The 144,179-nt window shown below is 42.9% G+C and overlaps 2 protein-coding genes across 2 annotated transcripts; both read left to right on the forward strand.

Moving 5' to 3' along the window:
* Nucleotides 1–11,528: 11,528 nt before the first annotated feature.
* On the forward strand, nucleotides 11,529–98,799 carry LOC138646063 (uncharacterized). Its single transcript, XM_069735531.1, has 3 exons — nucleotides 11,529–11,678; nucleotides 13,899–13,995; nucleotides 97,931–98,799. Exons 1-3 carry the CDS (start codon nucleotides 11,529–11,531, stop codon nucleotides 98,797–98,799), a joined length of 1,116 nt encoding a protein of 371 aa, XP_069591632.1.
* A 10-nt stretch (nucleotides 98,800–98,809) lies between these two features.
* On the forward strand, nucleotides 98,810–99,253 carry LOC138646064 (octapeptide-repeat protein T2-like). The gene has a single exon (XM_069735533.1). It carries the CDS (start codon nucleotides 98,810–98,812, stop codon nucleotides 99,251–99,253), a length of 444 nt encoding a protein of 147 aa, XP_069591634.1.
* Nucleotides 99,254–144,179: the final 44,926 nt, after the last annotated feature.

The following is a 144,179-nucleotide window of genomic DNA, read 5'->3' on the forward strand; positions in this document are numbered from 1 at the left end:
ACCAAGTCCATAATCGGCTGCACAGAATAATATTTATTGTGGTTTATCTTCAGTCTGAAAAGCAAAAATAACACAAGATTTGTCAGGAGATATTTATGGAAAAGCACATTTTATTCAGATGTATGATAGCTAGTCAAAATACAATTGTGGAAATGCACTCTTAATGGAATTCACTAGAATTTATGTCTATATACCACAATATAAAATCTAAGTATTATAACACTATATTCTAAGTGCAAGAATATAACTACTATAATACTGCTCCTATGTACAAGAATATAACTACTATAATACTGCTCCTATGTACAAGAATATAACTACTATAATACTGCTCCTATGCACAAGAATATAACTACTATAACACTGTCCCTATGTACAAGAATATAACTACTATAATACTGCTCGTATGTACAAGAATATAACTACTATAATACTGCTCCTATGCACAAGAATATAACTACTATAATACTGCTCCTATATACAAGAATATAACTACTATAATACTGCCCCTATGTACAAGAATATAACTACTATAATACTGCTCCTATATACAAGAATATAACTACTATAATACTGCCCCTATGCACAAGAATATAACTACTATAATACTGCTCCTATGCACAAGAATATAACTACTATAATACTGCTCGTATGTACAAGAATATAACTACTATAATACTGCTCCTATGTACAAGAATATAGCTACTATAATACTGCTCCTATATACAAGAATATAACTACTATAATACTGCCCCTATGTACAGGAATATAACTACTATAATACTGCTCCTATATACAGGAATATAACTACTATAATACTGCCCCTATGTACAAGAATATAACTACTATAATACTGCTCCTATGCACAAGAATATAACTACTATAATACTGCCCCTATGTACAAGAATATAACTGCTATAATACTGCCCCTATGTACAAGAATATAACTACTATAACACTGCCCCTATGTACAAGAATATAACTACTATAATACTGCTCCTATGTACAAGAATATAACTACTATAATACTGCTCCTATGTACAAGAATATAACTACTATAATACTGCTCCTATGTACAAGAATATAACTACTATAATACTGCACCTATGTACAAGAATATAACTACTATAATACTGCTCCTATGTACAAGAATATAACTACTATAATACTGCTCCTATGTACAAGAATATAACTACTATAATACTGCTCCTATGTACAAGAATATAACTACTATAATAATGCCCCTATGTACAAGAATATAACTATTATAATACTGCTCCTATGTACAAGAATATAACTACTATAATACTGCTCCTATGTACAAGAATATAACTACTATAATACTGCCCCTATGTACAAGAATATAACTACTATAATACTGCCCCTATGTACAAGAATATAACTACTATAATACTGCCCCTATGTACAAGAATATAACTACTATAATACTGCTCCTATGTACAAGAATATAACTACTATAATACTGCCCCTATGTACAAGAATATAACTACTATAATACTGCCCCTATGTACAAGAATATAACTACTATAATACTGCAATACTGCCCCTATGTACAAGAATATAACTACTATAATACTGCCCCTATGTACAAGAATATAACTACTATAATACTGCCCCTATGTACAAGAATATAACTACTATAATACTGCTCCTATGTACAAGAATATAACTACTATAATACTGCCCCTATGTACAAGAATATAACTACTATAATACTGCTCCTATGTACAAGAATATAACTACTATAATACTGCCCCTATGTACAAGAATATAACTACTATAATACTGCCCCTATGTACAAGAATATAACTATTATAATACTGCTCCTATGTACAAGAATATAACTACTATAATACTGCCCCTATGTACAAGAATATAACTACTATAATACTGCCCCTATGTACAAGAATATAACTACTATAATACTGCCCCTATGTACAAGAATATAACTACTATAATACTGCTCCTATGTACAAGAATATAACTACTATAATACTGCCCCTATGTACAAGAATATAACTACTATAATACTGCCCCTATGTACAAGAATATAACTACTATAATACTGCCCCTATGTACAAGAATATAACTACTATAATACTGCCCCTATGTACAAGAATATAACTACTATAATACTGCCCCTATGTACAAGAATATAACTACTATAATACTGCTCCTATGTACAAGAATATAACTACTATAATACTGCCCCTATGTACAAGAATATAACTACTATAATACTGCTCCTATGTACAAGAATATAACTACTATAATACTGCCCCTATGTACAAGAATATAACTACTGTAATACTGCCCCTATGTACAAGAATATAACTATTATAATACTGCTCCTATGTACAAGAATATAACTACTATAATACTGCTCCTATGTACAAGAATATAACTACTATAATACTGCTCCTATGTACAAGAATATACAGTAACTACTATAATACTGCCCCTATAGACAAGAATATAACTACTATAATACTGCTCCTATGTACAAGAATATAACTACTATAATACTGCTCCTATGTACAAGAATATAACTACTATAATACTGCCCCTATATACAAGAATATAACTACTATAATACTGCCTCTATGTACAAGAATATAACTACTATAATACTGCCCCTATGTACAAGAATATAACTACTATAATACTGCCCCTATGTACAAGAATATAACTACTATAATACTGCTCCTATGTACAAGAATATACAGTAACTACTATAATACTGCCTCCTATAGACAAGAATATAACTACTATAATACTGCTCCTATGTACAAGAATATAACTACTATAATACTGCTCCTATGTACAAGAATATAACTACTATAATACTGCCCCTATATACAAGAATATAACTACTATAATACTGCCCCTATATACAAGAATATAACTACTATAATACTGCCCCTATGTACAAGAATATAACTACTATAATACTGCCTCTATGTACAAGAATATAACTACTATAATACTGCCCCTATGTACAAGAATATAACTACTATAATACTGCCCCTATGTACAAGAATATAACTACTATAATACTGCCCCTATGTACAAGAATATAACTACTATAATACTGCTCCTATGTACAAGAATATAACTACTATAATACTGCTCCTATGTACAAGAATATAACTACTATAATACTGCACCTATGTACAAGAATATAACTACTATAATACTGCTCCTATATAGAAGACTATAACTACTATAATACTGCCTCCTAGCTGTGAGGTTGTGTGTCTGTAGCTCTCCTGATGTCTGGAGCAAGCCCAGGGAGGGGCCACCCTGGGCGGGGAAGCTCCCCAGGCAAGGCCCAGGCTTCTCGGCCTACACTGGGACAAGGCTCCCAGGTTTCTCTGAATGGGAATGCTAATCCCAAAGCCACTGTGAGACCAGTGAATGCAGCGGCCAAAGCTGCAGCAGTTCTGTGAAGGAAGAAAAACCAGCAAGTAAAGTTTTGGGAGGAAAATCTACTCCAAGTCCAGCAAAGAAGCCAGAAGGTAAAGTGTTGGTGAGTGATGTTGCACAGCACAGTATGAAGTCCTGTAACTCCCCGGTCAGTCAGCAGCCCCTGCCTGAGGCTCAGGTGAGATCGGTCTCAGCTGTACCAATCACCTCTCCTGCTTCCAGGCAGAGACGGACGTCTTTGGAAAGACAGACCATCCAGGAAAACTTGCAGCAACATGGCAGTGTGGCGCTGTCAGGACGCACCCGGTCACAGTCAGGTGGCAGCGATAAATCTGCTGCGGAGCCGGCATCCAGCCGAGGAGCCACAAAGCCATCTGTGGTGGAACCGCACAAGTCTGTGTTCAAAACCCCTGTACCCGTGGTGAAGGCAAAACCTGTGCAGCCGGCGCGTGCACCCGAGCTGCAGCTAGCGGACGAGATACCGGGACTTGTCAGAAAGCTGGGTGAGTTACAGGAGCAAAAAAAAGCGCTGCAAATGGAGGTAGACTTCATCTATAGTCTAAAGACCACTAACCCTGCCAGTAATGATGTGTATGACCTGAGGCTGAACACACTGGGGGTGCAGCTGGCAAGTGTGGCGCAGGACATTGAGTCTGTGCTGGAGGGCATGGGGCCCCTGGCGGAGACCTACAGGAACCGGGAGCGGTTCGCCTCCTATAAGCAGGACTGTGCTGTAGAGACCGGGACCCCCCAGCAGCGGACACGGCCTGTGTTACAGGCTGCCCGCTTCTGCTTCCAGGAAGGAAAAAAACTGCAGCAGCAAGCAGCTGAGTGTGAACAGGAGCTTGCACTTCAGACTCCAACAGAGGCACCACAGGTCCCAGAATGCCCCATGCAGGAGCCGGACTGTATTTGTGAGACTGTTTGTGCTGCTGAGGCAGCTGAGTGTGAACAGGAGCTTGCACTTCAGACTCCAACAGAGGCACCACAGGTCCCAGAATGCCCCATGCAGGAGCCGGACTGTATTTGTGAGACTGTTTGTGCTGCTGAGGCAGCTGACTGTGAACAGGAGCTTGCACTTCAGACTCCAGCAGAGGCACCACAGGTCCCAGAAGGCCCCATGCAGGAGCAGGACAGTGTTTGTGAGACTGTTTGTGCTGATGAGGCTGAGGCTGAGGCTGAGGCACAGACTGGGGCTGGTGATGTTGTGCCCATGGGGTCGGGGGTTGGGGAGGCTTCACATTCTGTCATGGACGTGGCACTGTCTGATAATGATGCTGCTAATGATAATATGCATGATATGTGTGACTATCCCCCATTACCATCTAGTCCACAAGGTGTGGCAGCCCCCCCTGCTGCAGACCCTCTCCCTGTCAGTCGGCCCAGTGTGACCCGGCAGGTGCCCCCCAGGAATGCCTGGAGCCGCGGCGCCCCATCCTTCACTTCCAGCGCCAGGTATACCGGCCAGACATTTAAGCGCATTAATGTGGTGCGGTTTAAGTACATAGGTGCCAAGGAGGATCTGCCACAGCGCAGGTATGTGGTGAGAGAGCTGCTATGCGGCCAGATGGGGTTTGTGGCAAACGAGATACTGGCGGTGTCCAATCTTCTGGACAGACAGGGCTACGAGGTCAGCTTCAAGCTGCAGTGTGACCTGGACAGGTTCTGGTCCAATTACCCCAGGTTCAGAGACGCTGAAGGCTGGAATAAGTTTATATTGGTTCCTATCTCCAGGCCGGACACTGTCACGGTAAACATCACCTTCTGGAATGAGGCCGTTCCCCCACAGGACATCGAGGTGTGGCTCCGGAGACACTGTGACCTCGCCTCTGGACTCTCCAAGGTCAGAGATGAGGATGGTATCTGGACAATGGGGTGGAAAGCTGTGGTTAAACTGCGCCAATTTAATAACATTACTGCCCATTTACCCAACTCCTTCTTCATTGGGAGGGAGAAGGGAAGATGTTATTACCCCGGGCAGCCCAGGAAATGCTTCAAATGTGGTGAGAAAGGTCATCTGGCCAACGCCTGTACTGTGGTGAAGTGCAGCCTGTGCGGGGATATCGGCCATGTCGCTGTGGATTGCCGGGATGTTAGATGTAACCTCTGCGGTAAGATGGGCCACCCTCACAGGGACTGTCCAGACGCCTGGCATAATATCTGCAGAGTCTTCCCTGATGAGGCTGTACTGGCAGGGGCAGAGGCTCAGGAGGATGAGGATGTGGTGGCAGGGGCGCATGAGGGGGAGGATTTAATTTCAGGAGAGATGGTGACCAGCCCAGATGCCCACCAGGAGTCCATTCATGTAACACCAGAGAAGCAGGGTATAGAGGGTGCAGAGGGGAACTTGGAGGTCCAGCAGCCTCAGGTAGCCCCCCCTTCAGCATCACTGTCTGAATCTGATGACTGGAGTGTTAATCATAATAAAAGGAAGAAAAAGAGCACGTCCTCCCGTAAACCTGAGGCAGAATATGACACCGGTCAGAGCGCTACTAAGAAGGTTCAGAATTGTGCAGGAGTGATGGTTGTGTCCAACAAGTATGGAGTTTTATCGGAGTCTAATGATGACGATTATGAGACAGAGTTGAGGAAAGTTGATGCAGAGTGTGACAGGGACATAGAGGACCACCCTCCGTCAAAGCGGAAGCCCTTATCTGTAGACCCTCGGGTAGAGTCTGACATGGACACCGGTGGTGGACAGAACATCCCTGAGTCATGATGATGGCAGTTACTGTGCTCCTTCTCTATTGTGTTGTGATGGCGGGGTTCTCATTAACACTAACCTCAAGTAATGTCAACAGTATTAAGGCAAGGAGGACGAGACATGTGGTGTATGAACATCTCACACATCTGGACACCGATGTCATTTTCCTGCAGGAGACACGACTGACATCTCTGGGGCTTATGAGAGAGGCTGAGAGGGAATGGCGGTGCGGTCCTTCTTTCTGGTCACTGGCTGTGGAGCCTTACGCCGGAGTCGCTGTCCTGTTTAACACCAATGATGTGACTGTGCATAGGATGACGGAGGTGGTCATGGGAAGATGTTTGGTCCTGGAAGTCACTATTCATGGGAGGCGACTCCGGCTTATTAACATCTATGGGCCACAGACAGTGACTGACAGGATCCAGCTCTTTAATAACGTTAAGCCATACCTCTTCACTTCTCTTCCGGTGGTGATGGCAGGGGATTTTAATGCCATACTGACATCGGGTGACAGTTCCTCGGGCAGGACAGTGACCAGGGACGGTAAGGTCCTACATAACATTATAATGCAGGCTGGACTGACTGACGTTTTCGCACGGGGAGGTCGACAGCCAAAATTCACATATTCATGTTCCAACAGGAGCAGTAGGATAGATTTTGCTTTTGTGAGTCCTACTGAGGCTGTTGACACCCTGAGTGAGAAGGTCGTCCCTTACTCTGATCACCTCGCCTTGTGTTTCTGTCTGGGGACCTCTAACCGTCCCGACATCGGTAGAGGGTTGTGGAAGCTCAATTCCAGTCTCCTGGATGATGCTTATGTTCAGAGTCGTGTCTACTCCCTTATCCAGCTTCATCTAGATAGGGTTAACTTCTATGATAACATGACCGACTGGTGGGAGGACGTCAAGGAGGATATCAGATCCCTCTTAAAGAGACTGTCAGTTAATAAAGGGAGGAATAAGTACAGCCAGTACCTAAAGCTGCGTAAAGAATTGGAGTCACTATATTCGGCGGGCGGGGATGACAAAGTGAAGATCGACCAACTGAAATCTGAGATAAGGCAGTATCAGTACAGCAGGTATACCTCCCTGGTTCTTGAACGGGATTATGGGTCCTTGGGGGCCCCTGATCCCTTTGAGGATTGCAGGGAGAGGGTAGTCAAAAAAATGGTCACGGGTCTCACTGACTTCCAGGGTGTATTGCAGGATTCACGGGAGGGTATCCTGGAGGTGGTGAGATCTTACTATGCTGACTTGTTTCAGAGGAAAGTTTTGGATAAAGATAAGATGGCTCAATTCTTGGAGGCAACTCCTGCGCCTGATACTAATGATCTGGACTTTTCTCCTTTGACAGCAGAGTTATCGGTGGAGGAAGTTAAGGAGGCTATTGATAAATTACATCTGAAGAAGGCACCAGGTCCAGATGGCATAACAGCAGAATTTTATAGGAAATTCAGAGACCTCCTGGCTCCAATCCTCGTGGATGTGTATAGAAGTTGTCTAGAAAATCACCTGATGCCTCCATCCATGAGAGTGTCTTCGTTGATTCTGCTGTCTAAAGGTAAAGAGCCGAGCGACATCAAGAACTGGAGGCCGATTGCCCTCTTGAATGTGGACAGGAAGATTCTAGCAAAGATCCTGTTTTCTAGATTAGTCTGTTTGTCCCCAGCACTGTTGGCAGGCTCTCAGTTTGGCACAGTAAAAGGGCGGAACATCTCTGGAGCAGTCATCTCGATACGGGAGATGTTTGAGAGATGTAAAGCTCTGCGGTGTGGGAAATATATTGTTAGTCTGGACCAGGCTAAAGCCTTTGACAGGGTTGATCATGACTATCTGTGGGCCACTTTGTCAAAGTACGGTATTCCGGGACAATTTGTGGATTGGCTGAAGACATTGTACAGAGAGGCGGTGAGCTTTCCTCTGATTAATGGTTGGCAGGGTGACACTTTTGGAGTTGAGGCAGGGGTGAGACAGGGTTGCCCACTGAGTCCCCTCCTGTACGTTTTTGCCCTAGACCCGTTTCTGAGGTCACTGCAGGAGTGTGATTTTCAGGGGGTGCCGGTCCCCCATTGCCTGCCTCTGAATGTTGTTTCCTATGCGGATGATGTGACGTTGGTGATCTCTAATCCTCGAGAGGTGCAGATGTTATCTGTGTCTATCAGAAGTTACTCAGAGGCCTCCGGGTCTCTGGTCAACCTTGAGAAGAGTCAAGCTCTGTGGACATTAGATACTGATCCCAGCTATGATCTGCGGCAGTTTGCCAAAGCCTCCACCCATATTAAGATCCTCGGGGTTAAATTTGGGAGGGATGATAATGCCACGCTAAATTGGGAGGAGAAATTGGAAGCCGGGAATGCAAAGGTTCAGCGATGGAAGAACTGGAGGCTGACCTACAGAGAAAGGGTCGCAATGTTGAAGACTTACCTGGTCCCTGTTTTCTTGTATGTCTCTGTCATTTTCCCTTTGCCAGAATCTTTCTCAGCGAGGCTCTTCAGCCTGTTCTTCCAGCTCTTGTGGGGGAATAGGTTGAACCTAATAAAGAGGGGAATAACCTACCTACGGCGGAGAGAGGGTGGGCTGGATATGTTGAATCCAAGGGTTTTCTTTGACTCCTTGTTTCTAAAGGTAAATTTTGGGAACATGGACTCAAACAGTAGCTCTCTGTGGGTAAATAGTATCAGGTACTGGATATTGCCTTTTGCAGAATCTTGGGTGCGAGGCGGCAGTCTCAAGAGGAGGAGATGGACAGGTGACCACCTCCCCCAGTATCTGGACTATGGTCTGAAGTGTGTTAGGAGGTGGGGACTGGAGAAGTCTTACATTGAGAGCAGTACGAGAAGAGACCTGTATGCTCATGTATGTAGGACTTTCTTTTACTCTCCACTGGCCCTGAGAGATTGTGTCACCACCACCCTGCAGGAAAGCCTAAGGTTCCTAAACGGGAAAAGACTTCCTCCTAAACTGTTTGACATCACTTGGCTTTCGCTGCATAGTCGGCTCTTTGTCAGGGGGAACCTGAAACACTTGAGTGTCTCCGATCGGAATTGTCCCCTTGGTTGTCAGCAGGAGGAGACTATGGAGCACTTTATATGTGATTGCTGGGGAGGGAGGAAGATCTGGGAGGAAGTGTCTGATAATCTAAAAATCCCCAGACTGCGGACTCTAAAGTATCCTGACATTATCTATGGTGTCCCCTCCACTGTTAGTAACATCGACAGAGAGACAATGTACATCATCATAAGTGTCGTCAAATACTATCATTGGCACATGAGAACCCGGGTGTCACTGCACAATGAGCTGTTCGATCACACCGCTGCGGCTGGTCAGGTTATGTCAGAACTACGGTGGATAAAATCACTAGAAGTTGGAAGGAGTCCGAGAAATATTAAGTTATGGAGCAATGTAAAATTCAGTTAGAAAATATGATATGACTTTTTTTTTTTTTTTTTTTCTTCTACCTCCAGGTGTGGACACTTTAATTTATGTATCAATATGATCTGATTATTTAGTACTTGTGTATATATGACCAAAGTGAATTGTGTTTTGTAATTCTTGTAATTCTGGGTGATTTTTTGTTTTTATTATAATTGTATTTATGTTTGGTTTTTATAATAAAAATTGCCCCTATGTACAAGAATATAACTACTATAATACTGCTCCTATGTACAAGAATATAACTACTATAATACTGCTCCTATGTACAAGAATATAACTACTATAATACTGCTCCTATGTACAAGAATATAACTACTATAATACTGCTCCTATGTACAAGAATATAACTACTATAATACTGCCTCTATGTACAAGAATATAACTACTATAATACTGCCTCTATGTACAAGAATATAACTACTATAATACTGCCCCTATGTACAAGAATATAACTACTATAATACTGCTCCTATGTACAAGAATATAACTACTATAATACTGCTCCTATGTACAAGAATATAACTACTATAATACTGCTCCTATGTACAAGAATATAACTACTATAATACTGCTCCTATGTACAAGAATATAACTACTATAATACTGCTCCTATGTACAAGATTATAACTACTATAATACTGTTCCTATGTACAAGAATATACAGTAACTACTATAATACTGCCCCTATAGACAAGAATATAACTACTATAATACTGCCTCTATGTACAAGAATATAACTACTATAATACTGCCCCTATGTACAAGAATATACAGTAACTACTATAATACTGCCCCTATAGACAAGAATATAACTACTATAATACTGCTCCTATGTACAAGAATATAACTACTATAATACTGCTCCTATGTACAAGAATATAACTACTGTAATACTGCCCCTATATACAAGAATATAACTACTATAATACTGCCCCTATAGACAAGAATATAACTACTATAATACTGCTCCTATGTAGAAGAATATACAGTAACTACTATAATACTGCCCCTATAGACAAGAATATAACTACTATAATACTGCCTCTATGTACAAGAATATAACTACTATAATACTGCCTCTATGTACAAGAATATAACTACTATAATACTGCCCCTATGTACAAGAATATAACTACTATAATACTGCTCCTATATACAAGAATATAACTACTATAATACTGCCTCTATGTACAAGAATATAACTACTATAATACTGCCCCTATGTACAAGAATATAACTACTATAATACTGCTCCTATATACAAGAATATAACTACTATAATACTGCCTCTATGTACAAGAATATAACTACTATAATACTGCCCCTATGTACAAGAATATAACTACTATAATACTGCTCCTATATACAAGAATATAACTACTATAATAATGCCCCCTATATACAAGAATATAACTACTATAATACTGCCCCTATAGACAAGAATATAACTACTATAATACTGCTCCTATGTACAAGAATATACAGTAACTACTATAATACTGCCCCTATAGACAAGAATATAACTACTATAATACTGCTCCTATGTACAAGAATATAACTACTATAATACTGCTCCTATGTACAAGAATATAACTACTGTAATACTGCCCCTATGTACAAGAATATAACTACTATAATACTGCCTCCTATGTACAAGAATATAACTACTGTAATACTGCCCCTATATACAAGAATATAACTACTATAATACTGCCCCTATAGACAAGAATATAACTACCATAATACTGCTCCTATGTAGAAGAATATACAGTAACTACTATAATACTGCCCCTATAGACAAGAATATAACTACTATAATACTGCTCCTATGTACAAGAATATAACTACTATAATAAAAAAAAGAAAGGAAGGGAGACGGCACTGCCAACACCATGAAACTGCTAGACTATTCATCATCAGGTGTATATAGTAACTGTTCGGTTATGAATCATGCTCCTGGATACGGGGTGCTCTTCACAACAACAGATTACGGTAATACACTTGCATTTATGAGAAAAAAGAAGTCGGCCCTCACCGATCCGTTAAAATTCCGTACTTTATTAAGTTTTCATATAAAATCCATGGCCGTGAGAGTGAGTGGCGGAGTTAGTGTGAGCAGGTGTAGACGACGGCCGTTTCGTGCTGTATAAACACTTCTACGGGTCAGTGTGCAGGAGGACGTGACGAAAGAAGAAATACCCCGGCCACGGCGTACTCCTCCCTCCTAAATCTCCTCCCATTATGCAACAAAATACATTACAAATTTTAAAAACGACAATCGTGAGCATATTTAAACACGAAAATTCATTTCACACTATACCCGTGCAGTAAAGCTATCATTGGACTAAAGATCTCTTGTGCAAATCATTACGTACGTTGTTATCTAGAAAACCGAACCTGTTCTACTCTTTTTCCAAAGGGACATTCATTTCTATTCTGCCGCATTATCGTATCTATAAATTAACTCAGACCACGTGTGTTATTCAGAGAAATACCGCCATGTCTATCCTGTCAATCGGACCTATTGCGCCAGTGATCATGATCCATTTTACTTCGCGTCTCAATAGGAGTTTATTCAGATTGCCTCCTCGCGTAGGTAAGGTGACTTTTTCAATCCCCTCAAAAGTTACAACCTTGGGGTTCCGTCCATGTTTCTCTTTAATGTGAGTAATCAGCCTGGGGACGCCTTTCCCTGATGAAATAGATTCTTTGTTCTCTGTACCTTACATATGGTGGACGTATCGTTTTGCCTATATAGTAGTATCTACAAGGACAGAATAGCACGTAAACAACATGGTCTGTTTTACAAGTGATCAAATCCGAAACTGAATGATCTATTGCCCCTATATGTAGAACCCGATCTGTTATATGGTATCTATAGAAGGGGCAATTAGCGCATTTATCGTTCCCTTTGGGGCCACTCGTGTTTAACCAATTTCTATCTTGTCTCTCAATGCGGTTCCTCACTAATTCATCCCTAAAGGTACCGTTACATTAAACGACTTACCAACTATCACCACCAGCGATACGACCTGGCCGTGATCGTTGGTAAGTCGTTGTGTGGTCGCTGGGAAGCTGTCACACAGACCGCTCTCCAGCGACCAACGATCAGGGGAACGACTTCGGCATCGTTGAAACTGTCTTCAACGATGCCGAAGTCCCCGGGTAACTATGGTAAACATCGGGTTACTAAGTGCAGGGCCGCGCTTACTAACCCGATATTTACCCTGGTTACCATTGTAAAAGTTTAAAAAAGAAAAAAACACTACATACTCACATTCCGATGTCTGTCACGTCCCCCGCCGTCCGCTTCCCTGCACTGACTGTGTCAGCGTCGGCTGTAAAGCAGAGCACAGCGGTGATGTCACCGCTGTGCTTTACAGCAGACGCTGACAGTCAGTGCAGGGAAGCGGACGCCAAGGGACGTGACAGACATCGGAATGTAAGTATGTACAGTTTTTTTTTTTTGTTAAACTTTTACAATGGTAACCAGGGTAAATATCGGGTTACTAAGCGCGGCCCTGCGCTTAGTAACCCGATATTTACCCTGGTTACCAGTGAACACATCGCTGGATCAACGTCACACACGCCGATCTAGCGATGACAGCGGGTGATCAGCGACCAAAAAAAGGTCCTGATCATTCCCCAGCGACCAACGATCTCCCAGCAGGAGCCTGATCGTTGGTCGCTGTCACACATAACGAGATCGTTAGCGGGATCGTTGCTACGTCACAAAAAGCGTGATGTTGCAACGATATCGTTATGTGTGAAGGTACCTTTAAGCTGAGGCTTATTGGAGATTAGGGGCCCCTAGCCATAATGTCTGCTGTGTCCTTATCTCGTTCCAATATGAGCCAGCTTTTCCTGATCGCTGATCTCATATGTTGATCCATAGCACTATATTGGAAACAAAATGTGAAGCTCTTCCCCACTTTCTTCTCTTTGACCTCACTCTTTTCCTCAGATATGGCGCCGCTAGATGTCCTATTCGCTTTCTCAAATGCTGCCCGTGACATTGCTTCTGGGTATCCTCTTTGTCTGAATCTCTTATCGAGTTCTGCAGACTGTCTAATAAAACCCTCATTTGTATTATTACATAGTGTATTATTAGCCCTTGTAACTCTTATAAATTGGCTATATGGTAGGGACGGCTTATCGTGCATAGGGTGAAAGCTATTGTGGCGCATCATTGCGGTTTACGGTACAATGACGTCCAGATCGAATCTGCCGATATCTCCACTACTATATCGAGAAACTCCAAACGCTGTCCCCCATATGTCCCCCGTGAGTGACATATTCATCGTGTTCTGTAGGTGGAGGTATTGGACAAAACTGTTGAGAATCTCCTCAGACCCGTCCCACGCGATGAATATGCGCTGTACCTGGAGGATCGGACGGCTTTAGGAGGAGGTAATCTGTGTCTTACTTTATGGTCCTCCATACTCTGCACTCTGCTCTTTTAGTCTGTGGCTTTGGCGGTGCCAGTCATATACGCCATTTACTCTGCACATAGGCACACTGCACCTTACCTTTTTATATTCTGGTGATGCAGATCTGACTGTGCTCCTCATTACATTATATCTTTGCATATTCACTTTATGCTTTGGTTCTACCTGCTATACCGCTTTTGGTTGTGCACCTTATTTGTTTATTTTGACTCTGTATCTTATTAGCATTTTTTGCCTATTCAACACCACTTGTTATACTCACATAGTATATATATATACATATATTTATTTATTTTTATTATATATTTTTTCACTTTAATTTTTTTCACTCTCCTGTAAGTGTAGCACGGATTTTTTAACATTTATAGGCATACCTTTTTGATATATATTTTTTATACACTTTTTCCATAATAATTTTTATACACAAATATATATTTTTTTAATACACATTTTTTTTACCTCGTACCATTTATGCAGAGTCAGACATTTTGTGGTATTTGACCTTGTCTTTTCTTTTATACTTACCTTACCTCCTTTTGCGACCGTTTTTATCTATTGATATTTTGATTTATTATATCTTCTTGTATAAATTATCCTCCAGTTACAGGCACATTCTGTTGTTGCCATTTTTTGCCCAAAATACATATGTATATTTATGTTTTTTAATAAAGGCATTTTATTAGATTGTCACTCTTTGACTTCGTTTTGTTTTATTTTTTTTTTATTATTATTTTCTATTTTATTTATTATTTATATTTTTGGTCATTTTCTTTTGGTATTCTATTCATATCTATACATACATTGATCTCCATACATAGGTTTTCTTGTTGTATCGACATATCTCAAATATAGCTTTATGGGTTTCAAGTAGACATTCCATGTAGAGTATATGAACCTCTCTTCAAAAAATCTTTACATTTTTCCTCGTGGCCGTGGACTCTTCCATGTACAGCCGGATAATGTATGACCACAGTGATCACTGCACACATCAGATAGAGGATCGCAGGCTGGCGCTCGCGCTGTAGATACAGCTCGGTGTTACGTGAGTGACTCGCGCTCATCAAATCCTCATTTAAAGCCGCGGGGCAGAACGCAGCAAGATAATATTGATTATTACACATGACAAATGTTATCACTTAATAGGTCAGCAAATTATCAGCCAGTTATCATGAAGATGAGCGGCGAGGACAGAATGTCCAATAATGGTGGTCATTACCAGAACCCCAGGAGACACGTAGGGGAAGAAGAACGCTATACATAAAACGCTGATGACAATCATTAGCCGCCAGCTCATTAGTCTGTGATTATTGTGGGTTGGATAATATTTTTACTTTTATTTATATCTTTTTTTTCTTTTATATAATAAATATTTAATGATCATTTTATTGTTGAATGTCTTTATGGAATTGAGGCTGATCATTTTAATATAATAATAATATAGTGACATTTGCTAATAGACTAAATATTAATAGATGTGACCAGTTCTGGTTAACCTAATGTACTAGATGACTGAGATTCGTAGAAAAGTATATGAGGCCCCCAGAGATGTATTATGTTGCAAATGTGCCCCCAGAGTTATACTATGTTGCACATGTGCCCCCAGAGTTATACTATGTTGCACATGTGCCCCCAGAGTTATACTATGTTGCACATGTGCTCCCAGAGATATACTATGTTGCACATGTGCCCCCAGAGATGTACTATGTTGCACATGTGCTCCCAGAGATGTACTATGTTGCACATGTGCCCCCAGAGATATACTATGTTGCACATGTGCCCCCAGAGATGTACTATGTTGCACATGTGCCCCCAGAGATGTACTATGTTGCACATGTGCCCCCAGAGATGTACTATGTTGCACATGTGCCCCCAGAGATGTACTATGTTGCACATGTGCCCCCAGAGATGTACTATGTTGCACATGTGCCCCCAGAGATGTACTATGTTGCACATGTGCCCCCAGAGATGTACTATGTTGCACATGTGCCCCCAGAGATGTACTATGTTGCACATGTGCCCCCAGAGATGTACTATGTTGCACATGTGCCCCCAGAGATGTACTATGTTGCACATGTGCCCCCAGAGATGTACTATGTTGCACATGTGCCCCCAGAGATGTACTATGTTGCACATGTGCCCCCAGAGATGTACTATGTTGCACATGTGCCCCCAGAGATGTACTATGTTGCACATGTGCCCCCAGAGATGTACTATGTTGCACATGTGCCCCCAGAGATGTACTATGTTGCACATGTGCCCCCAGAGATGTACTATGTTGCACATGTGCCCCCAGAGATGTACTATGTTGCACATGTGCCCCCAGAGATGTACTATGTTGCACATGCGCCCCCAGAGATGTACTATGTTGCACATGCGCCCCCAGAGATGTACTATGTTGCACATGTGCCCCCAGAGATGTATTATGTTGCACATGTGCTCCCAGAGATGTATTATGTTGCACATGTGCTCCCAGAGATGTATTATGTTGCACATGTGCCCCAGAGATGTATTATGTTGCACATGTGCTCCCAGAGATGTATTATGTTGCACATGTGCTCCCAGAGATATACTATGTTGCACATGTGCTCCCAGAGATGTATTATGTTGCACATGTGCCCCAGAGATGTATTATGTTGCACATGTGCCCCAGAGATGTACTATGTTGCACATGTGCCCCAGAGATGTACTATGTTGCACATGTGCTCCCAGAGATGTATTATGTTGCACATGTGCTCCCAGAGATGTATTATGTTGCACATGTGCCCCAGAGATGTACTATGTTGCACATGTGCCCCCAGAGATGTATTATGTTGCACATGTGCCCAGGGCCGGACTGGGACTAAAATTCAGCCCTGGCATTTGAAGTTACACAGGCCCACTTGTCACATGGTGACTGTATAATATCTTTGTACACTTGTAGGCAGGGCCGGTTTTAGGCAAAGTGGGGCCCTTGGCAAAGTTTAAAATGGGGCCCAAATGCTAACATATTATATTCTTGTATATAGGAGCAGTATTATAGTAGTTATATTCTTGTACATAGGGGCAGTATTATAGTAGTTATATTCTTGTACATAGGAGGCAGTATTATAGTAGTTATATTCTTGTACATAGGAGCAGTATTATAGTAGTTATATTCTTGTATATAGGAGCAGTATTATAGTAGTTATATTCTTGTACATAGGGAGAAGTATTATAGTAGTTATATTCTTGTACATAGGGGGCAGTATTATAGTAGTTATATTCTTGTACATAGGGGCAGTATTATAGTAGTTATATTCTTGTATATAGGGGCAGTATTATAGTAGTTATATTCTTGTACATAGGGAGAAGTATTATAGTAGTTATATTCTTGTACATAGGGGGCAGTATTATAGTAGTTATATTCTTGTACATAGGGGCAGTATTATAGAAGTTATATTCTTGTATATAGGGGCAGTATTATGGTAGTTATATTCTTGTACATAGGGGCATTATTATAGTAGTTATATTCTTGTACATAGGGAGAAGTATTATAGTAGTTATATTCTTGTACATAGGGGGCAGTATTATAGTAGTTATATTCTTGTACATAGGGGCAGTATTATAGTAGTTATATTCTTGTATATACAGTCATGGCCAAAAGTATTAACACCCCTGCAATTCTGTCAGATAATACTCAGTTTCTTCCTGAAAATGATTGCAAACACAAATTATTTGGTATTATTATCTTCTGTAATTAGTGTAATTAACAGCACCTGTAACTTACCTGTGGCACCTAACAGGTGTTGGCAATAACTAAGTCACACTTGCAGCCAGTTGACATGGATTAAAGTTGACTCAACCTCTGTCCTGTGTCCTTGTGTGACCACATTGAGCATGGAGAAAAGAAAGAAGACCAAAGAACTGTCTGAGGACTTGAGAAACCAAATTGTGAGGAAGCATGAGCAATCTCAAGGCTACAAGTCCATCTCCAAAGACCTGAATGTTCCTGTGTGTACCGTGCGCAGTGTCATCAAGAAGTGTAAAGCCCATGGCACTGTGGCTAACCTCCCTAGATGTGGACGGAAAAGAAAAATTGACAAGAGATTTCAACGCAAGATTGTGCGGATGTTGGATAAAGAACCTCGACTAACATCCAAACAAGTTCAAGCTGCCCTGCAGTCCGAGGGTACAACAGTGTCACCCCGTACTATCCATCGGCGTCTGAATGAAAAGGGACTGTATGGTAGGAGACCCAGGAAGACCCCACTTCTTACCCCGAGACATAAAAAAGCCAGGCTGGAGTTTGCCAAAACTTACCTGAAAAAGCCTAAAACGTTTTGAAGAATGTTCTCTGGTCAGATGAGACAAAAGTAGAGCTTTTTGGGCAAAGGCATCAACATAGAGTTTACAGGAGAAAAAAAGAGGCAAAAAAAAAAAAAAGGTCCCTACAGTCAAACATGGCGGAGGTTCCCTGATGATTTGGGGTTGCTTTGCTGCCTCTGGCACTGGACTGCTTGACCGTGTGCATGGCATTATGAAGTCTGAAGACTACCAACAAATTTTGCAGCATAATGTAGGGCCCAGTGTGAGAAAGCTGGGTCTCCCTCAGAGGTCATGCGTCTTCCAGCAGGACAATGACCCAAAACACACTTCAAAAAGCACTAGAAAATGGTTTGTGAGAAAGCACTGGAGACTTCTAAGGTGGCCAGCAATGAGTCCAGACCTGAATCCCATAGATGACCTGTGGAGAGATCTAAAAATGGCAGTTTGGAGAAGGCACCCTTCAAATATCAGGGACCTGGAGCCGTTTGCCAAAGAAGAATGGTCTAAAATTCCAGCAGAGCTTTGTAAGAAACTCATTGATGGTTACCGGAAGCGGTTGGTCGCAGTTATTTTGGCTAAAGGTTGTGAAACCAAGTATTAGGCTGAGGGTGCCAATACTTTTGTCTGGCCCATTTTTGGAGTTTTGTGTGAAATGATCAATGTTTTGCTTTTTGACAAATTCTCTTTTGTGTTTTTTCATTTAAGACAAATTCAATGAAGATAATAATACCAAAGAATTTGTGTTTGCAATCATTTTCAGGAAGAAACGGAGTATTATCTGACAGAATTGAATGGGTGTCAATACTTTTGGCCACAACTGTACATAGGGGCAGTATTATAGTAGTTATATTCTTGTACATAGGAGCAGTATTATAGTAGTTATATTCTTGTTCATAGGAGCAGTATTATAGTAGTTATATTCTTGTACATAGGAGCAGTATTATAGTAGTTATATTCTTGTTCATAGGGGCAGTATTATAGTAGTTATATTCTTGTACATAGGAGCAGTATTATAGTAGTTATATTCTTGTACATAGGGGCAGTATTATAGTAGTTATATTCTTGTACATAGGAGCAGTATTATAGTAGTTATATTCTTGTACATAGGAGCAGTATTATAGTAGTTATATTCTTGTTCATAGGAGCAGTATTATAGTAGTTATATTCTTGTACATAGGAGCAGTATTATAGTAGTTATATTCTTGTACATAGGGGCAGTATTATAGTAGTTATATTCTTGTACATAGGAGCAGTATTATAGTAGTTATATTCTTGTACATAGGGGCAGTATTATAGTAGTTATATTCTTGTACATAGGAGCAGTATTATAGTAGTTATATTCTTGTACATAGGGGCAGTATTATAGTAGTTATATTCTTGTACATAGGAGCAGTATTATAGTAGTTATATTCTTGTACATAGGGGCAGTATTATAGTAGTTATATTCTTGTACATAGGGACAGTATTATAGTAGTTATATTCTTGTACATAGGGACAGTATTATAGTAGTTATATTCTTGTACACAGGGGCAGTATTATAGTAGTTATATTCTTGTACATAGGAGCAGTATTATAGTAGTTATATTCTTGTACATAGGGGCAGTATTATAGTAGTTATATTCTTGTACATAGGGGCAGTATTATAGTAGTTATATTCTTGTACATAGGGACAGTATTATAGTAGTTATATTCTTGTACATAGGGACAGTATTATAGTAGTTATATTCTTGTATATAGGAGCAGTATTATAGTAGTTATATTCTTGTACATAGGGGGCAATTTTTATTATAAAAACCAAACATAAATACAATTATAATAAAAACAAAAATCACTCAGAATTACAAGAATTACAAAACACAATTCACTTTGGTCATATATACACAAGTACTAAATAATCAGATCATATTGATACATAAATTAAAGTGTCCACACCTGGAGGTAGAAGAAAATGAAACAAAAAAAAACAAAAAAAAAAGTCATATCATATTTCCTAACTGAATTTTACATTCCTCCATAACTTAATATTTCTCGGACTCCTTCCAACTTCTAGCGATTTTATCCACCGGAGTTCTGACATAACCTGAGCAGCCGCAGCGGTGTGATCAAACAGCTCATTGTGCAGTGACACCCGGGTTCTCATGTGCCAATGATAGTATTTAATGACGCTTATTATAATGTACATCGTCTCTCTGTCGATGTTACTAACAGTGGAGGGGACACCATAGATTATGTCAGAATACTTTAGAGTCCGCAGTCTGGGGATTTTTAGATTATCTGACACTTCCTCCCAGATCTTCCTCCCAGATCTTCCTCCCAGATCTTCCTCCCAGATCTTCCTCCCTCCCCAGCAATCACATATAAAGTGCTCCATAGTCTCCTCCTGCTGACAACCAAGGGGACAATTCCGATCAGAGAGACTCAGATGTTTCAGGTTCCCCCTGACAAAGAGCCGACTATGCAGTGAAAGCCAAGTGACATCAAACAGTTTAGGAGGAAGTCTTTTCCCGTTTAGGAACCTAAGGCTTTCCTGCAGGGTGGTGGTGACACAATCTCTCAGGGCCAGTGGAGAGTAGAAGAACGTCCTACATACATGAGCATACAGGTCTCTTCTCGTACTGCTCTCAATGTAAGACTTCTCCAGTCCCCACCTCCTAACACACTTCAGACCATAGTCCAGATACTGGGGGAGGTGGTCACCTGTCCATCTCCTCCTCTTGAGACTGCAACCTCGCACCCAAGATTCTGCAAAAGGCAATATCCAGTACCTGATACCCACAGAGAGCTACTGTTTGAGTCCCTGTTCCCAAAATTTACCTTTAGAAACAAGGAGTCAAAGAAAACCCTTGGATTCAACATATCCAGCCCACCCTCTCTCCGCCGTAGGTAGGTTATTCCCCTCTTTATTAGGTTCAACCTATTCCCCCACAAGAGCTGGAAGAACAGGCTGAAGAGCCTCGCTGAGAAAGATCCTGGCAAAGGGAAAATGACAGAGACATACAAGAAAACAGGGACCATATAAGTCTTCAACATTGCGACCCTTTCTCTGTAGGTCAGCCTCCAGTTCTTCCATCGCTGAACCTTTGCATTTCCGGCTTCCAATTTCTGCTCCCAATTTAGCGTGGCATTATCATCCCTTCCAAATTTAACCCCTAGGATCTTAATATGGGTGGAGGCTTTGGCAAACTGCCGCAGATCATAGCTGGGATCAGTATCTAATGTCCACAGAGCTTGACTCTTCTCAAGGTTGACCAGAGACCCTGAGGCCTCTGAGTAACTTCTGATAGACGAAGATAACATCTGCACCTCTCGAGGATTAGAGATCACCAACGTCACATCATCCGCATAGGCAACAACATTCAGAGGCTGGCAATGGGGGACCGGCACCCCCTGAAAATCACACTCCTGCAGTGACCTCAGAAACGGGTCTAGGGCAAAAACATACAGGAGCGGACTCAGTGGGCAACCCTGTCTCACCCCTGCCCCAACTCCAAAACTGTCACCCTGCCAACCATTAATCAGAGGAAAGCTCACTGCCTCTCTGTACAATGTCTTCAGCCAATCCACAAATTGTCCCGGAATACCGTACTTTGACAAAGTGGCCCACAGATAGTCATGATCAACCCTGTCAAAGGCTTTAGCCTGGTCCAGACTAACAATATATTTCCCACACCGCAGAGCTTTACATCTCTCAAACATCTCCCGTATCGAGATGACTGCTCCAGAGATGTTCCGCCCTTTTACTGTGCCAAACTGAGAGCCTGCCAACAGTGCTGGGGACAAACAGACTAATCTAGAAAACAGGATCTTTGCTAGAATCTTCCTGTCCACATTCAAGAGGGCAATCGGCCTCCAGTTCTTGATGTCGCTCGGCTCTTTACCTTTCGACAGCAGAATCAACGAAGACACTCTCATGGATGGAGGCATCAGGTGATTTTCTAGACAACTTCTATACACATCCACGAGGATTGGAGCCAGGAGGTCTCTGAATTTCCTATAAAATTCTGCTGTTATGCCATCTGGACCTGGTGCCTTCTTCAGATGTAATTTATCAATAGCCTCCTTAACTTCCTCCACCGTTAACTCCGCTGTCAAAAGGCGAAAAGTCCAGATCATTAGTATCAGGCGCAGGAGTTGCCTCCAAGAATTGAGCCATCTTATCTTTATCCAAAACTTTCCTCTGAAACAAGTCAGCATAGTAAGATCTCACCACCTCCAGGATACCCTCCCGTGAATCCTGCAATACACCCTGGAAGTCAGTGAGACCCGTGACCATCTTTTTGACTACCCTCTCCCTGCAATTCTCAAAGGGATCAGGGGCCCCCCAAGGACCCATAATCCCGTTCAAGAACCAGGGAGGTATACCTACTATACTGATACTGCCTTATCTCAGATTTCAGTCGGTCGATCTTCACTTTGTCATCCCCGCCCACCGAATATAGTGACTCCAATTCTTTACGCAGCTTTAGGTACTGGCTGTACTTATTCCTCCCTTTATTAACTGACAGTCTCTTTAAGAGGGATCTGATATCCTCCTTGACGTCCTCCCACCAGCCAGTCATGTTGTCATAGAAGTCAACCCTATCTAGATGAAGCTGGATAAGGGAGTAGACACGACTCTGAACATAAGCATCATCCAGGAGACTGGAATTGAGCTTTCACAACCCTCTACCGATGTCCGGACGGTTAGAGGTCCCCAGACAGAAGCACAAGGCGAGGTGATCAGAGTAAGGGACGACCTTCTCACTCAGGGTGTCGACAGCCTCAGTAGGACTCACAAAAGCAAAATCTATCCTACTGCTCCTGTTGGAACATGTATATGTGAATTTTGGCTGTCGACCTCCCTGTGCGAAAATGTCAGTCAGTCCAGACTGCATTATAATGTTATGTAGGACCTTCCCGTCCCTGGTCACTGTCCTGCCCGAGGAACTGTCACCTGATGTCAGTATGGCGTTAAAGTCCCCTGCCATCACCACCGGAAGAGAAGTGAAGAGGTAAGGCTTAACGTTATTAAACAGCTGGATCCTGTCAGTCACTGTCTGTGGTCCATAGATGTTAATAAGCCGGAGTCGCCTCCCATGAATAGTGACTTCCAGGACCAAACATCTTCCCATGACCACCTCCGTCATCCTATGCACAGTCACATCATTGGTGTTAAACAGGACAGCGACTCCGGCGTAAGGCTCCACAGCCAGTGACCAGAAAGAAGGACCGCACCGCCATTCCCTCTCAGCCTCTCTCATAAGCCCCAGAGATGTCAGTCGTGTCTCCTGCAGGAAAATGACATCGGTGTCCAGATGTGTGAGATGTTCATACACCACATGTCTCGTCCTCCTTGCCTTAATACTGTTGACATTACTTGAGGTTAGTGTTAATGAGAACCCCGCCATCACAACACAATAGAGAAGGAGCACAGTAACTGCCATCATCATGAGTCAGGGATGTTCTGTCCACCACCGGTGTCCATGTCAGACTCTACCCGAGGGTCTACAGATAAGGGCTTCCGCTTTGACGGAGGGTGGTCCTCTATGTCCCTGTCACACTCTGCATCAACTTTCCTCAACTCTGTCTCATAATCATCATCATTAGACTCCGATAAAACTCCAAACTTGTTGGACACAACCATCACTCCTGCAGAATTCTGAACCTTCCTGGTAGCACTCTGACCGGTGTCATATTCTGCCTCAGGTTTACGGGAGGACGTGCTCTTTTTCTTCCTTTTATTATGATTAACGCTCCAGTCATCAGATTCAGACAGTGATGCTGAAGGGGGGGCTACCTGAGGCTGCTGGACCTCCATGTTCCCCTCTGCACCCTCTATACCCTGCTTCTCTGGTGTTACATGACTGGACTCCTGGTGGGCATCTGGGCTGGTCACCATCTCTCCTGAAATTAAATCCTCCCCCTCATGCGCCCCTGCCACCACATCCTCATCCTCCTGAGCCTCTGCCCCTGCCAGTACAGCCTCATCAGGGAAGACTCTGCCGATATTATGCCAGGCGTCTGGACAGTCCCTGTGAGGGTGGCCCATCTTACCGCAGAGGTTACATCTAACATCCCGGCAATCCACAGCGACATGGCCGATATCCCCACACAGGCTGCACTTCACCACAGTACAGGCGTTGGCCAGATGACCTTTCTCACCACATTTGAAGCATTTCCTGGGCTGCCCGGGGTAATAACATCTTCCCTTCTCCCTCCCAATGAAGAAGGAGTTGGGTAAATGGGCAGTAATATTATTAAATTGCCGCAGTTTAACCACAGCTTTCCACCCCATTGTCCAGATACCATCCTCATCTCTGACCTTGGAGAGTCCAGAGGCGAGGTCACAGTCTCTCCGGAGCCACACCTTGATGTCCTGTGGGGGAACGGCCTCATTCCAGAAGGTGATGTTTACCGTGACAGTGTCCGGCCTGGAGATAGGAACCAATATAAACTTATTCCAGCCTTCAGCGTCTCTGAACCTGGGGTAATTGGCCCAGAACCTGTCCAGGTCACACTGTAGCTTGAAGCTGACCTCATAGCCCTGTCTGTCCAGAAGATTGGACACCGCCAGTATCTCGTTAACCACGAACCCCATCTGGCCGCATAGCAGCTCTCTCACCACATACCTGCGCTGTGGCAGATCCTCCTTGGCACCTATGTACTTAAACCGCACCACATTAATGCGCTTAAATGTCTGGCCGGTATATCTGGCACTGGAAGTGAAGGATGGGGCGCCGCGGCTCCAGGCATTCCTGGGGGGCACCTGCCGGGCCACACTGGGCCGACTGACAGGGAGAGGGTCTGCAGCAGGGAGAGGGTCTGCAGCAGGGGGGGCTGCCACACCTTGTGGACTAGATGGTAACGGGGGATAGTCACACATATCATGCACATTATCATTAGCAGCATCATTATCATCAGACAGTGCCACGTCCATGACAGAATGTGAAGCCTCCCCAACCCCCGACCCCATGGGCACAACATCACCAGCCCCAGTCTGTGCCTCAGCCTCGGCCTCATCAGCACAAACAGTCTCACAAATAATGTCCTGCTCCTGCATGGGGCATTCTGGGACCTGTGGTGCCTCTGCTGGAGTCTGAAGTGCAAGCTCCTGTTCACACTCAGCTGCCTCAGCAGCACAAACAGTCTCACATATGCAGTCCGGCTCCTGCATGGGGCATTCTGGGACCTGTGGTGCCTCTGTTGGAGTCTGAAGTGCATGCTCCTGTTCACACTCAGCTGCTTGCTGCTGCAGTTTTTTTCCTTCTTGGAAGCAGAAGCGGGCAGCCTGTAACACTGGCCGTGTCCGCTGCTGGGGGGTCCCGGTCTCTACAGCACAGTCCTGCTTATAGGAGGCGAACCGCTCCCGGTTCCTGTAGGTCTCCGCCAGGGGCCCCATGCCCTCCAGCACAGACTCAATGTCCTGCACCACACTTGCCAGCTGCACCCCCAGTGTGTTCAGTCTCAGGTCATACACATCATTACTGGCAGGATTAGTGGTCTTTAGGTTATAGATAAAGTCGACTTCCATTTGCAGCGCTTTTTTTTGCTGCTGTAACTCACCCAGTTTCCTGACAAGTCCCGGTATCTCGTCCGCTAGCTGCAGCTCGGGTGCACGCGCCGGCTGCACAGGTTTTGCCTTCACCACGGGTGCAGGGGTTTTGAATACAGTCTTGTGCGGTTCCACCACAGATGGCTTTGTGGCTCCTCGGCTGGATGCCGGCTCCGCAGCAGGTTTATCGCTGCCACCTGACTGTGACCGGGTGCGTCCTGACAGCGCCACACTGCCAAGTTGCTGTAAGTTCTCCTGGATGGTCTGTCTTTCCAAAGACGTCCGTCTCTGCCTGGATGCAGGAGAGGTGATTGGTACAGCTGAGACCGATCTCACCTGTGCCTCAGGCAGGGGCTGCTGACAGACCGGGGAGTTACAGGACTTCATACTGTGCTGTGGAACATCACTCACCAACACTTTACCTTCTGGCTTCTTTGCCGGGCTTGGAGTAGATTTTCCTCCCAAAACTTTACTCGCAAGTTTTTCTTCCTTCACAGAACTGCTGCAGCTTTGGCCGCTGCATTCACTGGTCTCACAGTGGCTTTGGGATTAACATTCCCATTCAGAGAGGTCTGGGAGCCTTGTCCCAGTGTAGGCCGAGAAGCCTGGGCCTTGCCTGGGGAGCTTCCCCGCCCAGGGTGGCCCCTCCCTGGGCTTGCTCCAGACATGAGGAGAGCTACCAACACACAACCTCACAGCTAGGAGGCAGTATTATAGTAGTTATATTCTTGTACATAGAGGCAGTATTATAGTAGTTATATTCTTGTACATAGGAGCAGTATTATAGTAGTTATATTCTTGTACATAGGGGGCAGTATTATAGTAGTTATATTCTTGTACATAGGGGCAGTATTATAGTAGTTATATTCCTGTACATAGGAGCAGTATTATACTAGTTATATTCTTGTACATAGGGGGGCAGTATTATGGTAGTTATATTCTTGTACATAGGGGCAGTATTATTGTAGTTATATTCTTGTACATAGGGGCAGTATTATAGTAGTTATATTCCTGTACATAGGGGGCAGTATTATAGTAGTTATATTCTTGTACATAGGGAGCAGTATTATAGTAGTTGTATTCTTGTACATAGGAGCAGTATTATAGTAGTTATATTCTTGTACATAGGAGCAGTATTATAGTAGTTATATTCTTGTACATAGGGGCAGTATTATAGTAGTTATATTCTTGTACATAGGAGCAGTATTATAGTAGTTATATTCTTGTACATAGGAGCAGTAATATAGTAGTTATATTCTTGTACATAGGAGCAGTATTATAGTAGTTATATTCTTGTACATAGGAGCAGTATTATAGTAGTTATATTCTTGTACATAGGAGCAGTATTATAGTAGTTATATTCTTGTACATAGGGGCAGTATTATAGTAGTTATATTCTTGTACATAGGAGCAGTATTATAGTAGTTATATTCTTGTACATAGGGGCAGTATTATAGTAGTTATATTCTTGTACATAGGAGCAGTATTATAGTAGTTATATTCTTGTACATAGGAGCAGTATTATAGTAGTTATATTCTTGTACATAGGGGCAGTATTATAGTAGTTATATTCTTGTACATAGGAGCAGTATTATAGTAGTTATATTCTTGTACATAGGAGCAGTATTATAGTAGTTATATTCTTGTACATAGGGGCAGTATTATAGTAGTTATATTCTAGTACATAGGAGCAGTATTATAGTAGTTATATTCTTGTACATAGGAGCAGTATTATAGTAGTTATATTCTTGTACATAGGGAGCAGTATTATAGTAGTTATATTCTTGTACATAGGGGCAGTATTATTGTAGTTATATTCTTGTACATAGGGGCAGTTGTTATGGCTGGCAATCAGGCAACACAGCGTGCAGTAATCAGCGCACATACAGAGATCTGGCAATAACCAAAAACAATAGGACGAGCTCTGAGACGTGGAATCTCTGTAGACTGCAGTACCTGATCTATCCTCACACAACTATAAGCAGCAGTGGATTGCGCCTATCACTACCTATGCAACTCGGCACTGCCTGAGGAGCTGACTAGCCTGAAGATAGAAATACAAGCCTGACTTACCTCAGAGAAATACCCCAAAGGAATAGGCAGCCCCCCACACATAATGACTGTTAGCAAGATGAAAAGACAAACGTAGGAATGAAATAGATTCAGCAAAGTGAGGCCCGATATTCTAGACAGAGCGAGGATAGCAAAGAGAACTATGCAGTCTACAAAAAACCCTAAAACGAAAACCACGCAAAGGGGCAAAAAGACCCACCGTGCCGAACTAACAGCACGGCGGTGCACCCCTTTGCTTCTCAGAGCTTCCAGCAAAAGTTAATAGCAAGCTGGACAGAAAAAACAGAAAACAAACTAGAAGCACTTATCTAGCAGAGCAGCAGGCCCAAGGAAAGATGCAGTAGCTCAGATCCAACACTGGAACATTGACAAGGAGCAAGGAAGACAGACTCAGGTGGAGCTAAATAGCAAGGCAGCCAACGAGCTCACCAAAACACCTGAGGGAGGAAGCCCAGAGACTGCAATACCACTTGTGACCACAGAAGTGAACTCAGCCACAGAATTCACAACAGGCAGTATTATTGTAGTTATATTCTTGTACATAGGGGCAGTATTATTGTAGTTATATTCTTGTACATAGGGGCAGTATTATTGTAGTTATATTCTTGTACATAGGGGCAGTATTATTGTAGTTATATTCTTGTACATAGGAGCAGTATTATAGTAGTTATATTCTTGTACATAGGAGCAGTATTATAGTAGTTATATTCTTGTACATAGGAGCAGTATTATAGTAGTTATATTCTTGTACATAGGGAGCAGTATTATAGTAGTTATATTCTTGTACATAGGAGCAGTATTATAGTAGTTATATTCTTGTACATAGGAGCAGTATTATAGTAGTTATATTCTTGTATATAGGAGCAGTATTATAGTAGTTATATTCTTGTACATAGGGGGCAGTATTATAGTAGTTATATTCTTGTACATAGGGGCAGTATTATAGTAGTTATATTCTTGTACATAGGGGCAGTATTATAGTAGTTATATTCTTGTACATAGGAGCAGTATTATAGTAGTTATATTCTTGTATATAGGGGCAGTATTATAGTAGTTATATTCTTGTACATAGGAGCAGTATTATAGTAGTTATATTCTTGTACATAGGAGCAGTATTATTGTAGTTATATTCTTGTACATAGGAGCAGTATTATAGTAGTTATATTCTTGTACATAGGAGCAGTATTATAGTAGTTATATTCTTGTACATAGGGGCAGTATTATAGTAGTTATATTCTTGTACATAGGAGCAGTATTATAGTAGTTATATTCTTGTATATAGGGGCAGTATTATAGTAGTTATATTCTTGTACATGGGGCAGTATTATAGTAGTTATATTCTTGTACATAGGAGCAGTATTATAGTAGTTATATTCTTGTACATAGGAGCAGTATTATAGTAGTTATATTCTTGTACATAGGAGCAGTAATATAGTAGTTATATTCTTGTACATAGGAGGCAGTATTATAGTAGTTATATTCTTGTTAGACTGGTCAGTGGCTTTTTCTCTGTGTTTTTTCCCTTGCACATAGTAGCAGCAGGATCTCATCTTTTCCCGCTGACCTGCTTATTACAGCTGAGGTAGGAGCAATAATCATATAACCCAAGGTTTCAATACCCGGGGAGCTCTGACAATTACCTTGCTGCATATAATGTCATTACCCTGCAGAACGCCGACACGAGCAACGTCACACTGAGATATCAACGGAAGATGAAAACGTCCTCGCAATATTATAGTTTCATCTACGGGTCTCAGATTTTTTGCTTCGCTGCTTCTTCTGCTCATAAATGATGCAAAATATAGAAATATTCCCAAACACATTTGGATGCAGGAATGTTTTTTTTTTTTTGCATTTAGATATTTGTCTCTTTGATTTTAATATGGCAAAACTTAATGTAAAATGAAATGTTTGAAAACAGAGAGGACTAAGCTAAAAAGTTGCCAAAGTCTCTGTTTTGCTGCCAATGAAATACTGCAGTATCAGAACGCCGTTAAAAATCTCATATTCCTTATTGTTTTGTTACAATTGTAGCAAAAGCATTGCAGTTCGACAATTTCCTTTTGACAAGGGGAATGGTAGCAATTCTTTTTCAGCTTACGAGTTACGACATAAATTTCCAGTAGAAAAAAAAACAGCACAAAAAAGTTCTAAGAAAAGTTTTCCCTGAAATGTTATGTCATTGGGAACACGAGCTCCAATGTATCAAAACGTGAAAGAATGAAGCGACTTCACAAAATGTGCTGAGCCTAAAATGCGTCTGCTCCCTCAGAAATTCTCTCCTGGATGATCCCAGTTCTCCAGAGGAAGCAGTGGATAAGTTCTGCCCAATTTATACTTGGGATCATTATTTTTTATGATTTATTTATGATGGATTTTTAGCCAGGGTTTATTCTTCAGATTCACCTGAATTCCAGCGTCCTCAGCCGTGGTGAAAGCGCTGTCAATCACGACACATCATCCGTTTATTGATCTCCTGCTCATTATTCATGTGCGGCCGCCGCTTGTCATAAAACATTCAGCGACCGGAATCAATAAGAGACGCGGAACATTTGGGCTCAGTGGCTTCAGAGCTGTATTTTATAAATCACCGTTACCGAAATGTCGCCAGGTCTTTAGATACAGCCGGCTCCAGATGGCACTTTTATTAATAAGTATTGGGTTTCTGGGTTTGTTTTCCTAAGTTGTCGGAGAAACAATAGTGGAATATTTCTGCTGCAGCTCGGGGGGACGTGAGGTGAGGAGCTGATCATGCACAGAGACATAGTGAGACGATTAAAAACAACACGACGATGTTCTATGACTCGCTATACAGATGGGAAGACTGGAAACTTAGTTTTTCGCTACAGTTACAGAATGTATCCTTATTTGTACGTTTGTCGCCATTTCCAGAAACTTTGCTTTCAATGAATACAGACATTTGTTTTATATTCGGACATTAAATCCCATCCTAACCTTGTTCTGCTCTTATTACTGAGGGTGTAACAATAAATTTACACAGATAATCTCCTCCCTCCCATTTTCTGGGTTTTGCCCAAGTTTCTTGTAATTTGTACATATTGGGGCGTGCCCCCCACCCCTGTAGTCTATAGCTTTCCTCGTGCAGGCATGAGGCAGTCAGATCCAGATCCAGGTTCACAGGATCCACCAAGCACAATAGATGATGTCACAGCTCACCTTCTCCTCCTGTTCAGTGACTGATAACACCTCTATATACAGTAGAAAACACAAGATCCAACATTCACAATAGGTGATGTCACAGCTCACCTCCTCCTCCTGTACAATGACTGATAACACCTCTATATACAGTAGAAAACACAAGATCCAACATTCACAATAGGTGATGTCACAGCTCACCTCCTCCTCCTGTACAATGACTGATAACACCTCTATCTACAGTAGATAACACAGGATCCACCATTCACAATAGGTGATGTCACAGCTCATCTCCTCCTCCTGTACAATGACTGATAACACCTCTGTATACAGTAGAAAACACAGTATCCACCATTCATAATAGGGGATGTCACAGCTCACCTCCTCCTCCTGTACAATGACTGATAACACCTCTATATACAGTAGGTAACACAGGATCCACTATTCACAATAGGTGATGTCACAGCTCACCTCCTCCTCCTGTACAATGACTGATAACACCTCTTTATTGCACTTACGAGCTGTGTATATGGAGTTGTAAAGACACAGCATTTAATCTTAATTTTCCAGACGTCTATTTTCAGTAGGACAGGTGACATAGGCTATCATCTTTAGGTTGACTACTGAACTTATGTGTTTCTTTCTTCAGTTGGTCAATGAACATGGACAATTGTCATATTGTCTGAATCTTGACACTTAAGTTGATGTTTGTTGTAACTTATTGTCTGTTATCTCTTGAGGACAGGGACATAGGGTAATTGAACAATAGATGTTTGTTAATATGTTGATTGCACATTGTACCAGACCAACTAGTTTGTTAAACTGCAAAACAGATGAGGACAACTTAGGCAGATTGATTAAATACTCAATGCAAGTTAATCTCATCACACCTTCCCTTTGACCTGTGGATGATGGCTTGAAGGTCAGCTGTGAACTATATAAGGGGATATGCTTCTGTATCAAGAGTGACTTGACAAAACATCAGCCACGACACCATGACTCCATAAAGGAACACTCAACCAGGATAACATGACTCCATCAGGAAGGACGCAGAATTTACGTTCTTCAGGATATCCGCTTAACCCCTTCATGACCCAGCCTATTTTGACCTTAATGACCTGGCCGTTTTTTGCAATTCTGACCAGTGTCCCTTTATGAAGTAATAACTCGGGAACGCTTCAACAGATCCTAGCGGTTCTGAGTTTGTTTTTTCTTGACATATTGGGCTGCATGGTAGTGGTAAATTTAGATCAATAATTTTTGCATTTATTTGTGAAAAAAATGGAAATTTGGCTAAAATTTTGAAAATTTCGCAATTTTCAATTTTGAATTTTTATTCTGTTAAACCAGAGAGTTATGTGACACAAAATAGTTAATAAATAACATTTCCCACATGTGTACTTTACATCAGCACAATTTTGGAAACAAAATTTTTTTTTGCTAGGAAGTTAGGGTTAAAATTTGACCAGTGATTTCTCATTTTTACAACGAAATTTACAAAACCATTTTTTTAGGGACCACCTCACATTTGAAGTCAGTTTGAGGGGTCTATATGGCTGAAAATACCCAAAAGTGATAACATTCTAAAAACTGCACCCCTCAAGGTGCTCAAAACCACATTCAAGAAGTTTATTAACCCTTCAGGTACTTCACAGCAGCAGAAGCAACATGGAAGGAAAAAATGAACATTTAACTTTTTAGTCACAAAAATGATGTTTTAGCAACAATTTTTTTATTTTCCCAAGGGTAAAAAGAGAAACTGGACCCCAAACGTTATTGTACAATTTGTCCTGAGTACGCTGATACCTCAAATGTGGGGGTGAAATATTACAAATCGCTCTGATTGGCAGTTTCACTTTCAACAGCCAATCAGAGCGATCGTAGCCACGGAGGGTGAAGCCACCCCCCCCCCTGGCTAAAGTACCACTCCCCCTGTCCCTGCAGATCGGGTGAAATTGGAGTTAACCCTTTCACCCGATCTGCAGGGATGCGATCTTTCCATGACGCCACATAGGCGTCACAGGTCGGATTGGCTCCGACTTTCATGATGCCTACGTGGCGTCAAAGGTCGGGAAGGGGTTAAAGGACCAAGGCCCCAGCTGGAGGAATACAAATCTGCTCCACTGACTATCATTGAACCCATGTGTACATTTGGAGAAGCCAAGTTGGGACCAGATTTGACATTCTTCAGGATGTCCGCTTAAAGAACCACGGTCCTAGCTGGAGGAATACAGATCTTATCCACTGACTATCATCGAACCCATGTGTACATTTGGAGATACCAGGCTGGGACTCATCCGATCATCTGGAACCCAGGGATACGTTTGGAGAAGCCAGGCTGGGACCATCCAGTCACCTGGCCCCTTGGAGAGGTTTGAAGAAGCAAGGTTGGGACCATCCAGTCACCTGGCAATTTGCCCCAATGGACTGTCAGTTTCCTAAGCTTGCTATTACCTCCTCTCTGTGGGTGCACTGCTTACCAAAATTGGGGTGCCACGAGTGGGGGTAGTCAACCCTGGAAGTCCCAAGGTCGCAGCTGCTCAATCTTGACGAGTCAGCGGAAGGGTGAGACTCTGTAGTTTGCACCATGTTGCTGGGACTGTTCTATGTGTTACTGTCTGTTTTCTGGTTCAATAAAGTATTGCCACACTGTTTTATCCTCACCCTATGTTGTCTGAGTAGTATTATGCCCAAGCAAGGGAAAAGTAGATCGGGCATTCAGGCATTCAGTGGGATGAGCCCTGGTCCATGCGGTCTCGGGCCAGTGGATGAGAGCATACACTGACCCCCCATGTCTCCACGAGTCCACAAACTATTGCACGAAAAATTTTTCTCCTGGAGTCACTTTGCTATCCTTCCCCCCCCCCGAATCTTCCCATGTGGCTAAACAGTACTGTACATCCACATATGGGGTATTATCATGTTGACAAGAAATTGTGTAGCAAATTATGTGGTCATTTTTACTTATTTCTCCTTTGCAAATCTGCACTCCGATATGGTGCCCCTTCCCTTCTGAACTTTGCACTGTGCCTAAAAAGTAGTTTTTGATCACATAGGGGGCATTGACGTACTCAGTAGACATTTTTAAACAGCTTTTGGATCCATTTTCTCTAATTATCCCTTTTGAAAATTAAAAACTTGGGGCTAAACCAACATTTTAGTGGAGAAAATTTAACTTTTCATTTTCACAGCCCAAAGTTATTCAATTCTGTTAAATACTTGTAGGCCTATTATGCTCACTACGCCCTAAGAGGAATTCTTCGAGGGTTGTAATTTCCAAAATTGGGTCACTTATGAGGGTTTCTGCTGTTTTATAACCCTGGCGGATCTTTATATGCAACATGGCATCCACAATGTATTGCAGACAATTTTTCATTCCAAAAATCAAATAATGCTACTTCCCTTCCAATCTCTGGCATTTACCCAAACAAGAGTTTCTGAGCACATATGGGGGAGATATCGCTGTACTCAGGAGAAATTGCACAACAAATTGTGTGGTCCATTGTTTTCAAATTCTGTGAAGCACTGGCAGGTGCTAGGAGCTCATGATACCGTTAGATAAATTCCTTTATGGGTGTAGTTTTCAAAATGGGGTCACTTGTGGGGATTTTCTACTTTTTAGGCATATCAGGGGCTTTGCAAATGCGACATGGCATCCTCTTTCTACTGCAGACAATTTTGCATTCCAAAATTCAAATGGTGCCCTATCCCTTCCGAGCCCTGCCATACGCCCAAACAATAGTTTTCCCCCAATGTATGGGGTATCGGTTTACTTAGGAGAAACGGACCATACAATTTGTTGTCCAATTTCTCCTGTTACCTTGTGAAATTGAAAACTTTGGGGCTAAAGCAACATTTTTGCTGGAAAAAGTAAAATTTTCATTTTTCCTTCCACTTTCCATTAATTGCTGCAAAGCAGCTGAAGGGTTAATAAGCTTCTTGAATGTGGTTTTCAGCACTTTGAGGAGTCTAGTTTTTGCAATGGTTTCACGTTTGCGCATTATCTGCCACATAAGCCCCCCAAAGTTACATCAAATGGGATATGGCCCCTAAAAAAATTGTTTTGTAAATTTTGTTGGCAACTTCCAAACAAAAACAAAAAAAGTAATGTTTCAAAAATGATGCCAATGTAAAGTAGACTTGTGGGAAATGTTATTTATTAATTGTTTTGTGTAGTAGAACTATCTGGTTTAAGGGGATAAAAATTCAAAGTTTGAAAATTGCAAAATTTTTAAATTTTTTCAAAAACTTTCAATATTTTCATAATTAAACGCAAGTTATATCAACAAAAATTCACAACTAACATGATGTACAACATAACACAAAGACAGCCTCAGAATCACTGAAGCGTTCCACAGTTAGTACCTTATAAAGTGAAGCTCGATCATTAACAAGCAGAGCGCCTCAGTCCTTAAAGGGTTAATTAGCAGTTTAATAAAACCCACGTTAGGAGAACCCTAAAATATTCACATTGGACAAATTAAGATAATACAGCAGGTAAGAAAGTGAGAATCTCAATGATGGTCTCCGGTGTCCTGACCCCCCATTATTTCCCTACTATACCCCCCACCGTCTCATCTTCTATCCATCCCTGTGAAACAGATCTTCCACCAACCATCCCAGTGGAACCCAACAAGACACTGTGGCTCCTGCATTTTGGGGAAAATCCAAACTCATTATTTCCAAAGCTTTGTGCAATCCAAGGACCTTGATCTCACCACCGACCATAGAAGCTTACCTAGATCCAACAAGTGGACTCCAAAGATATTTTGTACCTACACAAATTAAGGAGTTATGTTCCCAATACCAAGACGAAGACTTGTTGTCACCTTCTCAGGCCGCGGCCGACTCTGGAGCCCCCGTGGGTTTCTTCCCATTGCTATTATCAGTGTATTTCAGCAGTGAGATTTGACGGATCTTCTCATGTATCTGCTCGTACACAACCCTCTTCACCTCCCATTAATAAGCTGAACAGAAAACTCAGGTGCTCAATTATTTACCCCAAATATGACACTTTCTGTAATGAAATCCTCTCCTGTCATGTGGTTCAGAGTTCTGATAAAGATGCAAACTGTTTATAGACAATCCCGTCCTCTGCCGAGTAACAATCTGCAGTAAAGAAAGGTGGAAGAAGAAGCTGATTATTACATTTAATGCTGATTGTGCACATTGGGCCTTTATGGGATACAATGTAAACCTTGTGTGTTCTGCCATATATGTGTCATAAAGAAACATCCACACCGTGCAGAATCCCGTCATCTCGGCCAAGATTCCAGGTCACTTATTCCTCCGCTCAACCCTCACTTTACGGCCGGTTTCACACGTCAGTGGCTCCGGTACGTGAGGTGACAGTTCCTTCACGTACTCACGTAGACACATTGAAATCAATGTGTCTCTGCACATGTCAGCGTGTTTTCACGGACCGTGTGTCCGTGTGCAAAACACGGAGACATGTCAGTGTTCGTGGGAGCGCACGGATCACACGGACCCATTAAAGTCAATGGGTCCGTGTAAAACACGTACCGCACACGGATGTTGTCCGTGTGCAGTCCGTGTGCCATGCAGGAGACAGCGCTACTGTAAGCGCTGCCCCCCCCCCGTGTGGTGCTGAAGACCCATTCATCCCTTCTTCCCAGCAGCGTTTGCTGGAGAGAAGGAATGAATAATCTTTTTTTTAAATTTATTTTTGTTTTTAAAATAAAGTTCCCAGTAATCTGCTCCCTCCTACCCCCTGTGTGCCACCCCCTCCCCCCCCCCCCCCCGCTGGAAATAAAATACTTATCCAGCTCCCTCGGCGCTTACATCCTCTCAGCGTCGCTGCTTGTCCTGTATGAGCGGTCACCTGGTGCCGCACATTACAGTGATGAATCTGCGGCTCCACCTCCCATAGGGGTGGGATATTCATCACTGTAATAAGCGGCACCACGTGACCGCTCATACAGGAAGAGCTGCGACGCTGAGAGGATGTAAGCGCCGAGGGGGCTGGGTAAGTATTTTAATGCCAGCGGGGGGGGGGGGGGTGGGGGGGGGCTGCGCACAGGCGGTGGGAGGGAGCAGATTACTGGGAACTTTATTTTAAAAACAAAAATAAATTTAAAAAAAAGATTATTCATTCCTTCTCTCCAGCGAATGCTGCTGGGAGGAAGGGATGAATACCGGCTTCAGCACCGCACGCAGGGGACAGCGCTTAACTCTAGCGCTGTCTCCTGCACGGTCCGTGTGGTCCTCAGTCGGCACACGGGCGGCACACGGGCGGCACACGGCTGCCGCACGTGTGCCACACTGATGTTCAACGTAAGCACACGGACACGGATAATTCCAGTACCGATTTTTCCGGTACCGGAATTATCTGGACGTGTGAGACTGGCCTACCATATAGAGCTGGGAATAATACTAGAAACCCCAAGGGATTCCTCCAGGAGAACACGTCACCCGAACAGGAGGTGTAATCATCAGTCATCATCCTGGGAGAGAACCTGTTCACAGGAGAATGACTTCATGACAGATGATACTTTTCAGTCTGTTATTGTTATGAAAAAATAAAATTGAGGGAAAAAAAATTAAAAAGTTTTTCAAGTCACGTGATTTTTATCAGCTTAAAACATATGTACAATAGGGCGGGTCCAAAGGTCCGGTAAACAAAGTGCTCCCCCTAGTGTTGACTGCAGACAGCCAGAATGCAATCTTGTAATAATGGGTGATCTGGAAATGTGGGGCAATGGGAGAGAATGAGCTTCAATCCCTTTAAATATGTATTATGAAATTAATTAGCACAATCTTTGAACTTAAAAACTTATGGAGTTTAGTTGTGCAGATAATTTAAATAATCACTGGCGGAGACAGAAGAGGTCCCTGTGCAGGAACAGTATATGTGCCCTTTGCAACGTAATAGATTATCATAATGCCCCAATTCTACCTGTGCCCCCTTATCTCTTGGCCCCTGTGCAGACGCATAGGCTGCACCTATGAGATATGTCCGCCCCTGTAAATAAAGGATTAAGATGTAGGGAACATCTGCACCACGCTGCCCCCTGCAGTCCCCACCTGGCATCGCAGATGTTGCACCCCTGATGCAGAACATTTCTGCTGATGTCTATGTGGTGATAAATCTTCGGTGGCAGATCCTCTATAAAATGCAATAAGTTGGATTTTGCAGATTATTGGGATATTGTTTCGTTAATGAGGTTTCCATATTATCACCATCTGGGCCTTATTGCTATAATTCATGGAATGTCTCCATCCATCCTGAATACTACATTATATGATGGGCAAAGAATCAAACTGTGCGAGTGAAGCTGCTGCTGGCACCGGCGCCGTCGATTCATCATCCAGTCGGAGAATTGATCCCGCGTAAAGTTATTCAGATGGTGAAATGTATGGCGCTACTTCCAGGTCGTATATCTCCTCTATAGAGCAATGAATGCGGGGGGAGGGCGCCATTCATCCGAACCGGGGGCCGCTCCATCACAAACTGGTCACAGCGAGAATATTTACCTCCAATCAATGAGAGGAATGGAAGCGACAGAAACATTTAATTTCCAGTCCAGAGAAACGAATTCTCCAGCTTCGGCACAAACACAATTCTCCGGCCGGCCGGTAATGAGACACAAATGGGGAAGGAGATGGAAACTCCGGTGCATTTATTACTGACGCCAAATCCTGATCAGAGGGAAAGGCGAGAAATGAACCGTGGGGAGATTCATTATTATTCCGGGTGCCGCTATTTCCCGTATAGCAGAGATGCAGCAGAGCTGAGGTAGTTGGATGCAGCAGAGTACGAGCCGTAGCGGTGATGTGACGGGTGCAGACATCACTCCATCCATCTCTGTGACATTGTATCAGATGTTCATACAATATAATAAACCGTCAGGATGGAATGGCTCGTTTTCTGCAGCTTGTAGTCAGCTCCTGCCTCTTGCCTACATTTTATTCCCCATAGAACCCTCTTCCATAAGACAATGAGCACGATTCATTATTTGAAAAAAAGATTGTCACTATACTTTTTTTTTACTTTTTTGTCTTGTGGTATTTGTTGCTATTTATTGGTTCTAAATTCTTCAAAATGGAGCATGCAAGTAGATTAATTAAGGATTATGGAGGCCACTGTGCTCTTAGGAACCTTGAGTCCTGCAGACATTCTGCTGTAACCTTGGCCAGATCTGTGCCTTGCCACAATTCTGTCTCTGAGCTCCTTGGCCAGTTCCTTTGGCCTCATGATTCTCACTTGGTCTGACATGCACTGTGAGCGGTGAGGTCTTATATAGACAGGTCTGCGCCGCTCCAAATCAAGTCCTATCAGTGTAATTACACACAGCTGGACTCCAATGAAGGAGGAGAACCATCTCAGGGAGGATCACAAGGAAATGGACAGCATGTGACTTACATATGAGAGTCTGAGCAAAGGGTCTGAAGACTTATGACCATGTGAGATTTCACTTTTTATTTTTTATTTTGCAAAAATTTCTACGTTTCTGTTTTTTTTCAGTCAACAGTCAGTCAAGATGGGGTTGCAGAGCGTACATTAATGAAAAAAAATTAACTTTTTTGAATTTACCAAATGGCTGCAATGAAACAAAGACTGAAAAACGTAAAGGGGTCTGAAAACTTCCCGTACCCACTGTATCTCTACATGTACAGGCATATTTACTTTTCAAGTTACCAGAAAAGTGGCGGCACAAGTGCTGTTGTGGAATACATATTGGTTGGTCACTCAACTTTCCCAAACTCCAGAATAGTAAACCATCACTTTTTTGCGTATATCCAGTTATATTTCCAAAACCCTGTATATCTAGATATCTAGTCATATTTACCACTTTAACAAGGAATGGAAATCAGAGACTTGTTCTCAGTAAGTTGCCTCTGTCCTATGAATATAAGATAAGTTTTGAGTGTGAGAAGATTCCTCTAGAGAATTTCTTTTCTTCACTTGACGAAAAATATGAGGAATAAGATACATTCAATTCAAATCAAATTATAATCATATGGCCAAATTTGAGGGGACTCCAAAACTCAAATATTGGTCTTTAAAGTGCCCCTGTGAGCAGGATTGTGCTCAGTGACTACAGATAGTGTCAGGTCGGCACAACTATACTGATTACAATGATACTTGGTGATGTAATCCGTCTTGTGGTTCTTGTGGAATCTGGATTTGTAGTTTTTAGTGAATAAGATTTTAGTGATCAGGGGTGGGGCTGTGGGCGGGGCTGTGGACAGGGCTTCATGTGGAGCTCTGTTTACATATGCATCTGTATGGCTTATCACAGGTCACTGATCCCTCACTGACCCGCCCCCTATTTTACATACTGCATATAATAGTGTTGATATTGCTGTTGATAACATTATTGATATGTAATATTGTTGGTAATACCTATGATATTGTGGCTATTGATGGCTTAGAAAAAAAAATTACATCTAGAAAAATGGCACTAGCGGTGGCGGCAGCATTTGCGCAGTAGCATATATCAGAAAGAGATAGATGCTACTGCGCATGCGCCCGCTGCCGCCACCATTTTGCTGGAGGAAAAAAATATTTTGCTGCAGCAAAATTGTGGCGGCGAATGCGCAGTAATATCTATTGCTTGCCGACAGATGCTACTCCGCAAGCACCACCACCAACTTTTTTCCTTCAACTAAATGGCGCCACTAGCGGCGCTTATTGCAGTAGCCTCTATCGGTAAGCAATAGATGCTAATCCGCCATCACTAGTGCCATTTTTCTAGATGTACATTTTTTTTTTTGTAAGTCTCACAATATCCGCAATATTATAGTTATTACCAAGGATATTACATAACAAGAATATTATCAACAGTAATATCAACACTATTATATGTAGTATGTAAAATAGGGGGCAGGTCAGTGAGGGATAAGTAACCTGCTGTAAGCCATACAGATGAATATATATACAGACCCCCCACAGCCCCTCCCAACCCACTGCCGACAGCCCCACCCACAGCCCCGCCCACAGGCCCCCAGAGCAAAACTACAAATAAAGATTCCACAAGAACCACAAGACAGATTTCATCACCAGATATCAGTGTAATCAGTATAACGGCGCTGACTTGACACTGTCTGTAGTCACTGAGCACAATCCTGCTGACAGGGGCACATTAAATTGCAGTTCAATAAAGATACAGAAATAAAGACTCAAGAGTCTGAAATCCTAAAGAGTAAGAAAAGTAACAATCAGGAGATCCAAACTTTTGATCAAATTGGAGGCAAGTTAACACAATTACAGTTGTGTATCAGTTTTGAAGGTTCTAAAACCCTTTAGGTGCTGGATAGTTTTTTTTTCCCCCTTCCTTGCAGCCTTCTTTCCCGTGTAATCAGTCAGTACTATGTGCTCCTCTATGTCTGGATAGCAGAGCGCCATTTGCACTTGTCAGCAGCCTCTGTTCTTACTTCATGGCGACATTTTTCACCGTTGCGTCTGTCTACAAAATAAAACGTAGCGGTGAATCGGTTTGGCTTTCGGCTTAAAATTATAATATGCGACTTGTAAATACATCAAAACTTGCCTATTCCTTCTTCTTTTCTGCCATTTAGGAGGCCACAGACGGATGAAATAATCACCGCGGTTGTTAGATGCAATGAGGCGTGTGAAGCGCGGTGCGGAGCGCCTCTCCCATAACGGCGCCTTCCTTTGATGAATTCCGAGCTGTTATCACTTTAATTAAAAATGGTCCCGAGTCAACTTCAATTTTCTCCAGAAGAGCGAGCAGGATAAAGACGGATGTGGTGTTATTGTGCCGCAGAATAATGGCTAGTTGTCAAACGGTATAAAGCCATTCGCTTTCTGCCGTTCCGCAGGCTAGGAAGGGAGACGCCGACGCCATTTTGAAATCACTGCGTTCTTGTATTCTTAGAAGTATTTTTTTTTCTTTTTTATCAGAGGTCAATTAAATGGAAACGTGTCTTTGTTACTTCGTATTTGTCAGGTAAAGGAAACGCAATGTTCACGAAGGAGGTGTTCAGTGCTTGGCACATTGGCGCGATAATGGAAGAATTCAGTTTGTAGCAAGAAGCTTTTGCTTTTATTCTTTGCTGAAAATTCGTTCTGTAAAATAAAAGCTTTTTAAGCTCATTCATGGACCGTGTTCAGATGTAGCAGAGCAGAATCTGTCATTTAGGGCATTTCCTGAGGTTTCAACAAAACTGCTCAAAGTTTGTGTCGAAAGGCGGTGAATAAATCTGCTACAATTACTTCCTACAACTCTCCAGGTCTCACTTTTAGCTTCCCTCCCATAGATATTCCTTTCTATGAAATCCCATCTCCTCTACCTCAGATGCCACAACTGCACTACTCTTCCCATCATCCCAGTCTTTTTACTTTTTAAAAACTGAAACTTTGTAAATCTTCAAACAACAGAATAGATAACAATGGAGGTCGTTCATCCAAGATCATGTGTCACTTTACAGGTACAATCAAATAAATAAGGCAGCACTGTGTGGCGCCAAAACTTGCAAACATGAAGTATGAAAAATTGAGAAAGTTTAGCACATAAATTGGCCAATTCATGTCTACCTGGTAGCCACGATAAGGCATTTCTCGTTTACCAGGACCTGTTCCCATACAGGTGAAGACTTTATTCTAAGAGAGGATTGGCATTGTTAGGTCCTGGTAAACGAGAAATGCCTTATCGTGGATACCAGGTACACATGAATTGGCCAATTTATGAGCTAAATGTTCTCAATTTTTCATATTTCTAGTGCAGTAATGCAATTCAATTTTCATATTTCATGTTTGCAAGTTTTGGCGCTACAGGGTACTGCCTTTTGTTTGAGTGTATATGAGTTGGTGACTCTAGGTTCAGCACCTGTTCACACTTAGTCTATGTTTGGATGTGACGGTCAGTTTTTTTTTAAATTTGTTCCTTACAGGTACAGACATGAGTTTATTTTGCACAGTGAGTAAGATGGGAGTCTGAGGTCGATGCCAATCCGTATCCTATCTTATCAGTGACTTAGAATGCAGCTCTATCCATCCACCATGCTTTGTACTGCAGCTCTGATCAGTGACTTCAGCTTGGTCTGAAATAATCTCAAATCCACATCCTACCTTACTTATTAGGATGCTGCCTGCTCAGTCCAAGAACCACCATGCTTTACAGTGCAGGTCTGCTAAGAGTGGCACAAACTCAGCAGGAATTCATTGTAGGGAGAGATGATTTCTATTTCAGGAAGAAGCTTACAACACCTGTGAGAAAATGAGGAATATCAGGAAAATGCAGCACGTAGATTAATGGACAAAGCCTCAGTATTGGATGGCGGAGGGGTTTGGGGGAATCAGAGCATCCAACACTTTGCTGAAATCCGTTTGCACAGCGCAGGATTGATAGAGCGCAGATTATTCCATGCATAACAGAAATGTAACAATCTTCCCCTGTTTCATTGTATCAATTCAGTAAGCTTGTACCGGTTTGATCTCATCTAAATCAGCCGTGAAAGGGTTACGGACGAGGTCACCGGATCTGCGCCACGCCAGCTTGGCGGCTAAATCATCCATGAAATGACCTTTCCTTTCTGAAATTCTCCCCAGGTGATGGATGTAATGATATTTACGCTTCTTGGGTGTTGACAGGATCAGCCATAATCCTGTAGACAGAAGTGACTCGGGCCGGCTCCCAGACTGATGATTGATGCTGCGGACACCTCTGTGACTTTCATTAGGATTATGGCGACTATAGTATGATAACCCCCGACCGTCCCCTACTTGTGACGTTAAGTCAGGGCGGCAGCGGAACAGGTGTCATCATGGCGACTATAGTATGATAACCCCCGACCGTCCCCTACTTGTGACGTTAAGTCAGGGCGGCAGCGGAACAGGTGTCATCATGGCGACTATAGTATGATAACCCCCGACCGTCCCCTACTTGTGACGTTAAGTCAGGGCGGTAGCGGAACAGGTGTCATCATGGCGACTATAGTGTGATAACCCCGACCGTCACCTACTTGTGACGTTAAGTCAGGACGGCAGCAGAACAGGTGTCATCATGGCGACTATAGTATGATAACCCCCGACCGTCACCTACTTGTGACGTTAAGTCAGGGCGGCTGCGGAACAGGTGTCATCATGATGACTATAGAATGATAACCCCCGACCGTCACCTACTTGTGACGTTAAGTCAGGGCGGCTGCGGAACAGGTGTCATCATGACGACTATAGCATGATAACCCTGACCGTCACCTACTTGTGACGTTAAGTCAGGGCGGCAGCGGAACTGGTGGCATCATGGCGACTATAGAATGATAACCCCCGACCGTCACTTACTTGTGACGCTAAGTCAGGGCGGTAGCAGAACAGGTGTCATCATGGCGACTATAGTATGATAACCCCCGAACATCACCTACTTGTGACGTTAAGTCAGGGCGGCAGCGGAACAGGTGGCATCATGGCGACTATAGCATGACAACCCCCGACCGTCACCTACTTGTGACGTTAAGTCAGGACGGCAGCAGAACAGGTGTCATCATGGCGATTATAGTATGATAATAATAATAATAATAATAATTTTATTTATATAGCGCCAACATATTCCGCAGCGCTTTACAAATTATAGAGGGGACTTGTACAGACAATAGACATTACAGCATAACAGAAATACAGTTCAAAACAGATACCAGGAGGAGTGAGGGCCCTGCTCGCAAGCTTACAAACTATGGGGAAAAGGGGAGACACGAGAGGTGGATGGTAACAATTTCTATAGTTATTCGGACCGGCCATAGTGTAAGGCTCAGGTGTTCATGTAAAGCTGCATGAACCGGTTACCTGCCTAAGTATGTAGCAGTACAGACACAGAGGGCTAATACTGCATAAAGTGTATGAGAACATGATGCGAGGAACCTTTTTTTTTTTTTTTTTATTTATTATAAATAGGCCACACAGGGATCGTTAGGTTAATGCATTGAGGCGGTAGGCCAGTCTGAACAAATGAGTTTTTAGGGCACGCTTAAAACTGTGGGGATTGGGGATTAATCGTATTAACCTAGGTAGTGCATTCCAAAGAATCGGCGCAGCACGTGTAAAGTCTTGGAGACGGGAGTGGGAGGTTCTGATTATTGAGGATGCTAACCTGAGGTCATTAGCGGAGCGGAGGGCACGGGTAGGGTGGTAGACTGATACCAGGGAGGAGATGTAGGGTGGTGCTGAGCCATGGAGTGCTTTGTGGATGAGGGTAGTAGTTTTGTACTGGATTCTGGAGTGGATGGGTAGCCAGTGTAATGACTGGCACAAGCTAGAGGCATCGGTGTAACGGTTGGTGAGGAATATGATCCTGGCAGCAGCATTCAGGACAGATTGGAGCGGGGAGAGTTTTGCAAGAGGGAGACCGATTAGTAGAGAGTTACAATAGTCCAGACGAGAATGAATAAGTGAAACAGTCAGAGTTTTTGCAGAGTCGAAAGTAAGAAAAGGGCGAATTCTAGAAATGTTTTTGAGATGCAGGTAAGAAGAGCGAGCCAGTGATCGGATGTAGGGGGTGAATGAAAGGTCAGAATCAAGGATGACCCCAAGGCAGCGGGCATGTTGCTTTGGAGTAATGGTGGAACCGCACACGGAGATGGCAATGTCAGGCAAAGGTAGGTTAGTAGAGGGAGAGAACACGAGGAGTTCAGTTTTTGACAGGTTTAGTTTCAGATAGAGGGAGGACATGATGTTAGAGACAGCGGTAAGACATATATATGTATGATAACCCCCGACCATCACCTACTTGTGACGTTAAGTCAGGGCGGCAGCGGAACAGGTGTCATCATGGTGACTGTTATGAAAGGCAATTCAGTACCACAATGGACATAGCGGTCAGAGCACATACAGTGATCTGACAATAACCCAAAATCATAGAACGAGCTCTGAGACGTGGGAACTCTGCAGACCGCAATCCCTAATCCTTTCCAAACAACACTAGAGGCAGCCGTGGATTGCGCCTAACTCTGCCTATGCAACTCGGCACAGCCTGAGAAACTAACTAGCCTGAAGATAGAAAATAACCCTACCTTGCCTCAGAGAAATACCCCAAAGGAAAAGGCAGCCCCCCACATATAATGACTGTGAGTTAAGATGAAAAGACAAACGTATAGATGAAATAGATTCAGCAAAGTGAGGCCCGACTTTCTTAACAGATCGAGGATAGAAAAGGTAACTTTGAGGTCTACACAAAACCCTAAAGAACACCACGCAAAGGGGGCAAAAAGACCCTCCGTACCGAACTAACGGCACGGAGGTACACCCTTTGCGTCCCAGAGCTTCCAGCAACAAATTAGACAAGCTGGACAGAAAAAATAGCAAACAAATAGCAAAGAAGAACTTAGCTATGCAGAGCAGCAGGCCACAGGAATGATCCAGGGAAAAGCAAGTCCAACACTGGAACATTGACAGGAAGCCAGGATCAAAGCATTAGGTGGAGTTAAGTAGAGAAGCACCTAACGACCTCACCAGATCACCTGAGGGAGGAAACTCAGAAGCCGCAGTACCACTTCCCTCCACCAACAGAAGCTCACAGAGAGAATCAGCCGAAGTACCACTTGTGACCACAGGAGGGAGCTCTGCCACAGAATTCACAACAGGTGACTATAGTATGATAACCCCCGACCATCACCTACTTGTGACGTTAAGTCAGGGCGGCAGCGGAACAGGTGTCCTCATGGCGATTATAGTATGATAACCCCCGACCGTCACCTACTTGTGACGCTAAGTCAGGGCGGAAGCGGAACAGGTGTCATCATGGCGACTATAGTATGATAACCCCCGACCATCACCTACTTGTGACGCTAAGTCAGGGCGGCAGCAGAACAGGTGTCATCATGGCGACTATAGTATGATAACCCCCAACCATCACCTACTTGTGACGCTAAGTCAGGGCGGCAGCGGAACAGGTGTCCTCATGGTGATTATAGTATGATAACCCCCGACCGTCACCTCCTTGTGACGCTAAGTCAAGGTGGCAGCGGAACAGGTGTCATCATGGCGATTATAGTATGATAACCCCCGACCGTCACCTACTTGTGACGCTAAGTCAGGGCGGCAGCGGAACAGGTGTCATCATGGCGACTATAGTATGATAACCCCCGACCGTCACCTACTTGTGACGCTAAGTCAGGGTGGCAGCGGAACAGGTGTCATCATGGCGACTATAGTATGATAACTCCCGACCATCACCTACTTGTGACGTTAAGTCAGGGCGGCAGCGGAACAGGTGTCCTCATGGCGATTATAGTATGATAACCCCCGACCGTCACCTACTTGTGACGCTAAGTCAGGGCGGCAGCGGAACAGGTGTCCTCATGGCGATTATAGTATGATAACCCCCGACCGTCACCTACTTGTGACGCTAAGTCAGGGCGGCAGCGGAACAGGTGTCATCATGGCGACTATAGTATGATAACCCCCGACCGTCACCTACTTGTGACACTAAGTCAGGGCGGCAGCGGAACAGGTGTCATCATGGCGACTATAGTATGATAACCCCCGACCATCACCTACTTGTGACGTTAAGTCAGGGCGGCAGCGGAACAGGTGTCCTCATGGCGATTATAGTATGATAACCCCCGACCGTCACCTACTTGTGACGTTAAGTCAGGGCGGCTGCGGAACAGGTGTCATCATGGCGACTATAGTATGATAACCCCCGACCATCACCTACTTGTGACGTTAAGTCAGGGCGGCAGCGGAACAGGTGTCATCATGGCGACTATAGTATGATAACCCCGACCGTCACCTACTTGTGACATTAAGTCAGGGCGGCTGCGGAACAGGTGTCCTCATGGCGACTATAGTATGATAACCCCCAACCGTCACCTACTTGTGACGTTAAGTCAGGGCGGCTGCGGAACAGGTGTCATCATGGCGACTATAGTATGATAACCCCGACCGTCACCTACTTGTGACATTAAGTCAGGGCGGCAGCAGAACAGGTGTCATCATGGCGACTATAGTATGATAACCCCCGACCGTCACCTACGGTACTTGTGACATTAAGTCAGGGTGGCAGCAGAACAGGTGTCATCATGGCGACTATCGCTGGAAATATCCATGCTGAGCTCAGGTTTAGGAGTCATCTTATGTGGCTGACGGCCCTTTAGGAAATTCACTGAACTCAGTGAATTCAAGCAGCATGTGATTTCATTTGCGTGAATCCGCTGCCATTTTACATATTTCAGAAAATTGTATCAGCCAGAAAACACTTACATGAGATCAGGTGCAGCTGTATGGATCTACCTATAATGCCTTGCAACTATGTCATCACATGGTGTAGTGCAGCCAATCAGAAGGAACTTGTCACGCCGTTCTGTCTGTATCTGGTTTTCGGTGTGACAATGCATGTCTTAGCTTTAACCCTTTGCTCCTTTCCCCCTAATTGAGCTGGGATACTGTTGGCTGTTACCTGTATGAAGCCTTCTCAGTTCCCTGCTTATCTGCGTAGCCGTACGTGGGTGGTTGGGTCTTAAGCTTGGCTGCATGACCATCCGCATGTGCGGTTCCTGGTTGCTGCTGTGAAGCTGTCCGCGGGTTGCAAGGTCATTTGCAGCTGGTGCATGACTTTCCACGTGTGTCAGTGTGTGCATTCACAGCCTGGTGCCCTAAGCTGCAGTTCATGCACTGATTGTGCTGTAATAGTTTCTGTTTGTGCTTAGGGCGTGCACGGCCACACCTCCCATGCTTTTATCAGGGTTAGGGTGTGTACTTGAAATGCTGTCCCCAGCCAATTGCTGAGGGGCAGCTCCTATATAAAGTTCCCCTGCCCTATGGGCGGGCCGTGAGCTTCTGTCACGATCAGCTGCAGCCACTGGTGCGGCCCAGCCCCATAGATGCCCCCAAGCCGACCGACCTCAGAAGGTGTGGGGCGCGCGTCCCCCAGGGATGCAATACAGACCCTTTATACCGCAGAGGGGGACCCAGGCCTACCCGAACTAGGGGAGGGCAGCGATCGGGGTTCTGTGGCAGCTGAGCATGTGGACAAGGAAAGAGACACTTAGGACGTGATTACACCGGTACTTCAGGTATAGAGAAAGTAAAGTTTACTAAAGTAAAGTCACACAGTACATAAACAAAACATGACGATGTCAGGCTCCCGAATCCTTGATCCTGTACCTGTCCTGTACCTGAACCTAGAATATAGGCAACTAGCACACTCCAATAAATCGTGATGCAAAAAGGGGGGGTTTATTTACATACAGTAGTCACAAACGTTTCGGTCTGTACTGGACCTTCATCAGTGTGCTAAATATAGTAGTACGCTTGGTAGAGCCGCGGTGGTAGTTACTTAATTTACATCCATATATAACGAACTTAACTTGGAAATATATGCCAGTGCGAGTCAGCAAGGCAGTCGACTTGCGGGAGGGAAGGAAGTCTAGGCGTTACACGGCATCCACCGCAAGTAAGGTTACTCTATTTAGCACACTGATAATGGAAATAACCCCCCCCCCCTTTTTTTACATCACGATTTATTGGAGTGTGCTAGTTGCCTATATTCTATATATCAAGGTTTGGGAACCTATGACTGTGCACCTCCCCTCCTAGGCTGTGCTGAACATTTTCTATACCTGTCCTGTACCTGAACCTGTCTGAACTGTGTCTGCTGTGATTATGTTCCTGGAATCCCTCTGCACCTGGAGCCTCACGCCCAGTGACTCTGAGTCTCTTGTAACCGGTGTTTCTGCTCAGCATCTACTACTCTGTGCTCTGATTACCATGTGGTGTTAACCCCATCTGGCCCACGTCCAGTACGGCGGTGTCTGCACCATCACGCTTGAGTTCCTTCCTAGGTCCGATGCCCGGAGCCTGATGACCGCATTCTGGAACCTGACGACCGCTGCCTGGAGCTTGGAGCCTGATGACTGGTGGTGCTTGTAGGTCGTTTCGGATGTGCGGAACCAAACGACTCCTGTCTGATGTCTGCCGGTGACTCTGGGTCCAGATGTCCTGTCTGTACCCTGTAACCCTGCCTGTGTCCTGATTTCCTGATGTCCTTCCTGTGTCCGATGTCCTGATGTAACTGATGCCCTGGGCTGCAACGCCAGTGTCCCAGCCAACTACCTGGGCCTACACGCCAATGTCCCAGCCGACTACCCGGGCCGCCACGCCAGAGTCCCAAATGTCTATCCGGTATTCCTGTGTCCTGATGCCCTGGGCTGCCATGCCAGTGTCCCAGCTGATGCCCTGGGCTGCCGCGCCAGTGTCCCAGCTGATGCCCTGGGCTGCCACGCCAGTGTCCCAGCTGATGCCCTGGGCTGCCACGCCAGTGTCCCAGCTGATGCCCTGGGCTGCCACGCCAGTGTCCCAGCTGATGACCTGGGCCGCCACGCCAGTGTCCCAGATGTCTATCCGGTATTCCTGTGTCCTGATGCCCTGGGCTGCCGCGCCAGTGTCCCAGCTGATGCCCTGGGCTGCCGCGCCAGTGTCCCAGCTGATGCCCTGGGCTGCCACGCCAGTGTCCCAGCTGATGACCTGGGCTGCCACACCAGTGTCCCAGATGTCTATCCGGTATTCCTGTGTCCTGATGCCCTGGGCTGCCACGCCAGTGTCCCAGCTGATGCCCTGGGCTGCCGCGCCAGTGTCCCAGCTGATGCCCTGGGCTGCCACGCCAGTGTCCCAGCTGATGACCTGGGCTGCCACGCCAGTGTCCCAGCTGATGCCATGGGCTGCCACGCCAGTGTCCCAGCTGATGCCCTGGGCTGCCACGCCAGAGTCCCAGATGTCTATCCGGTATTCCTGATGTCCTTCCTGTGTCCGATGTCCTGATTTAACTGATGCCCTGGGCTGATGTCCCGCCTATGTGTGCCTCGGTGATCCGTTGGTGCCTTGGGGTCCACTGGGTGGTACCCTTCTAAGGTGTGGATTCGGGAGCCTGACATCGTCATGTTTGGTTTATGTACTGTGTGACTTTACTTTAGTGAACTTTACTTTCTCTATACCTGAAGTTCTGCGGTATAATCAAGTCCTACGTGTCTCTTTCCTTCTCCACATGCTCAGCTGCCACAGAATCCCGGTCTCTTCCCTCCCCTATTTCGGGTAAGCCCGGGTCCCCCTCTGCGGTATAAAGGGTCCTTATTGCGTCCCCGGGGGATGCGTGCCCCACGCCTTCTGAGGTCGGTCGGCTTGGGGGCATCTATGGGGCTGGGCCGCATCAGTGGCTGCAGCTGATCGTGACAGAACTATCACAGCCTGTATAAAATCTGAGGCAGGGAAAGCAGCAGCCATTTTATGGTGAATCTGGAAAGTGTGAAGAAATCAGCAATAAAGATAGTAAAGAAAACAATAAAACACTGAATAAACACTACCAATAGTGTCTTTCAGCAAAATTAAACCATCTGTGTAACCGTAGCCATAAATGATGAGATGACTTGGACCTCACTTACACGGTTTTTGCATTCTAAAAAGCTTAAAACTGGATGAATACAGTCCTAGGAGACCTCCGAGTGTTACATACGGGATTTCTGGGCACCAACAAGTTTTGCTGCAATTTAAATTGAATTTTAGGGAAACATTCATTGAATCTGGAGAATTCATATTTTAAAAGGTTCTAATTGTGCAGAGAGGGGCCGTGAGGATTTGGGGTCCAGGTGCACCCATAGAGATGCGTTGTTATGCAAACTAAAGTGCCCCCTAAAGACCATCGCCCCAGGACCACCCACCATAGCCATTGGCATTTTAGTGACTGCTCTCAGGGGCCCGGTAGTGGCGGACATTGATAGGTGGTGACTGGTGAGGTCGTTACCTGGCGGTGGTGGGCACATGTACGGCTCATGTACCTGCACCTTCACAAACTAATCACAATCTAATAGATGCATAAGTCTACACACCCCAAAGACTTGTAAGACTTTACCTATCCTGTAGGTTTTAAGCTTCTGCCAGAATTAATCGCACACAGCAGCGCGTGTCATATACAGAGCCCGAGTTGCCTCTCTGCATATTACATCCTTAGCTTGTCTATTACATCTCCATATTAAATCCATTCATCTTTACGGCTGCATCTAATATACGGCTCCTTTATGGTCGGATATATGGAGCATTGGGACATCTCTGCGGCGATCTCAGAGAAAATATCCATCAGTTTCAGGGTGGAGGAGCCGCACCCCCCGACTCTGCAATCTGCAGGATTACACACGGTGGGACGTCTCCTCGCTGGAATAAGCGATACAGAATCCAAAACTTACAGAAAATGCTCATCTCCCTGTGGAGTCAGCGGTGGAATTAGAATGGATCCATAATAGATACAATGTGATGCGTTAAGCATTAATGGCGCTTGTACGATTCCTCCGGGACGTATTTATGGAGCTCTATTATGGAGGTTTGGGTCACTTCAGGTTTCTAAAAAATAAAATCAAGACGTTCTAATTATCTCCAGATGGTCCTGAGCTAATATGCAAAGTCTACCTGACGCCTGAAGATTAATTATTCAGAAAGACGAGGCGGGTGCTTAATGAGATCTCCACAGGGAACGACACATCATACGAGAAATGTGCAAGGAGACATCAGGGCCAAGTGTAAGGAGACTTGAAAGTAGTTATCAGGAGCAATGAGAATCCTAATGAAGCTCCTCCTGGTATCTCGACACCACTGGGCATCGGTACCATCGTACCACACATTTATTACCAGCCCAAGTTGGCAGTCACATAGGGACATGTAGTTCTGTTCCTGAGACCAAGGGAGAGGTAGAAATGTTGTTTCAATGCCACTGTTTATTCTATGACAGGTGCACGACTGCTCTGCTACATCAGTCATCGCTGTTCCAGATCTGCTACATCAGTCTTCGTTGTACCAGTTCTGCTATATCGGTCATCGTTATTAAAGCTCTGCTACATCAGTCATCGCCACTCTAGGTCCTCTACATCTGTCACAGCTCTGCTACATGAGCCATTGCTGTTCCAGCTCTGCTACACCAGTGATTACTATTCCAGCTGTACTACATCAGTCATCACTATTCCAGCTCTTCTACATCTGTCACTGCTCTGCTACATGAGCCATTGCTGTTCCAGCTCTGCTACACCAGTGATTACTATTCTAGCTGTACTACATCAGTCATCACTATTCCAGCTCTTCTACATCTGTCACTGCTCTGCTCCATCAGGCATCGCTGTTCCAGCTCTGCTACACCAGTGATTACTATTCTAGCTGTACCACATCAGTCATCACTATTCCAGCTCTTCTACATCTGTCACTGCTCTGCTCCATCAGGCATCGCTGTTCCAGCTCTGCTACACCAGTGATTACTATTCTAGCTGTACCACATCAGTCATCACTATTCCAGCTCTTCTACATCTGTCACTGCTCTGCTCCATCAGGCATCGCTATTCCAGCTCTACTACACCAGTAATTATTATTTCAGCTCTACTACATCAGTCATCAGTGTTCCAGCTCTGCTACATCTGTCATAGCTCTGCTACATGAGCCATTTCTGTTCCAGCTCTGCTACACCAGTGATTACTATCCCAGCTGTACTACATCAGTCATCAGTGTTCCAGCTCTGCTACATCTGTCATAGCTCTTCTTCCTCAATAATCACTGATGCAGCTCGGCCACACCAATCATTACTATTCCAGCTCTACTGTCTACATCAGCTTTTACTACTCCATCTTGCTAGTCTAGTGTCATCTGTTACTTTGATGATCCAGCTCACAAGGTGAATGTAACAGACTATTTAGAATAGTATATCACATGAATGATGGGTTTGCCACGTCACAGATTGAGATTTTTTAAGTTGCTACTACATAAAAGTGAATTGATTTATCGCCATTTATCATGCTGTTCTTAGGTCTATAATTCTGATTCAGTAACTTGCACTTAGAGTTCTTGTTTTTCTGCAAATTAATAAAAATCCACTACACAAACATTGAATTAAATGATATAATTCTGTCTGCATTAATAATAATCTTTATTTTTATATAGCGCTAACATATTCCGCAGCGCTTTACATTTTGCACACATTATCATCGCTGTCCCCGATGGGGCTCACAATCTAAATTCCCTATCAGTATGTCTTTGGAATGTGGGAGGAAACCGGAGAACCCAGAGGAAACCCATGCAAACACGGAGAGAACATACAAACTCCTTGCAGATGTTGTCCTAGGTGGGGTTTGAACCAGCGATGCAAGGCTGCTGTGCTAACCACTGCGCCACCGTGCCGCCCATGCATTCACCACAAGGGGGAGCGCATGCGCTTAATGCATACTTTTCTATTATTAGGTTTAAAGTAGAAGCTCCCTCTAGTGGTGACTGACAGCAGATAGAATCTTAAAGGGGTTGGCCACTGTTTTTATATAGAATTAGCTGAAGAGCCCGGCGTTGCCTGGGCATAGTAAGTATCTGTGGTTAGTTATAGCACCTCACTTCTCTTATTTTCCCATCATGCCTTTCATTTTCCCAATCACATCTGTCATTTTCTGATCACTCCACTATTTTCCCTCACTCCTCTCATTTTGCACTCACACCTCTCATTTTCACCTCAGTATATACATGTTTGTCATCTCCCTTATATATAGTATACACCTGTATGTCATCTCCTGTATATAGTATATACCTGTTTGTCATCTCCCCTGTATATAGTATATACCTGCTGTGTGTCATCTCCCCTGTATATAGTATATACCTGTATGTCATCTCCTCCTATATATAGTATATACCTGTATGTCTTCTTCTATATATAGTATATACCTGTATGTCATCTCCTCCTGTATATAGTATATCTGTGTGTCATCTCCTCCTGTATATAGTATATACCTGTATGTCATCTTCTATATAGCATATACCTGTATGTCATCTCCTCCTATATATAGTATATACCTGTATGTCTTCTCCTTTTATATATAGTATATACCTGTATGTCATCTACTCCTGTATATAGTATATATCTGTGTGTCATCTGCTCCTGTATATAGTATATACCTGTATGTCATCTCCTCCTGTATATAGTATATACCTGTATGTCATCTTCTATATAGCATATACCTGTATGTCATCTCCTCCTGTATATAGCATATACCTGTATGTCATCTCCTCCTGTATATAGTATATACCTGTAGGTCATCTGCTCCTGTTTATAGTATATACCTGTGTGTCATCTCCTCCTGTATATAGTATATACCTGTAGGCCATCTGCTCCTGTATATAGTATATACCTGTATGTCATCTTCTATATAGCATATACCTGTATGTCATCTCCTCCTGTATATAGTATATACCTGTGTGTCATCTCCTCCTGTATATAGTATATACCTGTAGGTCATCTGCTCCTGTATATAGTATATACCTGTGTGTCATCTCCTCCTGTATATAGTATATACCTGTAGGTCATCTGCTCCTGTATATAGTATATACCTGTATGTCATCTTCTATATAGCATATACCTGTATGTCATCTCCTCCTGTATATAGTATATACCTGTGTGTCATCTCCTCCTGTATATAGTATATACCTGTAGGTCATCTGCTCCTGTATATAGTATATACCTGTGTGTCATCTCCTCCTGTATATAGTATATACCTGTAGGTCATCTGCTCCTGTATATAGTATATACCTGTATGTCATCTCCTCCTGTATATAGTGTATATCTGTGTGTCATCTCCTCCTGTATATAGTATATATCTGTGTGTCATCTCCTCCTGTATATAGTATATACCTGTGTGCCATCTCTCCTGTATATAGTATATACCTGTGTGTCATCTCCTCCTGTATTAGACCGCATTCACACGTTATTTGCTCAATATTTTTACCTCAGTATTTGTAAGCTAAATTCGCAGCCTGATAAATCCCCAGCCAACAGGAAGCCCTCCCCCCTGGCAGTATATATTAGCTCACACATACACATAATAGACAGGTCATGTGACTGACAGCTGCCGTATTTCCTATATGGTACATTTGTTGCTCTTGTAGTTTGTCTGCTTATTAATCAGATTTTTATTTTTGAAGGATAATACCAGACTTTTGTGTGTTTTAGGGCGAGTTTCGTTTGTCAAGTTGTGTGTTGAGTTGTGTGTGGCGACATGCATGTAGCGACTTTTGTGAGATGAGTTTTGTGTGGCGACATGCGTGTAGCAACTTTTTGTGTGTCGAGTTGCATGTGACAGGTTAGTGTAGCAAGTTGTGTGCAGCAAGTTTTGCGCATGGCGAGTTTTGCGCGTGGTGAGTTTTATGTGTGGTACCTTTTGAGTATGTGCAAGTTTTGTGTGAGGCAACTTTTGCATGTGTTGCAACTTTTGTGCATGTGGCAATTTTTCCACGTGTGCAAGTTTTGCGTGTGGCGAGTTTTCCATGAGGTGAGTTTTGCACTTGTGGCGAGTTTTGCGTGAGCCTAGTTTTTGCATGTGGCGAGTTTTGCGCGTGGCGAGTTTTGAGCGGCGACTTTTGTGTTTCGACTTTTATGTGGCGAGGTTGGTGTATGTGTGGTGAAATGTGTGCTGAGGGTGATATGTGTTCAAGCACGTGGTAGTGTGTGGCGCATTTTGTGTGTGTGTTCATATCCCCGTGTGTGGTGAGTATCCCATGTCGAGGCCCCACCTTAGCAACTGTACGGTATATACTCTTTGGCGCCATCGCTCTCATTCTTTAAGTCCCCCTTGTTCACATCTGGCAGCTGTCAATTTGCCTCCAACACTTTTCCTTTCACTTTTTTCCCCATTATGTAGATAGGGGCAAAATTGTTTGGTGAATTGGAACGCGCGGGGTTAAAATTTCACCTCACAACATAGCCTATGACGCTCTCAGGGTCCAGACGTGTGACTGTGCAAAATTTTGTGGCTGTAGCTGCGACGGTGCAAATGCCAATCCCGGACATACATACATACATACACACACACATTCAGCCTTATATAGAATGCCTATCCATAGGTGGGAATGTGACACACGGCACCCCTGCTGATCAGCTATTACCGCCACCATCTAGAAGTTCTCAGTGCTGGAACAGAACAGCGCCGTGAAAACTATAGTGGTCACAGCTGAGTACTGCGGATCCACCCCTTATTTATTTGACCAGGGGCAGATTAACAGTGCCCCTCTGTGGCCACAATAGAAATGATGGAGCGTCTGAGTTCTGACAGCCGTCGCTGGTCACATTTGACCAACGGAGTTACATGGTGTCGCACCCCCACCGAATAGATACAGTGAGTAAAAAAAATGGCCAACCCCTTTAACCCCTCTGTGACCTTAGACGTACTATCCCGTCGAGGTGCCCTGGGCTTATCTGACCCTGGACGGGATAGTACGTCATAGCCGATCGGCCGCGCTCACGGGGGGAGCGCGGCCGATCGCGGCCGGGTGTCAGCTGCTTATCGCAGCTGACATCCGGCACTATGTGCCAGGAGCGGTCACGGGCTCCCTGCGGGCTTCCCTGAGACCCCCGGAGCAACGCGATGTGATCGCGTTGCTGCGAGGGTCTCACCTCCCTCCCTGCTCAGTCCAGCTCCGGATCCAAGATGGCCGCGGATCCGGGTCCTGCAGGGAGGGAGGTGGCTTCACAGAGCATGCTCAGAGCAGGCACTGTGAAGCCTGCAGCGCTGCATATCAGATCAGTGATCTGACAGAGTGCTGTGCAAACTGTCAGATCACTGATCTGTGATGTCCCCCCCTGGGACAAAGTAAAAAAGTAAAAAAAAAAATTTCCAAATGTGTAAAAAAAATAAAAAAAAATATTCCAAAATAATGAAAAAAAAAAAAAAATATTATTCCCATAAATACATTTCTTCATCTAAATAAAAAAAAAAAACCAATAAAAGTACACATATTTAGTATCGCCGCGTCCGTAACGACCCGACCTATAAAACTGTCCCACTAGTTAACCCCTTCAGTAAACACCGTAAGAAAAAAAAAAAAAACCGAGGCAAAAAACAACGCTTTATTATCATACCGCCGAACAAAAAGTGGAATAACACGCGATCAAAAGGACAGATATAAATAACCATGGTACCGCTGAAAGTGTCATATTGTCCCGCAAAAAAAGAGCCGCCATACAGCATCATCAGCAAAAAAATAAAAAAGTTATAGTCCTGAGAATAAAGCGATGCAAAAATAATTATTTTTTCTGTAAAATAGTTTTTATCGTATAAAAGCGCCAAACCATAAAAAAACATATAAATGAGGTATCGCTGTAATCGTACTGACCCGAAGAATAAAACTGATTTATCAATTTTACCAAACGCGGAACGGTATAAACGCCTCCCCCAATAGAAATTCATGAATAGCTGGCTTTTGGTCATTCTTCCTCACAAAAATCGGAATAAAAAGCGATCAAAAAATGTCACGTGCCCAAAAATGTTTTCAATAAAAACGTCAACTCGTCCCGCAAAAAACAAGACCTCACATGACTCTGTGGACCAAAATATGGAAAAATTATAGCTCTCAAAATGTGGTATTGCAAAAAATATTTTTTGCAATAAAAAGGGTCTTTCAGTGTGTGACGGCTGCCAATCATAAAAATCCGCTAAAAAACTCGCTATAAAAGTAAATCAAACCCCCTTTCATCACCCCCTTAGTTAGGGAAAAATAAAAAAAAATGTATTTATTTCCATTTTCCCATTAGGGCTAGGGTTAGGGCTAGGGTTAGGGCTAGGGCTAGGGTTAGGGCTAGGGTTAGGGCTAGGGCTAGGGCTAGGGTTAGGGCTAGGGTTAGGGCTAGGGTTAGGGCTAGGGCTAGGGTTAGGGTTAGGGCTAGGGTTAGGGCTAGGGTTAGGGCTAGGGTTAGGGTTAGGGCTAGGGTTAGGGCTAGGGCTAGGGTTAGGGCTAGGGTTAGGGCTAGGGTTAGGGCTAGGGTTAGGGTTAGGGCTAGGGTTAGGGCTAGGGTTAGGGTTAGGGTTGGGGCTACAGTTAGGGTTAGGGTTTAGATTACATTTACAGTTGGGAATAGGGTTGGGATTAGGGTTAGGGGTGTGTCAGGGTTAGAGGTGTGGTTAGGGTTACCGTTGGAATTAGGGTTAAGGGTGTGTTTAGATTAGGGTTTCAGTTATAATTGGGGGGTTTCCACTGTTTCGGCACATCAGGGGCTCTCCAAACACGACATGGCGTCCGATCTCAATTCCAGCCAATTCTGCGTTGAAAAAGTAAAACAGTGCTCCTTCCCTTCCGAGCTCTCCTGTGTGCCCAAACAGGGGTTTACCCCAACATATGGGGTATCAGCGTACTCAGGACAAATTGGACAACAACTTTTGTGGACCAATTTCTCCTGTTACCCTTGGGAAAATACAAAACTGGGGGCTAAAAAATAATTTTTGTGGGAAAACAAAAAGATTTTTTATTTTCACGGCTCTGCGTTATAAACTGTAGTGAAACACTTGGGGGTTCAAAGTTCTCACAACACATCTAGATAAGTTCATTGAGGGGTCTAGTTTCCAATATGGGGTCACTTGTGGGGGGTTTCTACTGTTTAGGTACATTAGGGGCTCTGCAAACGCAATGTGACGCCTGCAGACCAATCCATCTAAGTCTGCATTCCAAATGATGCTCCTTCCCTTCCGAGCCCTCCCATGCGCCCAAACGGTGGTTCCCCCCCACATATCGTGTATCAGCGTACTCAGGACAAATTGGACAACAACATTTAGGGTCCAATTTCTCCTGCTAACCTTGGAAAAATACAAAACTGGGGGCTAAAATATAATTTTTGTGGAAAAAAAATATTTTTTATTTGCATGACTCTGCGTTATAAACTGTAGTGAAATACTTGGGGGTTCAAAGCTTTCACAACACATCAAGATGAGTTCCTTAGGGGGTCTACTTTCCAAAATGGTGTCACTTGTGGGGGGTTTCTACTGTTTAGGTACATTAGGGGCTCTGCAAACGCAATGTGACGCCTGCAGACCATTCCATCTAAGTCTGCATTCCAAATGGCGCTCCTTCCCTTCCGAGCCCTCCCATGCGCCCAAACGGTGGTTCCCCCCCACATATGGGGTATCAGCGTACTCAGGACAAATTGGACAACAACTGTTGGGGTCCAATTTCTCCTGTTACCCTAGGGAAAATACAAAACTGGGGGCTAAAAAATAATTTTTGTGGGAAAAAAATTTTGTTTTATTTTTATGGCTCTGCATTATAAACTTCTGTGAAGCCCTTGGTGGGTCAAAGTGCTCACCACACATCCAGATAAGTTCCTTAGGGGGTCTACTTTCCAAAATGGTGTCACTTGTGGGGGGTTTCAATGTTTAGGCACATCAGTGGCTCTCCAAACGCAACATGGCGTCCCATCTCAATTCCTGTCAATTTTGCATTGAAAAGTCAAACGGCGCTCCTTCCCTTCCGAGCTCTCCCATGCGCCCAAACAGTGGTTTACTGCCACATATGGGGTATCAGCGTACTCAGGACAAATTGGACAACAACTTTTGAGGTCCAATTTCTTCTCTTACCCTTGGAAAAATAAAAAATTGGGGGCAAAAATATAATTTTTGTGAAAAAATATGATTTTTTATTTTTACGGTTCTGCATTATAAACTTCTGTGAAGCACTTGGTGGGTCAAAGTGCTCACCACACCTCTAGATAAGTTCCTTAGGGGGTCTACTTTCCAAAATGGTGTCACTTGTGGGGGGTTTCAATGTTTAGGCACATCAGTGGCTCTCCAAACGCAACATGGCGTCCCATCTCAATTTCTGTCAATTTTGCATTGAAAAGTCAAACTGCGCTCCTTCCCTTCCGAGCTCTCCCATGCGCCCAAACAGTGGTTTACTGCCACATATGGGGTATCAGCGTACTCAGGACAAATTGGACAACAACTTTTGAGGTCCAATTTCTTCTCTTACCCTTGGAAAAATAAAAAATTGGGGGCAAAAATATAATTTTTGTGAAAAAATATGATTTTTTATTTTTACGGTTCTGCATTATAAACTTCTGTGAAGCACTTGGTGGGTCAAAGTGCTCACCACACATCCAGATAAGTTCCTTAGGGGGTCTACTTTCCAAAATGGTGTCACTTGTGGGGGGTTTCAATGTTTAGGCACATCAGTGGCTCTCCAAACGCAACATGGCATCCCATCTCAATTCCTGTCAATTTTGCATTGAAAAGTCAAACTGCGCTCCTTCCCTTCCGAGCTCTCCCATGCGCCCAAACAGTGGTTTACTGCCACATATGGGGTATCAGCGTACTCAGGACAAATTGGACAACAACTTTTTGGGTCCAATTTCTCCTGTTACCCTTGGTAAAATAAAACAAATTGGAGCTGAAGTAAATTTTTTGTGTAAAAAAGTTAAATGTTCATTTTTATTTAAACATTCCAAAAATTCCTATTAAACACCTGAAGGGTTAATAAACTTCTTGAATGTGGTTTTGAGCACCTTGAGGGGTGCAGTTTTTAGAATGGTGTCACACTTGGGAATTTTCTATCATATAGACCCCTCAAAATGACTTCAAATGAGACGTGGTCCCTAAAAAAAAATGGTGTTGTAAAAATGAGAAATTGCTGGTCAACTTTTAACCCTTATAACTCCCTAACAAAAAAAAAAATTGGTTCCAAAATTATGCTGATGTAAAGGAGACATGTGGGAAATGTTACTTATTAAGTATTTTGTGTGACATATCTCTGTGATTTAATTGCATAAAAATTCAAAGTTTGAAAATTGCGAAATTTTCAAAATTTTCGCCAAATTTCCGTTTTTTTTACAAATAAACGCAGGTACTATCAAAGAAATTTTACCACTATCATGAAGTACAATATGTCACGAGAAAACAATGTCAGAATCACCAGGATCCGTTGAAGCGTTTCGGAGTTATAACCTCATAAAGGGACAGTGGTCAGAATTGTAAAAATTGGCCTGGTCATTGACGTGCAAACCACCCTTGGGGGTAAAGGGGTTAACTTATAGCCAACCACTATAAAAATAAACAAAAAGGATCTTTATGACACTAAGATCCAATAATTACCTTGGAAATAATAAGTGACGTTTATGGCAATAGAATCGATTTGTCCTTTCAGCATCATGGTTCCTTCTTCTTTTACTTTGCGGCTTTGTATTTAATTCATCTTCCATTATCTTAACTTGACTTTTCTTGACTACAAGAAAAGCGAAGTCCTGCGGTAACTAAGTGGTGACAGCAAAGCAATAAATCTCTAAATATAATGTGCATGATATTAGCGGGAAGGTTATAATTATTTGCAGAGGGCGCGGAGTGAGAGCGGCTGATATAATTATCCCAGAAGTTCCAGCGAATCCTCGCAGCTTGTTAGTTACAGAACAGATGTGCGAAGTCTCAGAATTTATACATAATGCAGATACACAAGATTCTAAGACGTCTTCTGAGATACTTTGGACTCTTATGCCCTGATATTGGCAGTTACACGTTTTTTTGTGCGCCAGCGGCCATAATACTCCAATTGTGGAGGAACATACTGCAAAAAATGAGCGTCTGGAAAATCCTCAGCAATGGTGAAGGGGGAGCGTTATAGGGAGGGCACAGGAGGAGCTTGACCGTCTATCCGTTTCTGTGGATGTCGCTGATACCGCCCACGAGCGCTGGAACCATGTCCTCTCCCGCTCGGCTGCGACTTATGCTGAGGAAGTCTCGATGTCATGACGCTAAGACATACGCTGTGACCTTACACGTAAATGCACAGAACCGCACTCACAACAGTGATACGATGTGATGAGGACCAGATAGGTGATAATGAGGAGTGGAGGGGCTACAGAGGTAAGTGGTAGGGTGAGCAGGCCTGTATTGGCCACTAGACACTGAGGGTCCGGTGCCTAGGGCGGCAGGTCGTGGGGGGCGGCACCAGGATCAGGATTAAAAAAAGGAAAAAACTTTTTTTGTTTTTAAATCTTTCCTTCCCAGACTCCATGAGAAAACCAGAGTCTTCACAGGGCTGGGGGATGGGAAGAAGTGACAGTGTCCCTGTATTCATTTGTAGTAGGATCTGTGAGACGATAATACACATGAACATTTGCGCCCGCCGGCACCTCCGGGGTCAGTGTGGCTCCAATATCAGCTCCCCGGCCCAACGTGTTCCTGACATTATGGCAGCACCATGAGTTTACCTCATCATGTTGCCAACGTTACTGCAGACCGCCACAGAGGAGGAGACGCCGCCACAGACGGAAACGGGTAAGCGCTCACTGAGCCCAAGATCCAGGGGGCTGCATGGAGTGGGATGCTCAGTGTACAGAAGTGGCAGCCCAGTATGGAAAAGGGGGCAATATGGGGCGGGATGTCTATGTAAAAGAGGACAGCATGGGGTGGGATGCCAATGGACAAGGGGGTCACATGGGGCGGGATCCCTATGTTAAAGAGGGCAGCATGGGGTGGGATGCCTATGGAAAAACAGGCAACATGGGGTGGGATCATTATGGAAGAGGGGGTAACGTCAGGTGGGATCACTACAGAAACGGCAGCAGGGTGGGGTGGGCTCAGTATGTAGTAGTAGCGTTGGGGGTTCAGTATGGGGAAATGCGCTTAGTAAGGAGAAGGCTAACGTGAGGGACACAGTTCAAAGAGGAGGCAACATGGGGAGGTGACAGTGCGGAGATCGCAGTTTATAAGTAAAGTAGCATTCATAACGGGGGGCGGAATGGTGGTCATAGTATATAAGGATAGATGGCGTGGACATGGTGGTCATAGTATATAAGGGGGACAGCATGGTGGTCATAGTATATAAGGGGGACAGCGTGGTGGTCATAGTATATAAGGGGGACAGCATGGTGGTCATAGTATATAAGGGGGACAGCATGGTGGTCATAGTATATAAAGGGGACAGCATGGTGGTCATAGTATATAAGGGGGACAGCATGGTGGTCATAGTATATAAGGGGGACAGCATGGTGGTCATAGTATATAAGGGGGACAGCATGGTGGTCATAGTATATAAAGAGGACAGCATGGTGGTCATAGTATATAAGGGGAGACAGCGTGGTGGTCATAGTATATAAAGGGGACAGCATGGTGGTCATAGTATATAAGGGGGACAGCATGGTGGTCATAGTATATAAGGGGGACAGCATGGTGGTCATAGTATATAAGAGGGACAGCATGGTGGTCATAGTATATAAAGAGGACAGCATGGTGGTCATAGTATATAAGGGGAGACAGCATGGTGGTCATAGTATATAAAGGGAGACAGCGTGGTGGTCATAGTATATAAGGGGAACAGCGTGGTGGTCATAGTATATAAGGGGGACAGCATGGTGGTCATAGTATATAAGGGGGACAGCGTGGTGGTCATAGTATATAAGGGGAGACAGCGTGGTGGTCATAGTATATAAGGGGAGACAGCGTGGTGGTCATAGTATATAAGGGGAACAGCGTGGTGGTCATAGTATATAAGGGGGACAGCATGGTGGTCATAGTATATAAGGGGGACAGCATGGTGGTCATAGTATATAAGGGGGACAGCATGGTGGTCATAGTATATAAAGGGGACAGCATGGTGTTCATAGTATATAAGGGGGACAGCATGGTGGTCATCTATCTATATACATAATTGTCTAAGGGTTTTTTCCGTCTGTCTGTCTGTCTGTCTGTCTGTCCTGGAAATCCCACGTCTCTGATTGGTCGAGGCCGCCAGGCCTCGCCCAATCAGAGACCGCCACAGCATCGACGTAGAAATCCCGCGTCTCTGATTGGTCGAGGCCGCCAGGCCTCGACCAATCAGCAACGGGCACAGCGACGATGATGTCATAAAGGATGTAGACATCCCGCGTCTCTGATTGGTCGAGGCCGCCAGGCCTCGACCAATCAGCAACGGGCACAGCGACGATAATGTCATAAAGGACGTAGACATCCCGCGTCTCTGATTGGTCGAGGCCGCCAGGCCGCCAGCATGGTGGTCATAGTATATAAGGGGGACAGCATGGTGGTCATTATATATAAAGGGGGACGATGTGGTGGGAATAATTTATAAGAATGGACAGTGTGGAGGTCTTGTACCATATGAGGGCAGTGTGGGGTCATTTTATGTTCAGGGATCGCAGCAAGCGGCAGTTATTTATTTGGGGGCACAGAGTTGGGCTTAAAGGGAACCTGTCACCCCGTTTTTTGAGATTGAGATATAAATACTGTTAAATAGGCATAAATCATCTACGAGAGCACAGCTGACCGCACCACCGCTGCAGCTGACTACCTCCGCTTCAGGCTAATTAGCCTCAGCTGATCCCCCGATCTCGGGTGCTATAGCCAGAAAACCAGATAGCGTGGATATGAAGGGAAAGAAAGTGGCAGCACTCACCGATCTTCTTATGCAGGTGTATTTATTTGGTAAAAGTCTTCACGGCACAGGGGTGTGTAACATAGGGATGCGGGAGCAGAACGACGGCCGTTTCGCGCCAATGATTTCAAATTTATTTTTTCAACCATTTACAAAACCAATTTTTTAGGGACCACCTCGCATTTGAAGTGAGTTTGAGGGGTCTATATGGCTGAAAATGCTTTGATGGCATAATAAAAGCTACCTTTTGAAACCACTACACCTGGATGGAGCGCTGTGATGCTTTGTCTGAAGCTACCTGATTGTCCTGGAAGGTTCCCTGGACTTTGAACGGGCGCCCCAGTAAGTGAGTGCTGTCAGCCGCCTTTTTTTACTTAGAAAATACCCCAAAAGTGACACATTGCTCAAAATCACATTCAAGAAGTTTCACCGCCTGCTCAGGGGCCCCGTAGCGGCCGGGCGACATTGCCTGGAGATCGATTCTCCCACAGAATGTACGTACTGTGCGTGCTGATACAGTTGCAGTAGTCTTGTTCCGGGTGCGTCCCTTCACAGTGCGGGGCCCGGAGCGACCGCACCCTCCACCCCGTAGCTACACGACTTAGTGTCATCTATTATCTACTGACATATTATTAATTCTCTCAGTGTTCACTCTAAACGACAGAGGGAAACCAAAGACACATCTTATGTGTGCAGAAAAAAAGATTTAGATATATACGTACATTCACTCCTCAGCAATGAAAAATCCAAAAAAGAAAAGTGGTGAAATTATGGGAATCACAGGATGGATAGAAATGTAACTCATGTGCAAATGAGAATAGTTATGATCTCTCTACACTGTTACAGCTCTTCAGGTATACAGTACAAGGAACATGTGACCTCATTGGTGGGTGTTTACACGGGAGCTGCCAGCAGTGTCTCCGGAGTTGTATCCATCGAGCACATTGGGGACGACAGTGGTTGGTGATTACACAGAAGTGTCTCCAGACTTGTCTCCATCCAATACATTGGAGATGTCTTTGCTCTGTGACTACACAGGAGCTGCCGGCAGCGACTCTGGACTTGGCTCCTTTGAGTACATCGAGGATGTCATTGGTCGGTGATTACACAGGATCTGCCTGCAGCATCTTCAGACTTATCTCCATCCAGCACATTGGGGATGTCATTGGTAGGTGATTACACAGGAGCTGCCGGCAGCGTCTCCAGACTTGGCTCTTTTGAGCACATCGGGGACGTCATTGGTTGGTGATCACACAGGAGCTGCCAGCAGCGTCTCACGTCTTGTCTCCATTGGGCACATCGGGGACATCATTGGCTGTGATTACACAGGAGCTGCCAGCAGTGTCTCTGCACTTGGCTCTTTTGAGCACATTGGGGACGTCATTGGTCGGTGATTACACAGGAGCTGTCGGCAGCGTCTCACATCTTGTCTCCATCGGGCACATCGGGGACGTCATTGGCTGTGATTACACAGGATCTGCCGGCAGCGGATCCTGATAATTTATACAATCAGCAGCAGATCCTTCCTCAGACGACCATTAATGACCTCAGTGACAGCAGCCGAGGCCGGAGGTGCCGGGATTTCTGCTTGTGGCTCGGTGTCCAGACTGGATAAACCGAGATGTTTTGAAACTTCTGTATCCATTTTTTCATCATTTTCAGATCCGTGACGTCTCCATCCTGTGATTTCCATCATTTCACCACTTCTCCTTCTTGCTGTTATAATTTTTATGTATTTTCTTAAAAACTAAATCTGTCCACATTAACTATGATAAATCCACACTTGCACCCACGTACGTCAGTTTCTATATATTTGTATTAATTCCCTGACTGCTGCGCCATGTGTCGCACACCTTCACCTTTAGTATAGGTTGTTATATAGGGTTGCTGGGATCAGGCTTTGAAACTGAGCGCTGGATTGTGTGCGAAACGCGTCGCCCTGTTCCTTGTCTCCTGCACCTTTTATTTTTGCTAAGGAATTTGAATTTCAATAAAGATGGAACAGTTCATTTATACCAGATGCTGGAACCTTTCGCCTTTTCTACATTTAACACATTGGGTTAGAACATTGCTCCGTGCTCACTGGATAATCCGTTATATGTGGAGCTGGCTGATATCAGCTAATAAATGGCTACTTGATCGTTTCCTCAGGACAGAACGTGCCAGCGATCTGGGATAATTACTAGTAGAGTAAGTAACAAATGTGAACTCTAAAAGAAATCTGGCTGCCCGTCCTGACAGTAATCATCTCTGCCGCAGCAATAATAGATGGAGGGAAGGATAATGAGCTATTAAATTCACTTCTCTGTAAATCAGCAATGTTTAGAACAATATGGAAAGTGATAAAAACACCGAATCCAATAATAGTAAATGAAATGAGGAATTCTGGAACTAGAAGTGCTACATTTAATCTTGGATGTTTCTGTACTACTTAAATCTGCATAATATAACGCACCTGCACCAACCGCTACTGGCAGGTGAAGGTATCATCTATCGCCTGCTCCCAAAATTATCATTTGAGGGCCAGAGATACTCACTTTACAGCAATCAGACTCCAACATGGACAATAAAGGTTCAAACAGAGCAGAGGCAGAAAACATATAAAGAACCAGTCGAAAACCAACATATTACCGTGTTCGTATTTCCATGAAAGCAAAATACCAGAAAGCAAAGCACAAAAACTATACAACTACTATAATACTGCCCCTATGTACAAGAATATAACTGCTATATTACTGCCCCTATATACAAGAATATAACTACTATAATACTGCTCCTATGTACAGGAATATAACTACTATAATACTGCCCCTATGTACAAGAATATAACTACTATAATACTGCTCCTATGTACAAGAATATAACTACTATAATACTGCTCCCTATGTACAAGAATATAACTACTATAATACTGCTCCTATGTACAAGAATATAACTACTATAATACTGCCCCTATGTACAAGAATATAACTACTATAATACTGCTCCTATGTACAAGAATATAACTACTATAATACTGCCCCTATATACAAGAATATAACTACTATATTACTGCCCCTATATACAAGAATATAACTACTATATTACTGCCCCTATATACAAGAATATAACTACTATAATACTGCTCCTATGTACAAGACTACAACTACTATATTACTGCCCCTATATACAAGAATATAACTACTATATTACTGCCCCTATATACAAGAATATAACTACTATAATACTGCTCCCTATGTACAAGAATATAACTACTATATTACTGCCCCTATATACAAGAATATAACTACTATAATACTGCTCCCTATGTACAAGAATATAACTACTATATTACTGCCCCTATATACAAGAATATAACTACTATATTACTGCCCCTATATACAAGAATATAACTACTATAATACTGCTCCTATGTACAAGAATATAACTACTATAAAACTGCTCCTATGTACAAGAATATAACTACTATAATACTGCTCCTATGTACAAGAATATAACTACTATAATACTGCCCCTATGTACAAGAATATAACTACTATATTACTGCCCCTATATACAAGAATATAACTACTATAATACTGCTCCTATGTACAAGAATATAACTACTATAATACTGCTCCTATGTACAAGAATATAACTACTATAATACTGCCCCTTTGTACAAGAATATAACTGCTATATTACTGCCCCTATATACAAGAATATAACTACTATAATACTGCCCCTATATACAAGAATATAACTACTATATTACTGCCCCTATATACAAGAATATAACTACTATAACACTGCAACTATGTACAAGAATATAACTACTATATTACTGCCCATATATACAAGAATATAACTACTATAATACTGCTCCTATGTACAAGACTATAACTACTATAATACTGCTCCTATGTACAAGAATATAACTACTATAATACTGCTCCTATGTACAAGAATATAACTACTATATTACTGCCCCTATATACAAGAATATAACTACTATAATACTGCTCCTATGTACAAGAATATAACTACTATAATACTGCCCCTATGTACAAGAAATTAACTACTATAATACTGCCCCTATGTACAAGAATATAACTACTATATTACTGCCCCTATATACAAGAATATAACTACTATAATACTGCTCCTATGTACAAGAATATAACTACTATATTACTGCCCCTATATACAAGAATATAACTACTATAATTCTACTCATATGTACAAGAATATAACTACTATAATACTGCCCCTATGTACAAGAATATAACTACTATATTACTGCTCCTATGTACAAGAATATAACTACTATAAGACTGCTCCTATATACAAGAATATAACTACTATAATTCTGCCCCTATATACAAGAATATAACTACTATAATACTGCTCCTATGTACAAGAATATAACTACTATAAGACTGCCCCTATGTACAAGAATATAACTACTATAATACTGCCCCTATATACAAGAATATAACTACTATAAGACTGCTCCTATATACAAGAATATAACTACTATAATACTGCTCCTATGTACAGGAATATAACTACTATAATACTGCTCCTATGTACAAGAATATAACTACTATAATACTGCCCCTGTGTACAAGAATATAACTACTATAATACTGTTCCTATGTACAAGAATATAACTACTATAATACTGCTCCTATGTACAAGAATATAACTACTATAATACTGCCCCTGTGTACAAGAATATAACTACTATAATACTGTTCCTATGTACAAGAATATAACTACTATAATACTGCCCCTATGTACAAGACATTAACTACTATAATACTGCCCCATGTACAAGAATATAACTAGTATAATACTGCCCCTATGTACAAGACTTTAACTACTATAATACTGCCCCTATGTACAAGAATATAACTACTATAATACTGCTCCTATGTACAAGAATATAACTGCTATAAAACTGCCCCTATGTACAAGAATATAACTACTATAATACTGCCCCTATGTACAAGAATATAACTACTCTAATACTGCTCCTATGTACAAGAATATAACTACTATATTACTGCCCCTACATACAAGAATATAACTACTATAATACTGCTCCTATGTACAAGAATATAACTACTATATTACTGCCCCTATATACAAGAATATAACTACTATAATACTACTCATATGTACAAGAATATAACTACTATAATACTGCCCCTATGTACAAGAATATAACTACTATATTACTGCCCCTATATACAAGAATATAACTACTATAATACTGCTCCTATGTACAAGAATATAACTACTATAAGACTGCCCCTATGTACAAGAATATAACTACTATAATACTGCCCCTATATACAAGAATATAACTACTATAAGACTGCTCCTATATACAAGAATATAACTACTATAATACTGCTCCTATGTACAAGAATATAACTACTATAATACTGCTCCTATGTACAAGAATATAACTACTATAATACTGCCCCTGTGTACAAGAATATAACTACTATAATACTGTTCCTATGTACAAGAATATAACTACTATAATACTGCTCCTATGTACAAGAATATAACTACTATAATACTGCCCCTGTGTACAAGAATATAACTACTATAATACTGTTCCTATGTACAAGAATATAACTACTATAATACTGCCCCTATGTACAAGACTTTAACTACTATAATACTGCCGGTATGTACAAGAATATAACTACTATAATACTGCTCCTATGTACAAGAATATAACTACTATAATACTGCCCCTATGTACAAGAATATAACTACTATAATACTGCTCCTATGTACAAGACATTAACTACTATAATACTGCTCCTATGTACAAGAATATAACTACTATAATACTGCTCCTATGTACAATAATATAACTGCTATAAGACTGCTCCTATATACAAGAATATAACTAGTATAATACTGCCCCTATGTACAAGACTTTAACTACTATAATACTGCCGCTATGTACAAGAATATAACTACTATAATACTGCCCCTATGTACAAGAATATAACTACTATAATACTGCTCCTATGTACAAGAATATAACTACTATAATACTGCCCCTATGTACAAGAATATAACTACTATAATACTGCTCCTATGTACAAGATATTAACTACTATAATACTGCCCCTATGTACAAGAATATAACTAGTATAATACTGCCCCTATGTACAAGACTTTAACTACTATAATACTGCCCCTATGTACAAGAATATAACTACTATAATACTGCTCCTATGTACAAGAATATAACTGCTATAAAACTGCCCCTATGTACAAGAATATAACTACTATAATACTGCCCCCTATATACAAGAATATAACTACTCTAATACTGCTCCTATGTACAAGAATATAACTACTATATTACTGCCCCTACATACAAGAATATAACTACTATAATACTGCTCCTATGTACAAGAATATAACTACTATATTACTGCCCCTATATACAAGAATATAACTACTATAATACTACTCATATGTACAAGAATATAACTACTATAATACTGCCCCTATGTACAAGAATATAACTACTATATTACTGCCCCTATATACAAGAATATAACTACTATAATACTGCTCCTATGTACAAGAATATAACTACTATAAGACTGCTCCTATATACAAGAATATAACTACTATAATTCTGCCCCTATATACAAGAATATGACTACTATAATACTGCTCCTATGTACAAGAATATAACTACTATAAGACTGCCCCTATGTACAAGAATATAACTACTATAACACTGCCCCTATATACAAGAATATAACTACTATAAGACTGCTCCTATATACAAGAATATAACTACTATAATACTGCTCCTATGTACAAGAATTTAACTACTATAATACTGCTCCTATGTACAAGAATATAACTACTATAATACTGCCCCTGTGTACAAGAATATAACTACTATAATACTGTTCCTATGTACAAGAATATAACTACTATAATACTGCTCCTATGTACAAGAATATAACTACTATAATACTGCCCCTGTGTACAAGAATATAACTACTATAATACTGCCCCTGTGTACAAGAATATAACTACTATAATACTGTTCCTATGTACAAGAATATAACTACTATAATACTGCCCCTATGTACAAGACATTAACTACTATAATACTGCCCCATGTACAAGAATATAACTAGTATAATACTGCCCCTATGTACAAGACTTTAACTACTATAATACTGCCCCTATGTACAAGAATATAACTACTATAATACTGCTCCTATGTACAAGAATATAACTGCTATAAAACTGCCCCTATGTACAAGAATATAACTACTATAATACTGCCCCTATGTACAAGAATATAACTACTCTAATACTGCTCCTATGTACAAGAATATAACTACTATATTACTGCCCCTACATACAAGAATATAACTACTATAATACTGCTCCTATGTACAAGAATATAACTACTATATTACTGCCCCTATATACAAGAATATAACTACTATAATACTACTCATATGTACAAGAATATAACTACTATAATACTGCCCCTATGTACAAGAATATAACTACTATATTACTGCCCCTATATACAAGAATATAACTACTATAATACTGCTCCTATGTACAAGAATATAACTACTATAAGACTGCCCCTATGTACAAGAATATAACTACTATAATACTGCCCCTATATACAAGAATATAACTACTATAAGACTGCTCCTATATACAAGAATATAACTACTATAATACTGCTCCTATGTACAAGAATATAACTACTATAATACTGCTCCTATGTACAAGAATATAACTACTATAATACTGCCCCTGTGTACAAGAATATAACTACTATAATACTGTTCCTATGTACAAGAATATAACTACTATAATACTGCTCCTATGTACAAGAATATAACTACTATAATACTGCCCCTGTGTACAAGAATATAACTACTATAATACTGTTCCTATGTACAAGAATATAACTACTATAATACTGCCCCTATGTACAAGACTTTAACTACTATAATACTGCCGGTATGTACAAGAATATAACTACTATAATACTGCTCCTATGTACAAGAATATAACTACTATAATACTGCCCCTATGTACAAGAATATAACTACTATAATACTGCTCCTATGTACAAGACATTAACTACTATAATACTGCTCCTATGTACAAGAATATAACTACTATAATACTGCTCCTATGTACAATAATATAACTGCTATAAGACTGCTCCTATATACAAGAATATAACTAGTATAATACTGCCCCTATGTACAAGACTTTAACTACTATAATACTGCCGCTATGTACAAGAATATAACTACTATAATACTGCCCCTATGTACAAGAATATAACTACTATAATACTGCTCCTATGTACAAGAATATAACTACTATAATACTGCCCCTATGTACAAGAATATAACTACTATAATACTGCTCCTATGTACAAGATATTAACTACTATAATACTGCCCCTATGTACAAGAATATAACTAGTATAATACTGCCCCTATGTACAAGACTTTAACTACTATAATACTGCCCCTATGTACAAGAATATAACTACTATAATACTGCTCCTATGTACAAGAATATAACTGCTATAAAACTGCCCCTATGTACAAGAATATAACTACTATAATACTGCCCCCTATATACAAGAATATAACTACTCTAATACTGCTCCTATGTACAAGAATATAACTACTATATTACTGCCCCTACATACAAGAATATAACTACTATAATACTGCTCCTATGTACAAGAATATAACTACTATATTACTGCCCCTATATACAAGAATATAACTACTATAATACTACTCATATGTACAAGAATATAACTACTATAATACTGCCCCTATGTACAAGAATATAACTACTATATTACTGCCCCTATATACAAGAATATAACTACTATAATACTGCTCCTATGTACAAGAATATAACTACTATAAGACTGCTCCTATATACAAGAATATAACTACTATAATTCTGCCCCTATATACAAGAATATGACTACTATAATACTGCTCCTATGTACAAGAATATAACTACTATAAGACTGCCCCTATGTACAAGAATATAACTACTATAACACTGCCCCTATATACAAGAATATAACTACTATAAGACTGCTCCTATATACAAGAATATAACTACTATAATACTGCTCCTATGTACAAGAATATAACTACTATAATACTGCTCCTATGTACAAGAATATAACTACTATAATACTGCCCCTGTGTACAAGAATATAACTACTATAATACTGTTCCTATGTACAAGAATATAACTACTATAATACTGCTCCTATGTACAAGAATATAACTACTATAATACTGCCCCTGTGTACAAGAATATAACTACTATAATACTGTTCCTATGTACAAGAATATAACTACTATAATACTTCCCCTATGTACAAGACTTTAACTACTATAATACTGCCGCTATGTACAAGAATATAACTACTATAATACTGCCCCTATGTACAAGAATATAACTACTATAATACTGCTCCTATGTACAAGAATATAACTACTATAATACTGCCCCTATGTACAAGAATATAACTACTATAATACTGCTCCTATGTACAAGACATTAACTACTATAATACTGCTCCTATGTACAAGAATATAACTACTATAATACTGCTCCTATGTACAATAATATAACTGCTATAAGACTGCTCCTATATACAAGAATATAACTAGTATAATACTGCCCCTATGTACAAGACTTTAACTACTATAATACTGCAGCTATGTACAAGAATATAACTACTATAATACTGCCCCTATGTACAAGAATATAACTACTATAATACTGCTCCTATGTACAAGAATATAACTACTATAATACTGCCCCTATGTACAAGAATATAACTACTATAATACTGCTCCTATGTACAAGACATTAACTACTATAATACTGCCCCTATGTACAAGAATATAACTAGTATAATACTGCCCCTATGTACAAGACTTTAACTACTATAATACTGCCCCTATGTACAAGAATATAACTACTATAATACTGCTCCTATGTACAAGAATATAACTGCTATAAAACTGCCCCTATGTACAAGAATATAACTACTATAATACTGCCCCCTATATACAAGAATATAACTACTCTAATACTGCTCCTATGTACAAGAATATAACTACTATAATACTGCCCCTATGTACAAGAATATAACTACTATAATACTGCTCCTATGTACAAGACTTTAACTACTATAATACTGCCTCCTATCTACAAGAATATAACTACTATAATAATGCCCCCTATGTACAAGAATATAACTAGTATAATACTGCCCCTATATACAGGAATATAACTACTATAATACTGCCCCTATGTACAAGAATATAACTAGTATAATACTGCCCCTATGTACAAGACTTTAACTACTATAATACTGCCCCTATGTACAAGAATATAACTACTATAATACTGCCTCCTAGCTGTGAGGTTGTGTGTTGGTAGCTCTCCTGATGTCTGGAGCAAGCCCAGGGAGGGGCCACCCTGGGCGGGGAAGCTCCCCAGGCAAGGCCCAGGCTTCTCGGCCTACACTGGGACAAGGCTCCCAGGCCTCTCTGAATGGGAATATTAATCCCAAAGCCTCTGTGTGACCAGTGAATGCAGCGGCCAAAGCTGCAGCAGTTCTGTGAAGGAAGAAAAACTTGCGAGTAAAGTTTTGGGAGGAAAATCTACTCCAAGTCCAGCAAAGAAGCCAGAAGGTAAAGTGTTGGTGAGTGATGTTCCACAGCACAGTATGAAGTCCTGTAACTCCCCGGTCAGTCAGCAGCCCCTGCCTGAGGCTCAGGTGAAATCACTCTCAGGTGTGCAGATCACCTCTCCTGCATCCAGGCAGAGACGGACGTCTTTGGAAAGACAGACCATCCAGGAGAACTTGCAGCAACATGGCAGTGTGGCGCTGTCAGGACGCACCCGGTCACAGTCAGGTGGCAGCGATAAACCTGCTGCGGAGCCGGCATCCAGCCGAGGAGCCACTAAGGCTATATTCACACTTAGCGGTTTTTACCGCGGAACCGCCGCGATTTTGATGCTGCGGGTCCGCAGCAGTTTCCATAGCGTTTACAGTAACATGTAAACCCTATGGAAACCGCAAACCGCTGTGCACATGCTGCGGGAAAAACCGCGCGGGAACGCAGCGGTTTACAACCCGCAGCATGTCACTTCTTTGTGCAGAATCGCTGCGATTCTGCACCCATAGGAATACATTGAACCGCTTACTTCCCGCATGGGGCTGTGCCCACGTTGCGGGAAGTAAGCGGATAATGTGCGGGTGGTACCCGGGGTGGAGGAGAGGAGACTCTCCTCCATGCCCTGGGAACCATATTTGGGGTTAAAAAATAAAAAATCTGGTTATACTCACCCTCTGATGTCCGGAGCTCCTGGGCGCTGCACGCGGCTGTCCGGTCAGAGTTGCTGTGCGACCAGGACCTTCGGTGACGTCGCGGTCACATGACCGTGACGTCACGAAGGGTCCTTCTCGCACAGCATCTCTGGAACCGGACCGCCGGGTGCAGCGCCGAGGGATCGGGACGTCAGAGGGTGAGTATAACCAATTTTTATTATTTTTAACATTACTATTGATGCTGCATATTGCTGCATATGCAGCATCAATAGTATAGGCGGAAACCCGCAGCGGAAACCGCGGAACAAACCGCGATAAATCTGCAGGGAGAACCGCAGTTGTTTTGCCCTGCAGATTTATCAAATCCACTGCGGGAGAACCCGCAGAGGGACGCCGCAAGGTGTGAACATAGCCTAAGCCATCTGTGGTGGAACCGCACAAGTCAGTATTCAAAACCCCTGTACCCGTGGTGAAGGCAAAACCTGTGCAGCCGGCGCGTGCACCCGAGCTGCAGCTAGCGGACGAGATACCAGGACTTGTCAGAAAGCTGGGTGAGTTACAGCAGCAAAAAAAAGCGCTGCAAATGGAGGTAGACTTTATCTATAGTCTAAAGACCACTAATCCTGCCAGTAATGATGTGTATGACCTGAGGCTGAACACACTGGGGGTGCAGCTGGCAAGTGTGGTGCAGGACATTGAGTCTGTGCTGGAGGGCATGGGGCCCCTGGCGGAGACCTACAGGAACCGGGAGCGGTTCGCCTCCTATAAGCAGGACTGTGCTGTAGAGACTGGGACCCCCCAGCAGCGGACACGGCCAGTGTTACAGGCTGCCCGCTTCTGCTTCCAGGAAGGAAAAAAACTGCAGCAGCAAGCAGCTGAGTGTGAACAGGAGCTTGCACTTCAGACTCCAACAGAGGCACCACAGGTCCCAGAATGCCCCACGCAGGAGCCGGACTGTATTTGTGAAACTGTTTGTGCTGCTGAGGCAGCTGAGTGTGAACAAGATCATACACTTCAGACTCCAGCAGAGGCACCACAGGTCCCAGAATGCCCCATGCAGGAGCAGGACAGTGTTTGTGAGACTGTTTGTGCTGATGAGGCCGAGGCTGAGGCTGAGGCACAGACTGGGGCTGGTGATGTTGTGCCCATGGGGTCGGGGGTTGGGGAGGCTTCACTTTCTGTCATGGACGTGGCACTGTCTGATGATAATGATGCTGCTAATAATAATATGCATGATATGTGTGACTATCCCCCGTTACCATCTAGTCCACAAGGTGTGGCAGCCCCCCCTGCTGCAGACCCTCTCCCTGTCAGTCGGCCCAGTGTGACCCGGCAGGTGCCCCCCAGGAATGCCTGGAGCCGCGGCGCCCCATCCTTCACTTCCAGCGCCAGATATACCGGCCAGACTTTTAAGCGCATTAATGTGGTGCGGTTTAAGTACATAGGTGCCAAGGAGGCTCTGCCACAGCGCAGGTATGTGGTGAGAGAGCTGCTATGCGGCCAGATGGGGTTTGTGGTAAATGAGATACTGGCGGTGTCCAATCTTCTGGACAGACAGGGCTATGAGGTCAGCTTCAAGCTGCAGTGTGACCTGGACAGGTTCTGGGCCAATTACCCCAGGTTCAGAGACGCTGAAGGCTGGAATAAGTTTATATTGGTTCCTATCTCCAGGCCGGACACTGTCACGGTAAACATCACCTTCTGGAATGAGGCCGTTCCCCCACAGGACATCGAGGTGTGGCTCCGGAGACACTGTGACCTCGCCTCTGGACTCTCCAAGGTCAGAGATGAGGATGGTATCTGGACAATGGGGTGGAAAGCTGTGGTTAAACTGCGGCAATTCAATAACATTACTGCCCATTTACCCAACTCCTTCTTCATTGGGAGGGAGAAGGGAAGATGTTATTACCCCGGGCAGCCCAGGAAATGCTTCAAATGTGGTGAGAAAGGTCATCTGGCCAACGCCTGTACTGTGGTGAAGTGCAGCTTGTGTGGGGATATCGGCCATGTCGCTGTGGATTGCCGGGATGTTAGGTGCAACCTCTGCGGTAAGATGGGCCACCCTCACAGGGACTGTCCAGACGCCTGGCATAATATCTGCAGAGTCTTCCCTGATGAGGCTGTACTGGCAGGGGCAGAGGCTCAGGAGGATGAGGATGTGGTGGCAGGGGCGCATGAGGGGGAGGATTTAATTTCAGGAGAGATGGTGACCAGCCCAGATGCCCACCAGGAGTCCATTCATGTAACACCAGAGAAGCAGGGTATAGAGGGTGCAGAGGGGAACTTGGAGGTCTCTCCTCAGGTCCAGCAGCCTCAGGTAGCCCCCCCTTCAGCATCACTGTCTGAATCTGATGACTGGAGTGTTAATCATAATAAAAGGAAGAAAAAGAGGACGTCCTCCCGTAAACCTGAGGCAGAATATGACACCGGTCAGAGCGCTACTAAGAAGGTTCAGAATTGTGCAGGAGTGATGGTTGTGTCCAACAAGTATGGAGTTTTATCGGAGTCTAATGATGACGATTATGAGACAGAGTTGAGGAAAGTTGATGCAGAGTGTGACAGGGACATAGAGGACCACCCTCCGTCAAAGCGGAAGCCCTTATCTGTAGACCCTCGGGGAGAGTCTGACATGGACACCGGTGGTGGACAGAACATCCCTGACTCATGATGATGGCAGTTACTGTGCTCCTTTTCTATTGTGTTGTGGTGGCGGGGTTCTCATTAACACTAACCTCAAGTAATGTCAACAGTATTAAGGCAAGGAGGACGAGACATGTGGTGTATGAACATCTCACACATCTGGACACCGATGTCATTTTCCTGCAGGAGACACGACTGACATCTCAGGGGCTTATGAGAGAGGCTGAGAGGGAATGGCGGTGCGGTCCTTCTTTCTGGTCACTGGCTGTGGAGCCTTACGCCGGAGTCGCTGTCCTGTTTAACACCAATGATGTGACTGTGCATAGGATGACGGAGGTGGTCATGGGAAGATGTTTGGTCCTGGAAGTCACTATTCATGGGAGGCGACTCCGGCTTATTAACATCTATGGGCCACAGACAGTGACTGACAGGATTCAGCTGTTTAATAACGTTAAGCCATACCTCTTCACTTCTCTTCCGGTGGTGATGGCAGGGGACTTTAATGCCATACTGACATCAGGTGACAGTTCCTCGGGCAGGACAGTGACCAGGGACGGTAAGGTCCTACATAACATTATAATGCAGTCTGGACTGACTGACATTTTCGCACAGGGAGGTCGACAGCCAAAATTCACATATACATGTTCCAACAGGAGCAGTAGGATAGATTTTGCTTTTGTGAGTCCTACTGAGGCTGTTGACACCCTGAGTGAGAAGGTCGTCCCTTACTCTGATCATCTCGCCTTGTGCTTCTGTCTGGGGACCTCTAACCGTCCGGAGATCGGTAGAGGGTTGTGGAAGCTCAATTCCAGTCTCCTGGATGATGCTTATGTTCAGAGTCGTGTCTACTCCCTTATCCAGCTTCATCTAGATAGGGTTGACTTCTATGACAACATGACCGGCTGGTGGGAGGACGTCAAGGAGGATATCAGATCCCTCTTAAAGAGACTGTCAGTTAATAAAGGGAGGAATAAGTACAGCCAGTACCTAAAGCTGCGTAAAGAATTGGAGTCACTATATTCGGCGGGCGGGGATGACAAAGTGAAGATCGACCAACTGAAATCTGAGATAAGGCAGTATCAGTATAGTAGGTATACCTCCCTGGTTCTTGAACGGGATTATGGGTCCTTAGGGGCCCCTGATCCCTTTGAGAATTGCAGGGAGAGGGTAGTAAAAAAAATGGTCACGGGTCTCACTGACTTCCAGGGTGTATTGCAGGATTCATGGGAGGGTATCCTGGAGGTGTTGAGATCTTACTATGCTGACTTGTTTCAGAGGAAAGTTTTGGATAAAGATAAGATGGCTCAATTCTTGGAGGCAACTCCTGCGCCTGATACTAATGATCTGGACTTTTCTCCTTTGACAGCAGAGTTATCGGTGGAGGAAGTTAAGGAGGCTATTGATAAATTACATCTGAAGAAGGCACCAGGTCCAGATGGCATAACAGCAGAATTTTATAGGAAATTCAGAGACCTCCTGGCTCCAATCCTCGTGGATGTGTATAAAAGTTGTCTAGAAAATCACCTGATGCCTCCATCCATGAGAGTGTCCTCGTTGATTCTGCTGTCTAAAGGTAAAGAGCCGAGCGACATCAAGAACTGGAGGCCGATTGCCCTCTTGAATGTGGACAGGAAGATTCTAGCAAAGATCCTGTTTTCTAGATTAGTCTGTTTGTCCCCAGCACTGTTGGCAGGCTCTCAGTTTGGCACAGAAAAAGGGCGGAACATCTCTGGAGCAGTCATCTCGATACGGGAGATGTTTGAGAGATGTAAAGCTCTGCGGTGTGGGAAATATATTGTTAGTCTGGACCAGGCTAAAGCCTTTGACAGGGTTGATCATGACTATCTGTGGGCCACTTTGTCAAAGTACGGTATTCCGGGACAATTTGTGGATTGGCTGAAGACATTGTACAGAGAGGCAGTGAGCTTTCCTCTGATTAATGGTTGGCAGGGTGACAGTTTTGGAGTTGGGGCAGGGGTGAGGCAGGGTTGCCCACTGAGTCCGCTCCTGTATGTTTTTGCCCTAGACCCGTTTCTGAGGTCACTGCAGGAGTGTGATTTTCAGGGGGTGCCGGTCCCCCATTGCCAGCATCTGAATGTTGTTGCCTATGCGGATGATGTGACGTTGGTGATCTCTAATCCTCGAGAGGTGCAGATGTTATCTTCGTCTATCAGAAGTTACTCAGAGGCCTCTGGGTCTCTGGTCAACCTTGAGAAGAGTCAAGCTCTGTGGACATTAGATACTGATCCCAGCTATGATCTGCGGCAGTTTGCCAAAGCCTCCACCCATATTAAGATCCTAGGGGTTAAATTTGGAAGGGATGATAATGCCACGCTAAATTGGGAGGAGAAATTGGAAACCGGAAATGCAAAGGTTCAGCGATGGAAGAACTGGAGGCTGACCTACAGAGAAAGGGTCGCAATGTTGAAGACTTACCTGGTCCCTGTTTTCTTGTATGTCTCTGTCATTTTCCCTTTGCCAGAATCTTTCTCAGCGAGGCTCTTCAGCCTGTTCTTCCAGCTCTTGTGGGGGAATAGGTTGAACCTAATAAAGAGGGGAATAACCTACCTACGGCGGAGAGAGGGTGGGCTGGATATGTTGAATCCAAGGGTTTTCTTTGACTCCTTGTTTCTAAAGGTAAATTTTGGGAACATGGACTCAAACAGTAGCTCCCTGTGGGTAAATAGTATCAGGTACTGGATATTGCCTTTTGCAGAATCTTGGGTGCGAGGCGGCAGTCTCAAGAGGAGGAGATGGACAGGTGACCACCTCCCCCAGTATCTGGACTATGGTCTGAAGTGTGTTAGGAGGTGGGGACTGGAGAAGTCTTACATTGAGAGCAGTACGAGAAGAGACCTGTATGCTCATGTATGTAGGACTTTCTTCTACTCTCCACTGGCCCTGAGAGATTGTGTCACCACCACCCTGCAGGAAAGCCTTAGGTTCCTAAACGGGAAAAGACTTCCTCCTAAACTGTTTGATGTCACTTGGCTTTCACTGCATAGTCGGCTCTTTGTCAGGGGGAACCTGAAACACTTGAGTGTCGCCGATCGGAATTGTCCCCTTGGTTGTCAGCAGGAGGAGACTATGGAGCACTTTATATGTGATTGCTGGGGAGGGAGGAAGATCTGGGAGGAAGTGTCTGATAATCTAAGAATCCCCAGACTGCGGACTCTAAAGTATCTTAACATAATCTATGGTGTCCCCTCCACTGTTAGTAACATCGACAGAGAGACGATGTACATTATAATAAGCGTCATTAAATACTATCATTGGCACATGAGAACCCGGGTGTCACTGCACAATGAGCTGTTCGATCACACCGCTGCGGCTGGTCAGGTAATGTCAGAACTCCGGTGGATAAAATCGCTAGAAGTTGGAAGGAGTACGAGAAATATTAAGCTATGGAGGAATGTTAAATTCAGTTAGAAAATATGATATGACTTTTTTTTTTTGTTTGTTTTTTTTTTTTTTTTTTTGTTTGTTTGTTTTGTTTAGTTTAATTTTCTTCTACCTCCAGGTGTGGACACTTTAATTTATGTATCAATATGATCTGATTATGTAGTACTTGTGTATATATGACCAAAGTGAATTGTGTTTTGTAATTCTGGGTGATTTTTGTTTTTATTATAATTGTATTTATGTTTGGTTTTTATAATAAAAATTGCCCCTATGTACAAGAATATAACTACTATAATACTGCTCCTATGTACAAGAATATAACTGCTATAAAACTGCCCCTATGTACAAGAATATAACTACTGTAATACTGCTCCTATGTACAAGACTTTAACTACTATAATACTGCCCCTATGTACAAGAATATAACTAGTATAATACTGCCCCTATGTACAAGAATATAACTAGTATAATACTGCCCCCTATGTACAATATTATAACTACTATAATACTGCCCCTATGTACAAGTATATAACTACTATAATACTGCTCCTATGTACAAGAATATAACTACTATAATACTGCTCCTATATACAAGAATATAACTACTATAATACTGCCCCTATGTGCAATAATATAACTACTATAATACTGCTCCTATGTACAGAAATATAACTACTATAATACTGCTCCTATGTACAAGACTTTAACTACTATAATACTGCCCCTATGTACAAGAATATAACTGCTATAAAACTGCCCCTATGTACAAGAATATAACTACTATAATACTGCTCCTATATACAAGAATATAACTGCTATAATACTGCTCCTATGTACAACAATATAACTACTACTAGATTGTGGCCCGATTCTAACGCATCGGGTATTATAGAATATGCATGTCCCTGTAATCTATGGACAATGATGATTCCAGAATTCGCGGCAGACTGTGCCCGTTGATGATTGGTCGAGGCAGCCTTTATGACATCATCGTTGCCATGGCAACCATTATGACATCATCGTCGCTGTGCCCGTTGCTGATTGGTCGAGGCCGCCAATCAGAGACGCGAGATTTCTACGTCGATGCTGTGCCGGTCTCTGATTGATTGGTCGAGGCCGCCAGGCCTCGACCAATCAGAGAGCCGGGATTTCCAGGACAGACAGACAGACAGAAAGACAGACAGACAGACAGACAGACAGACAGACGGAAAAACCCTTAGACAATTATATATATAGATAATACTGCTCCTATGTACAAGAATATAACTAATATAATACTGCTCCTATGTACAGGAATATAACTACTATAATACTGATCATATGTATAATAACATCGGGACAGTAAATACTGACAATCTCACCATATGATTCCTTTTTTATATATAGAACATTGACAATATTGGACAATAGATTGTATTCAGCTTTACAGCAAAGATACAGAAATTATTTGGGTTATCCTCCTTTTTCTACAATTGAACAAAGTATAGTGTCCATAGAATGGAGGATCTGAGAAAAAGCCAACACCCATTGTGGGCTCCACATGCAAACCTGAGCACAGTATTTTAATGTTATGGTTTCACTGTTCACAGCTCCGGAATAATAACCAAAATGCATTTCTTGCTTCAGTAAAAAAAGGCAATCAGGTTTAATGGCTGTCTGCAGGAGTCCTTTCTTTGTGGGAATAAAATAAACAGTGCGAACCGTGCGATCAAGAGGATTGTATTCAGACTACAACCCGACCATCATTTATTATTCCAGCTCTGAGCAGAAGCATCAGCTGGTAAAATTAGCTTATTCCAATAGATTTCATGTCCATTGTAAAAGAGTAGAATATAAAAACTCTAAAATGTTCACTGCACTCTGCCTGCTATACTGGGAGGTAAAGAGAGTAACAAAACCAGGAGACAATTTTCTGAATTACTTTTAATAATATTATGTAAAACATAGAAAGGCGAGTCACTGAATATGATCTACTGCACATATGATCCTCATAATCATACTATAATTGTCATGGTCCAGTCCGGAGTTTATGGTCATGCAGGGGTTAATCTCCTCAGCCTCGTTCTTGGGCTAGCTGGGCTATTTCAGTCCCTCACAGCCTGCTGACTGGTGTTAGTGATAGCTCATGCTTCCCAGCTTGAGCCCCTGACCTGTATTCTGATTTTGGTGATCCTTGTGTCTCTGTCTGCCTTTACCCGTGTATGACTCGATCTGATCTCTGGACTTCGCCTCTTGTTTTCCATCTCTGACACCACGTGCCCCTCCTGGTTCTGACTTTGGCTCGTACCCCGACTTTGTCTTACGTCTCACGTTTTGGTTAACACGTTCCCGGTAGGCTCTGATTTCTTGCGTGTCCCTGACTATTCTCCTGACTGTCCCTGTGTACAGTGCTGATATCTCTGTGTATGACCTTGACTTGTCTGGCTTCTCTCATTACCTGTGACACCTGTGCCTGAGCTCTGTGTTACTACGCTTAGTGTTTAATAAACCGACTCTTTGGGGCAAATATCATATATGCTCCGCCATAATATACATACAAGAACCAAAAGAAAAATGGACACTAGAGCTAAAATTGAATATTTATTGAAGAATATGTTTAAAAATTGTAGAACAACACTAACAAAGATAATAATAAAGGATGCAAAAAACAAGGAAAGGCTACACACTAGTGGAACGTACAAATAGCCACACCAATAATAAATACATAGGCAAAGAATGATGTACTCTACTCCTATCATAAGAAGTCTATGGAGATAGAAAATATATACAATTTAATATGTAACATCCAGACTACCAAACGTATGAAAAACCATAATAATCAATAAATATATATATGAAACATCAGATAAAAAAGGCTTCACACGGAGTAGGTCTCACATAGGAGCAAGGCTCATGAAAACAGGGCTAAGTTTGAAGGGAGGTTCTTATATAGAGAAGTGCAAGGTGCAGCATACAAATAAATATATAAAAGGAAGATCCCATACAATATAAAGTCTGCATAAATGATTACCATAATATCCTATGAACCAACCTGTAGTAGTACGTGGAAGAGGAGGCCCTGATGCGCGTTTCGCACAATAGCTTCCTCGGGGGGCGTACTATAATACTGCTCCTATGTACAAGAATATAACTACTATAATACTGCTCCTATGTACAAGAATATAACTACTATAATACTGCCCCTATGTACAAGAATATAACTACTATAATACTTCCCCTATGTACAAGAATATAACTACTATAATACTGCCCCTATGTACAAGAATATAACTACTAAAATACTTCCCCTATGTACAAGAATATAACTACTATAATACTGCCCCTATGTACAAGAATATATCTACTATAATACTTCCCCTATGTACAAGAATATATCTACTATAATACTGCTCCTATGTACAAGAATATAACTACTATAATACTGCTCCTATGTACAAGAATATATCTACTATAATACTGCTCCTATGTACAAGAATATAACTACTATAATACTTCCCCTATGTACAATAATAATAATAATAATAATAATTTTTATTTATATAGCGCCAACATATTCCGCAGCGCTTTACAAATTATAGAGGGGACTTGTACAGACAATAGACATTACAGCATAACAGAAATACAGTTCAAAACAGATACCAGGAGGAGTGAGGGCCCTGCTGCTCGCAAGCTACAGACTATGAGGAAAAGGGGAGACACGAGAGGTGGATGGTATGTACAAGAATATAACTACTATAATACTGCTCCTATGTACAAGAATATAACTACTATAATACTACCCCTATGTACAAGAATATAACTACAATAATACTTCCCCTATGTACAAGAATATAACTACTATAATACTGCTCCTATGTACAAGGATATAACTACTATAATACTGCCCCTATGTACAAGAATATAACTACTATAATACTGCCCCTATGTACGAGAATATAACTACTATAATACTTCCCCTATGTACAAGAATATATCTACTATAATACTGCTCCTATGTACAAGAATATAACTACTATAATACTGCTCCTATGTACAAGAATATAACTACTATAATACTGCTCCTATGTACAAGAATATAACTACTATAATACTGCCCCTATGTACAAGAATATAACTACAATAATACTGTCCCCTATGTACAAGAATATAACTACTATAATACTGCCCCTATGTACAGGAATATAACTACTATAATACTGCCCCTATGTACAAGAATATAACTACTATAATACTGCCCCCAGGTACAAGAATATAACTACTATAATATTGCTCCTATGTACAAGAATATAGCCACTATAATACTGCCCCCTATGTACAAGAATATAACTACTATAATACTGCTCCTATGTACAAGAATATAACTACTATAATACTGCCCCTATGTACAAGAATATAACTACTATAATACTGCTCCTATGTACAAGAATATAACTACTATAATACTGCTCCTATGTACAAGAATATAACTACTATAATACTGGCCCTATGTACAAGAATATAACTACAATAATACTGTCCCCTATGTACAAGAATATAACCACTATAATACTGCCCCCTATGTACAGGAATATAACTACTATAATACTGCCCCTATGTACAAGAATATAACTACTATAATACTGCCCCCCTTGTACAAGAATATAACTACTATAATAATGCTCCTATGTACGAGAATATAGCCACTATAATACTGCCCCCTATGTACAAGAATATAACTACTATAATACTGCTCCTATGTACAAGAATAGAACTACTATAATACTGCCCCTATGTACAAGAATAGAACTACTATAATACTGCTCCTATGTACAAGAATATAACTACTATAATACTGGCCCTATGTACAAGAATATAACTACAATAATACTGTCCCCTATGTACAAGAATATAACCACTATAATACTGCCCCCTATGTACAGGAATATAACTACTATAATACTGCCCCTATGTACAAGAATATAACTACTATAATACTGCCCCCTATGTACAAGAATATAACTACTATAATACTGCTCCTATGTACAAGAATATAACCACTATAATACTGCCCCCTATGTACAAGAATATAACTACTATAATACTGCTCCTATGTACAAGAATAGAACTACTATAATACTGCCCCTATGTACAAGAATAGAACTACTATAATACTGCTCCTATGTACAAGAATATAACTACTATAATACTGGCCCTATGTACAAGAATATAACTACAATAATACTGTCCCCTATGTACAAGAATATAACCACTATAATACTGCCCCCTATGTACAGGAATATAACTACTATAATACTGCCCCTATGTACAAGAATATAACTACTATAATACTGCCCCTATGTACAAGAATAGAACTACTATAATACTGCTCCTATGTACAAGAATATAACTACTATAATACTGCCCCTATGTACAAGAATATAACTACTATAATACTGCTCCTATGTACAAGAATATAACTACTATAATACTGCCCCTATGTACAAGAATAGAACTACTATAATACTGCTCCTATGTACAAGAATATAGCCACTATAATACTGCCCCCTATGTACAAGAATATAACTACTATAATACTGCTCCTATGTACAAGAATATAACTACTATAATACTGCCCCTATGTACAAGAATATAACTACTATAATACTGCCCCTATGTACAAGAATATGACTACTATAATACTGCTCCTATGTACAAGAATATAACTACTATAATACTCCCCCTATATACAAGAATATAACTACTATAATACTGCTCCTATGTACAAGAATATAACTACTATAATACTGCTCCTATGTACAAGAATATAACTACTATAATACTCCCCCTATATACAAGAATATAACCACTATAATACTGCTCCTATGTACAAGAATATAACTACTATAATACTGCTCCCTATGTACAAGAATATAACTACTATAATACTGATCCCTATGTACAAGAATATAGCCACTATAATACTGCCCCCTATGTACAAGAATATAACTACTATAATACTGCTCCTATGTACAAGAATATAACTACTATAATACTGCTTTTATGTACAAGAATATAACTACTATAATACTGCTCCTATGTACAAGAATATAACTACTATAATACTGCCCCTATGTACAAGAATATAACTACTATAATACTGCCCCTATGTACAAGAATAGAACTACTATAATACTGCTCCTATGTACAAGAATATAGCCACTATAATACTGCCCCCTATGTACAAGAATATAACTACTATAATACTGCTCCTATGTACAAGAATAGAACTACTATAATACTGCCCCTATGTACAAGAATATAACTACTATAATACTGCCCCTATGTACAAGAATATAACTACTATAATACTGCTCCTATGTACAAGAATATAACTACTATAATACTCCCCCTATATACAAGAATATAACTACTATAATACTGCTCCTATGTACAAGAATATATCTACTATAATACTTCCCCTATGTACAAGAATATATCTACTATAATACTGCTCCTATGTACAAGAATATAACTACTATAATACTGCTCCTATGTACAAGAATATATCTACTATAATACTGCTCCTATGTACAAGAATATAACTACTATAATACTTCCCCTATGTACAATAATAATAATAATAATAATAATTTTTATTTATATAGCGCCAACATATTCCGCAGCGCTTTACAAATTATAGAGGGGACTTGTACAGACAATAGACATTACAGCATAAATGATTACCATAATATCCTATGAACCAACCTGTAGTAGTACGTGGAAGAGGAGGCCCTGATGCGCGTTTCGCACAATAGCTTCCTCGGGGGGCGTACTATAATACTGCTCCTATGTACAAGAATATAACTACTATAATACTGCTCCTATGTACAAGAATATAACTACTATAATACTGCCCCTATGTACAAGAATATAACTACTATAATACTTCCCCTATGTACAAGAATATAACTACTATAATACTGCCCCTATGTACAAGAATATAACTACTAAAATACTTCCCCTATGTACAAGAATATAACTACTATAATACTGCCCCTATGTACAAGAATATATCTACTATAATACTTCCCCTATGTACAAGAATATATCTACTATAATACTGCTCCTATGTACAAGAATATAACTACTATAATACTGCTCCTATGTACAAGAATATATCTACTATAATACTGCTCCTATGTACAAGAATATAACTACTATAATACTTCCCCTATGTACAATAATAATAATAATAATAATAATTTTTATTTATATAGCGCCAACATATTCCGCAGCGCTTTACAAATTATAGAGGGGACTTGTACAGACAATAGACATTACAGCATAACAGAAATACAGTTCAAAACAGATACCAGGAGGAGTGAGGGCCCTGCTGCTCGCAAGCTACAGACTATGAGGAAAAGGGGAGACACGAGAGGTGGATGGTATGTACAAGAATATAACTACTATAATACTGCTCCTATGTACAAGAATATAACTACTATAATACTACCCCTATGTACAAGAATATAACTACTATAATACTGCCCCTATGTACAAGAATATAACTACTATAATACTGCTCCTATGTACAAGGATATAACTACTATAATACTGCCCCTATGTACAAGAATATAACTACTATAATACTGCCCCTATGTACGAGAATATAACTACTATAATACTTCCCCTATGTACAAGAATATATCTACTATAATACTGCCCCTATGTACAAGAATATAACTACTATAATACTGCCCCTATGTACAAGAATATAACTACTATAATACTGCTCCTATGTACAAGAATATAACTACTATAATACTCCCCCTATATACAAGAATATAACTACTATAATACTGCTCCTATGTACAGGAATATAACTACTATAATACTGCTCCTATGTACAAGAATATAACTACTATAATACTGCTCCTATGTACAAGAATATAACTACTATAATACTGCTCCTATGTACAAGAATATAACTACTATAATACTGCCCCTATGTACAAGAATATAACTACAATAATACTGTCCCCTATGTACAAGAATATAACTACAATAATACTGTCCCCTATGTACAGGAATATAACTACTATAATACTGCCCCTATGTACAAGAATATAACTACTATAATACTGCCCCCAGGTACAAGAATATAACTACTATAATATTGCTCCTATGTACAAGAATATAGCCACTATAATACTGCCCCCTATGTACAAGAATATAACTACTATAATACTGCTCCTATGTACAAGAATATAACTACTATAATACTGCCCCTATGTACAAGAATATAACTACTATAATACTGCTCCTATGTACAAGAATATAACTACTATAATACTGCTCCTATGTACAAGAATATAACTACTATAATACTGGCCCTATGTACAAGAATATAACTACAATAATACTGTCCCCTATGTACAAGAATATAACCACTATAATACTGCCCCCTATGTACAGGAATATAACTACTATAATACTGCCCCTATGTACAAGAATATAACTACTATAATACTGCCCCCCTTGTACAAGAATATAACTACTATAATAATGCTCCTATGTACGAGAATATAGCCACTATAATACTGCCCCCTATGTACAAGAATATAACTACTATAATACTGCTCCTATGTACAAGAATAGAACTACTATAATACTGCCCCTATGTACAAGAATAGAACTACTATAATACTGCTCCTATGTACAAGAATATAACTACTATAATACTGGCCCTATGTACAAGAATATAACTACAATAATACTGTCCCCTATGTACAAGAATATAACCACTATAATACTGCCCCCTATGTACAGGAATATAACTACTATAATACTGCCCCTATGTACAAGAATATAACTACTATAATACTGCCCCTATGTACAAGAATAGAACTACTATAATACTGCTCCTATGTACAAGAATAGAACTACTATAATACTGCTCCTATGTACAAGAATATAACTACTATAATACTGGCCCTATGTACAAGAATATAACTACAATAATACTGTCCCCTATGTACAAGAATATAACCACTATAATACTGCCCCCTATGTACAGGAATATAACTACTATAATACTGCCCCTATGTACAAGAATATAACTACTATAATACTGCCCCTATGTACAAGAATAGAACTACTATAATACTGCTCCTATGTACAAGAATATAACTACTATAATACTGCCCCTATGTACAAGAATATAACTACTATAATACTGCTCCTATGTACAAGAATATAACTACTATAATACTTCCCCTATGTACAAGAATATAACTACTATAATACTGCCCCTATGTACAAGAATAGAACTACTATAATACTGCTCCTATGTACAAGAATATAGCCACTATAATACTGCCCCCTATGTACAAGAATATAACTACTATAATACTGCTCCTATGTACAAGAATATAACTACTATAATACTGCCCCTATGTACAAGAATATAACTACTATAATACTGCCCCTATGTACAAGAATATGACTACTATAATACTGCTCCTATGTACAAGAATATAACTACTATAATACTCCCCCTATATACAAGAATATAACTACTATAATACTGCTCCTATGTACAAGAATATAACTACTATAATACTGCTCCTATGTACAAGAATATAACTACTATAATACTCCCCCTATATACAAGAATATAACCACTATAATACTGCTCCTATGTACAAGAATATAACTACTATAATACTGCTCCCTATGTACAAGAATATAACTACTATAATACTGATCCCTATGTACAAGAATATAGCCACTATAATACTGCCCCCTATGTACAAGAATATAACTACTATAATACTGCTCCTATGTACAAGAATATAACTACTATAATACTGCTTTTATGTACAAGAATATAACTACTATAATACTGCTCCTATGTACAAGAATATAACTACTATAATACTGCCCCTATGTACAAGAATATAACTACTATAATACTGCCCCTATGTACAAGAATAGAACTACTATAATACTGCTCCTATGTACAAGAATATAGCCACTATAATACTGCCCCCTATGTACAAGAATATAACTACTATAATACTGCTCCTATGTACAAGAATAGAACTACTATAATACTGCCCCTATGTACAAGAATATAACTACTATAATACTGCCCCTATGTACAAGAATATAACTACTATAATACTGCTCCTATGTACAAGAATATAACTACTATAATACTCCCCCTATATACAAGAATATAACTACTATAATACTGCTCCTATGTACAGGAATATAACTACTATAATACTGCTCCTATGTACAAGAATATAACTACTATAATACTCCCCCTATATACAAGAATATAACCACTATAATACTGCTCCTATGTACAAGAATATAACAACTATAATACTGCTCCCTATGTACAAGAATATAACTACTATAATACTGCTCCCTATGTACAAGAATAAAACTACTATAATACTGATCCCTATGTACAAGAATATAACTACTATAATACTGATCCCTATGTACAAGAATATAACTACTATAATACTGATCCCTATGTACAAGAATATAACTACTATAATACTGCTCCTATGTACAAGAATATAACTACTATAATACTGCTCCTATGTACAAGAATATAACTACTATAATACTGCTCCTATGTACAAGAATATAACTACTATAATACTGCCTCTATGTACAAGAATATAACTACTATAATACTGCTCCTATGTACAAGAATATAACTACTATAATACTGCCTCTATGTACAAGAATATAACTACTATAATACTGCTTTTTTTTTGCCGGATGAGGTCGGTCTGTGATACTGTTGTCTTTAGGGCAGGATAGGGATTATTTTGGGGAGGGGCAGGACTTTCATCTCTTTCACGCTCACACTTTCTTCTTGTTGGGGGTTGATCTTGTGTCTGTTTTCCTTTCTCTTCTTTGAGGACCTTTCTTTTTATCGGCCTTAGATAACATATTTTTGAGAAATCACAAGTAACAAGCAGACATTCTGTGATTTCTCTTCCATTTGCGATGTTGACCCGCTCTCTGTGGAAAAGCATTATATTGTACAACTCTCCAGCCGCTCTTCACCTCTTATCCTAAATTCGTAATGATGAGGACTCGGCCTCCCCGCCGCTTTTTCTTTTAGCAGAGGCAAAATACAAAGCAAATATTCCCTGATCTCATCCTCTTCTGCTGCTGAATTTTCTTCTCCTTCACTTACTTCCCACAGAGAAATAAATGAACTTTTAAAGTAATGTCAAAGAGTTTCAACGACGCCAAAAAACGCGCAGCGGAAAATGAGAGTATGAGGCGACACATCCAGAAATGGCAGGGGCACGTGTTCAGCCTGAGCCGTAGCACCGTGCGAGAATTTGGGAATGGTACACTATGAATCATTTGCTTTCTCTATGTCGATCAGGCATTAGACACAATGTAGATACAATGTTTCTCTTGAGAATTTAATAATGTTTACATGAGGTTGACTTATCACATTTCTTTATGTGGGGCGTGTACTGCATTTTCGTGGCTACAATATATGCTCCACACAAATGTATCTGGAGGATATTATGGTGCTAATAAATATAGAAATTAGTAAATTGGTAAGGGAAACCCATCAGTCCAGCAATTATGTATATAGCAAATAGTGATTATTAAAACATAACCTTCATTAGGTCACATAACAATGGTAAGCCTGATCTAAGAGCCATAACTGGCACACAAACAACATGTGACGTAGGCTGCTTTTACACTTGCTGTTATTTTGCGGCCTGTTTTTGCAGCCCCAATAGATTTGTACGGGGCAGCAAAAACGGACCGCAATAATTTAAGGTGCGCCACATGGCCGTGAGGGCCGTATTTACGGCCGAGAAAAAAGATTGAGCCTGCTCGATCTTTTTCACGGCTTACGGACACGGCCCCCATTGAAAATCAATGGGGCCGCAAAAACAAAGGAAGTTTGTTTTTGTGGTGCACCGTGACTTCCGGTTTTGCGGAAAGTCGTTTGTTTTTTTCAAATACTATTTTCATAGTACTGGAAACCTGAAAAACAGCGATCCACAAGTTTGTTGCGGTCCATTATTGCGGCAGACCATGAAAATTGCGGTGATACGACCCTCAAAAAAGGAAACAGTATCTGTTTCTAATGGGTGCAAATATAGCATACATACACCCCCCCGCAATGCAGCCCCCCAACCTAGTAAACAGAAGCCGGTTAGTATGTCCTATGGTGTGTAGGCGCAGAAAAACAGGCATGTTGTATAATAATGGAGAATAATATACATATCAAATAAGGGACGATATCACCGGAATGTGAGGATTCATCTATGGTCCTTTCCTACAGTCCCTCATAAGTAGGTACAGGAGGAGGTTGTCAAGCCCACAGTCTCCCAATAGCCAGGGGTTCAAACAATTGTCCCTGTATGTTTCCTTATTAAATGATTCATCAGGGGAGTGCAGAAAGCTATGTATGAAGTAGACGTCTCCATAGGAGTGCATGCTACTTCTCACTTGTCCTGGCTCCGGAGCTGAACCCTGCATCCCTCCTCTCCCAGCTGGTCCCATCTATTCTCCTGCTCATGGGCACTAGATACATTCTTATAACATCAGCTCACCCGATCATATCCAGTAAGTGGGATCAGGCGGCTGAACACCGCCTGAGTATTCAGGTGAATCGAAGCAGAAAGCTTAGCACAACAAAAGAGAAAATGGGATTGTGGGTCTTGCTGCAGTGTTAGTTATTTTGATCCAGAAAGGAGTCAAAACAGATGTGGGAGAAGCTAGCACTGCCTATGGTTAAAACACAATACATAAAGTGCAAATGCACATATTGATTTCTAACTGTATTTTCAAAATGAGACATTTAGCAAACAATTGATGAATTCTTTGAGCTACCCCGCCACGTCATGGCATTCTCATAATGGGGCAGTCCTACTCTACATTTTTTATATTCGCTGTGCCATAAAGGCCTCCTAAACGAATTAAAAACAAGACCACATTAAATGCAAACTGTACCTGGAGCGTTGCTGAGTCACTCCCATGGCGCCAGAGGGGCAAGCGAGGATAAAGGTTGACCAGGTCCAGGCATAGACATTTCAGATTTAACCTCCACACTGTCCATCCAGAGCCACAGATAAAGGGTGAGACAGGCTGAGACACAGGTGCATAATTAAATAAAGCCAAGGGCAGGGCAGGGCTGCTGTGTGTCTGTACAGCAGCCTATCAATCACAGAAACACAGAAAGAATGGCGCACGTAACCCGGCGCGCACGGCAACAGTGGTGGTCAGCCACGGACCAATATCAAAGCAAAAGAGAGGAGAAGCCAGCGCTGCCTACAGTTAAAACGCAATACATAAAGTGCACATGCACATATTGATTTCTAACTGTATTTTCAAAATGAGACATTTAGCAAACAATTGATCAATTCTTTGAGCCACGTCACGGCATTCTCATAATGGGGCAGTCCTACTCTACGTTTTTTATATTGGCGCCATTCTTTCTGTGTTTCTGTGATTGATAGGCTGCTGTACACACACACAGCAGCCCTGCCCTGCCCTAGGCTTTATTTAATTATGCACCTGTGTCTCAGCTTGTCTCATTCTTTATCTGTGGTGCTGGATGGGCAGTGTGGAGGTTGGACCTGAAATGTCTATGCCTGGACCTGGTTAACCTTTATCCTCGCTTGCCCCTCTGGCGCCATGGGGGTGACTCAGTATATGCTCCAGGTACAGCTTGCATTTAATGTGGTCTTGCTTTTAATTCATTTAGGAGGCCTTTATGGCACAGCGAATATAAAAAACGTAGAGTAGGACTGCCCCATTATGAGAATGCCGTGAAGAGGCGGGGTGGCTCAAAGACTTGATCAATTGTTTGCTAAATGTCTCATTTTGAAAATACAGTTAGAAATCAATATGTGCATTTGCACTTTATGTATTGCGTCTTAACCATAGGCAGCGCTGGCTTTTCCCCTCTTTTGCCTTCAAAACAGATGTGATCCAATGTTTTGACCAAGAGCGGTCTTTGTCAAGGACATCTGAAGTGCGTGAAATTACAGAGTAGATACGTATTATACAGTGTATCAAATGATATATACAAATATATACAACAAAGATTATGCAAAATATGACACAAAAAAGATACAAAAAGGATATGTAAAGGTAAATACATGGACATGGACCAAATAGGGGGCAAAGGAAGGGGGAGGGAAAGGGAACAATGAACAAAAGATCCAGTGGAAACTTAATCACTCTCATCTATTATGGGTGCAGGTTAGAAGAAGCTTAATGAAGCAATAACGGAAATCGTAAGGTCTCTGGCATGTCAGGGAGGACCTAGAGAACATACAGGGCATAAAGAAGTGCAATAAGTAATATGTATAGAAATAATGCACGCCATATAGGAGGAGGAAAGTGTCTGAAGGAAAAATAATACATCTCAAAACCTGGATGGAGGAAGCTAAAGCTTTGCACATCTGTTCAGAATCAGTGCTTGTCTGTCAATCTTCTAGATAACCTTCTGCGTCAGCCCTTTTCTCCCTTGTCCCCCCAGTCCATTCCTTTGCTGTAGATTGTGCACCTCTGCAGAGGTGGCCGGTAACCTGGCCATCGAGCAATAAAGCTATAAAATTATAAATCCTTCTGTTCTAAAGAATGGGAATGATTTTTGTATAAGGTAAATTGCAAACTTGCTTGTTTTTACCCATTTAAGTGAATAAATCCCCTTAAGCCTCTACTCCATATTAGTGATGACAAGTAAATTACAAGGATCACACAATGTGAATTATCGGGCCTCTGTATCCTTACCTGGATAATTAGAAAAGTGGGAAGAAATGAAATAACTTGTTACGGTGACAACGTTACACTTACAATGAATTCTCTTCTTACAAATACCTTCCAGTGATACAACATTAAGAGAGAGAAAACCTCTGTGTAAATAATATTTAGAGTGTCCTAGAAAATCTATTTAATGCCATTAGATGGCTAAATGCCAAACTCATTTAAATAAATTATATTAATTAGTCAACCTTCAAGAAAATCTCCAATGTAGCGATAGAAGGCCGGAAACACACAGATCGCCCGGGACTTTCTGTCTCCCTCTCTAATAATGTAGAAAAAAATATCAAGGATAAAGTTCAGTGCAACATTGTCAAAACTTTCTTGTTAACAGTGATTAGTTGATTAGTGACTCATCTGCTGGAGATCAGGGAGGTGACCCTGCAAAGAGGAGGAATTTCAGCACCAAGGTCAGCGCCCTTCAATGAATGAGATGGAAAATCCAACCTCACAGCACAGCAAAGGGCACGAGGCTTATCAGAGGTGAGGAGAGAGGAAAGGGAGGAGAGGCAAGAGAGGAGAGGAAAGCGAGGAGAGGAAGACGAGAGGAGAGGAAAGCGAGGAGAGGAGACAAAAGCGAAGGAGAGGAAGACAAAGAGAGGAAGACAAGGAGAGGAAAGTGAGGAGAGGAGAGGAAAGGGAGGAGAGGGGAGGAAGACGAGGAGAGGAAAGTGAGGAGAGGAGAGGAAGACGAGGAGAGGAAAGCGAGGAGAGGAGAGGAAAACGGGGAGAGGAGAGGAAAGCGAGGAGAGGGGAGGAAGACGAGGAGAGGAGAAGAAAGCGAGGAGAGGAAGACAAGGAGAGGAAAGCGAGGAGAGGAGAGGAAAACGAGGAGAGGAGAGGAAAGCGAGGAGAGGAAGACAAGGAGAGGAAAGCGAGGAGAGGAAAGCGAGGAGAGGAAGACAAGGAGAGGAAAGCGAGGAGAGGAGAGGAAAGTGAGGAGAGGAAGAAAGCGAGGAGAGGGGAGGAAAGCGAGGAGCGGAAGACAAGGAGAGGAAAGCGAGGAGAGGAGAGGAAAGCGAGGAGAGGAAGAAAGCGAGGAGAGGGTAGGAAAGCGAGGAGAGGAAGACAAGGAGAGGAAAGCGAGGAGAGGAGAGGAAAGCGAGGAGAGGAAGACAAGGAGAGGAAAGCGAGGAGAGGGGAGGAAGACGAGGAGAGGAGAAGAAAGCGAGGAGAGGGGAGGAAGATGAGGAGAGGAAAGCGAGGTAAGGGGAGGAAGATGAGGAGAGGAAAGCGAGGAGAGGAGAGGAAAGCGAGGAGAGGAAGACAAGGAGAGGAAAGCGAGGAGAGGGGAGGAAGACGAGGAGAGGAGAAGAAAGCGAGGAGAGGGGAGGAAGACGAGGAGAGGAAAGCGAGGTGAGGGGAGGAAGATGAGGAGAGGAGAAGAAAGCGAGGAGAGGGGAGGAAGACGAGAGGAAAGCGAGGAGAGGGGAGGAAGACGAGGAGAGGAAAGTGAGGAGAGGAAGACAAGGAGAGGAAAGCGAGGAGAGGAAGAAAGTGAGGAGAGGGGAGGAAAGCGAGGAGAGGAAGACAAGGAGAGGAAAGCGAGGAGAGGGGAGGAAGACAAGGAGAGGAAGACAAGGAGAGGAAAGCGAGGAGAGGGGAGGAAGACGAGGAGAGGAGAGGAAAGCGAGGAGAGGGGAGGAAGACGAGGAGAGGAAGACAAGGAGAGGAAAGCGAGGAGAGGGGAGGAAGACGAGGAGAGGAGAAGAAAGCGAGAAGAGGGGAGGAAGACGAGGAGAGGAAAGCGAGGAGAGGGGAAGAAAGCGAGGAGAGGGGAGGAAGACGAGGAGAGGAAAGCGAGGAGAGGATGATGTGACGCCCAGGAGACCGGGATACCCAGCACCGGACCAATGGGGTCTGTCTCTTGAGGGGGATGTCACAGGTGGCTTGACCCGGTGCTGTGGCCTCAGGCAATGCACAGTGTAAGGGGTATCGTGAGGGGACAGGCACTTACTTGATCAGCAGCAGGTTCTCCCAGCGGTGATGATCCTGATCCTGGATAGATGGCTATTGTCCAAATGAAAGACTGAGGCACTGAAACGTTTAACCAGTTTACTTTAACATAAAGGGATTTACAACCAGTCCTGTCACCGGAGTCTGTATGGGAACACTGAGTTACTTTGACCCTGCCGGGGTCTTCGCCTCTTATTGTACGCAATTTCTGTGTGGCCCTGCTGCTGTATGTGAACTGGCTGCCGGCCCAATCTGTCCCCTCCGGGTCCTGGTTCGACGGGCAACCCGAGTCCATTTATCGGCTTACCCCCTCCGGGAGTACCGCTGAACTCTGTGTCTGTTGCTGCGTCCGACCCTAGTGAAGCTGATATCACCTCACGTTTTTCCGGTTGCTGTATTATATATAATGAATACAGCCACGGATCCGGTATCCGTCTTTGCGCCTGTTCTGGGTAGTGATTAATGCTACCCGGTTCTCACAATGTCCTTTTTCTCTGTCCCTCTTCTCCTCAGGCCGGTGATTTAGGCCTGGAAACCGTCATAGGGCTGTTAGAAATTCAGCTGTATGACCTCTCACTATCAGCTCCTTAGCCCAACTGCCATTTCTTCTCTCAGACCAGAATGGATTAAGGGGAGTCTCTGGAGCTCCCCCTTCTGGCCGGAGATGGTAGTGCAGTCTTGCTATTTTAGTATTTGTATTTACTGTCAGTAACTATTTTTGTGGCAAATACCCCTAGGGGTGCCACAATGACGAGGAGAGGAAAGCGAGGAGAGGGAAGAAGGACGAGGAGAGGAGAAGAAAGCGAGGAGAGGGGAGGAAGACGAGGAGAGGGGAGGAAGACGAGGAGAGGGGAGGAAGATGAGGAGAGGAAGACGAGAGGAAAGCAAGGAGAAGAAGACAAGTAGAGGAGAGGAAAGTAAGGAGAGGAGAGGAAAGCGAGGAGAGGAAGATGAGGTGAGGAAAGCGAGGAGAGGAGAGGAAGACGAGGCAAGGAAAGAGAGGAGAGGAAAGTGAGGACAGGAGTGGGGAGGAAAGTGAAGCGAGGAAAGAGGAGAGGAAAGTGAGGAGAGGAAAGGAAAGTGAAGAGAGGAGAGGAAAGGAAGAAAAAGAGAGGAAAGTGAGGAGAGGAGAAGAGAGAATACTACATATAAGTGTCCATGGTTTTGATATGAGTTGTAGTGATGAGCGAGTGTGCTCGTTACTTGAGTTTCTCCGAGCACGCTCAGGTGATCTCCGAGTATTCCGGCGTGCTGGGAGATTTAGTTTATGTCTACGCAGCTGCTTGATTTGTGGCTGCTAGACAGCTTGAATACATGTGGGGATTCCCTAACAAACAGGCATTCCTCACATGTATTCAGGCTGTCTATCAGCCGCAAATCATGCAGCTGCGTAGACATAAACGAAATCTCTGAGCAGTACAAAATACTCGGAGGACACCCGAGCACGCTCGGAGGAACGCGAGTAAGGAGCACACTCGCTCATCACTAATGAGTTGTAATCGGTTGGTTCTAGTCCGGAGACCCCACTAACTCCCCTTTATGGACCTTTCCCCCGTTACAGACTGTTCCGGTTTCCGTAATAAGCTATATATGTGAGCAGAACGGTTGCGCTCCGGGCGAAGTACACGAGGCGGTAAACAGCGAGTTCTTGACAGAAAACAAGAGCTGTTCCAGACATGACTGTAATCCGGGGGATCATAAAAACGTCAGAAGTTTCCACAATAGAACAAAATAAATTTCTGTAAAGGAGAAAAGCTTCAGGGGAGCAATAGTAAATGTGAGCAAACGGCACATTCATCAAATCGATAAGGGCCTGGAGGAGCATCAGGAGCGGCGGACTCTGCGGGAGCGGCGGACTCTGCGGGAGCCTTCTGTGTCTGCACAATGATAATAACCTAGATAAAAAGATCTGCTATGGAATAGGCTCCTAACAGTCAGAGGTTTACAGATACCTCCAGACACTAGAGGCAGCCCACGTGGGTACGATATGACCCCACAGCAGGCATGGGCTTAAGGAGTGGCAGTAATATAATATGAGGCCAACGAGGACAGAAAAAAACAAACTCTGCTTTACTCACCCTCCTAGGGTCCAGCTCCAACTCTCCACCACTGCTCCAGGTGTTTGTTATTGTTTGCATTGATGATCTCGACAGCGCTGCAGCCAATCATTGAGCACAACATCTCTGCATAGGTAGACAGCAGAAGTTGCTGGGCTCCCTGATTGACTGCAGACATTTTATAACAAATTGCACCTGGGGACAGAAGCCTAGAAATGTATAGTGGGAATTGTTCTGCAGGATTATGTCATCACTATGTGGCAATATTATAGGATTACTGTGCGTTATGTGATGCCTTTATGGCCGTATTACTTTACCTGGGCCAACTAAGGAAGAATTATATCTCATCACTATATGGCCGGCCTCACACTAGCGAGTTTTACGGATGTATGAGAGGTGCTGAAAATACGGATTGCATACGGTACAATGATTCTCTATGCTCCTGCTCCTAACAGCCGTATTTTACTGATCCGTATTATACGGTCTTCTACGGCCGTAGAAAATCGAAGCATGCTGCGTTTGTCACCGTATTGCGCAAAAAATCCGCCAATAAAAGTCTATGGGGGCCAGAAAAATACGGATTACACACGGACCAGCAGTGTGACTTGCGAGAAATACGCAGCGGTGTTAGAGAGAAAAGCCGGCAATTCAGCGCGGTGTACAGTAAAATCACACTGACAGCTTACAGTAGAATAGGTAGAATAAATGTGTACACATAGAATAGGTATATATATATATATATATATATATATATATGTCATTGAGTCACATATATGTATATATATTAATATTTAATACAGCGCTAGATAGCTTTAAAGCCTGTAATTCAATTACCGGCTTTTTCTTTCTCCTTCCTAAACCCGACATGGTATGAGACATGTTACATACAGTAAACCATCTCATATGCCCATTTTTTTGCATATTCCACACTACTAATGTTAGTAGTGCGTATGTGCAAAATTTGGACGCTCTAGCTATTAAATTAAAGGGTTAAATGGCGGAAAAAATTGGCGTGGGCTCCTGCGCAATTTTCTCCGCCAGAGTAGTAAAGCCAGTGACTGAGGGCAGATATTAATAGCCTGGAGAGGGTCCACAGTTATTGCCCCCCCCTGGCTAAAAACATCTGCCCCCAGCCACCCCAGAAAAGGCACATCTGGAAGATGCGCCTATTCTGGCACTTGGCCACTCTCTTCCCATTCCCGTGTAGCGGTGGGATATGGGGTAATGAAGGGTTAATGCCACCTTGCTATTGTAAGGTGACATTAAGCCAGATAAATAATGGAGAGGCGTCAATTATGAAATGGTTAAAAAACACACACACATTATTAAAAAGTCTTTTAATGAAATAAAAACACAGGTTGTTTGAATATTTTATTATTCTGGTAATCCATCTGAAGACCCTCGCTCTGTAACAAAGGAAAAATAATAAACCAACAATATACATACCTTCCGTTGATCTGTAACGTCCCACGATGTAAATCCATCTGAAGGGGTTAAAATATTTTACAGGCAGGAGCTCTGTTAATGCAGCGCTGCTCCTTGCTGCAAAACCCCGGAGAATGAAGGTAAAGTAGGTCAATGACCTGTAGTTACCTTCATTCACGGTGAGGCGCCCTCTGCTGGTTGTCCTCATATGAACTCGAGCGTGGGAATCCGGGCCCAAGTGGCAAAAAGTGCAGCGATAGATAGTGTGAACTTAGACCAGACAGTGTAATGCTGCGCCCGACTAATCACCGGGCACGTGCCGCTATGGCAGGCTGGGCATTGCATACATCTAGTAATCGCACGGGACGGACACATCTCGGTGTATACATTCACTTTGATTACAGATATTCTTTCGCTCGCTCTTTTGAGCCTGCATTCAGTGCAGCATTATGTGACCCACAATGAGTGTTTTTTCTTTCCTCCTCCGCCGTGCTCACAATATTCCCCCGGGCATAGCTGGTGTGTTGAGCCACTAAATGTCCTCACTTCAGCAGACAACACATTACACTGAAGATCTGTTTGTGCAGAGATTCACTTGCTTTATATCATTATGTGGTGGCCCCCTGCGTGTATCCATGTAACCCCTCATGTACAATGTCAAGACGATGACAAATAAAATACCTTCAAGTGATTCAACGTCATGGTTACAGGCCCCCGAACACATCCGCCGAGCGGCTGCTCCATGGGACCATCATTATTACAGAATAGAAAGGAATAAGATATCCTGTTGTGTCAGGACATTATGTTCCAATAATGGTGCAGGATGCGGGCAGCTTCAGGGGAGGACATTGTGTCCTGTAACCTTCGCTCAAGTTATCAGCAGAAAATCTATTTCAATTACTTTATACATACAAAAAAAAAACTTTTAAAGAATAAAACAAATATTGGTGCAAAGTTGACAACTTATCTAATGTAAACTTTTTCCATTGGCATAAATATCTTTCTTCTGTGCTTTGCTGCTATTATGCACTTTTCTATTTACAAGGAGGATATACAACCTCGTCCTGCCCGGTCCAACCTGTTTATTACTTGTGCTGCAATGCCGTGCTTCTCAGAGGCGCCCCCCGATGGCGAGTCGGTTATTACAGAAGTGCACAGGGCTTATTTTGGCTGCAGGAACATCTAATTCAACAACATAATAGATCATTTTAAACTGAACTAATGGGGTTCAGGAAACAAACATATGTCCATTGAGTGGGATGTTTTTTTATTTTGCACCCCTTATGGTGATGCCCAGGCACCATCTCCGTCTACCGGGTGACACAAGAGAACAGAGACGTTGAGAAACTTTGCTACAATGTAGTGAAGACTGACACACAAGAAGAATAACATGAATGTTCATGAAGCTTAATGCATATTTTTGGTATAAGATATTTTTGTATAAGTTCACACAACAAAAAATTTAATAAATTTACAGTTTTGATGAATTAGGAAGAAACAATATGATAAAATCTAAGTTCGCCGGACTTGCTGGAATTCGGCCAGGAGATTAAATTCTAGTTAAATTCCTCTTTCCAGAGATGCCAAACTCTTATACCGTTTAGACTGCTTGTGCTTGGTGATAGTAGCATTTCAATAGTCTCATACCCTTTAGACTGCTTGTGCTTGGTGATATGGAAACCAAACAAGAGAAAACTGAACATGTTTTCAAGACAATACGGGACAAGAAAGTATATAAAGATAAAATAACTTTATTAACAATGTGGTAGAGGGTAGCACCACATGCAAGAGGTGCCAGCACCATCAATAAAAAAGGGCAATACTCATGTGTAATAAAACAATAATTATAACAACCAAACCCCAAGGTAATAAATAGATACTGTATATCAATTTAAATATATATCATAAAATACTATGTGCTACAGTGTGCACAAAAATCGTATCTAAGTATATAAATATTGTGAGGTAGTGGCCGGTTTTATTTGCGAGGGTCACTATGTGTCCTCCAGGATGCGGTCAGAAGCGTATTGAGGCCGCCGGAGTGCATTGCAGTCACAGGAGTAGAACACAGTCCGAACGCGCGTCGGGGTGTGCTCCGCACCTGACCCACCTTTCACCCAGGTAACTTATCTTATTTTTATTGTGCCCTGGTTTTCATTGTATCCTCAGCCCCATAGGAATTGTTCTATACCTTCACTACCTCCCTGGTCTCACAGGAACTGTGCTTTACGGCTATTACTTCCCTAGCCCTCTATGAACTGAGCTTTCTCTCACTGAGTCAGTCCTTTAACTTCACTGCTGTCTGTCACCGCTTCTTCTATCTGTTATTGTCTGCAGCGCTAACAACGCACTGAGAGCGCTGCTGCCGATGACGGGGCTCTACAGCTCTGCCTGATAGACAGCGCAGACCGCTGAGGCACAGGAAGAATAAACCCCTTTAAGTAGATACATAAGTAACGGTGTCATTATTTGCCGTACAATGTTTCTCATTCTATCTCTCCAGAATCAGATACAATTGTAGCCACCAGCGACTCGCCCCACGGTTCTAGCCGATGTTTCCACCAAATGTTGCGCATCTTCACCAAGCTGCACCATGATCAATGTTCCAGGACTCGTCCGTCTGTGCAGGATTCGCTCCTGAGCCGTGGCTGGCGAAGAGCGCTGCTCTGGTGCCAGCTTCTGCCTAACAAGTAGCTCACAATACAGATCACTTTGTACAATTATCCGTGTGACTGTGAATTCTGAGGCCGCTGACGCTTATGGTGACAACAGTCATGGACGTGTCTCACTCTTCGCTGATGTTTCCCTGTAAAATGGATAAAGGACAAAGAAGAGATGGGGGAGATTTAAAGAGACAGTAAACTTATCTGAGAAGATGGAACAGAAGATATTTAGCTGCTGGTCAGTCCTCATCATGATTTCACAGGAAGATCACCACCCTGCACCGGTGCCTTCTACAGTGTCCGGCACTGCAGAGAATGACAGGTATCCGCACGACACCCGCCGCCATTATGGAGCTTATACGTACAGCGCTGCAATAACTCTCATGTGGATAGAGGAACTCTGCACTGTCCTCTTGAGGCCAAAAGAGGCAGCACAATGTATTGTGAGCCTTGGGGTGCGCTCACCGCTGCGTCTACACTCGGCGAGTGCAATGTGGGAAGACCTGCACTGCACTCGCTACAAGGGTAGCCAATGAGGCCGTGCTCACCCGCGAGGTTCTCCTCACCTGGAATTGGGGCGAGTAAAAACTTGCAGCATGAAACGGCCGAGACTCAACAATGAAACTGAATAAGTGCGTAAAAAAAAATTCACACGGCACAAGGACCATGCGTGTGACTTTAACGGACCCGTCTCATAGGAAACCCGACATTTCATCAGTTGATTACAGTAAATTCACAGTGTGATCCATCAAATCCATCAGAATACAATAGAAGCGATAAATATAGAATAAAAGAAAAAAAATTGCAGAGGGCTCCCTCATATCATTCATATTATACTTAACCAGCTCAGGAAAAGCCGACACGGGGCTGATGTTTATAGTCTTGGAAGGGGCAATAAACATAGCACTTCCCAGGCTATTATTATCAGCTCACAGCTGTATACTTAGCCTTTACTGGTTATTATTGTGCTTTGCTCATATAGCGCTATCTTATTCCGCAGCGCTTTACAGACATTATCATCGCTGTCCCCATAGGGGCTCAGAATCTAATTTCCCTATCAGTATGTCTTTGGGGTAAGGGAGGAAACCGGAGAACAGGAGGAAACCCACACAAACACGGGGAGAACATACAAACTCCTTGCAGATGTTGTCCTTGGTAAGGATTTGTACCCAGAACCTCTGCTAACATCTGAGCCACCGTGCTGCCCCTGGTTATTAACAAGGGTGACCCCCTAAAAAAATGATGGCGGATCACCCTATGTTTACCAACCAGCAAAGGCTAGGCAAACATCTGCATGCTGACATTAATAGCCTAGGAAAAAGCCATGGATATTGGCCCCCTCCCAGACTAAGAGTATCAGCCCTCAGCTGCCCCAAATATGGTGCAACCATTAGATGTCAGTGTAAATATTTCAGTGTTTGGTGCCATCAGTGTATGATGTGCCGGTGTATGGTGCCATCAGTGTATGATGTGTCGGTGTATGGTGCCATCAGTGTATGATGTGTCAGTGTATGGTGCTATCAGTGTATGATGTGTCGTTGTATGGTGCCATATGTGTGTCATCTGTCGGTGTATGGTGCCATAGGTGTATGATGTGTCGGTGTATGGTGCCATAGGTGTATGATGTGTCGGTGTATGGTGCCATAGGTGTATGATGTGTCGGTGTATGGTGCCATAGGTGTATGATGTGTCGGTGTATGCTGCCATAGGTGTATGATGTGTCGGTGTATGGTGCCATCATTGTATGATGTGTTGGTGTATGTGCCATAGGTATATGATTTGTCGGTGTGTGGTGCCATAGGTGTATGATGTGTTGGTGTATGGTGCCATAGGTGTATGATGTGTCGGTGTATGATGCCATAGGTGTATGATGTGTTGGTGTATGGTGCCATAGGTGTATGATGTGTCGGTGTATGGCGCCATAGGTGTATGATGTGTCGGTGTATGGTGCCATCAGTGTATGATGTGTCGGTGTATGGTGCCATCAGTGTATGATGTGTTGGTGTATGTGCCATAGGTATATGATGTGTCGGTGTGTGGTGCCATAGGTGTATGATGTGTTGGTGTATGGTGCCATCAGTGTATGATGTGTTGGTGTATGGTGCCATCAGTGTATGATGTGTTGGTGTATGTGCCATAGGTATATGATGTGTCGGTGTGTGGTGCCATAGGTGTATGATGTGTTGGTGTATGGTGCCATAGGTGTATGATGTGTTGGTGTATGGTGCCATAGGTGTATGATGTGTCGGTGTATGCTGCCATAGGTGTATGATGTGTCGGTGTATGCTGCCATAGGTGTATGATGTGTCGGTGTATGGCGCCATAGGTGTATGATGTGTCGGTGTATGGTGCCATAGGTGTATGATGTGTCGGTGTATGGTGCCATCAGTGTATGATGTGTTGGTGTATGGCGCCATAGGTGTATGATGTGTCGGTGTATGGTGCCATCAGTGTATGATGTGTTGGTGTATGGTGCCATAGGTGTATGATGTGTTGGTGTATGGCGCCATAGGTGTATGATGTGTCGGTGTATGGTGCCATAGGTGTATGATGTGTTGGTGTATGGTGCCATAGGTGTATGATGTGTCGGTGTATGGCGCCATAGGTGTATGATGTGTTGGTGTATGGCGCCATAGGTGTATGATGTGTCGGTGTATGGTGCCATAGGTGTATGATGTGTTGGTGTATGGTGCCATAGGTGTATGATGTGTCGGTGTATGGCGCCATAGGTGTATGATGTGTTGGTGTATGGCGCCATAGGTGTATGATGTGTCGGTGTATGGTGCCATCAGTGTATGATGTGTTGGTGTATGTGCCATAGGTGTATGATGTGTTGGTGTATGGCGCCATAGGTGTATGATGTGTCGGTGTATGGTGCCATAGGTGTATGATGTGTCGGTGTATGGCGCCATAGGTGTATGATGTGTTGGTGTATGGTGCCATCATTGTATGATGTGTCGGTGTATGGTGCCATAGGTATATGATGTGTCGGTGTGTGGTGCCATAGGTGTATGATGTGTTGGTGTATGGTGCCATAGGTGTATGATGTGTCGGTGTATGGTGCCATCATTGTATGATGTGTTGGTGTATGTGCCATAGGTGTATGATGTGTCGGTGTATGGTGCCATAGGTGTATGATGTGTCGGTGTATGGCGCCATAGGTGTATGATGTGTTGGTGTATGGTGCCATAGGTGTATGATGTGTCGGTGTATGGTGCCATCAGTGTATGATGTGTTGGTGTATGGCGCCATAGGTGTATGATGTGTCGGTGTATGGTGCCATCAGTGTATGATGTGTTGGTGTATGGTGCCATAGGTGTATGATGTGTCGGTGTATGGTGCCATAGGTGTATGATGTGTTGGTGTATGGTGCCATAGGTGTATGATGTGTTGGTGTATGGTGCCATAGGTGTATGATGTGTCGGTGTATGGTGCCATAGGTGTATGATGTGTTGGTGTATGGTGCCATAGGTGTATGATGTGTCGGTGTATGGCGCCATAGGTGTATGATGTGTTGGTGTATGGCGCCATAGGTGTATGATGTGTCGGTGTATGGTGCCATCAGTGTATGATGTGTTGGTGTATGGTGCCATAGGTGTATGATGTGTTGGTGTATGGCGCCATAGGTGTATGATGTGTCGGTGTATGGTGCCATAGGTGTATGATGTGTTGGTGTATGGTGCCATAGGTGTATGATGTGTTGGTGTATGTGCCATAGGTGTATGATGTGTCGGTGTATGGTGCCATAGGTGTATGATGTGTCGGTGTATGGTGCCATAGGTGTATGATGTGTTGGTGTATGGCGCCATAGGTGTATGATGTGTCGGTGTATGGTGCCATCAGTGTATGATGTGTTGGTGTATGGCGCCATAGGTGTATGATGTGTCGGTGTATGGCGCCATAGGTGTATGATGTGTTGGTGTATGGTGCCATAGGTGTATGATGTGTTGGTGTATGGTGCCATCAGTGTATGATGTGTTGGTGTATGGCGCCATAGGTGTATGATGTGTTGGTGTATGGCGCCATAGGTGTATGATGTGTTGGTGTATGGCGCCATAGGTGTATGATGTGTTGGTGTATGGTGCCATAGGTGTATGATGTGTTGGTGTATGGCGCCATAGGTGTATGATGTGTCGGTGTATGGTGCCATCAGTGTATGATGTGTCGGTGTATGGTGCCATAGGTGTATGATGTGTTGGTGTATGGCGCCATAGGTGTATGATGTGTTGGTGTATGGCGCCATAGGTGTATGATGTGTTGGTGTATGGCGCCATAGGTGTATGATGTGTTGGTGTATGGCGCCATAGGTGTATGATGTGTCGGTGTATGGTGCCATCAGTGTATGATGTGTTGGTGTATGGCGCCATAGGTGTATGATGTGTTGGTGTATGGCGCCATTGGTGTATGATGTGTTGGTGTATGGCGCCATAGGTGTATGATGTGTTGGTGTATGGCGCCATAGGTGTATGATGTGTTGGTGTATGGCGCCATAGGTGTATGATGTGTTGGTGTATGGCGCCATAGGTGTATGATGTGTTGGTGTATGGTGCCATAGGTGTATGATGTGTTGGTGTATGGCGCCTATCCCTCACACTGTGTTACAGAGATATTCACTAGATAATGCAGCATTTGCCGGTGTATAGCACATGGCTTTCTTGGATTCCTTTTTTTATGACATTGGAGACAAATAAAGGAATATTATAACTCCTTACTGTGTATGAGATGCTGTATTGCGGCTTCGTACAACTCCACGCCAGTAAACCGTTGTACATGAGCCTCTAGGCGCATTCTGGCTGCGTATACTCCTCACGTAACCATAATGCATGATAAATTCAAGGAGAGGACTACCGTTAGTAAATATGAGTACCGTAGATATCAAAAAAGCAATATGTCTGTAATGCAGAAGAAACCGTCAACCATCACGGGGAGGGCTCCGGTGTTTGCTGAGGGATGATTCTGCTTAGTTCCTTGTCTGTGAGAATAAAGGTGGTGTTCTCCTTTAAGCTGCAGTGAAATCTTCATCTCTCCGATCCCACAGCTCCACGTGTCTGGCGCGTTCTTTACGTTCGCTGTCACAGCTAATGTTCTGCAATGAAATCCCGGCGTGAACATGTGTTACGCTGGAGCCGCATCGCACTTTATAGACGCAATACATGTATATTGTATAAGACCATCAATAGTCACAACGATGCATCAGGAAAATGGCGAGAAAAGGATCAATACCGCATCAAGCATAAAAGACGCCGACACGTGTTGTTGTGACCCATTACATAAAAATCCAATAATTCTCCTCCGATGAGACCATCTCCGGCGACATCAGACATTAGTGACGTCAGATGTGAGCGGCTCATTGTGCCTCTCTGCAGACAGCGTCATTCCACTATTAATCCCAACATAAGAAGATAAATATATGACAGCAGATGTCGCCACAGCAGTCAGCGTGTGAGAAGCTCGGAGAAGGGGAGAGTCAGGGCTGCTCTGTCTTTAGCCTCTTTAACACGCCCGCAAGGTACTGGAAAACCAGAACCGGAGCTGTCCGAGTCCATGTGTAGCATTAGTGTGATGAGCGCTGCCTGTGGCAGGCGGTAACCACAATGACGTCACCGCCGGTCACACACAGCTGCGTTCTCTCACTCAGCCCAGTGTTTTCCAGCTGGTGTGGAGAGATGATCTGACCGCTCACCCAATCATCCGAATCCTCGTGGGACATAGGCATTAATGGATTATCGGCGAAAAGGTGAGTACAACTTTGCTTTTTTAATTTTCATTTTTTGGGTGAATAAATAAGTTAAAGTTCGGTCGCGGAGTGTTTATATCAATTAAATTACTTTGTGTCTTTATTAAATTTGACTATGGGGTTAGTATCGGGGATGTCTGATAGATGCCTGTCCATTACTAACCCCTGGGCTTGATGTCAGCAAACATAAAACAGCTGACATCAACCCCACAACTATTACCCCGCAGTGGGGCAAGATGGAAGAGCAGGGGCTAAACTTATGGATGTACCATTCCTGAGGCAGCTGGGGGCTGATGTTCTTAGTTTGGGAGGGGGCCAATATCCATGGCCACTTCCTAGGCTATTAACCCCTTCCCGACCTTGGACATATCCATACATCCAGGTCGCTATGTACATATGACCTGGGACGCATGGATAAGTCACGGCGATTTAGCGCAAACTGAGGCTGTGAACACACAATCGCCGCTGTGTGTCAGCTGATTCTCAGTGTAGGAGCGGTGCCCGCACCGCTCCCAGCACTTTACCCACCTAAAGACTGCGATCGTAACATTTAGAAGGCATGCAGAGGGAGGGAGCCCTCTATGCACTCCCATCAGTACCCTTGCAACATCATTGTGGGAGACCAATCATTGCCATGGTGACCCGATGTTATCATGGCACTAGCAAGTTAATTAGATCATGCGCAGTGCATGATCTAAGTAACCTGTGTCTGCAGGGCCGACAGTTCTAATGCATAGCTATGCTTTATAACAATGATTAGACTGCACAAAGTGAAATTGCCATAGAGGGACTTAAAAAAAATAAAAAAATATATCTTTTTTTAAAAGTAGTCACAAAATAATCATTAAAAAATGTAAAAATATACATTGTACCCATAAATACATATTTTTATGAAAAAAAAGGTACACATGTTTGGTATCGCCGTGATAAAACAAAAACTAGAATAAAGCGCGATCAAAAAGATGAATATAAATAAAAATTGTACTGCTGAAAATGTCATCTTGTCCCGCAAAAAACAAATCATCATACAGCTTCATCAGCGGAAAAGTAAAAAAGTTAAAGCTCTTAAAATAAAGCAATGAAAAAATTTTTTTTTCCTCACCCTCCAGTGGTTTAAAATCTTGTGACACACCCCTGGGTATCAATATGATCACTGCTCCCCTAGATGAATTCATTGAGAAGTGTAGATTGTAAAATGGGGTCACTTATGTGGGTTTCTGTTGTTCTGGCCCCTCAGCGGCTCTGCCAATGTGACCTGGCATCCTCAAACCAGTCCAGCAAAATCTGAACTCCAATATTCTTCCCTTCTGAGCTTTGCACTGTGCCTCAAATGTAGGTTTAAACTACATATGAGGTATCGGCGTACTTAGGAGAAATTGCACAACAAATTTGTGGGTCCATTTTCTCTTCCTATCCTTGTGAAAATGAAAACAGTTTGGGCTAAAACAACATTTTTGGGTGAAAAATATATTTTTTTCATTTTGTGAAGCACATGTGGGTTCAAGCTGCACACCACACATCTAGATACATTCCCTGTGGGGTTTCCTAGTTTCCAAAATGGGGTCACCTGTGAGGATTTTCCACTGTTTAGGTTCATCAGGGGCTCGCCAAACGCAACACGACACCGGCAGACCATTCCAAAAAAGTCTGCGTTCCAAAACATCACTCCTCCTTTTCTGAGCCCTGTCATGTGCCAAAATAGAAGTTTACCCCCATATTTGAGGTATCGGCGTACTCAGAAAAAATTGCACAACTAATTTTTGGTTCCATTTTTCCCTGTTACCTTGTGAATTTGCAAAATTTGGGGCTAAAATAACATTTTTGTGTGAAGCACGAGGGGGATCAATACACATCTAGATAAGATCCCTGAGGGGTTTAGTCTCCAAAATGGTGTCACTTTTGGGGGGATTCCACTGTGTAAGCACAAAAGTGGCTTTCCAAAAGCAACATGGCATCCGCTAATTTTTCCAGCAAATATTGCTTTCAAAAAGTCAAATGTCGCTCCTTCCCTTCCAAGCCCTGCTGTGCGCCCAAACAGTAGTTTTCCTCTACATATTGGGTACTCATGAGAAATTGCACAACAAATTGTATGATGCAATTTTTCTGGCTACCCTTATGAAAATGCAAAATTTGGGGATATTTTTTATTTTCGTGGCTCAATGTTATAAACCTCTGTGAAGCACCTGGGAGTTCAAGGTGCTCACCAAACATCTAGATACATTCCCAGAGGAGTCTATTTTCCAACTGGTGTCATTTGTGGGAGGTTTCCACTGTTTAGGCATATCAGGGTCTCTCCAGACACGACATGGCATCCCCTAATTATTCCAGCAAATTTTGCATTCAAAAAGTCAAATGGTGCTCCTTCAATGTTTTTCCCCCACATATGGGGTATCGGCATGCTCAGGAGAAATTTCACAACAAATTTTTAAGGTCCATTTTTTCTGTTACCCTTGTGAAAATAAAAACAATTGGGGTCTAAAGTAACATTTTTGTGAAAAAAAAGTTAAATGTTCATTTTTTTCCCTTCCCAATTCCAAAATTTCCTGCGAAGCAGCTGAAGGGTTAATAAACTTCTTGAATGTGATTTTCAGCACCTTGAGGGGTGCACTTTTTATAATGGTGTCACTTTTGGGTATTTTCTGTCATATAGGCCCCTCAAAGTCTCTTCAAATGTGAGGCGGTCCCTAAAAAAATGGTCTTGCAAATGTTGTTATAAAAATGAGAAATCACTGGTCATCTTTTAAGCTTTATAACTTCCTAACAAAAAAAAAACTGTTTCAAAAATTGCGCTGATGTAAAGTTGACATGTGGGAAATGTTATTTATTAGCTATTTTGCAACATAACTCTCTGATTTAAGGACACAAAAATTAGAAAATTGCCAATTTTTTGTTTGTTTTTTTCCCCACAAAAAAAGCGCAAGTAATATCAAAGAAATGTTACCACTATCATGAAGTACAACATTTCATGAAAAAACAATCTCAGAATCGTGTGGGATCCGGTGAAGAGTTCCAGAGTTATTACCACATAAAGCAACACTGGTCAGAATTGTAAAATTTGGCTTTTGATTGGGGGTTGAAGTGGTTAATATCAACTCATATTTTTTTTTGGGGGGTACCCCTTTTACTAACCAGTAAAGTCTAAGTAAACAGCAGTGAGCTGTTAATAGCCTGGGAACATTTATGGCTATTGGTCCCTTCCCAGAATATTAGCACCAGCTCCCGGCTGTTGGCTTTCTCTCAGCTGGTTAGGAAGATTAAGGAGAACCCTCCTCATTGGCTTTGCTATTCCATGTGATAGGTGCAAGACATTATTGTGAAGCTTAACCAATTGAGTCTGAGGATATGTGATGAATAAAATGACACACGCATTGCCGCCCACCTGTCCCACCACTAGAGCCCCCCATCAGTTCCTCCACTCTGTCGTCATCGTCTTTCCTTTGTAAGTGATGTCCTCTTTGGGCACCAAGATAGGACATCTAGTGCCAGAGGAAAGTAGACGCCGAACCGGGCAACGAACCTGCTGTAGTGACGGGAGAGACGAGCATTGATGGGAATATTTCTTATTTATATCCTACATTTATTATGAAAAACATTCAATTCCCATTAAATAACTTTGATGCATGTTGAATTTCCTGGCCGAATTCATGGAAATCTGGCAACTAGAATTGATGGCACCAGTAATAACACAAGGTAAGACAATCAGATGATAACAGAGAGGAGGTGAGAAGGGAACCCCAGTCCGTGCACCCTAGATCTGCCCCCTCATCAGACCTTGTCCCCCCAGTCATAGGTAGACGTCATTATCAGTCCAAGATTCCAGCGGGCAGCGAAACCTATTGTTTATATGACGTTATTGATTGCGGTGGCCGATTAATGGTGAAAGCCCCAAGTGCCAAAAACAGAAACAAATACAATGATTCTCACATCTCGACAAGCCGAGGAATTAAATTCACTTGCTTTGCATAATTTATCACACATTTTTGCAGAACATTTGGTACAAGCCTGTAAAACTGGCAGCGAAAAGTCTTTTATGACCTGTTCCTCGTGGCTCATAAACCCGGGTTATGAAGTTTTATCGAGCAGTGGATGGACGGGCAGTAAGATGCGACTTCTGCATGGGCGCCGCAATTACAACGTTGCAATTGCTCATTTATTTTGTAATTAACTGCGGCCATAAAATTAGGTGAGAGCGCTAATAAAGCATATTCCGTGAATTAACCCCGAGCTCCCATGCGATTAGGTTCGTAAAGTGATGAGAATCAGCTGCACAGGTCAATGCAACAAAGTTACCATAAACTTCATAGACATCAAAGCTGGAAAGTCAATGAAGAGCAAACCCTATTGTGGTCATGGAACTATGACACGGAGCCTCACAACAACACTCCGAGGAAACCGGACTCACTCATGGTAACTAGTGCGAAACTGGATCTAAGCGGGGGCCGACTCACCAAACATCCCCCGCTCACAATGGGAGGAATTTCCCTATTGCTACTTTCTACATTATCAGATTCTGGATTAAAGGTCACTGAATGGACATCCTGTTTTCCAACGGTCACCACTATACAGTTTTTCTTTTATTCCGGTTCTTATGTTAGGGGTTGTTCATCTTTAGAAAACTAATTATTTAGTTAGTTTTTTACATAAATTCATGTATTTTGGGCTAAAGATAATTTTTGCAATTGGGTATCATAAAACATTTTGCACCGTGTGGCTTTTACAGGCTCTCTGTTTCAAAACATATTCATCTTTGATGTGGTCTATGGTCATAAATCTGCTGAGAGGAGCTGGGAAAAGACAGATAAAAGAGTTAAAACCTGTCCCATGAGAACGCGCTCACTGACAGATTCTCAGGTGACTTATTCTACAGCCGGCAGCAGACAATGTAACACAGAGGCTGTAGAAGGCAAACAGTGCAAGATATTCAAGAAAATGAAATAATATAATAGAGATTTTAACCCCAAATTACAATAAGTTAGGTAAAAAAGAAAAGTCTCTAAAAGGTGGACGAGTGTTTAATTAAATGTAATTTATAGTATGCCAACACTCGGCAGGAGCTCAGCCCAAAATCTGCATCCCTCTCACTTCAGAAATGATTAACGTCCTGTATGGATAATTACTATTCACTTTCCCGTTCCTGAGCCGGTGATGAGGACATTGCAGAGTAGCGGTAATTGCTTCCTAATAGAATGGATACATTGTAGCAGCCGACGCAATCCGCACACCTGTCACTTAGCTCATTACATGGAGGCAATGCCTGGACGTAAGGAAGAAGTGTCCGATTGTGGGAGAAGAAGCCGGGAAGATGTCCCTCTCCCCTCCGTCTCCATAGTGTCCATTACCCAAACACCAGAGCGGTTACAAGAGACATCATTGTAACATGTGACATTTGCACCGAAAATAATAAAATCATATTTGGGGATAATCAAGATTTTTTTATTTCACCTGAAAGGGTTCTTCATTGTGGACACTCGTCATAGATCTGTGGAGAAAGCAAAGTGTTCAGCTGCAGAGAAACCACAGGAGAACTCTGAGGATGAGCCTTCTAAATAGTATATACTGTATCCTGTGTGTGTATACATTGGAGGGGCTCACGCTCTTTGGTCGCTGCTCAGGTCCACACAGCTCCAAGTTTCTGTGTCAAACAGGTTAAAGTTTATTTTCTTACATAAACTTTCAGCAAAACGTAAATGTCTTTTCTTCAGCCACAATGTTCAATAACCAAAACATTAAAGAGATACATTGTCAAACTCAGAGCAGTACAGGCAACGCTTCTGTGTCTGGTCAGCAATGATGAACACGCTGCAGCTCACACACGTCACACACCGGAGCCGCTGGAGCTGCCTTTGGTAGGACCTACAAAGCCCGGACTGCAGGTATGGGGGCGACTTTTCCCACCCATAATCTTTTGGTCATTGCTAAATCCTGGACCCAGAAAACGCTCCCAATAAAAACCTTCTCAGTAACCCACTATTGCTGAAGCTTTCAGTTTCAGGACTTATATCACCGAGGTCCACCACCTCAGTGACACATACCTACCATCCAAGACTTTTCATCCTGCTCCTTTACAATATAAACTTATTTATTTTGTATAATTGATTATGAAGCGCCATCATAGACCACAGCGCTTCACAGACATCATCATCACTGGCCCCAGTGGGGCTCACAATCTACGTTCTCTAAGAACACTGCAGGAGAGAAAAGCACAATAGGGTCAACGAAAGGCACTGAGAATAAACCATCTTTATCTTCAATACACCTGGACATTTATCTTTATAGCAGCGCGGATGATAACCACAAAACTTCTAGATTGAAACTGCGCTCTCTACCAGTCTTTTAAGAGTGGGAGGAAACTGGAGAACCCGGAGGAAACCCACATAAACATCAGGAGAACAGCATGCACACTGCTTGCAGATGCTGTCCTTGGTAGGATTTTAATCCAGGACCCCGACACTGCAAAGCTACAGTGCTAATCACTGAGTCACCATGCTGCCTTATATATAGTACTGTGATAACCACTGAGTCACCATGATATCCTCTACATAGTACTGTGCTAACCACTAAGCCATCGCGCTGCCCTATCTATAGTAAAGGAGACCTTGATTTATGTGAAGAGCTTATATAAGAAGGATTCTATATATAGTGTGGTGAAATATGTATATATATATATATATGTGTGTAGGGACATATGTCTAGGGTTATATGTGTGACCAGTGATAATGTAACATCTGTCCTGAAGGCAAGTCGCACCTAGGTGTTAATAGGTACTTCCTTGGGACTAGTAGAAATTCTGTCTCCAGATCTCACCAGGAGGTCTAGCTAGGGCCGAGAAGAAAAGCAACATTTGGCACCTTCTAGGTCTTGGAAGGGAGATGTTAATTGCGGCCTGAGGGAATCTATCCCTGAGAACCTTTCCACAAGAGAAAATAATAAATTCATTGGGGGCGCGGACGTGGCCTAATCAAACAGGCAGCAATTATGATATTAACCTGGGAGGCCGGTCTAGAAACCTGACCTCAGACCAAAGTTATAAATTTAGGCTGCAGACAGAGAATTGTGTTCACATGTGAGGGCAGCCTGAGAAGCTGATGTGTTCCACCAACTCCATTCACCCTCCCTCAGGAAGCAGAAAGCAAACTACCAGTCAGATGATTTCTGTAAGTTTTCTCCTGTTTATTTTGACACTGTTTTGCATAAGTTGTATGTCTTTTTATTATCATATTTTTATACCTTTTTCTTATTGTAAGCATTGAACATTTTGCTATTAAAGTATAAAACTTTAACAAATTGAACCTTGAATGTTCTAAAAGAATCCATAGCCTAAAGGTGTGTGAGCCTTATGAGTGATAGACATATTTTTATTATTATTATTGTTAGTTCCGGGACTCATCGCCCGTGTATTCGATGAGTGGTGGCAGCGCGTATGAGCAGGTGTGTGGCCTGGGTCTGTGTGTGATTTATGCTCCCATTACAGCATAGGACAGAGGTTGAATGCTGGACTGAGAGTGGGGAGATAGGTTAACTCTTGCAGGCACAACCCCAAGTCACGTGTGAGAGCAGGCACGTGACGAATAAGTGACACCATTTAGAAGGGATCCGTCACATAGAGCATCTCACATGTGGGCAGGGTGTAACTATGGTGGGTGCATGGGTTCTGGAGAATAGGAAGGGGATGCCATTAGGTCCCTTTGATCCATATGAGAAGATCAATAATATTTTAAACTAATGATTGTTCGGGTCCTACAAAAATCAAGTTACACCACTGGGTCACAGAGATTTGGTGAAAAAAAAGAAGACTATTTGTCATTTCTCAGCAATCTGAGCATAGAATGTAATAAAAAATCTGCCACATCTAATCTACACGGGTGCAACGTACAAATGTCCATTCTTCTTTTATTATATCCCTTATAGCCCTATGGGATGTGTCCTGTGCTGGGAACCAGTGGCCACCTCTCCTCCAAACTCTAGATATAGAAGTGTCACCAGGGCCAGTTTTAGACAAAATGGGGCCCTGGGCAAATGTTTAAAGTGGGGCCCCAAATGCTGACATATTGCACCATCACACAGAAACATCTCAGTTGTCTTTACATGCGCTGAGTTCAGGCCGATTGATAATATTGATGTTGTTCAGTGCTGGTTTCCCGGGCTCTTTACACCGGCTGAGGAAGGATGATGGGCACAGAATGATCACTAGTAGATCAACCTGTCCTCATACAGGATCATGTTATCAGCAGCACAACTGCATCTTTCACCGGCGATCTGCTGCTGGGAACAAGGATTTCTGTGGGGCCCCAAGGTAAATGCCTAATTCGCCTGTTCCTAGCGCCGGCCCTGCATGTCACGTGTGGAGAAACGCAGGTCCGGTCCTCCGGCATCGTCGCCTTCTTCATTACCACAGTTGTACAGACGAAAAACTTCTGAATAAATCCCTATAATAAGAAACTCAATCTTAAATGCTCAAGAAAAACATGAAAGTCGGTAGATTGTCAGGTGCATTGTTGGAACGTAATAAAGATTAACTTGGAGATTACAAGTACGAGATAATCACAAAAGCTCCGGCTCCAGCCGCATCCAGTCATCTCATACAACGTCTGACATTTCACCATTTAATATAGAAAAGATTAATGTAAGCTTATTAAGAGATCACAAAAACGGAAGAGAAAGTAGAACAAAGTGTTTTTAATGAAGATGGCACGAAAAGGTTTCCCATATTCTGCCATGAAATGTGGGGGGACGGTCCTGGTTCTGTTCGGGTATCCGGACGCAGGTCCTGGTGACTGATAACTGAGAGCCCAAACCTAAGCCAGGAATACAGAGTAACAAGCAGTAAGAAGGTGCGTGAGATGTGTCTACACTGCTCAGAAAAATACAGGGAACACTTAAACAACAGAATATAACTCTTAATCAAACTTCTGTGAAATCAGACTGTCCACTTAGGAAGCAACACTGATTGACAATCAATTTCTCATGTTGATGTGCAAATGGAACAGACAACAGATGGAAATTATTGGCAATTATCAAGACCCCCTCAATAAAGGAGTGGTTCTGCAGGTGGGGACCACAGACCACATCTCAGTACCAATGCTTTCTGGCTGATGTTTTGGTCACTTTTGAATGTTAGTTGTGGTTTCACACTCGTGGTAGCATGAGACGGACTCTACAACCCACACAAGTGGCTCAGGTAGTGCAGCTCATCCAGGATGGCAGATCAATGTGAGCTGTGGAAAGAAGGTTTGCAGTGTCTGTCAGCATAGGAGGCGCTACCAGGAGACAGGCCAGAACACCAGGAGACGTGGAGGGGGCCGTAGGAGGGTAACAACCCAGCAGCAGGACAGCTACCTCAGCCTTTGTGCAAGGAGGAACACTGCCAAAGCCCTGCAAAATGAACTCCAGCAGGCCACAAATGTGCATGTGTCTGCACAAACAGTTAGAAACCGACTCCATGAGGATAGTCTGAGTGCCCGACGTCCATAGATGGGGGTTGTGCTCACAGCCCAACACCGTGCAGAACGATTGGCATTTGCCACAGAACACCAGGATTGGCAAATTCTCCACTGGCGCCCTGTGCTCTTTACAGATGAAGGCAGCTTCACACTGAGCACATGACAGACGTGACAGAGTCTGGAGACGCCGTGGAGAGCGATCTGCTGCCTGCAACATCCTTCAGCATGACCGGTCTGGCAGTGGGTCAGTAATGGTGCGGGGTGGCATTTCTTTGGAGGGCTGCACAGCCCTCCATGTGCTCGCCAGAGGTAGCCTGACTGCCATTAGGTACCGAGATGAGATCCTCAGACCCCTTGTGAGACCATATGCTGGTGCGGTTGGCCCTGGGTTCCTCCTAATGCAGGACAATGCCAGACCTCATGTGGCTGGAGTGTGTCAGCAGTTCCTGCAAGATGAAGGCAATGAAGCTATGGACTGGCCTTTCCGTTCCCCAGACCTGAATTCGATTGAGCACATCTGGGACATCACGTCTCGCTCCATCCACCAAAGTCACATAACACCACAGACTGTCCAGGAGTTGGTGGATGCTTTAGTCCAGATCTGGGAGGAGATCCCTGAGGAGACCATCCTCCGCCTCATCAGGAGCATGCCCAGGCATTGTAGGGAGGTCATACAGGCACGTGGATGCCACACACACTACTGAGCATCATTTCCTTGTCATGAGGCATTTCCACTGAAGTTGGATCAGCCTGTAACTTTATTTTCCACCTTGATTTTGAGCATCATTCCAACTCCAGACCGCCATGTGATATTAGTTGTGATTTACGTTTATCATTTTTCATTTTCCGATATCTGGAGTAAAACACTTTGAAAAGTTGCAAAATGTTGTGTAATTTTTGGCAACTTTTGGCACCAAAGTGGCAGGGCATGGGCAGGACGGGAGGTGTTGTTGCCCGGACACCAAATTCATTAAAAGTTATGCAATTTCTTGCTCCACAAATGTCTATTGAGGTGTACGGAGGAGAATGTGACTGAGATGTGCCCACTGCATTACGTGGCCTGGTTCTCCTAGTGAAATTGGCACATCCTACTCCACCACATCCCTTCATTAAATCTGGCGTGTACAGTGAATCAACATATTAGGCTTTTTGGGTGCAGATTTTTATGATCTTTATCAATGGGTCGGCGCTCTCAGGATTTTCTGGGACGTGCTCTGCATAAGGCTGATCTGCATAATTACCCTGTGAGCAACGCCCCCTTGGTACAGACCATAAAAATTAGTATATTTGGTTCATGAGAGCGTGCACAGAGCGGTGTAAGAAAGCCTGTGAGCCTGGACACTGCTCTGTGCACGCTCTCATGCAGGAGCAGAGCCCTGTTACTTGCTGGAATCAGTGATACAGGTCAGTGTATTTCGTGAATGGTGGGGTCGACCAGCCGGGATATGCTGGGATATAAAAAATATATTAAAAAAAGAACAATTTTTAGTGTCGGTCTACTTTAAGTGTTTAAGTGATGAGCAGGTTCATTTTCTTACCCATGAAAATGTATCAAGAAACATGAAAAGAGCGATAATTTGAATTGCGGGTAGACAAGAGCCACACTTTGCAAGGGAAACTATGAAGGGGCTAAAGTAGCACGATGGTCGCTTCATTCTGAAGACCTGTGGGGGTCCCGGCAGCCAGAAACAGTCAAGACATGATCACCTGTCCACTACAATAGGTGCAGGGGTCGCAATCTCCCCTGGGCCCTGCAGCCGAGGGGCCACAAAAGTCCCTTTGGTCCATATTAAAATACCAATATTGCTAAATCTCTTGGAGATTTTGCATTGGAGCCAAAGAGGCTGAAGTTACGCCGCTGGCAATATGCCGCCACTTCTACCGGTGGGCACCATTTCAGAACTGTAGGACAAGGCGTAATTCATGGATCCTAAGAGCTGAAGTAGTTGGGGCAGATGTACATGGACCTCCAAGAAGGAGCGGCACAGAGAAATTGTGAATACGTTCCAGGTCTGTAGAATGTCACCATATGAAGCGCTTTGGTCGGCTCAGGTGTCACCTGGTCTGTAATCATGAGCTTTATTCCGGCAACATTCTCCAATCTGCATCACTCAAATTTAATATCTGAGAATATAAAATCTGTCCCTGATCCGGCTGTGATAAAACACCACGTTCCTCCTAAAACGCCAATTAGCAGACGAAGCAGCATGAAGCGATACCTCCGAACTCGCCGTACAGACGACGTCGCCTAATTATACTCCGCGAGGAGCTCGTGTGTGTACAAGAGGCGATAATTCAGCGCCGAAAAGTGGGTAATTGTGTCAGAACTGGAAGATCACTTAGTGAAAGTGTAGAACGGAGCGCGCCAATGTCAACTCTCGGAAGGCAAACGAGCCAGATCTATGCGGAGGTCGCTAATTGCTCAGCTTTCGGGCTGTTTACCTTTTACTGAATTGTTTTTTTTATAAAACAGAAAACAAGAACTTACAGACTTTGACTTCTCCACATGATACAATTTTGGAAAAATAGTGTCCATTAGAAGTAAGATGCTGCCGGACTGTCGCTGTTACTAAGTTTCCATTTTCAGAATGTTTCTGTACAAATAATCACAATAAAACAGTAAAGAGCTGAAGGCGTCATTTCATTGTATCTATTTGTTTCCTCGATAGAACAGGTGAAAATAAGAAACTTTGTAATTTGTCTTGTTAGAGAAATCTGCTGCTTTCTCCTCCTGGACTGATTGTTCATTCTAAAAATCCTCAGCTCATGAGTAAAATGTGTCTTCAGCGAACACTTACAATAGACGAGTCCCGTGCACCACTTTGTTGTCCGTGCGTATTTGGTGCAATCCTCCACAAGTGGCGGAAACGTTGTGATTTTTCTGCACCGATAAAGTTACCTGGTTCCTAGATTTCTGTGTCTTCAGTGAATAAAGATTTTCTCATTTCTGAGATAGGATATGACAGTTGGTGCTCATGAAGTTCTATGGAGAAGTGTAACTGTCATTTCAGTAGAACCTTCAGCAGAATGTCTGTGCCTGCCTTTAGCTCCTCTCCATTTATTTCTGTGTCCGTCTCTAGCTCCTCCATCATTCTTTACATAGAATTTGATAAGCACCACCGGTCATCGATCTCAGTAATGTAGAAATCTGTCTCCATGGAACATTGATTTTACCAATGAATTGAGAGTAAAAGATTAAGGAAGCCGATTTAAGTGATAAGATACATTACTGCTGATTAATTGAGCAGAAATTATAGTTCTAAAGTAAAGCCAAATATTAAAGGTGCTTCCTCGTTTAAAAAATTCTCAGTTAATAAGAAGGTCGGGAGCTTCATCTATTAATGCAGAATTTGGCATCAAAGAGCTAAGACTCAGAACATCCGTTTCTGGGAAATCATGTCCATACATTACACAAAGAACTAATGATTTCACTGGGAACTGTGCAATACTTCCGTTCTCCAGTGGTGGCGCTGCAGGGAAGAGGCGCTAACCTACTGATCTTTGGGGGTCTCAGTCTATTTCCAGCCGTCTCATAGACAATGTAAGGAGCGGAGTCTGGTGAAATGGGGGTTTATTCTTTTAGACCAAAGAGTCAACAAGAGAAAAACGTCTTATTCGTCAGTTCAGAAGAACTTTGGAAACGCAAAGACAAAGCGCGCTCCATGAATCAGGGTCGGTCTTAAAAACATGAAATATGATGGCAAAATCTCTACTAAATGGGAAATAGCTCCTCATTGTTCAGCGCAACAAACCAATCAGATCCTTCTTCCAGGTGACACTATGCGGCGTAACGATTTGTCCTGAGCTAACAAAAGAGTAACAAAGAACTTTTGTCTTAGGCGTCCAGATATTCCGTAATGAAGATGAATGAGCAGCTCGAGCCGTCGCCGCAGCACTGAAAAGAAACAATTGGGAGGAATATTAAATTATAAACTGAGCATTTAAAAGTCAGAATTAATCAGCTCTGAAAAGTTTTTAGTGTCTCGCTCCCAGTCCGTCCTTGTGAATAGATTCATGAATGGCTCTAACCTTGCCCAGCGCAAAAAAAAGCATTGCCCGGTATGAAAATGCTGGAATGGCAATGTTCTGTGTTATCGTCAGCCGGCCAATTATTTAGTGGAAAAGTCGTCATGGCGAGAACAGAATTCTGCCCCCTGCAGGGAAATTTCTGTGTATAATCTCTGCAGCTGGAGCTGAGGGAGCGGGGACGCCAATGTCATCAATCAGAGTCGCATCTGGGAAGGAACGATCGTCCCAGGCTTGGAAGGAATAAGGTCAAAAGGAAATGCACAACATATCAGACTCTCGCCTACCATCAAAACCTTCAAAAAGAACCTGAAGACCCACCTCTTCCGACAAGCCTACAACCTGCAGTGACCACCGATCAACCAAACCGCTGCATGACCAGCTCTACCCTCACCTACTGTATCCTCACCCATCCCTTGTAGATTGTGAGCCTTCGCGGGCAGGGTCCTCACTCCTCCTGTATCCTCACCCATCCCTTGTAGATTGTGAGCCCTCGCAGGCAGGATCCTCTCTCCTCCTGTATCCTCACCCATCCCTTGTAGATTGTGAGCCCTCGCGGGCAGGGTCCTCTCTCCTCCTGTATCCTCACCCATCCCTTGTAGATTGTGAGCCCTCGCGGGCAGGGTCCTCTCTCCTCCTGTATCCTCACCCATCCCTTGTAGATTGTGAGCCCTAGCGGGCAGTGTCCTCTCTCCTCCTGTATCCTCACCCATCCCTTGTAGATTGTGAGCCTTCGCGGGCAGTGTCCTCTCTCCTCCTGTATCCTCACCCATCCCTTGTAGATTGTGAGCCCTCGCGGGCAGGGTCCTCTCTCCTCCTGTATCCTCACCCATCCCTTGTAGATTGTGAGCCCTCGCGGGCAGGGTCCTCTCTCCTCCTGTATCCTCACCCATCCCTTGTAGATTGTGAGCCCTCGCGGGCAGGATCCTCTCTCCTCCTGTATCCTCACCCATCCCTTGTAGATTGTGAGCCCTCGCGGGCAGGGTCCTCTCTCCTCCTGTATCCTCACCCATCCCTTGTAGATTGTGAGCCCTCGCGGGCAGGGTCCTCTCTCCTCCTGTATCCTCACCCATCCCTTGTAGATTGTGAGCCCTCGCAGGCAGGGTCCTCTCTCCTCCTGTATCCTCACCCATCCCTTGTAGATTGTGAGCCCTCGCGGGCAGGATCCTCTCTCCTCCTGTATCCTCACCCATCCCTTGTAGATTGTGAGCCCTCGCGGGCAGGGTCCTCTCTCCTCCTGTATCCTCACCCATCCCTTGTAGATTGTGAGCCCTCGCGGGCAGGATCCTCTCTCCTCCTGTATCCTCACCCATCCCTTGTAGATTGTGAGCCCTCGCGGGCAGGGTCCTCTCTCCTCCTGTATCCTCACCCATCCCTTGTAGACTGTGAGCCCTCGCGGGCAGGGTCCTCTCTCCTCCTGTATCCTCACCCATCCCTTGTAGATTGTGAGCCCTCGCGGGCAGGGTCCTCTCTCCTCCTGTATCCTCACCCATCCCTTGTAGATTGTGAGCCCTCGCGGGCAGGGTCCTCTCTCCTCCTGTATCCTCCCCCATCCCTTGTAGATTGTGAGCCCTCGCGGGCAGGGTCCTCTCTCCTCCTGTATCCTCACCCATCCCTTGTAGACTGTGAGCCCTCGCAGGCAGGGTCCTCTCTCCTCCTGGACCAGTTGTGACTTGTATTGTTTAAGATTATTGTACCTGTTTTTATTATGTATACCCCTCCTCACATGTAAAGCGCCATGGAATAAATGGCGCTATAATAATAATAATAATAAATGCAAGAAGGAAGGAAGATCTTACCGGCAATCAGTCTGGCTGGGAAAACACCATTTTTAAATAAAATCTCCATCCGTCACCCATGTCCTCAATATCCAAACATTTTTACATCCCACTGCAGGAACATCCTTGATTAGTTGCCCATAGACCCCCGTCACCACCACATGCTGAGCCCCATAGTAATAGACCCCCATCCTCACCACATGCTGAGCCCCATAGTCCTAGACTCGTCATCACCATCACATGCTGAGCTCCATAGTCCTATAGCCCATTACCACCAAATACTGAGCCCCATAGTCCTAGACCCTCATTACCCCCACATGCTGAGCCCCATAGTCCTAGACCCCCGTCACCACCACATGCTGAGCCCCATAGTCCTAGACCCCATCACCCCCACATGCTGAGCCCCATAGTTCTAGACCCTTTCACAATCACATGCTGAGCCCCATAGTCCTACACCCCCGTCACCACCACATGCTGAGCCCAGTAGTCCTAGACCCCACAGTGCATGCAATGAGCACATAGAGTGACTGCAGACTTGTAGCTTTAGACTGGAAACCCCTTTATGGTAGAGGTCTGTGCACATCAATATTACCACTAGTGTCCCACAATGAAAGACAACACATCACACACCGCACCGACCGTGAACCAGCAGAGGAACAACCGCGCACATCTAAAAGCAGTTTCCATGTGAATAGAAGCGAGAACGTGCTGCAAGTGAAAATATCAGAAAGTAATCAGAATTATTTACACTGAATGAGACTGGAACGCTCCTAATCCCCCATAATCCACTAATACAATCTAGAATTTTTTTTAAATTTGACGAATTTTTCCAGGAAACTCAGAAAGAAATCAGAAGAAATCCAAAGGCTTCAACTGCCCTGAAAACGTGTCTTCCACCACTGTCTTCTCCTCACACACTAGTCTTCACTGCCGTGCGGTCACACTCTCTGCACAGTGTCTTCAGTGTCTTATGGATCCCTGATGTTATTTCTATTGCTGAGCATTTGAGCCCTGACGTCCACTCACTATCCAGATTCAGCCCAAAATGGTTGCAGCATTCCCTGCCTCGGCTTTTATACAGGCTGTGATAGTTCCTCATGATTGCCAGCACTTTATCTACTTGCACTATTGCTGTAAGGAGTAAATGTGTTTGAGTGGAATAGAATTCTCCTTGAATTTTAAAAAAGAAAAAATGTGTGTCTTATATTTATTATGTTCTATGTCCTGGAGAGACCCCGAAACATAATAATGACCACGCTTTTCACTGCTAATTAAATTTCTCTCTAAAAATCAGTACGATTTGGGCAAATTACAATCTTATCAGAGTGGATCATCGCCAGATGCAGGACATTATGAGAAATCCCGTCCGTCCCTTGTCTTGTGAGCTTTTTATAGTGTGCAAAATTGTAAAGAGCATTTTTTGGAGATGCATGCAAAGCAAATTGTCCAAATTTTAGAAAAATTCCTAAAAATTCTGCGTGCATTTGATTCACATGAAATCAGTTTACTCATGTCCAGTCATAACCCGTTTAGGAATACCCTTTTAGTGAAGGTTGAGTTTATAGAGCGGCCGCGATGAAGACCACCTATAAGTGATTCCCATCCCGGAATAAAGACCACCTATAAGTGATTCCCACCCCGTAATGAAGACCACCTATAAGTGATTCCCGCCCCGGAATGAAGACCACCTATAAGTGATTCCCACCCTGGAATGAAGACCACCTATAAGTGATTCCCACCCCGGAATGAAGACCACCTATAAGTGATTCCCACCCCGGAATGAAGACCACCTATAAGTGATTCCCACCCCGGAATCAAGACCACCTATAAGTGATTCCCACCCTGGAGGACCCGACACATTCATTCATTACATGGACAGCCCATTATCAGCAGTGAGAAATGTGTAATGCTTCCTTTTCCCTGCGGAGGCGCTGCTGGGAATTTGAACACTTCCTGTTCTGAGCTCTCAGATCACTGGGACTCCCAGCAGCAGAACCATCCGGCCATCATCTTACCATCACAGAACATCACTAGTAACTACACTGCTCCCAGCCCCTTTACAGACTTTCTCATGATATTTTATGCAGCTCATATAAACCAGCGCATAAAGTGCAAATGTTTACCAGCTAAGTGCATCTGCTCCTATAATTCCTCCATGCGGAGGTGCAAATTCAGCTCAGCCTTGTCATAAACAATAAATACGGTAATGGCTGCTGGTTCAGTGTCTGCTCGCTGTCAGCAGGAGAGGCTTTATGGTGCCATTATAAATGATAGCTCCACGTGAGGAAGAAGAGACCGAAAACCTTATTAATCATAAAGTCCGGCCATGCAAGAAAAGCTGACGGCAAAGAATGAAAATGACTCGTAAAGGGGATGCAGATTGCTAATTGTTATAGCGAGCGATACAGCAGGTGCGGAGCATTATATCTGCCGCTTCTCGATTAGTATCAGTATCCTCTTACAAGAAAGCCCTGAGAATTTACTGCATCCTAAGCTCCGGCGGTAATTACATGGCTGTCATCAGCGCGGTTACACGAAAAGTTCTGCAATGTTCTAATATAATTAATGCAACAACGTCTTCCCAATTTTAAGATCTCCGCTTGCTGGAAGCAGCACAGTCCTCCTCTGTCAGGGACAAAACTTATAGACAAGAAACACAAACAAAAGTTGCAAAAGTGTTAGATTACATTTTCCTTCAATTCCTCGACATTAAACCAATGAAGGAAAGAAAACACAATGTTACATTCGATTAAAAAAAAACGACTATTTTCCGCTGCTTCCCTCATACAGACCCAATCCTCATCACAAAAATCTCTAAACACACTTGTAAATTGTCAGCAACAAGAAATATCCAAGAAAAATATCAATAAAAAGTTATTAGTATGATGTATCCCTATCTCTAATCAATAAAACATTATGGCGAAACTTGTAGATATTGATTTTCTGAGATGAGAAGTGTGGATATGAGATCCCGGGAGGGGACGATGGGATTAGGGGGGAGTCTGGCGCTCGATTCTGTGACTTTGGGAAGAGGGTGAACACGGACTTGTATCCAGACTCCGCGTATTCGATGGCGAAGCTGATTGACCTCCTCTTTGTATTTCTATTTGATTCCATTTGCTGCATGTTGATATTTTGTAATTTTTGTTGAATTGTTTTGTTGCATCCGATACCAAAAATGTCTTCCATAACTACCAGCAAATGGAAAAGATACCTGGAAGAACATTATAGTAATCCATAATATTATAGATTATTATAGGATTCTGAGAAACATTGAAGAGCTTGTAAATATACAAACGAAAAAAACAAGAAATGTGGTTTTGTTCTACCAAAACTATGACATTACAACACAAAATGTAAAATGATGGAAAGAAGGGAATGATAGAAAAAATAAAGTATAAGTAAATGTACAGTGTGCATGGAAGCACGATGGCTCAGTGGTTAGCACTGTAAGGCAAAGAGATAAAATAGGAAAGAAAAGTACGGTAAAAAAAAATAAGTAGGTGGAGGAGCAGAAAAAAACAAAAAAGAAGAAGTAGAAGAAATACAAGTAAAGAAATGACAAAAAATGTAATAAAAAATGAAGAAATATATGGGTATGTGCACACGCTGCGGATTTTGCTGCGGATTTGCAGCGGATTGGCAGCCGCAGATCCGCAGCTGTTTTCCCTGAGTTTACAGTACATGTAAACCTATGGAAAACAAAATCCGCAGTGCACATGCTGCGGAAAAAAATGCGCGGAAACATAGCGTTGTTTATTCTGCAGAATGTCAATTCTTTGTCCGGATTCCATAATAGGAATCTGCAGGTGTAAAACCGCAGGTGGAATCTGCACAAAATCCGCAAAAAAACACGGTAAATTGGCGGTAATTCCGCAGGAAATCCGCAGTGCGGATTACCTGCGGATTTACCAAAATCAGTCCGGAAAAATCTGCAGAGTAATCCACAGCGTTTGCACATGGCCTAAGAAGTGCAGGAAGAAGAGGAAAGTGAAGTGAAGAAGAAGGAAAAAACTAAAGAAAAAAGAAAGGGGAACATGAAATTAAAGACAAAGATGGCAAAAATAGAGAAGGAAGAAGAAAAAGAAAGTACTAGATGTGCAATACAAGGAAATAAATGAAAAAAAGAAGACAAAGGAATGGAAAAGCAAAAAAGAAAAGAGCAATGAAGAAAAAGAAAGTGAAAAGAAGAAATAGGCGTATGAATGTGGAAAGAAGAGAGAAAGGAAGGGAACAATAACCAGGGATTCAAGCTTGAGGAGGCTAATTTGCATATTCCAGGTGCCTTCTGGGAAAGCGAAGAGTCTCCCTAAGCTAGAAGATCGTTGGGTACAGCCGGGACCAGCTGCTTGGAAAGAATCACCAAACCAGGGATTCAAGCTTGAGGAGGCTAATTTGCATATTCCAGGTGCCTTCTGGGAAAGCGAAGAGTCTCCCTAAGCTAGAAGATCGTTGGGTACAGCCGGGACCAGCTGCTTGGAAAGAATCACCAAACCAGGGATTCAAGCTTGAGGAGGCTAATTTGCATATTCCAGGTGCCTTCTGGGAAAGCGAAGAGTCTCCCTAAGCTAGAAGATCGTTGGGTACAGCCGGGACCAGCTGCTTGGAAAGAATCACCAAACCAGGGATTCAAGCTTGAGGAGGCTAATTTGCATATTCCAGGTGCCTTCTGGGAAAGCGAAGAGTCTCCCTAAGCTAGAAGATCGTTGGGTACAGCCGGGACCAGCTGCTTGGAAAGAATCACCAATAATGCCTGTAGGACATTATTGCAAGAGAGCTTGGCTGAGTAGATTACACAAGAAGGAAAACACACAGCAAGTCAGCAGGATCTAGGAGCAACATGGCAGATGTGACAACCTACATGGTGAGCTGCAGCATGTGCTACATGTTCACAGATCGACCAGAAGAAGAATTAAATTTCACCTGTCAGAAGTGTAGACTAGTGGCCCTTTTAGAAGAAAAGGTGTGGGGTCTGGAAGAAAGAATAGCAACTTTGAAACTCATCAAAGAGAATGAAGACTTTCTAGACAGAACAGAAGCATCTCTACTGGTCACAGAAGGTGAAAAAGTGTCAGAGAACCTCCAAAAGCAGATGAGTGGAAGCATGTGACCAAAAGAAGCAAGAAGACCATGGAGAAATCACCAACCACACAACTGAAGAACCGATATCAAATCTTTGTAGAGGATGAAGATGGCACACCTAAGGATGAAGCAATACCAGCAAGCAAAAAAGAAAAGGGCACACAGCAACAAGTGACAGCAAAAAGTACAGCCAAGAAGCAACGAAGAGTGGTGGTGGTGGGAGACTCACTACTGAGAGGCACAGAAGCAGCCATCTGCAGACCGGACATAACTGCAAGAGAAGTATGCTGCCTTCCAGGTGCGATGATCAAGGATGTGACCGATAGGATACCAAAGCTCTTCAGCTCCAAGGACGTCCACCCATTTCTTCTGATACATGTTGGCACCAATGACACGGCAAGGAAGGACCTACCGACAATCTGCAAAGACTTTGAAGAGTTGGGGAAGAAAGTAAAGGAACTGGATGCACAGGTAGTTTTTTCTTCTATCCTTCCAGTAGACGGGCATGGCACCAGGAGATGGAACAGGATCCTTGATGCAAACAACTGGCTAAGACGATGGTGCAGACAACAAGGATTCGGATTCCTGGACCACGGTGTGAATTACTTGTACGATGGACTCCTCGCCAGAGACGGACTACACCTCAACAAACCTGGGAAACACACATTCGCCAGAAGACTCGCTACACTCATCAGGAGGGCGTTAAACTAGAAGAAGAGGGGACGGGAAGAAAAACATTAGACTTGAACAAAGAAGATCCAGGAAAACATACTCAGAAGGGCGGTAAGAACATTTCTAAAACAATCCACAGCGAGGAGATTGGAACAAAACAAAATCCTCTAAACTGCATGCTTGCAAACGCCAGAAGCCTGACAAACAAGATGGAAGAACTAGAAGCAGAAATATCTACAGGTAACTTTGACATAGTGGGAATAACCGAGACATGGTTAGATGAAAGCTATGACTGGGCAGTTAACTTACAGGGTTACAGTCTGTTTAGAAAGGATCGTAAAAATCGGAGAGGAGGAGGGGTTTGTCTCTATGTAAAGTCTTGTCTAAAGTCCACTTTAAGGGAGGATATTAGCGAAGGAAATGAGGATGTCAAGTCCATATGGGTCGAAATTCATGGAGGGAAAAATGGTAACAAAATTCTCATTGGGGTCTGTTACAAACCCCCAAATATAACAGAAACCATGGAAAGTCTACTTCTAAAGCAGATAGATGAAGCTGCAACCCATAATGAGGTCCTGGTTATGGGGGACTTTAACTACCCGGATATTAACTGGGAAACAGAAACCTGTGAAACCCATAAAGGCAACAGGTTTCTGCTAATAACCAAGAAAAATTATCTTTCACAATTGGTGCAGAATCCAACCAGAGGAGCAGCACTTTTAGACCTAATACTATCTAATAGACCTGACAGAATAACAAATCTGCAGGTGGTCGGGCACCTAGGAAATAGCGACCACAATATTGTACAGTTTCACCTGTCTTTCACTAGGGGGACTTGTCAGGGAGTCACAAAAACACTGAACTTTAGGAAGGCAAAGTTTGACCAGCTTAGAGATGCCCTTAATCTGGTAGACTGGGACAATATCCTCAGAAATAAGAATACAGATAATAAATGGGAAATGTTTAAGAACATCCTAAATAGGCAGTGTAAGCGGTTTATACCTTGTGGGAATAAAAGGACTAGAAATAGGAAAAACCCAATGTGGCTAAACAAAGAAGTAAGACAGGCAATTAACAGTAAAAAGAAAGTATTTGCACTACTAAAGCAGGATGGCACCATTGAAGCTCTAAAAAACTATAGGGAGAAAAATACTTTATCTAAAAAACTAATTAAAGCTGCCAAAAAGGAAACAGAGAAGCACATTGCTAAGGAGAGTAAAACTAATCCCAAACTGTTCTTCAACTATATCAATAGTAAAAGAATAAAAACTGAAAATGTAGGCCCCTTAAAAAATAGTGAGGAAAGAATGGTTGTAGATGACGAGGAAAAAGCTAACATATTAAACACCTTCTTCTCCACGGTATTCACGGTGGAAAATGAAATGCTAGGTGAAATCCCAAGAAACAATGAAAACCCTATATTAAGGGTCACCAATCTAACCCAAGAAGAGGTGCGAAACCGGCTAAATAAGATTAAAATAGATAAATCTCCGGGTCCGGATGGCATACACCCACGAGTACTAAGAGAACTAAGTAATGTAATAGATAAACCATTATTTCTTATTTTTAGTGACTCTATAGCGACAGGGTCTGTTCCGCAGGACTGGCGCATAGCAAATGTGGTGCCAATATTCAAAAAGGGCTCTAAAAGTGAACCTGGAAATTATAGGCCAGTAAGTCTAACCTCTATTGTTGGTAAAATATTTGAAGGGTTTCTGAGGGATGTTATTCTGGATTATCTCAATGAGAATAACTGTTTAACTCCATATCAGCATGGGTTTATGAGAAATCGCTCCTGTCAAACCAATCTAATCAGTTTTTATGAAGAGGTAAGCTATAGGCTGGACCACGGTGAGTCATTGGACGTGGTATATCTCGATTTTTCCAAAGCGTTTGATACCGTGCCGCACAAGAGGTTGGTACACAAAATGAGAATGCTTGGTCTGGGGGAAAATGTGTGTAAATGGGTTAGTAACTGGCTTAGTGATAGAAAGCAGAGGGTGGTTATAAATGGTATAGTCTCTAACTGGGTCGCTGTGACCAGTGGGGTACCGCAGGGGTCAGTATTGGGACCTGTTCTCTTCAACATATTCACTAATGATCTGGTAGAAGGTTTACACAGTAAAATATCGATATTTGCAGATGATACAAAACTATGTAAAGCACTTAATACAAGAGAAGATAGTATTCTGCTACAGATGGATCTGGATAAGTTGGAAACTTGGGCTGAAAGGTGGCAGATGAGGTTTAACAATGATAAATGTAAGGTTATACACATGGGAAGAAGGAATCAATGTCACCATTACACACTGAATGGGAAACCACTGGGTAAATCTGACAGGGAGAAGGACTTGGGGATCCTAGTTAATGATAAACTTACCTGGAGCAGCCAGTGCCAGGCAGCAGCTGCCAAGGCAAACAGGATCATGGGGTGCATTAAAAGAGGTCTGGATACACATGGTGAGAGCATTATACTGCCTCTGTACAAATCCCTAGTTAGACCGCACATGGAGTACTGTGTCCAGTTTTGGGCACCGGTGCTCAGGAAGGATATAATGGAACTAGAGAGAGTACAAAGGAGGGCAACAAAATTAATAAAGGGGATGGGAGAACTACAATACCCAGATAGATTAGCGAAATTAGGATTATTTAGTCTAGAAAAAAGACGACTGAGGGGCGATCTAATAACCATGTATAAGTATATAAGGGGACAATACAAATATCTCGCTGAGGATCTGTTTATACCAAGGAAGGTGACGGGCACAAGGGGGCATTCTTTGCGTCTGGAGGAGAGAAGGTTTTTCCACCAACATAGAAGAGGATTCTTTACTGTTAGGGCAGTGAGAATCTGGAATTGCTTGCCTGAGGAGGTGGTGATGGCGAACTCAGTCGAGGGGTTCAAGAGAGGCCTGGATGTCTTCCTGGAGCAGAACAATATTGTATCATACAATTATTAGGTTCTGTAGAAGGACGTAGATCTGGGAATTTATTATGATGGAATATAGGCTGAACTGGATGGACAAATGTCTTTTTTCGGCTTTACTAACTATGTTACTATGTTACTATGTTATGTTACTAATAACGAAGAGAAGAAGGAAGAGGAAAAGAGAAGATGAGAAATTAAACAGAAAAAGGGAAAAAGTAGAGAAATAGAAGATAAAGAAATAAGGACAAGATGGTAAGGAAAGAACAAGAAAGAAAAAATGTGACTTTTTGGAAAGGAGATAGCGTAACATTGTGACAGAATCCAGAGCTGCAGCGAGGGTGTGGAGCATCTGCCCTCTAGCTGGACAAGGCGGGTAACCGACCCCGAGTACCGGAGGGCCGCTACAGTGAATAAAGCTGTACATGCAGGTGTGAGCAAATAACAGCTGATCCCCCACCCAGCGCCCCACCGATGTCATACTGAGGACATAACACTAGTACTCAGCTCCAGAGAACACTGCATAATGGTGCGGCACAGAGGTGTCCCAGCGCCACCAAGGCAAACGTTCACGCCATGTCCCATAATAAAGACATCATTACATAATAACCGAGATTCTGGGTTTATTTGACTATTAATGAAGAATATCTCGAGGTTTATGGCGAGGTGGAGCTGGAGGTCTTGGGAGTCAGATCAGACAATGTGATTGTGAAATCTCATAATGATCCGTTCATTTTACTACTGGGTGAATGCAATAAGGCCGGCGTCACACTGGCATATTGCACCCAATGCGATATGCTAATGACCCTCGGCTCCTGCTGTGCTGCGAGCAGGAGCCGAGTGTCATACATCAGTGCACGGAGCCTCTCGCACAGAGCGGATCGGAGCACAGCTGCAGAGGAGGCGGAGAAACTAATTTCTCCATCTCCTCCATTGCCGGGGTCCGCGGGATGTGCGCGGTCTCATAGGCTCATATGGGTGCGAGTGAGCCGAGAGTCGGCCGAGTGTCAGTGACAGTACCAGCATGCTGCGATTGTCTCGGACAGAGGAAAACAGCCGACAAAAAAATCGGCTGCTGGGAGCTGCCCCCTAGCGTAACATTGGTCCGAGTGCAATGCGATTTTTTATCGCATTGCACTCGTCCGTGTAAGTCGCCAGTGTGACGCCGGCCTAAGGAGAAGAACGGCCAGAATAATGGTTTATATACCAGCTGCCTGTGCAATGTATAATGTCCACAGTAGTTATCATTGCATGGATGGTGCAGAGCTGCAGCGCCAGTCCCTCAAAATGAGTCCTGGGAGATGGAGAAAAGTCACTAATATTTCTGAATATGACTGCACACCAAAGCACAAAAGTCCTGCAAAAATTTTTTTTGTTATAGTTGGAAGGGACCTCCGGGGTCCTCGTGTCAAACCCCCTGCTCAATGCAGGACTCACTAAACATCTCACACAGATGTCTGTCCAGCCTCTGAAGACTTCCATTGAAGGAGAACTCACCACCTCTCGTGGCCGCCTGTACCACTCACTAATCACCCTCACTGTCAAAAAGTTTCTTCTAATATCTAATCTGTGTCTTCTCCCTTTCTGTTTCATCGCTTCTCGTGTTTCCATGTGCAAATGAGAACAATGATGACCCCTCTGCACTGTGACGGCCCTTCAGATATTTGTAGACAGCTATAAAGTCTCCTCTTCTTTTTTGCAGATAAACATTCCCAAATCCTTTATCCGTTCCTCATAGGACATACTTTGCGGTCCGCTCACCATTCTGGTCGCTCTTCTCTGAACTTGCTCCAGTTTTTCACTTTCTTTTATATAATGTGGAGCCCAGAACTGGACCCAGTATCCAGATGAGGCCTGACCAAGGAGGAGTAAAGGGGGAGAATTGCTGCACGTGATCTAGACTGTATGCTTCTGTTAATACATCCCAGATTTGTATTTGCCTTTTTTTCTGCTGCATCACACTGTTGACTCCTGTACAGTGTGAGATCTATTAGCATACTCATAATATGTTTGTAAGTGAAGTTCAAAACTTGCAAGTCAGGTCCCAACTTCAGGACAACTTACAGGATGACAAATAACTTTCTTCACAGACACACAGAACACAAGAGGGAAGACCTTGAGAGCATGCACAGATACAGTACAGGGAGCCATTCTGCCTTGTAAGACTGTTATAAGATCAGTCATTGTCTGGTCCTGGAGCTTCTGGGAGGACAGTGGTGGCTGCGGATGATGGGTGCATCTACAGGGACGTGGGGCTGGGCTTTACTATCACTCTCCTGTGTGAGCCCCAGTGTTACATATAACAGAATATAACATTCTGTTCTTACATGCTGCACACAGACCAGTGCAGAACATTCAGTCCGATGATTCGTCCCCACATGATCCGGTCGATGTTTCCTTCTCTCATCTAAGCACAAATACTGCAATGAGAAATTGAATTCACAAAACCCTGAGACTTAATGAATTGCTGAATGGAGACACAATTGTATCCTCTATGCAGAGAATGAGTCGCAATTGTCTCATTGTTACATTTTTCTGTAAGGTAGATGATACATAAACCTGAGAAAGCAGAGACGGAGAGATGTCATCAGGCTCCAGCACTCAGGATCCGTACTGTAACATATTTCCATCTCCCTAAATCCTCGGAATGAGAAATCTCAGCAAATCCTGAAAAGACCTCAGATTTCTTTGACCTGCAGCTTAGTGGCTTCTTCTTTGTGGCCGCCGCTTTCATCTGTTAATTGTCTTTATGGATTTTATCACACAGTGAGAGATGGCAGCGCAAACTGTGACCACAAGGATGAAATGTTCTTCAGCTGTCAGAAGGCAGAATATCGACCAACTGATTAACAGCCGGGAACGCATGGCCGAAAGAAAACCAAAAATAATAGAAAGCAAAGAGTGCGTCTGAAATCAGACAGTACAAAGCCTCGGTGTAAAGACGGAACTCAACAGAGCAACGTCTCTGCAGACACTGAACAAGCAGGGAAATCCTGGGGGAACTCAGCACTGAGGCCAGCAGAATACTAAACGCAGCTCTGGGGTATAATACAGGATGTAACTCAGGATCAGTAATGTAATGTATGTACACAGTGACTGCACCAGCAGAATAGTGAGTGCAGCTCTGGAGTATAATACAGGATGTAACTCAGGATCAGTAATGTATGTACACAGTGACTGCACCAGCAGAATAGTGAGTGCAGCTCTGGAGTATAATACGGGCTGTAACTCAGGATCAGTAATGTAATGTATGTACACAGTGACTGCACCAGCAGAATAGTGAGTGCAGCTCTGGAGTATAATACAGGATGTAACTCAGGATCAGTAATGTAATGTATGTACACAGTGACTGCACCAGCAGAATAGTGAGTGCAGCTCTGGGGTATAATACAGGATGTAACTCAGGATCAGTAATGTAATGTATGTACACAGTGACTGCACCAGCAGAATAGTGAGTGCAGCTCTGGGGTATAATACAGGATGTAACTCAGGATCAGTAATGTAATGTATGTACACAGTGACTGCACCAGCAGAATAGTGAGTGCAGCTCTGGAGTATAATACAGGATGTAACTCAGGATCAGTAATGTAATGTATGTACACAGTGACTGCACCAGCAGAATAGTGAGTGCAGCTCTGGGGTATAATACAGGATGTAACTCAGGATCAGTAATGTAATGTATGTACACAGTGACTGCACCAGCAGAATAGTGAGTGCAGCTCTGGAGTATAATACAGGATGTAACTCAGGATCAGTAATGTAATGTATGTACACAGTGACTGCACCAGCAGAATAGTGAGTGCAGCTCTGGGGTATAATACAGGATGTAACTCAGGATCAGTAATGTAATGTATGTACACAGTGACTGCACCAGCAGAATAGTGAGTGCAGCTCTGGAGTATAATACAGGATGTAACTCAGGGTCAGTAATGTAATGTATGTACACAGTGACTGCACCAGCAGAATAGTGAGTGCAGCTCTGGAGTATAATACAGGAGGTAACTCAGGATCAGTAATGTAATGTATGTACACAGTGACTGCACCAGCAGAATAGTGAGTGCAGCTCTGGGGTATAATACAGGAGGTAACTCAGGATCAGTAATGTAATGTATGTACACAATGACTGCACCAGCAGAATACTGAGTGCAGCTCTGGGGTATAATACAGGAGGTAACTCAGGATCAGTAATGTAATGTATGTACACAGTGACTGCACCAGCAGAATAGTGAGTGCGGCTCTGGAGTATAATACAGGATGTAACTCAGGATCAGTAATGTAATGTATGTACACAGTGACTGCACCAGCAGAATAGTGAGTGCAGCTCTGGAGTATAATACAGGATGTAACTCAGGATCAGTAATGTAATGTATGTACACAGTGACTGCACCAGAAGAATAGTGAGTGCGGCTCTGGAGTATAATACATGATGTAACTCAGGATCAGTAATGTAATGTATGTACACAGTGACTGCACCAGCAGAATAGTGAGTGCGGCTCTGGAGTATAATACAGGATGTAACTCAGGATCAGTAATGTAATGTATGTACACAGTGACTGCACCAGCAGAATAGAGAGTGCAGCTCTGGAGTATAATACAGGGTGTAAGTCAGGATCAGTAATGTAATGTATGTACACAGTGACTGCACCAGCAGAATAGTGAGTGCAGCCCTGGGGTATAATACAGGATGTAACTCAGGGTCAGTAATGTAATGTATGTACACAGTGACTGCACCAGCAGAATAGTGAGTGCAGCTCTGGGATATAATACAGGATGTAACTCAGGATCAGTAATGTAATATACAGTGGGGCAAAAAAGTATTTAGTCAGTCAGCAATAGTGCAAGTTCCACCACTTAAAAAGATGAGAGGCGTCTGTAATTTACATCATAGGTAGACCTCAACTATGGGAGACAAACTGAAAAAAAAAAATCCAGAAAATCACATTGTCTGTTTTTTTAACATTTTATTTGCATATTATGGTGGAAAATAAGTATTTGGTCAGAAACAAACAATCAAGATTTCTGGCTCTCACAGACCTGTAACTTCTTCTTTAAGAGTCTCCTCTTTCCTCCACTCATTACCTGTAGTAATGGCACCTGTTTAAACTTGTTATCAGTATAAAAAGACACCTGTGCACACCCTCAAACAGTCTGACTCCAAACTCCACTATGGTGAAGACCAAAGAGCTGTCAAAGGACACCAGAAACAAAATTGTAGCCCTGCACCAGGCTGGGAAGACTGAATCTGCAATAGCCAACCAGCTTGGAGTGAAGAAATCAACAGTGGGAGCAATAATTAGAAAATGGAAGACATACAAGACCACTGATAATCTCCCTCGATCTGGGGCTGCACGCAAAATCCCACCCCGTGGGGTCAGAATGATCACAAGAACGGTGAGCAAAAATCCCAGAACCACGCGGGGGGACCTAGTGAATGAACTGCAGAGAGCTGGGACCAATGTAACAAGGCCTACCATAAGTAACACACTACGCCACCATGGACTCAGATCCTGCAGTGCCAGACGTGTCCCACTGCTTAAGCCAGTACATGTCTGGGCCCATCTGATGTTTGCTAGAGAGCATTTGGATGGTCCAGAGGAGTTTTGGGAGAATGTCCTATGGTCTGATGAAACCAAACTGGAACTGTTTGGTAGAAACACAACTTGTCGTGTTTGGAGGAAAAAGAATACTGAGTTGCATCCATCAAACACCATACCTACTGTAAAGCATGGTGGTGGAAACATCATGCTTTGGGGCTGTTTCTCTGCAAAGGGGCCAGGACGACTGATCCGGGTACATGAAAGAATGAATGGGGCCATGTATCGTGAGATTTTGAGTGCAAACCTCCTTCCATCAGCAAGGGCATTGAAGATGAAACGTGGCTGGGTCTTTCAACATGACAATGATCCAAAGCACACCGCCAGGGCAACGGAGGAGTGGCTTCGTAAGAAGCATTTCAAGGTCCTGGAGTGGCCTAGCCAGTCTCCAGATCTCAACCCTATAGAAAACCTTTGGAGGGAGTTGAAAGTCCGTGTTGCCAAGCGAAAAGCCAAAAACATCACTGCTCTAGAGGAGATCTGCATGGAGGAATGGGCCAACATACCAACAACAGTGTGTGGCAACCTTGTGAAGACTTACAGAAAACGTTTGACCTCTGTCATTGCCAACAAAGGATATATTACAAAGTATTGAGATGAAATTTTGTTTCTGACCAAATCCTTATTTTCCACCATAATATGCAAATAAAATGTTAAAAAAACAGACAATGTGATTTTCTGGATTTTTTTTTCTCAGTTTGTCTCCCATAGTTGAGGTCTACCTATGATGTAAATTACAGACGCCTCTCATCTTTTTAAGTGGTGGAACTTGCACTATTGCTGACTGACTAAATACTTTTTTGCCCCACTGTATGTACACAGTGACTGTACCAGCAGAATAGTGAGTGCAGCTCTGGAGTATAATACAGGATGTAACTCAGGATCAGTAATGTAATGTATGTACACAGTGACTGTACCAGCAGAATAGTGAGTGCAGCTCTGGAGTATAATACAGGATGTAACTCAGGATCAGTAATGTAATGTATGTACACAGTGACTGCACCAGCAGAATAGTGAATGTAGCTCTGGGGTATAATACAGGATGTAACTCAGGATCAGTAATATAATGTATGTACACAGTGACTGCACCAGCAGAATAGTGAGTGCAGCTCTGGGGTATAATACAGGATGTAACTCAGGATCAGTAATGTAATATATGTACACAGTGACTGCACCAGCAGAATAGTGAGTGCAGCTCTGGGGTATAATACAGGATGTAACTCAGGATCAGTAATGTAATGTATGTACACAGTGACTGCACCAGCAGAATAGTGAGTGCAGCTCTGGAGTATAATACAGGATGTAACTCAGGATCAGTAATGTAATGTATGTACACAGTGACTGCACCAGCAGAATAGTGAGTGCAGCTCTGGAGTATAATACAGGATGTAACTCAGGATCAGTAATATAATGTATGTACACAGTGACTGCACCAGCAGAATAGTGAGTGTAGCTCTGGGGTATAATACAGGATGTAACTCAGGATCAGTAATATAATGTATGTACACAGTGACTGCACCAGCAGAATAGTGAGTGCAGCTCTGGGGTATAATACAGGATGTAACTCAGGATCAGTAATGTAATATATGTACACAGTGACTGCACCAGCAGAATAGTGAGTGCAGCTCTGGGGTATAATACAGGATGTAACTCAGGATCAGTAATGTAATGTATGTACACAGTGACTGCACCAGCAGAATAGTGAGTGCAGCTCTGGAGTATAATACAGGATGTAACTCAGGATCAGTAATGTAATGTATGTACACAGTGACTGCACCAGCAGAATAGTGAGTGCAGCTCTGGAGTATAATACAGGATGTAACTCAGGATCAGTAATGGATGTATGTACACAGTGACTGCACCAGCAGAATAGTGAGTGCAGCTCTGGGGTATAATACAGGATGTAACTCAGAATCAGTAATGTAATGTATGTACACAGTGACTGCACCAGCAGAATAGTGAGTGCAGCTCTGGGGTATAATACAGGATGTAACTCAGGATCAGTAATGTAATGTATGTACACAGTGACTGCACCAGCCAGCAGAATAGTGAGTGCAGCTCTGGAGTATAATACAGGATGTAACTTAGGATCAGTAATGTAATGTTTGTACACAGTGACTGCACCAGCAGAATAGTGAGTGCAGCTCTGGAGTATAATACAGGATGTAACTCAGGATCAGTAATGTAATGTATGTACATAGTGACTGCACCAGCAGAATAGTGAGTGCAGCTCTGGAGTATAATACAGGATGTAACTCAGGATCAGTAATGTAATGTATGTACACAGTGACTGTACCAGCAGAATAGTGAGTGCAGCTCTGGAGTATAATACAGGATGTAACTCAGGATCAGTAATGTAATGTATGTACACAGTGACTGCACCAGCAGAATAGTGAGTGCAGCTCTGGGGTATAATACAGGATGTAACTAGGGATCAGTAATGTTTGTACACAGTGACTGCACCAGCAGAATAGTGAGTGCAGCTCTGGGGTATAATACAGGATGTAACTCAGGATCAGTAATGTAATGTATGTACACAGTGACTGCACCAGCAGAATAGTGAGTGCAGCTCTGGAGTATAATACAGGATGTAACTAGGGATCAGTAATGTTTGTACACAGTGACTGCACCAGCAGAATAGGGAGTGCAGCTCTGGGGTATAATACAGGATGTAACTCAGGATCAGTAATGTATGTACACAGTGACTGCACCAGCAGAATAGTGAGTGCAGCTCTGGGGTATAATACAGGATGTAACTCAGGATCAGTAATGTATGTACACAGTGACTGCACCAGCAGAATGGTGAGTGCAGCTCTGGGGTATAATACAGGATGTAACTCAGGATCAGTAATGTATGTACACAGTGACTGCACCAGCAGAATAGTGAGTGCAGCTCTGAGGTATAATACAGGAGGTAACTCAGAATCAGTACAGAACATATAATACATGTACACAGTGACTCCACTTAGGATTAAAGGGTTTGTCGCCTACTTGGACAACCGCTGCTCCATTACTATAGTCTCCCATGTAATTTAGTAACACCCCGTAGTCGCCTCCAGTGCTGGTTCTGTCCCAGCCTGATGTTGCCGGCACCGCAGATCAGTATGGGCCGTTTTTCTTTTACATGGGGTAATATAATACTAGAGAAGGAGTTGTTCTTCTAGTATATTCCTCTTTCATGTGAAGCCTCTAGTTCCACCCCTGGTTCTGGACCTGTAAGTAAAGCCTCTGCAGGTAATATCCTTGTGCTGCAAATGCTGACAATATATATGTGTAATGGACACACTGTATCTGTATCTGTATCTGTGGCTTGTCAGTGGGCAAATGAAGAAATAAATTGAGTTCAAAGTTTTCCATCACAGAACTATAAAATTCCTGCTACACAGC

The sequence above is a fragment of the Ranitomeya imitator genome, chromosome 7 (assembly GCF_032444005.1).
Source record: "Ranitomeya imitator isolate aRanImi1 chromosome 7, aRanImi1.pri, whole genome shotgun sequence".
NCBI lineage: Eukaryota > Metazoa > Chordata > Amphibia > Anura > Dendrobatidae > Ranitomeya > Ranitomeya imitator.

What these genes read in the sequence shown, in the direction of transcription:
- LOC138646063 (XM_069735531.1), top strand. Translation starts at nt 11,529, where the DNA reads ATGAATCATGCTCCTGGATACGGGGTGCTCTTCACAACAACAGATTAC. An exon ending in TAAAATCCATGGCCGTGAGA is followed by an intron (nt 11,679 to 13,898) that starts GTGAGTGGCGGA and finishes CGTGTTCTGTAG; the next exon opens with GTGGAGGTATTGGACAAAAC. An exon ending in TCGGACGGCTTTAGGAGGAG is followed by an intron (nt 13,996 to 97,930) that starts GTAATCTGTGTC and finishes AGAGGTGAGGAG; the next exon opens with AGAGGAAAGGGAGGAGAGGC.
- LOC138646064 (XM_069735533.1), top strand. Translation starts at nt 98,810, where the DNA reads ATGAGGAGAGGAGAAGAAAGCGAGGAGAGGGGAGGAAGACGAGAGGAA.